Here is a 134,628-nt window from a genome sequence, read left to right on the forward strand (position 1 = left end):
GCCAGCCCCAGGACGCAGTGGTTCTGGTCTGTAGAGTCGCCACAAACACTGAATATTGGAGAACTGAGCCATCACCCCGGGCGGAGCCCAGGGTCAGGGTCCCACCAGCCTCGGGCCACATTCTTTCAGCCAGTTGATACATAATCTTGTTCTACGTATTCTTGCATTCCTGTTTAAAGACACCGTATTTGGTACGATTGTATTGTTGGTTCACGAGCGTTGAACCCGCGGCGGCTGCCCTGTAGCTCACGTGGACGGTGTGGTCCTCAGACACAGGCGTTTTCTCTGTGAGGCACATCCAACCTCCCTGTGCTAAGGGCCACTGGACGCACTTCAGGGCTGTGCTGGGGGCCCCTTTAGACAGGGAAATCTCCTCCCGAAAAAGCACAAAAACGTGGAAAACTGAACACTAAATTGGCCGTGTTTGCAGCAGGCGATTAAACGAGAAGGCACAGAGCATCACCTCGTCCGACCTCAGCTGGGGACTCAGAGTTTTTGCCGGTCTACACATGTCAGCAAAAGACTGCAAAACAAGTAGTGATTTTAGGGTCACAAATAGATTTTAGCAAGTAGGCAAGTTCCCAAATACAGATCTGCAAATGATGAGATCTCCTGAGCGTGTGACCGCTACTCAGAGGAAGAGGCTAGAGGTTACTGACCCACCCGAGCCTCTGACTGACCGGCCCGCCCACTGTCCCTTCTGAGAATCTGGTCCCGAGTCCCACCTCCCCTCCCCAGACCAGGGATGGGCCCTGACTGACGTCACCTTCTGCCATGAGGGGGTGTTGAGGCCACAGTGGCCAAAGCTGCCAGGCTACAGAGGAAAGGCGCTGAAGGAGAGGCAGGGGTGCTGAGGGGAGCAGGGCCCAGGGCCGGAGCCTGCAGCTGCTGCCGCATTACAGCCCACCTTTCTGGAGGTGGCCAGAGTGGTCAGGTTCCTGTCAACAAGCACAGGGGCAGAACGGTTGCCCAAGGTGCCATAGCTGCTCTGTAGCAGAGCTAGGTACCCCAGGTCTTACCAGGTAGACCTAGTCCTGCAGTGGATGAGTGGATGGATGGATGAGTGAGTGAGTGGGTGTGTGGGTGGGTGGGTGGAAGGAAGGATGGGAAGATGGATGGGTGGGTGGGTGGGTGTAATGGGTGGATGGTGGGTGAGTGGATGGGTGGGTGGGTAGGTGGATGGATGGGTAGATGGATGGATGGGTGGTAGATGGGTAGGTGGACGGGTGAATAGGTAGATGGGTGGTTAGGTAGGTGGGTGGGTGGGTGAATGGATGGGGGGCACACTTCTGCTGACTTTATTCTGTAGCAGTATCAGGGGTCACATCAGGGCACCCCAACAGGATAAAAAAGGAAAAACATTTCAAAAGGCAAATGGTAAAAAGCATTTTTGGTGCTGAACTGACACAGGAAATGAAACCCAAGGCCAGGTGGCTGCTTGGGGTCCCCGGGTGGGCCCCAGGCTCCCCTCTTGGCCCACAAGTGCCCGCTCACTACACTCAGGTCTGTCCTGGCATCAAACATAGGGCTGGAAGACCTGTCTCTGAGAAATTCCCGTGCCCGCCCGGCTGCTCCCAGAGCTCACGTGTCAGCGCCCAAAGCCTGTTCTGCCCCCTCATCCCAAGCTCTGTTTTCTGCATCCCAGCAGGAGGCAGTGCCAGGCTCTCCACAGGCCCAGGCACGGTGCCGTGGGTGCGGGCTCTTTGCGGGTCAGTCTCAGGCCTGCGCGAGTGCCACTGTGGGTGTATGCTGGAGGGGGCCGGGTGCGGTGAACGGACCTGACCCTCGGGTAGGGCCTCTACCATTGGTGCCATCCAGGACACCCGCCAGACCGGGAGAGTCGGGACTGTGCCCACCTGCCCCAGGCTGGAGCACAAGGGAGAAAGCCCTGGGCAGGAACCAGCTCTGGGGGCAAGAGAGCTTCCCTCTCTTCCGTCAGGGAGGGGTCCTCATCCCTGAGTGCGCCACAGAAGGGCTGCCAGTGGCCGAGCCGTAGATCCCTGGCCAAAGCCAGGCCTCCCGCTTCAGCCGCTGGGAGAGGCTCAGGATTCTGCCTGCTCCCCGCCCCAGCTGGTAAGAGCTGGGGGTCCAGGGCACGGGAGGCCCCGCCCGACGCTGCTCTCCCAGCTGGGTCACCCTCGCCAGCCCAGCCTGAAGGCTGGAAAGTCACTCCCCACCTTCCTCCCCTGCGCTTCTCCATCCACTGGATCCACAGACACACCCACTGACCACAGCCGGCTGCAGCCAGGAGCCAGGTTCGGGAAGCGGTGAGTCAGCGACTAGTGTCACCCCCAGAGGTGCCAACTGCTGGGATCCAGAAGGGCATGGAGGGGCCTGAAATCCAGCTCAGGGAGGATAGGAAGGCTTCCAGGAGGAAGCCACACCTGCTCCACGGGAGGGTCAAGGAGAGGGGCCGGGAGCCAGTCGGGGCGCTGGCCGGCCCTCGGAGCAAGGACTCGCGCATTCCAAGAACAGCAGAGTCCGGGCAGCTTCCCGCCAGGGAGCGGCCTCCACGGTCACACGTCCCCTGGCTGGAGGGCGTCCAGGAGCCAGCGCGCCCTCCTTGGCGGCTCACCTGGGCACGCCCAGCCCTCAGAGGCCTTCGTTCCACACCGGCCTGTTGCCAGAAGCTGCTCCCTCACTGGGGCCGAGCCAAGGAGACTTCCAGGGGCTGTACACGCTGCTCTTATCCCCACCCGACAGGGGCAGGCTGGGCGCCAGGGGGCGTGTGGTTGGCCCCAGGGAGAAGCAGGAGCGAGGTTGTGAAGCCGCCTGGACCCGGCGCTGTTCCCTCTGCCCTGAGCGGCCCGTCATGAGCCCTCTCCACCCACACTGCCCCCACCATGGCCCAGACACGGCAGGTCTCGGGAGAGATTTGGCAAGACAAAACCAACAGTGGAGACACTTCACCACGTGTGCTCATCTCACCTGGTAACCTTTAGACGTAATTGGCAATGTTTTACAGATGGGGGAACTGCGGCTCGGCAGTGCACGTCAAGCCCGAGCCTGAGGTTCAAGCCCGAGCCTGAGGTCACACCCTGACCGTGCAGGACCCTCAGGCCTGCTGCCTGCACCACCCAGCAGGGTCCAGGCTGCCCAGAGACCACCCAGACCCCGTCTCTGCTGGGGATCAGGGAGCACTGCTGGAAGGGGTCCACACCGTCCGGCCCGGTTGATCGGGACACTCTCCATCCCGGAAGACCCGGAAGACCAGTCTCCCATGAGGGAGCCTCAGACGTCAGGACGTGCGATCAGCGGGCCCAAGGGGGGCTCCCACTCAGGGCGCAGTGAGCGAAGCGTGGGAAGCCGGTCCCACCTGCCGCCGGGCTTTGACAGGGAGCCTCAGTGGGTGAGCCGGTGACCTGGAGCGCTGCCAGCGCGGGTGGACCTGCAGGGGGTTTGTGGGGGGAGGAGGAGCAGTGGAGCCCAGGGAGGGGGCGGGCAGTGAGGGCTGAGGCGGCGAGACCACTTCCAGATGTTTCCCAGGACGCCCCCACCCCTTCCCCGCTCTGTGTGTCTCACTCCCCAGCGCCACCCCGGCCCACGAACAGCGAAACTGGCAGGGCCGGGAACGGGTCGAGCCGCGGCGGAGGCGGGCCGGGTATTTATAGACGCGGGGAGATTCCCTCGGCGCCCCAGCCCGCCGGGCAGGAGTGGGCGGGGCCTCTCCCGGGACCCCCACCGCAGACTCCGCCCCCGGCCGCCGCCCGCTCCCCACGTGGCCGCCGGCGGGCGGGGCTGGGCGGTGCCTCTTCTTCCTCCCGCGCGCCCAGCGGAGCCGGAGTCCGAGCTGTGCGGAGCCGTGCTGTGCGCCGGCGGTCCGCGGTTCCTGACCCGGCTCCTGACCCGACGCGGACCGAGCGCCGGCCTAATATACCCGCCCTCCGCCGCCGTCCCCTCCCGGTAAGTCCGCGCCCTCTGGGCCGGCCAGGAGCCGCGGGGAAACTGAGTCCGGGCCGTGGGGGCGCTTGGGGCCGGGGAGTGGGGTTGGGGGAGCGGCGCGTGCGCCCGGGGTGGCGGCCAGCAGCCCCGCGGCGCAGGGCGGCGGGATCCCGGCTCCCGGGCGGGGACCCCGCGGCGCCCCGGCCCCGCCGGCTCGCGCCCCACCCCGGACTGCCGGCCCCGGCGCGGAGACGCCGCCCGAGCGCGCGCTGCCCTCGAGTGGTGGGCCGAGGGTCGGCCGGGCCTCCGCCCTGCCCGGTGCCGGCAGAATTTACCCGCCTCACGGCTACTACATCCTGATTATGAATCAGCCACAGTTGGGGAAATAAACTTCAACTTCGCGTCCGCCGCCCCGGTGGCACCACAAGGCATGCGGCGGTCTGCGGCCCCGCCTGGGCTGCTGGGTCTGTAGCCGCCTGGATGCGGGTGGGCGCACACGGGGCCCTGGCACCCCCATAGGCAGGCCTTGGGGGAGCGAGCCTCCGTCACTGCTCTGGGTTTCTCCAGAATGGGGCTGGCAGTCTGGCCCTGTGCTCCTCCGGTGCCACTTCTGGGCCCCTTTCCTGGGGAGGAACCCGAGGGTGACCATAGCCTCAGGAGGGAATCCGTGCTTCCACCAACCCTGGCTGCTCCTGGGGAGACACGAAGGGAGACTGTCTGCCTGGCCTCCTGAGCCTCTGTGACCCAGGGCCCCAGGCTGCGTGGTGGCCGGCCTCAGTTGTGACCGCAGCTTTAGTGCCCCACCCCAGCTGGACACACACACCAGGAGTCAGAGCACCTAAGGTGGCCATGACCCTGCCCCAGCTGGGAATCAGGAACAAGGCCAGAGGTCAGGCGCACCCATGAAGGAGCTGGAGTTGGGAAGTCCCCTCCCCACCAGCCCCGCCCCCTTCTCCCTCTGGCAGTGGGAACCGGCCAGGACTCTGGCCTTCTCTGGGCCTCTGTCTTCCCACCTGCACCCTGAAGGGTGGGGACAGTTGCTCAGGCGTGAACCTCCTCTGTCGCCCAGCAGTGAAGGAGCTGGGGACCCAGAACAAAGCCCCAGATCCCGTCATGGTGCTTCCCAGGGTGGCGGGCTTTGGGTAGTGCACGCCGCAGCTCTCTTGTAGCAGCTGTGGATGGGCGTTTGGTTCCAGGTCTGGAGTCTGAGACTTCACACTGTCCCCACCTCTTTGCAGGCCGGCATCAACTTTCTGCTCAAAGAGCCAGGTTGGTGCGGTAGGCCCGTCCCGACCGCTGCCCAGGCCCACCCTCCCGTCTCTTCCACAAGAGTTCCCGGCCCCCAGCTCGGGGCTGACAGGTCATCGGGGCGGGTGGGCAGGCGGGGGGGGGGCACTGCTGGGGGACGTGAACCCAGGTGACCGGGTGGGGCTGCCCATCCCATGACCCATCCAGGCCGCAAGTCCGTTGAGGCTCCGCTCCTTGGCGGCAAAGAGTTAACCGTCAGGTGGGGGCCCCCGCTTTGTGGAGGTGCTGACAGGCTGTCGCAGCTAATTGCACACACTTCACATTTGGGACCTGGAAGCTGTACCCTGAATAGATTCCGTTTGCCTTTCATCAAAGTGCAGTTGTTTTCCAGGTTGGAAAAGTTAGTGGTTTGTGGGACTGCAGGAGGGATAGATGGTAACTGGATGACGATGGGGCGCCGCCCTGGGTGCAAGTGTGACCAGCTGGCCCGGCCTGGACCCTGGCGGGGGGCTTTCCCTGAGGTGAGCTCGAGCCCCTGGCTTTTGAGGGCACCGAGAGGCGAAGTCCGCCCATGGTCTGAGGGTCTGTGGGCTGAATGAATGAAGGAGAGGAGGACCGAGTGAACTAGCCTGCCACGTTCCCACCGTGATCTCTGACCCTCACGCCGTCCCTGGGTAAGGGTGGGTCCTGGGATTCTTGTCTGTTTCACGGGAAGAGGAGACTGAGACACGGGGTGGTTGGGTGACAGAACCAGTGCTGCCCTCCTGACAAGAGATGTCTGTAAAGCCCCTACTGTGTGCGTCAGCGCTCATGCTCCCCTCACCGCTGTGGTGGCCAGAGCGTGGCATCCACCACTCTGGGCATGCGGGAGGTGCTGCCCCGGGGGCCGGGGGAGAACTGGCCGGCCCCCGGGGAGCACTTGGAGGCCAGGGCTGTCCCCCTGCCCCTCATCACCGCCGCAGTCCCCACGGGAAGAGCAAGCACGTGGGTGCAACAGCCTCTGGGTTCCAGGCCTGATGCCCTAGGAGTTAGGAGAGCTTTGTCCTGGCCAAGCAGCGCCCCCTGCCCCTGGCCACCAATGCGGGGAGGGGGTGCCGGCCCACCCTCAGGGCACCCACCTGTGTGAGTGCAGAGCAGAGCAGCCAACGCAGACAGACAGCTGCCCTGGAGCCCGGGAGCCGCCGGCCCATCAGGGCGGTGGACCCTCCTGGCAGTGGCGGGGGGCGGGAGGGGTGGAAGCAGTCGCGGGTGGGTGAGTGACGAAAAAGCCCCTCTCCCTGACCTGTCTAAAACAGAAGGGCAAAGGGCCAAGGCCGCTTTCCTCTTCCGCCTGCCCTTCCTGCCCCATCGCAGCCCCCTCCCCTGCTGCAGCTTTCCCAGCTGCGCCTCCTGGGTGCCCTGGGCAGGGGCCCCTGCTCACGGGCTGCCAGAGCACCCTCCGGCCCCCCCCATCCTGTGAGCTGGGCCCAGTGGGAAGGGAGGGGGAGGGAGGGGCAGGGCAGACTGGAGGACCACCGGCTCCCATGAGGTCGTGCCTGGGCCCACCCGATCGGGAAGGCGGAGGCCTCCCTGGGAAGGGGGGCAAGGCCAGCGCTGCTGGAGGCCCGGCCGGCCGGGGGCCATTGAGCGCAGCCCTCCATGGGTGGGAGGCACACGCCTGGGGAGGTGCAGGCTGTTTCTGCTTCCTGTTTTGCAGGTGGTGCCACCGAGGCCTAGCATCGAAGGGGAGCACCGCGGCTAGAGGGTGCCGTGGGTCGGGGCGGGGGCGGGGCGGGGGCGGGGCGGGGGCCGCATCACAGCCCTGGGCCGTGGTTTCCCTGCATTACCTCTGAGACCCCGCTCGGCTGTGTGAGCAGAGGCCAGCCCCAGCCCCCCGCTGTGCCAGACACTGCCGGTCCCCCCACCCCACACGCGTGCACGCAGTCCCAGCAGACCCAGCTGGTGGGGCGGGGGCTTCTCCGTCCCTGAGCCTGACCTTGGTCCTCGCCGAGTGCTGGTGGGTGTGGGCGTGGGTGCCAGCACGGGCCCTGCGCAGCTGGGTGAGAGCGCCTCAGTCCCCCCGTCCGGCCTGGTCCCGGTCCTCTGGGGCCCTGGGATGTGGCCTCGGTGTGCAGCCTGCCTCTCCCACCATCCATGTCCCCGAGCCCACGTCCCCATTTCTGCTCCAAGTATGTACAGCTCGGCACTGCCGCCTGCACGCCGCAGCCGGGAAGCAGACATCTGCCCTTCACCCAGCCCCAGGGTGGGGAGGGGGTGCTGCCTGTCCCCGTTCCCGGCCTGGCTCCGCCGCCCCACACGCACAGGCGCGAGTGGCCTGAGAACGCCAGCCCCGCGTGCCCAGATCGGATGCTGCCCTCTCTGGGGACACCCGTGGCCCCTGCCTGGTGTTTCCGGCCTATCCGCCCAGGGGCTGGGCCAGGCCGTGCAGATGGAGGCGGAGCAGTCGGGGCTGCCTGTGGAAGGTGGCGGAGCGATGGGAGGGACGGCCGGGACACAGGCCCAGGGGTAGGACGTAGGAGGTCACCTCTGAGAGGAGGAGGGGAGCCACCTGGGAGGGGCCTTACTGGCCAGGCAGGCCCGGCGCCTGTGCAGATGGTACTGGCCCAGCCAACCCACGGTCCCTGGACGACATTCTGGCCGTTTTGCAGATGAGAAAACCAAGTCCAGGACGGGCCTGGCCCCTCGGTGCCTGGCAGGGAACAGCACACAGCATCTGTGCCCGATGCCCAGGATCCCACTTGCCCGGTAGGGCCGGGCTCCTGGCGCCGGCTCTCCGGGGCGGGTGGCCCGGGGATGCTGAGCCGGGGCTGCAGAAGAGGCACGCTCCGTTCCAGCTCGGTGTCGGCCACAGCAGCCTGGCCGAGGCGACGTCACGCACAGTGGACTGCTAGGCAGCGGGGCACAGCACTGCCTGGCAGTAATGGGCCCGCTTTGCAGATGGCATCCGTGGCTCTGTCGGCAGACTGGGGTGGGGAGGTGGCACCAACATGCTCATGCCTGTGAGAGGACAGAATCCAGGGCCCAGCAGGTCCTGTGTGTTGCCCAAGGGGCACGGCCGGTCAGCAGCAGAGCCTGGTCTCAGCTAGAACCTGAGCGGTCCCCTGCCCCCAGGCCCCGGCTGCAGCCCTTGGCAGTGCCAGGCTGCGCAGGCTGGGCCCCTCCCTGCCACAATCTGCTGCTTTGTTCTCCCTACTCTGGGCAGGCAGCCTGGAATGGGGATGCAAGACAGGCGGGGGTAGGCGGGGGTGGGTGGGGGTGGGGGCCCCCCTGGGGCAGGCGGTGGGTGGCCTTCATGTCCCACCCCAAGACCCTGAGGCCTAGACAAGTACAGGGCGATCAGGGCCTGAAGCTGGCCTACCCCTTCCCTCCCCTGGACACCAAGGGTCCTCCTCCCTGCTGGGAGAGGCCTTTCCTGAGGGCAGCAGGGGGCCGGGGGGAGGGACACGGGGCTTCCTGGAGGAGGCTGCTTGGAGCTCTGTCTGGTCTTGGGGGAGAGAACCCATGCGGAGGGGACGCTGGTGGCGAGCCTGAGGGCTGCGTGCGGCCCAGCGGAGCCCTACGGGTGGAAGCTGTGGCCAGACGCCCCCTTGCCACCCGCGGGGCCACCAAGTTCCTCGCCCTCCCTCACTCCCTAACCGCGGGTCTGCACGCATCACTTCCCTCAAGTGTTCGTTGTCAGAGCTGACTCAGCTCCAGAAGGCGGCAGTGGCCTCTGTCACCGTTGGCCCCTGAGCCGCTCCCCTCCCTCCCGGCCTGGGATCCCCCAGAACCTGGACCAGAGCCCTGAGACTGGCAGAGGTGGCCCGGCCCTCTGGGAGCTCCCCTTTGGCTCTGCTTGTGTGCAGCTGGGGAGGCCGAGGCCCAGCGACCAGGTGACAGCGGGAGGCGAGGACAGACCCGGTTCCTGTGAGCCTGCAGGGCAGGTGGAAGTGAAAGCCTGGCTTCCTGGTGTGGGCGCCTCCACCCTTCCTGTCCTCTCCCTGCACCCGAGCTGGCCCATCCCCAGGGAATGGGGCTCCCAGTTCACCCCCAGCCCCTTCCCAGAAGCCCAGACACCCACAGTGCCCAGCTCAGGGCTGCACTGCGGGGACCCTCCTCCCAGTGAGCCCGGGGTAGGGCGGCACCACCCACCCCCCTCCGGCAGGCGTTTCCTGTTCACCGGAGTCAGTTCCCTGCACCAGGGCCCCCCTGTGTGGCTCCCACCAGCTTCTACTCCTAACGAGGAGGGTGTGAGCAGGCCATGTCGGTCGTGACTCCAGCCTGCTCCAGATCCTTGGGCACAGTGGGCCGCCCGGGCCCCCGGCCCTTCTCCACTAGCTAACCGTACAGGAGACCCAGCTCCCAGGTCCGTCCCTTCACCCCTGGTGACCTGAGCTGGGGGTGGACCTGCTCTAAGCCCAGCTCCCTGTGAGATGCTGCTGGTCTCCTGTCGTCTTGCTTGCTCTGTCCCTTTATGATTATGAAAATGACCACTTTCGCCGTGGGTGCATCACCTCTTGGTGTTCGGCGCGTGTCTTGCGCGACACGTCACATTTCACGTGGTCGGGATCCCACACAGTGCGCCTGGCATCCTGGTTGTCATCTCTGGGTTTTAATTTGGTGCTGCCGCGAATGTCTTGGCGCCCACCCACCTCCCAGCGGGCCCCTCTGTCCCGCCGCTGGATGCAGTGAGGGCTCCGGAGGCAGGGGCCTCACACCCCATCCTGGAGACGGCAGGTGGGGCGGGCAGGAGGGCTCCTCGGACGGGAGACGGGCCAGGGAACCGTGAGGACCCTGCGCACTCCACGCCCAGGGACGGGCAGGCGATGGGTGGACACCCAGTCCCTTCCTCGAGGCCCACTGTGCACAGGACCCCCTACCTGGGATGAGCCCACACGAGGTGACCCACACAGTTGAGTTGAGGCACCCTGAGGGCTCGGGGCCTGGCGAAGATGACACAGAGGAGCCAAGATTCTGGAAAGGAGGGGTAACGAGGTCATAGCAGGGCAGCCTCAGCTCTCCCTCCTACCCAGCAGGGCCCGGGCTGCCCCTGAGCTCCAGGGAGCTGCCAGGAATGTAATCCAAGAGTTGCCAGGCAGTGGAAAAATTTGGGTTCTTGGAGGAGCTAAAAATACAGTGTGGCAGCCCCTGCCTCCCAGTTCCGGAACCCCCCTCCTGCCGTTTTACGCCCACCCCGGGGGAAGACAGCTAACTCTTTGCACCCGCCCCCGCCCTCGCTGGCTCTGGGCCCAGAAGCACCCCAGCCCCTCTGCCGATGCTGGCAGGGCTACCCCAAAGCTGTCTCCCCAGCCTCAGGCAGCCGGTCCCCCTCACCGGCGCCTTCCTTAGCCCTGGCCCCCGCCCCGGCCCCAGAGTCCCTCCGCCTGCCCTTGCAGGGATTGAGGAACAGAAGGCCTCACCCACCTCCACGAGGTGCCAAGTGCTTAGCCCAGAGTCTGGGCTTCCCCACCCTACCACGCTGCTCAAAGCCCGATGGACCCGTGCAGGGCCTCCCAGCAGCCGTGCCCAGGACACAGCTCAGTGCCCAGTGCCTGCCTGGACCGGCTCGCCCTCTCTGGCTCAGTTTCTCCATCTGCAGGGGCTGGTCTGGGAGGTCTGGGAGGCCAGCTTTGACCCTACCCCAGCCAGACGCACGCACTCAGTTTGACGACTGCCAAGCAGGGGCGGTGGCTTCCCGAGAGTCTGCACAGCTGCCCAGGCATGAGGGTGCCCAGGTGGAGGTGCCAGCGTCACCGTGTCAGGCTGGCCAGGTGCAGGAGGAGAGCCAGATGGCTGTCTGAGGAAGTGGCATCTGCGTGGGCTGGGCGAGTGCCCATGAGCAGGACACCCAGATCGGTGGGCTGACCCTAGGAAAGCTCAGAGGAGACCCCACCTTCTGGAGTTCCCGTCCGAAGGGGAAGGCGTGACCCCGTCCAAGTGGAAACCCCACGTTAATGGAAGAAAAAAGGTGAACGTTAGAGATCCACGGGCAACATCCCACTAATGTCAGAGCCTCAGGGTCTCCCTCTGCAAAGGGTCACTGCCCCTGGAGTTTTGGTGCAGGGGTGGGGCGGACTGCTTGGAGGACAGATGGGGGTGCTTCAGCGCCCCGACCCTTCAGTTGCCAAGTTGCTGGCCTGAGCCACTTGAACTTGGACCCCTGGGAGCCCCAGGTGGTCGTGCTCTTCTTAAGTCTGCCGTGCTGGCTGCAAAAAAAGGTCTGCCATTCCAAATTCCTGTGCAGGCCCTGCCCTGGGCAGGCTGGCCACACCCCTCATCTGGGGGGGCCTGCAGAACTGGGAACACCTTCCTGAGCTTGGGGCCCCGCCCCCGCCCAGAGCAGGCCGGCCCCGCCCCGCCCTGGCGAGACTAAGCTGGGTTGGTCCCCGCGGCCCCGCCGAGACCCTGCGCCTGTACTGGCTGCGCGGTGGGCCAGGGCTGAGCAGGGCCCGAGGGCAGAGAGGCAGGCATCCACGGACGGGGTGACAAGAGCCGGGAGAGCCCTGCGCGCTCGCTCTGCCCACCGGGTCCAGCTTCTGCACAGAAACCCACTGCAGCCCCCTGAGACACTTCACAGACGGAGCACAGAGGGGCAGAGTAGCTTCCCTGGGCGCACAGCGGGTGAGCCGGGGAAGGAGGCACCAGCCTCCCACCACGCTCCCTCCCGCTCAGCGCCCCGGGTGCTGTCAGGAAGGGCCGTCCCGTCCCCGCAGCCTGTGCTCCTGAGAGCAGTAGAGGTTGATCTCCTGTGGCGCTCCCTTTGGAAGTGCTCGGCCACCACCCAGGCGGGAGCAGGCAAAGGCTGTGTATTCCAAGCTGCTGCAGCCGGGGAGTCGTCTGCTGGGCGCTTACTACAGACGTGGAGCGCTACATACGCTCATACCCGTCTGCATACGTATTATGTAATATATGTTAACATGTTAAAGTATTTTCTGTGTACAGAAAGCTTCTTTACAGGAAAAGCGGGGCCTCGGTCATGATGGGGGCTGCGGGACTGGGGAAGCTGGACGGCCCGTAAGACACGGGGCGCCCACGTGATGGCTGGGGGCACATCTGGTTTTCCCCAGCTGGTCCTCAGTTGGAAGCGAGGACAAAAACAATGGAAGGCATGGGTTACTGATCAAGTCCCGGCTGTGGGGTGATGTCACAGAGCGGTTGTAGAGCTTCCTGGGCTGTCACTAGAGATAGAGGCCTGACTTCCTGCAGGTCTGGCGCAGAGGGCGCGGACTGGTTCCTGTGATGGTGGCTGAGTGTCCAGGGCTGGTGGCCGCAGCTGTGGCTCAGAGCTCCGTGTTTATGTGTGATCTGGTCGTGGTCCATTTACGTATTCAGTCTTTATCCTGAAAAGCAGTTGGAACATTTCTAGGAAGATGTCCTTGGCCCAGGGCCTGCCGGCCCTGGATGATGTTGGGCAGCCTGGTGGGCGTCACAGAGGGAGAAAAGCCGCCCCACCTAAGCCTCTGGGTCCCTAGCCGAGCTCGCTCTCCCAGCTGGATGCCCTCTGCTCACTGGGCCGCAGCCAGCCGAGCCCTGCGCACCTTCGCTGCCCCACACGGCGCCTGGGGCAGAGCTCGGTGCCAGGGCACATGGCATAGGATCCTTCGTGGACCGGTGGCGGGCAGGGCTGGTCGCCTGCTGTGCTTCCCCTCCCGCAGACCCAGGGCTCCCATGTGGGGGGTCTTTCAGGACAGCAAGCCGGGGGGCCCGGGAATTGGGTGTGTACTGGGAAGACGGGGCAGCACCAGGAAGGGTGGTGCTGGTGACATGGGCTGCCTCTGCATCCCGGGACCCCTGGGGCTCTTGGCTGGCGAGGACACTTGGAGGCCAGAGTGCTGGCCTGGGAGAGTTCGCGCTCTGTCCACTCAGCCTGTGCCAAGCAGCCAGGGACTCGGGCCAGTGGAGGCGGGGCGGGAGGGAGGGTCGGTTCTGGGTCCTCCTCAAGCAGCAGCACCCACGGCGGGTGGCAGTGTGTGCGGAGGTCCGTCTGCCGTGCTCTTCACGGTGCTGGTGGGAGTGGCCCCCTCCCCTCCACTGAGAGGCTGCCTGGGAGGGACCAGGGCCACGGCTGGTACCGGGCAGTTCAGTGGTCAGCAGCGATGAGACGCCAGGAGAGTGTGAGGGGCAGCCGGTGGCAGGGCCCAGAATCGATGGGCCGAGGCAGCCGGAAGGTCCTGCGAATCTGGGTGAGTGCCTGGGCGTCTGAGGCGGCCGGGCCTGGGAGGGTGCAGTCATGGGGAGGGCTCCGGGTTCTCCACCCGGCCTGGCCCAGCACAGGACCCAGGCCGCGGGGGCCCCTGGGGGAGGGCTGAGGAGCACCCCGCAGGCCCCTCGCCTCCCACCCCTCAGGATGCTGCCGGCAGCCCGACGCTGGTCCAGGTGAGGAAACAGGCTCGGCCGGGGTCTGCTAGGAGGGTCCGAGCTGGGGGCGCTTGCGGGTCAGCCCTCTCTCCCCCCAGCCAGGCTGCTTCCCGGAAGGACCCCATGGGCCCCGCCAGGCAGGTGGGCAGGTGGAGGGTGAAGGGTGGGGGGAGGGTGCTGGACTCCTGGTGCGGACCCACTGCAGACAGAGGAGGGGCTGCTGAAACTCCAGGAGGCCTCTGGCTGTTCTCTGTGCTCCGGGCAGGCGGGGGCGAGGGGGGTGGTTCCGGAAGCTCGAGGGAGGATGCCCAAGACCCTCACCCAGGCGGAGGGGGAGCAGGACCTCCGAGAGTGACAGCAGCGAGCGCTGGGGACCGCGAGCCCCGCCGGGGACAGGCACCTGGGCTCTTGGCCCCCTTCAGCCTGTCTCCTGTGACCTCAGGCGGCCCCGCGGGTCTCCCCGCTAAATTGCCAGGGCAGCCCTTAGGGTGACGCTGCCCTGGCCATCCAGCATCTCGAGGGCCTCAGGCCGCCCTCTGGGGTCCAACCTCAGCTCTGCCGTTTCCATCCATGGGGCCATGGGCACGTGATCTGCTTTCCCTGGGTGCCGCCTCCGTGTCCCCTCCTGTGAAGTGGGGGCGTAGGAGGCCAAGGGTCGGGGCGGGCAGTGCTGGCACCAGGCCCTGGGCATGAGGCACAGTGGTGTTGCCGTGCCCTGCCCCTGAGGCCTCCCTCCACGCTGCCCTTCTCACATGCTAAATATAAGACCAAGCCATACATGGTGGCAGAAGAGCCTGGACTGCCCCTGACCTCTGGGGGCCGGTCCCAGGGTCTGTGGCTGGGGACAGCGTCACAGCCCGGGGCCCCAGGGAGGGGGCTCACTGGGTGTGATGATGACAGAGGCACAGCCCGCCTGTCCCGCTGTTCCGGTTTGGGAAGGCACGTCTGGGGGTCATTCTGGGCTGGGCCACACCCTCGGCCTCCGGGGGATGTTCTCTGGGCAGCGATCATACCTCCTGCAGCTGCATCCGGGTCAGTCTCCGAGAGCCACAGGCCTGGGGGACACTGGTCCTCCACTGCACACAGGTTGACAGAGTGAGGCCCACAGAAACTGGGGCCTGGCAGGGCTGCTCCCCACAGGGCCCTGGTCTTGCCCACAATTGGGTGGGCGGTGGACATGACCCTTGAGTCAGCCCCCCTCCCCAGGCACATTCCTGATGCTGTGGGCAGGCTAGAAATGACCAGAGTCTGGAGTTGTCCCCGCCCACCCTATTGTCCGCATCTGATTCTGTCCGCTGGGCAGGGGAAGCACCCTGGGGGACAAGGGAGCCCCGGAGACGCCGTTTCTGCCGCCTGATCACCGCTGGGTCAGTGGTATTCCTGCCAGTGTAGCCTTCTGGGGTCCTGGTGCCTTCAGCGAGGACAGCGGTGCTGCCTCCTTGGTTGCCATGATGATCGAGACAGGGGTGGGTGTAAGCAGAGCCTGGCACAGGGGAAGCCAGGGGGCAGTGGCAGCCCTGGTGGGACGAGGGTTTGCCAGTAGTGTGTCCCCTGGGCAGGCCTGGGCATCAGCAAGAAACGCAGTGAGTCCCCAGTTGGCAGGTTGGAGGCTCAGAGCAGGGGACGTTGCCTCCACTGACCAGCCAGGGGCCAAGCTGGGCCGTGGCTCCCCTCCGGGCCCGGGGCCGGGCTCCGGGCTGACACCCCTCTCCTCTGGCCCCGCAGTTCAGCAAGATGTCGGTGAAGGAGGGCACGCAGCGCAAGTGGGCAGCGCTGAAGGAGAAGCTGGGGCCTCAGGACTCGGACCCCACGGAGGCCAACCTGGAGAGCGCTGAGCCCGAGCTGTGCATCCGGCTCCTGCAGATGCCCTCCGTGGTCAACTACTCGGGGCTGCGCAAGCGGCTGGAGAGCAGCGACGGTGGCTGGATGGTGCAGTTCCTGGAGCTGAGCGGCCTGGACCTCCTGCTCGAGGCCCTGGCGCGCCTGTCGGGCCGCGGCGTGGCCCGCATCGCCGACGCCCTGCTGCAGCTCACCTGCATCAGTTGCGTGCGCGCTGTCATGAACTCCCAGGAGGGCATCCAGTACATCCTCAGCAACCAGGCCTACGTGCGCCAGCTCTCCCAGGGTGAGGCTCCGGGCTGGGAAAGGCGGTGGAAGGGCTGGGGCACAGGAAGAGAGAGCTTGGCCCGGCAGCCAGGGAGGACTTCCTGGAGGAGGAACCAGTTTCCCATCTTCCCAAGTCTGAAGCCTCCAGGTCACCTTGGAGCCGTGAACTTCTACCAGCTGCACCTAGTTGCCCCCTCTGTTCTGTGACTTTGCCCGGCTTTTCCACCTAGCCCTGTGCTCGTTTGGGCCCTGCCCCCTCCCCAGTCTCTGGCCTCCGGGCCCCTGTCCACACCGTGGCAGCTGGAGTCACCTGGGTCAGAAACACACGTGCACCTGAGGGGCCCGCTTCCACTCCGCCTGGCTCCGAGCTCCTCGGCCGTAGCCAGGCCTCAGCCCTTCAGGTCTGCGGCCCCTGCCAGTGACACCATCCTCCACCTCCACGCCCCTTCCCTGCCCCCATCCCTGCTCTGGCCACCTGGGGCTTTTCCTTCCCCAGCTGCCGGCCCCCAGTCTCCACCCCCTGCTCAGGCTGCTGTGCCCTCGTGTGCCTGCCAAGTCCTGCCCGCCCTTCAAGTTCTGGCTCACTGTCACCTCTTTTAGGAAGTCTCCCCGGACTGCAACCAGACTTAGTCCTCAACCCTCGGGCGCGACCGCAAGTGGCCCTTGGTGGACAGTGGCCCCTGCGTGCTCTTTGCCTGCCAGGCTGTGCTGCTCCCACTGATGCGTGGGGCTCCGGGGCGGGCAGGGCCCGTGCGGGCGAGCGAACCAGAGACCACCCGGCCCAGGCCCGGCTGTTGCCGTCTGTGGAGTCCTTTGTGCCTTAGTCTCAGCAGGGCCGGCCGAGAGACACCCCCAAAACTTTCCCAGCTCCGGGAATGCAGTGGGAGGCAGGGGTACATGGGGACAAGGAGGCATCGCAGGCTGTGTCTGCCGTAAACACAGTTGGTCTAAGTTTGGAGAAAACACGGGCTCAGCCCTGGGAGGGCTGCCAATGTTGGCCTTGGGCCCGGAGCCCGCAGAGACCCCCCTTAGACCTGAGGGCCAGCGGGAGTCGACCCCGGGTGACTGGAGCCGTGCCTGCCCCCACACCTCTCCCCATGGTCCTGGGGACGGTCAGCGCGTCTGGAGAGGCCAGCGCCTGATGTGGGCGGTGGGCCAATACAGAGCGCCCCCTGGCCTCTGCCAGCCAGGCACTTGGCAGCTAAAGGGTGGGAGCCCAGGGTGGGCGGTGGGCACAGGCGGGGGAAGGGCGGGACTGGGAGGAGGAGGACCCCGGGCTGGGGGGTCGGTGGGCCCCTCTGAGAGGCCCCCTGCCCTTGGCAGCTCTGGACACATCCAACGTGATGGTCAAGAAGCAGGTGCTGGAGCTGCTAGCGGCCCTGTGCGTCTACTCACCGGAGGGCCACGCCCTGACCCTGGACGCCCTGGACCATTACAAGGTGAGCGCTGGGTGGCTGGCGCCTGGGTGGGGCCTGGGGGCGCACTGACCCCTGCCCACCCTGCAGACGGTGTGCAGCCAGCAGTACCGCTTCAGCGTCATCATGAACGAGCTCTCGGACAGCGACAACGTGCCCTACGTGGCCACCCTGCTCAGCGTGGTCAACGCCATCATCCTGGGCCCCGAGGACGTCCGTGCCCGCGCCCAGCTGCGCAGCGAGTTCATTGGTAACCCTGCCCGGACCTCCGCCACTGGGCCCCTGGACGCCCAGCCCGCGCTGCCCCCTTCCGGGGAGACGCCCCGTGCCCTCCACTCCAGGGCCCCAGAGACAGGCTCTGCGTGGGCCTGGGAAGCCTCCTGCCCCCACCTGCTCCCTTCGGTGGGCCCAGGGCCTCAGGACCCCTGGGTGTTAGCCCTGGAGGGCTCTCTGGGCAAGGCTGCTGGGCAGTGGAGGGAGGTGGGTCCTCTGACGTCCAGTTCCAGCCCTGCTGGCTGTGCCAGTGACCGTTTACTGGGGACCACTGTGCGTCCAGTGTGGTCTCCCCCGAGAGCCCCGTATCCCCGGTGTCCCGAGGGAACGGGCCGGGTGCTTCGGGTGGTAGGAGTGAGCCCAGGGAAAGGGTGGAGGTGAAGGTGTCAAAGATGCGAGTGGCCCCGGGGTGGGCGGCCCGGGCAGCGCCTGTGAGGCTCACCTGCCTGTCCGTTCCCAGGGCTGCAGCTGCTGGACGCTCTGATGCGGCTACGGTGAGTCCCCACTCTGCTCCCCGGAGCCAGGCCCCCCTCCCCCCGGGCCCCAAGCAGCGCCTCCAGATGGGCAGGGAGGGGGCTTCCTGGAGTAGCCCCAGCAGGCCCACCCCTCCTGGGGCCAGGTCCCAGGGAGGACCCAGCTTGCCATCCCTAGCGCTGCTGGACAGGCCACTCTGCAGAATTTCCCGCCCAGGGTCTCGGGAGCTGCCCCGAGAAACTAAGTTACCAGGTAGGGTACAGGACGCCCACTTAAACTGGATTGTAGGTAGACAACAGATCGCTTTGTTAGTGTAAGTGTGTCCCACTTATTGCACGGACGTACTTGTGCTAAATACCGTTCAGCGTTTATCTGAAATTCAAATTTAAATGCATATCTAGAAACCCGTATAGCTGAGAACCCCATCCCAGGCCTTATCAGGACCACTCTCCAGGGTGGGGCCTCCGCCCCCAGGGAAGTGGGCAAGGGGCGACCCCAGGAGCAGGAGCCCCAGCTGGTGCGACTGGTGGTGCGCTGGCCTCGGGCAGAGGTCTGCTGGGCGCTGAGGGTGCGGCTCGTTGGCCAGGCTGAGGACAGGCCTGTGCTGGGCTCAGTGAACGCACAGCCCCCCGCTCAGGCCAGAGCCCCGCACCTGATCGCAGAGGCCGGGTGGACCCCTCGGGGGCGGCCTTGGTGCCGCCCTCCAGCACCCAGAGGAGGGCCTGCCCTCCCTACTGTGCCCGCCGCAGCACGGCCCCGCCATCTCTCCCTGCGAGTGTGAGAACGCGCGCTTCCCGTCCCGAGGGGCGCGGAGCTGACCGGAGAGGCCGGCCCGACAGGCCACGCTGCCCCCGGCCACGGTGGCCACCTACAGGCCGCGGGCCCTGCTTGGGGTTGTCTGCGCGCCTGTCCCGGGGGGGAAGCTGGGGGAGCAGCCCGCTGAGCCCGCCCGTGCCCCGCCCACCCTCCCGCCTCAGAGACCTGGAGGACGAGGACCTGCTAATCCAGCTGGAGGCCTTCAGGGAGGCCAAGGCCGAGGACGAGGAGGAACTGCTGCGGGTCTTCGGGGGCATCGACATCAACAGCCACCAGGAGGTCTTCGCCTCCCTCTTCCACAAGGTGGGCCGGGGCCGGGGCAGCCCCTCCCGGGACTGTCTCGGGGGAGGGGCCGGTGGGCTCAGGGCTCGGAAGTGGCCTCCTGTCCTGGCCTGGGCACACCCTGCCCTGCTGGGCCCGGGGGGGAGCCACATCTGGAGCTGAGAGGGCTGGGGGGCTGGAGGGAGGCAGAGGCTGGAGCACGCTGCCTGGGGCCGGCTCTGGGCTGTCCCCCGCCAGAGCCAGGGCCCCAGGACGCAGGAGGACAGGCTAGGCTGCGCTGTCCTGGGCCCAGCCGCCCGGCCACCGTGAGGGGTACCGAGGGGACTCTGGGGCCAGCGAGAGTCGGGGGGCCGGGTTCTGGTCCAGCTCAGCCCCTCCCTTCACCGAACCCAGCAGCTCTCAGCCAGGGGCCAGTGTCCCCAGGGGCGTCCAGAAACATCTGGAGACGTCTGGGGTTGTCACAGCCGAGCAGGGGTGCTGCTGGCTTCAAGTGGGTGGAGACCAGGGATGCGGCTGAACGTCCCGCAGGGCACGGACCGCCCGCACACGGTGCCCCGACCCCAGGTGTCACAGCGTGCCCGTCGGGGAACCCTGACTCAGGCGCCTCGCCGGGGCCCCCGTGGGGCGCAGGGGGGTGACCGGGTGGACACTCCTGGCGAGGCGATGGCCGTGACCCCCGCTCCTCGCCCACCCCGCCCAGGTGAGCTGCTCCCCAGCGTCTGCCCACCTGCTGTCTGTGCTGCAGGGCCTCCTGCACCTGGAGCCCACCGTCCGCTCCGGCCAGCTGCTCTGGGGGGCCCTGGAGAGCCTGGTGAACCGGGCCGTGCTCCTGGCCAGTGACAGTGAGTGGGTGGGATGGGGCGGGGGAGGGGGCCCCGTGCCCTTAGCCCCCGCCCGCGTCCCCCTCCCTGACCCCAGCCTGGTGGGCAGACACTGGGTTCTCAGCCTGTGGGGGGAGGGGGCCAGCCTCGGTCCTTAACCCGCCCCTGCCCGAGGGAGGGGCCGCACCTTTCCGGATGCCCCCTACCCTGACCTGGATGTCCCCACCCCAGCCCAGGAGTGCACCCTGGAGGAGATGGTCGAGCGGCTCCTGTCCATCAAGGGGTGGCCCCGCCCGCGCTCCCTGGACAAGGCCCACAAGGGCGTCCAGGTCAACCTGGGCCAGAGTCAAAGGGGCAGCTCCCCCCAGGACACCGGTGCCCCGACGGTGGGGGTCGGGGGCCAGCAGCCAGTGGCAGCCCTCGCTGGCCTGCACGTGGCCAGTGTCCAGGGCGAGAGCGGCAGGATGGCGCCACAGCCCACAGCTCCGGAGCAGCTGGAGCCCACCCCACCCCCAGCTGCACCCCCCCTCCCTGGCACCGCAACCTGTCCCCCGCCCCCGCCCCCGCCCCCACCCCCACCCCCACCACCTCCTCCACCCCCGCCCCTGCCAAGCCTGGGGGCCGCGTTCCCCTCACCCCCACCTCCCCCACTGCCTGGCTCTAGTGGGACCATACCCCCCCCACCTCCACTCCCAGGCCTGGGGTGCCCGCCCCCGCCCCCGCCCCTGCCGGTCACCTCCAGGCCCCCTGCAGCGGGCGGCGCGGAGGAGATCATCGTGGCCCACGTGGGCCACAGCCTGGGCTCCGCCTGGGTCCCCAGCCACCGGCGGGTGCAGCCCCCCACCCTGCGCATGAAGAAGCTGAATTGGCAGAAGCTGCCGTCCACCGTGGTCCGAGGTGAGTCCAAGCCCCCAGGTGGCTTCCCTCTGAGGGCAGGGGCTCGGCTGCCATGGGGGGGGCAGCCGGGGCAGGAACAGGTCAGGGGTCACCTCTAAGGCCCCTCTCCTCCCACAGCTGCAGGCCAGTGTGTATCTCTGATGCTGCCCAGGGGCTGAGGGTGCTGATGGCTCAGAGAAGGTCAAGGCCAAGGCTGGCTGGCGGCCAGGTCACCTGCCAGCCTGGACGCAGGCCCCCCATGCAACCACACCCACATACGTGGCATGACAGCAGCTGGAGGGCTTCCTTTGCCAGGCATTTATTAAGTGCCTGCTGTATGCTTGCCCTGGGCTGGGCCCCAGGCAGGGCATCCCTGCCAGCCCTCCAAGGCCCGGGCCAGCTGCACCCCAGACTCCCGGGGTGGGTGTGAGCCTGACCGGCGGCCCCTTGCCCGCAGAGCGCAGCTCCATGTGGGCGTCACTGAGCAGCCCGGACGCTGAGGTGGTGGAGCCTGACTTCTCCAGCCTCGAGCAGCTCTTCTCCTTCCCCGTGGCCAAGCCCAAGGAACAAGCAGTGGCCCCAGCCAGGAAGGAGCCCAAGGAGGTAGGGAGGGGGCCGGGGCTTAGACAGGGCTCCGTGGCCGCCCTCCAGGTACTGACGGGTCACGGATCACTTTTCCAGATCACTTTTCTGGACTCCAAGAAGAGCCTGAGCCTCAACATCTTCCTGAAGCAGTTTAAATGGTGAGCTGCGGGGATCTGAGAGCAGCTGGTGTCGCAGAGCCGGCCCCTCCCGCACAGCCCCGGTCAGACTACCAGGCCCCGCCTGACCCAGCCCCCCATCTTGGGCTCAGCAGTGCCCTCTGCAGGCCACCCTGGGAAGTTCACATCCCATCCCTGGGGCTAGAGACAGCGGGGGTAATAGCCACAGAGGACCCCAGCTGGGGGCTCTGGAGACCACCAGTCCAGGCTCCCTGGGGAAAATGAGACCCAGAGAGTGGTGGGGACCCCATAAGTCACAGACAGGCGGTGGCCAAGCCAGGCCGAGGACCTGGCCCAGGCTCCCAGCCCTTGAGTCCTTCCCTGCAGCAGGTGTCCTGCCCGGGAGCTCACTGGGTACCGTTGAGCCATCCCGCCTGTGTCCTGAGCAGCCCCCTGGAAGGAGGAGGAAGAGGGTGCTCTGGCAGATGGGGAGTGTTCTATTCAGCCCCCAGCCTCATTACTGTGTGACCCTGGGCAGGTGGCTTGCCTTCTCTGTGCCCCGCAGCCCTGGCCCCTGCGATCTCCTAGGTGTGGGAGGCAACCCGGGTATGACCAGCAGAGGTGTCGTGGGCCAAGGGCCGTCCCAGGCTGGCAGGGTCCCGAGGAGGCCAAGTGGGGTGCCTCGTGTGACCACCCCCATCCTCTCACCCCGCCAGCTCCAACGAGGAGCTCACCGCTATGATCCGGGCTGGGGACACCAGCAAGTTTGACGTGGAGGTCCTCAGGCAGCTCCTCAAGCTCCTCCCCGAGAAGCACGAGGTGAGTGGGCCCGAGAGGTGTGTGTCGGGGCGCCCAAGGGGCCTGCAGCTCCACCCAGAGCTGCGCCCGGGGAGCGGGCGCCTCAGCGAGCCGCCGCAGGCCTCCTGGGTGAGCACGCGTGGGCCTCCTATTGCAGATTGAAAACCTGCGCTCCTTCACAGAGGATCGGGCCAGGCTGGCCAGCGCTGACCAGTTCTACCTACTCCTGCTGGGCATCCCCTGGTGAGCTCGGCAGCCCCGGACCCGAGGGCCTGCCCGCGGGGGCGGGGGTGGGGATTGAGGGCGGGAGCTGGGCCCAGACCCAGAGGAGAGAGCAGGGCTGTGTAGACCCGTCCCCAGGGTTCCATGAAGAGCGGTACAGATATCACTGGTGCTACCCCCAACCGTGGGGCCCTTCGAGGGGACCCTGTGGGCCGGGGCCTTCCTCCAGGCCAGCGACGGCATTGGGGGTGGGCAGTGGGCAGGGCTGTGTGGCCTCCAGCAGGCAGACCCAGGCCCCCTATGTGACCCCCGGGAAGGCCCCTGTTCTAGGAGGGAGGGGTGCCCCACAGGGGAGCGACTGCCCTCATCTTCGGCAGCGGGGGGCTTGTCCAGAGCGCCCTTCCTGGGCCCACCCCAGTCCTGCTGAATCCCACCGGGGGCCTGGCCCGGGAAGGTGCGTGCTGAACAGGGCCAGGCCGTGGGACCACCCCCCACCAGCTCTGTGCCGAGAGGACCCTGCGGGCCCAGGGCAGGTGGGTGGGGGCCCCCGGGCCCTGAGCTCCTGCTCTGCCGCCCCAGCTACCAGCTCCGGGTCGAGTGCATGCTGCTGTGTGAGGGTACGGCCGTTGTGCTGGACATGGTGCGGCCCAAGGCCCAGCTGCTGCTCGCCGCCTGCGAGAGTGAGTGGGGCACCAGGCTGGGGGCGGGCAGGCCCTGGAGGGCGCCCCTCGGGCCGCAGAGGCACCTGGGGGTGCCAACCTTCCCCTCCCTGTAGACCACCGCCCTCAGGCTCAGAAGCCTGAGCCGTGCACGCACGCACGCGTGCCCATGCCGACACACGTACGTGCACACACACGCACACCGCTTTCCCTGAGCGAGGAGTCCCGGGCAGGGACACGGACGGGCCTGACTACCGAGGCGTGGCTCGGTTCCGCTGGGGTCGCACGCCGGGCGGGGATGTCCCCTGTCGTCTTGGCCACAGACCTGAGAGCCAGGGTGGCTGCAGGTTCCAGAAGGTTCCCCTCAGTGTCCTCGCCCCCAGAACGGGCAGTGGTCACCTGCCCCCTTGTCGCTCCTGCTTCCCGAGCCTCCAGGCTTGCTTTCGGTCAGGGTTCCGCTGCCCTACCCCCTCCCTCGTGCCCTGGAGCCCCGCGGGGAGTCTGGGGCAGGCAGTGAAGGGACGCCATCCCGCAGGCCTGCTCGCCAGCCACCGGCTGCCCGTCTTCTGCCTGCTGATCCTGAAAATCGGGAACTTCCTCAACTACGTGAGTGGGCAGCACGCAGCCCGCCCTTGCTCCCTGATCCCCGCCCGGCCCCGGGCCCGGGCCAAGAGGCTCCCTTGCCGCCCTCGCAGGGCAGCCACACCGGGGACGCTGACGGCTTCAAGATGAGCACGCTGCTGAAGCTCACGGAGACCAAGGCCCAGCAGAGCCGCGTCACGCTGCTGCACCACGTGCTGCAGGTGCCCGCGGGCCTGGGGGGCCTTCAGGATGGCGCCCACGCCCCGCTCTGCCCGCAGCCCCTCTGGGCTCCCATCCGAGCCCCTGGTCTCCCCTTCACACCGCTGCACCCCCCGCAGTCCTCACCCACTCCAACTGGCCTCCGTCCCTCCCCAGACCCCAAGGAGAGCGAAACTGGCGGAATCCGGCCAGGCCCGAGGGGAGGCCTTGGAGGCCCAGGGTGCCGAGGGCTTTCCGAGGGCCGTGAACCACAGCTACCGAGGGTGGGGGGTTGCAGGGTGGCCTTAGCGGGTCTCACCGGACACGTCGTGTTGCAGGAGGTGGAGGAGAGCCACCCGGACCTCCTGCAGCTGCCCCAGGACCTGGAGCCGCCCTCCCGAGCGGCAGGGTAGGTACCTCCTGCCCTGCCCCCCACTGCCCGCTCCCCAGCCAGTGGGGCGGCTGGACTAGGCTGGGTCGCACGCTGCGGCGCCACCCCGGGCCCCCAGGATCTGTTGCCTGATAGACACTCACTCTCACCCTGGGCAAGACCTCGTGTCCACCGTGGCCTGTGCCCGTGTGGCCTAGAGGAAGAAACTGAGGCCTAGGATGTCGGGGAGCGACCTGGCTACGGTCACGCCAGGGGGCTGGCCTGACACGCTCTCTTTACGAGGTTAACCTTCAAGACGAGGCCGTGCCACCCCATGGTACAAGGAGGGAAACTGAGGCCTGGGGAAGCAGGGCCGGGTCCATGGGGTCACATAGCCCAGGTGCAGCTCTGGGAGGGCAGCCCGGGCCATCCGCCTCCAGGGTCCACACTCCCAGCACAGGCCCTGCCCGGCACCACGCCACCGTGGAAGGTCCTCTGGTCCTGGGGCTGCTGAGCCTTGTGGAGGGTCAGGCAAGGAGGACAGGCTGATCCGCAGGGGTTACTGTCCTAACGCCACAGGCGCAGCACCTTCTAGGGTGGGCACTTCATCCCGACACCACTCAGCCCACCTGAAAGCTCTGACGAGTTTCTGGCAGCCAATGGGCGTGAAGTCCGGGGTCCCACTGTCCCAGAGGATGTGCAGTCTGGGGTCCCCCGTCCCTTAGGGTGTGAAGTCTGGGGGTCCCCGCTCTCCCTGAGGCTGTGCAGTCCGGGGGTCCCACTGTCCCTGAGGCTGTGCAGTCCAGGGTCCCACTGTCCCTGAGGGTGTGCAGTCCGGGGGTCCCCGCTGTCCCTGAGGGTGTGCAGTCTGGGGGTCCCCACTGTCCCTGAGGGTGTGCAGTCTGGGGGTCCCACTGTCCCTGAGGCTGTGCAGTCCGGGGGTTCCCGCTGTCCCTGAGGGTGTGCAGTCTGGGGTCCCCACTGTCCCTGAGGGTGTGCAGTCTGGGGTCCCCGCTGTCCCTGAGGGTGTGCAGTCCTGGGGTCCCCGCTGTCCCTGAGGGTGAGCAGTCCAGGGGTCCCCCACTGTCCCAGCAAGCCTGGACACCAGCTGTCACCTGACCTTACCGGCCCTCTGACACCTTCAGGATAAACCTTGAGATCATCCACTCGGAGTGCAGCACTAACCTGAAGAAGCTTCTGGAGATGGAACGGAAGGTGTCTTCCTCCATCCCGGAGGTGCAGGAGCAGTACTCCCAACGCCTCCAGGCAAGTGCTGGGCGGGTGGGGCCCTGGGCAGGGAGCGCCTGCCCGGTGGTCTCTGGGGAGGTGGGCCCCTCCGGCGTTGGGGAGTCTGCCAGGCCTGGGGTCTGTAAGGTAGGCTGGCGAGTCGGGCGGGGGGCAGGTGAGCGTGGGGAGGAGAGAGCCAGAGTGAGAGACCACCCCCCCTGGAGGGCGGCCCCCTGTTCCTGGTCCCTGATCCTGGGGCTGCAGTGCTCAGACCCTCGGTCCTGCTCAGAGACCACGATGCCTGCAGGGCCTGTGCCGGTGGCCATCCTCCTGCGGCCATGGGCCCCACCCCGCCCTCCCTGGGGATGCAGCCTGGGCATCTCCCTGTGACAGCAGGCGGTGCCCTGCGTGGGCCCCTCCGGGCCATGACCCTGCCCCTGTGCCCGCAGGCCAGCATCACAGCCTCCCAGGAGGTGGAGGAGGTATTCCAGGCCATCACGCAGAAGCAGCTGGAGCTGGCCGCCTACCTGTGTGAGGACGCCCAGCAGCTGTCCCTGGAGGACACGCTCAGCACCATGAAGGCCTTCCGGGACCTCTTCATCCGCGCCCTGAAGGTGGGCCCCTGCCGTTGCCGAGGAGGGCAGGCGGAATGGGGGTGATGGAGGGCCAGGGTCACGGGCCACGGCTGTCCCGCAGGAGAACAAGGACCGGAAGGAACAGGCGGCCAGGGCTGAGAGGAGGAGGCAGCAGCTGGCGCAGGAGGAGGAGGCCCGGAGGCTGCGGGGCGAGGACGGGAAGCCTGGTGAGGCCGGGCCTGGGGCAGCAGGGACAGGCCACAGGGGGGCGGGGCACCGGGTCTGGGCCGTGGCCACTCCTCCTTCCTTGCAAGTCTGGCAGCACTACATCCCCTCCTCTGGGGTGAGTCCCCAGGTGGGCTCCAGGGACCCTCTGAGCCACGTCTCCGGGTTCCTCAGCCAGGCCGGGAGGCGGGAAGCAGGAGGACGTGTGTGTCATCGACGCCTCAGCCAGGCCGGGAGGCGGGAAGCAGGAGGACGTGTGTGTCATCGACGCCTTGCTGGCTGACATCAGGAGGGGCTTCCAGCTGCGCAAGACGGCCCGTGGCCGAGGGGACGCCGAGGTGGCCAGCAGGGCGGCTGCCGCAGACCCCCCGAGGCGCAAGGCACCTGGTGAGACCCTCCCCCACCTCCCCGTCACCACTTGCTTCCCGCCACCCCCGCGCTATGCCATCCTTGCAGCCCAGCGCCTCCCTTCCTCCGAGAAGCCCTCCTTGATTTCACAGGGGAGCCCGCTCCTCTCCCCTGCTGCCCTGAGATAAGGGCCAGCTCACCCCCATGATGCTTCCGCATGTCTCTGCTGCAAGAGGGCTCCCCGGCTGGTGTGACGGCCGTCCGTCCAGCCCCCAGGCCGGCAGAAGAGTCAGGCCAATGGGCCCGCTGACAGATGCCCTGGGGCTCAGAGGGGCTCTGTGGTGGTGGAGGAGGCAGACATGAGGCCCTGGGGTGGGACTCTCCACTCTTGAGGAGGCTGCCTTGGACTCCTTGGGGACTCTGGGGGCGGGGGTGACATGTGCCATCGCCTCGGGGCCCAGCGACCCCTGCTCTCCCCCACTGTGGACAGACCGTGGACGTAAAGGCCCGGGCCTGCCCTGTGGGAACCCACACTCGGCCACCAGGAAAAGCTTCCCGGGGAGGGGGCTTTGCAGGGTGGGCGGTATTCGACTTGGGCAGGCCCTGGGGATTGGGATCACTGAGGCGCCCCTGCCCTCCGCTGATGTGTACTCCATCCACAGCGGCCACCAGGGACCCCGTGGGAGGCACCAGCCTCCCCACCTCCGAGTCTGGTCCCGACGCTGCAGCGGCCAAGGAGCCCCGCGGCTGGGCTCTCGCAGATGCCGCCCCCAGCAGCGCCCAGCCCACTGGAGACTCATCAGAGAAGGGTGGGCCTGGGTCCCTGGAGAGGCGTTCTTCCTGGTACGTGGATGCCAGTGATGTCCTGGCCACCGAGGACCCCCTGGGCCCCCAGCCCTCTGCAGGGGCCTGGCCATTGGTGCTGGGAGACACTCAGGCCCTGAAGCCCCTCAACTTCTCCAGTGACAAGCCCTCCACAGCGATGGGTTTGAGCCAAGACACCGAGGAACCCACGGCCCCTCCGGGCGCCTGCCAGGCCGAGGCTGACACCACACGCGAGGGCGCGGAGGATGCAGGTGCCCACAGCCGCGGTGCTGGCCTCCCTGCTGCAGGCCGTGGCGGGGACGGAGACGAAGATGAGGAGCGCACAGCCCCAGACTCCGCTCTGGACACCTCCCTGGACAGGTCCTTCTCCGAGGATGCCGTGACTGACTCGTCAGGGTCTGGCACCCTCCCCAGGGCCCAGGGCCGGACGTCAAAAGGCACAGGCAAGCGAAGGAAGAAGCGCCCCTCCAGGAGCCAGGAAGGTAACTTGGGGCTCCCCCGTCCCTCCTTGTACCCCGAGCAGGGGTACCGGGCGGGCGAGTCGGCAGGGCTCGGGGCATTGGCATGTGGTTGGAGCTCGTTCGTCACACGCCAGGGCCCTGGAGCTCTCCCTGCGGCCAGCCGCTGCCACCCGTTCCCCCCAGCGTGGGCGATTCCCGGGGCATCTCCGTGTCCTGCCAGAGAGGAGGTGGCAGCGCCTCTGCACCGGGAGGGGCAGCCTTGGGGGCCCCTCCCAGCCACCACACCTCTAACCCACTGGCCCCTGCCTTACGTAGGCCACGTCCAGCAGGGTGCGGCGGGGGGCCTGGGGTGCGCCTCTTTCGACGTAGCGTCCACGCGGCCCCGGCCCCGGCTCTGAGTTCAGGGTCGCTCGTGAGGGGCGAGCTGTTGAGCGCGTTTCTTTTATTTGGAAGCAGAGGTTGACCTTGACCCTGACGATAATAAAACAAAAAGACTCTGTGTGATCCAGTAAGGTACGTACCAGCCTGGCGCTCAGCACTAACAGTGGCGGCAGAGGCAGGGCCCGCGCCCGGCCTTCCTGGGCACTAACCCAGCTCCCCAGCCCTCCAGCCGGCGTCCCCCGGGCCGCAGTGTGGGGCCCTCCCGGTACCCGGCTTCCTCTCCCTCTCGGAGAAGGGCGGGAGCCGTGCCTCGCCTAGCTGGGGCAGGTGCGGCCTCGGAGCCTCCGCCGGGCCGACGGGGTGGACGGGGCCAGCCGGGGTGCCCTCGGGGAGCAGGGCTCCAGGGCCCGGAGGGTGGGGACGGCGTGGCCCTCGGCCCGGCCGGGCAGGCTGAGGTCGCCCTGCCGGAGCCTCGTGCTAGCTCCCGACCCCCAGCCTTCGCTTCCCCCGAGTCTGTCCACAGGGCACCTGGCCCTCCTCTGGCCCTGGCTCCAGCCACACGCGTCCCCGGGGAGACCGTGAGGGACAGGGAAGACCCTGGCGGCTGCTGCCAGGGACAGGCAGGCCACCGGCCCCTGTGGAGATGCACAGGCGTCCTCTCCCTGGAGGCAGTGGGTCTGTGGGCACCGCCTGGGACCCCCGCGAGGGGGTGGGACAGTCAGGGTCTTTGACGAGGCTCACAGCTGCAACCAGAGTAACGGGCCTGGGTCCCACGGCGTCCCGGCCTGTGCTGTGGGCCGTGATCTGGTGCAGGGCCCCAGAGCCCTGCCCGGGTGGGAGCTCTGTAGGGGGGTGCCCTCGGTTCCTCACGCACCTTCTGCCCGATGTGCCCGGGGCTTGGACAGGGCATCGAGGTGAGGTCGGGCTGGTGCCAGAGCCCAGGGCAGGGGTTGGTCCAGTGCAGCTGTGACCTAGTTCATCCTCACTGCCGGGCTCAGCCTTCCCCCTGCGCTCCGGGGGTTTGCCCCCTGGGGGTTCTGAGCTGGGCTCTCTGCTGTCACGAGGGCACCCGCCTGTCCCTCAGGGCCAGGATTTGTCCTTGCAGCCCCAGCTGCTGGCCCTAGGCGTGGGGGACGTTGGAGGGTGCAGTCTGTGGGTTTGGGACAGCGACCGTGTGTGGCCACTGTCTGGTGAGAGGTCGCTGCGCCCAGAGCAGGGTCTGCGCTCCCCGAGTTCCCCCCCACCCCACCCCCGGCCAGGCCTGGGGCTCCCAGTCTGCAGGCTCGTGGGCCCCGTCATCCAGTATTAGGACGGGAGGAAGAACCCCTACCCTCCTCGTCTCCCCAACTTCTCATTTGGAGAAGAACTTCAACTGGACAGAAAATTTGCAAGGAGGTCCCAGTGAACACCACCTACCCTGTACCCTGAAATTACAAAAATGTGGAAAACATAGGAGAATTGCTGACATCTGCTGCATTGCTCCCCCCACCCCCCACAGCTTTACGGACCGATTTGAGAGTTGCTTATAGCCATCAGGATACTTTGTGCCGGGGTTTGTCCCCGGGGCGCCCAGGTCAGGGCCGTTCTCCCGCACACCCGGACGCCGAGCTATCTTCACCTGCAGCCCCGGCCGGGGTGACCCCTGGCCCCAGTCTCCCTGTCGCAGTCGTTGCTTTGCTTTTCTGGAAACAAAGTCCTGCCCAGGACCACACGTCCAGCCCCTTTTGCATAACACCGAAGACACGAAGTCACTTTGGAGGTGTCCTGTTTGTCCCCCACCTGGGTCCAGGTTGCGTTTAAGGCAGGAATCCTACACCCATGACGTGAGTCCTCCCCCAGAGCATTGCAGGAGGGGCTCAGGGGCCCGTTTGTCCCGGTGTCGGTGGCATTGACGCCGACCCAGACGTGTTATGGTGGTGATTCTGGCAGAGCCCCGCTGCACAAGTACTGTTTTCACTCTGATTAGTAAGCAGCCGGTGGGTGATGGCCGGGGTGACGGCTCCCAGTTTGCACCAGCATTTCTGTTCTGTCGTGCCTTCCACAAACTTCTCTTCTGCCATCTTTCAATTGTGCAAGTGTCGAGTGTGGGTGGTCTGTTCCGTCCTCTGTCCTGTGCTGCGATGCTCCCGTGGCCACGGGAAGAGTGGGAGGAGTGGTGTCAGGTTGCCTCCGCCGGCTCCTGCGGTCCTTTCCTGGGTGCAGTGCCACCCCAGCTTCCTCTGCCCGCCCCGCCCCGGCCTGGGCCCGCCTGACTGTTCCTCCTGGGCCTGCAGTGGGGCTGGGACTGGGGCCACAGTGTGAGTGACTCTGATCCTCTGCTTCCGCCCCACTCGTTTTCCTGGCCCATCTCTTTTGAGCTCTGGTCCCCAGGCCCCACGCCGCCGCCTGGCTCCGGGGTGCCGTGGGCGCAGGGCACCTGGGGGGAACAGCCAGGCGAGGGCCCCCGGACTACAGAGCACGGAGGGCACTGGGTGGGCGCAGGGCCGGCAGGGGGCAGGAGCCATAGGTGTAGGGCCCGGTGCCCTGAGGACGGAGCTGCAGAAAGACACGGCAGGAGACGTCCACATGAGGGGCCGGTGGGGAAGTGACTGGGGCCTCCAGGGAGAGCTGGTGACAGTGGGGACCTGTGAGCGTAGACGGAGTGAGACTCGGGGAGACCCCGCCCGCCTGGTGATGAAACGTGCTTTGTGAAACCCAGTCTGGACAGGTGGACGAGCCATCTTGCCAGGGGTCAGCTGGCACCTGCTTCCTGTGTGAGCCTCGCTGCTCCAGAGAAAGGGCCTGCGGTCAGAGTGGACCTGGGGACACGCGGTGCAGCAGGAGCCTGGGGACCCGATGCGGGCCCCCTGCCACTGCCCACAGCAAGACTGCTCCTGACCGAGTTCTTTCCTCTCCCTCCCCGCAGGCCTCAGGCCCCGGCCCAGAACCAAGTGAGAGGACCCGCAGCAGGACCGCTGGACGTGCTGCCGAGCAGGGCTCCTCCGGGGCCAGGCTGGGACCGGCCCCCGGGAAACCAAAACTCTGTGCCTTACCCAGCCAGTGCCGCGGTCTCCCGGAGCCCTGGCAGGGGCTTGTGGCTGGGACCCCAATGGGCACTGGGGCCCGGCCCCCCTGGCGCCTTCCTGGCCCGCCTGAATGCCCCCAGCCCCTCGCGGTTTGCTTTCCAAACGCCGATGCCCAGCCCCAACCCCACACCGCATGCACCACGGCGCCCGCCCACAGCCTGCAGGGGGCAGGGTCAGGTGGCTGCGGGCCCGGGCACCGCTGAGCTTGTGACCTGGCACCCAGCTGCTTCTGGGGACAGGCCCTCACAGACCCCCTCCCCCTGAAGCTGCGGTTAGCCGGGGGGGGGGGGAGGGGGCTGGAGCCCCGGCGCCACAGCTCATCCCCCCAGCCCACTCAGTTGGTCTGAAGCAGTCGTGTTTAACTGAAATGGGATTGTTGATGGGTTTCTACAGTTCTGTGGTGGCCAAGTCGGGGATAGGTAGGTGGGTGAGAGGACCCCAGGGCCTTTGGGTAAAGGCAGGCTGTCTGGCAGTGCAGGGGAGGGCCAGCGTCCCTCTACTCAGCAGGGGGACACCCCATGGAGCTGACACCCATCCTAGCATCTCCAGCCCTGAGGTGGGGAGGGGTCTGCCCTTGTGGCCACAGCTGGGACCTGGTCCCCTCGTCGACAACATGACCCGCCCTGCGAACTGCTGCTCCCACCCCCAGACCCGGCTGGGCTGAGGGGAGGCCAGGGTCCAGGCCTAGGGGACCGGACAGATCTAGCCAGAGGGGCTGCCGCCTCTCGTCTCTGACCCCATGGGCCCCCTGCCTGCACTGCGCCCCCGCCCACCCCCCACCCCCCCACCCCCCCACCGTGTGCTGCTGAGATGGAGGAACTTTGGCCAATAAAGAGCAAAGCTTGCCCAGCACGTGACTACATTGTATTCAGAAACCATGGGTGAATGTGGTTTGATCACAATGGCTGTGATGATGTGGGTGGGTGGATGGATGGATGGATGATGGACAGACGGGTGGGTGGGTGGATGGATGGACAGATGGATGGATGATGGACAGACGCGTAGATGGAGGAAGGGAAGGACAGACGGGGGGAGCGAGAGGGTGGGTAGATGGGGGTATGGCTGCATTAGCACGTAGGCGGCTGTGTGCATGGCTGGACAGGTGGATGGATCGCGGGAGGGGTGGGCCTGAGGGGCCCTGCCTGCTCCCAGAGGGGCCCTGCCTGCTCCCACAGAGCCCTGAGAATAGGGGCAAGGGCAGGACAGTGGTGAGATGAGCACAGCTCTATAGGGCCGTAATTTACCGACATAAACCTCCCCTTCTGTGTGTGTGATTCAGCTACCTTTCCAGCAGATTTACAAGATGCTGCAATCATCACCGTGGTCCGCTTTTAGTATATTTCCATCATGCCCCCAAAGTCCCCGCACTCCCGATGTGGCAGCTCCCCCTTCCCCCAACCCCAGCAACCACTAAAGTGCCGTCTGTCACTACGGATTGGTTTTCCGTGGCTATTTCATGTAAGTGGGATCAGACAGTAAGTGGCCTTCTGTGACCGGCTTAGCATGTTTTGGAGATTTGGCCGGGCTGTAGTGTGTCAGGACTGCATTCTTTCGTGTGGCTGAAGAAGGTTCTGTGGCCAGACCACGTTTTGTTCACCCGTTCACTTGTCTGTGGACGTTCGGGTGGTCTCCCCGTGAGGCTTTGTGAGCGGCGCTGCCGTGAACACGTGTGTGCTGCCCGTGTGTTTTCATTTCTCGGGGATAGATTCCTAAAACGAGAGTGGCTGGGTCGTATGCCAAATTTATGTTCAACTTTTTAAGAAATTGCCAAACTGTTTCCCAAAGCGGCTGTACCAGTTTTCACTCCTGCCGGTGCACTGTTTCAAGTTCCAGGGGCACCTGTGTCCTGGGGCACCACATATGACGTGAGGTGAGGTCCCTTGATGTGTGGCCCCAGAGAGTGGGAACCCTAGGCAGCCGAGCCTGTGTGCTTCTGCAGGGGGTTGTTCTAATTTGGGCTGGGCCATGTGATTGGCAGGGCCCCAGCTGCTGGGCCTGGACAGGGCTGTTTATAGAAAAGCCTGACTCCCCCCAGGCCTGCTGGCTATTTATAGACCCGGGCTTGGGGGAGTTGGTGCCCCGGCCAGCGTCTGGCCCTGCAGAGCCCGTCTGAACCCCCATGGTGTCCCCTTGGCCCCCCTGAGCCTCCATCTCACACCTGCTGGCCCAGAGTCCCGGCCTCCCGCAGGAAGGGCTCGGAGCCAGCAGTCCCCGCCTGGGGCCTTCAGCACCACCCAGTGGTGGACAGAGGGAAGCATCACCACCGCCCCCCTTTGACGTGACTCCAGCAAATCCCTCTCCAGGGCTCCTGGTGGCCATCCTAAAGCCCAACTCCTGCATCCGGAGACAACAAAGAAATCTCCCAGAACTCCTTTGGTCCCTCCCGCTACAATCCCACCTCTTCCTTGTCGACACAGCCAGCCTCCCACGCCCTCACTCCCTGAAACACTCCGCCCCCCCTGGCCACAGCCCCCCCTTGCCAGCCCACGGTTCGCCCCATCCTCAGCCTCCTCAGCCCTCGGTGGCTTCAGAGCCTGGCACCCGGCCCTCCTGACCCTGCTCCAGCCGATTCCCAGGGCTGGCGGCCCACGGAAGGGCGGGGGGGGAGGGGTGCTGCCCACCCCCACTCCATCACTGTCATCCAGAGAGGCCTCACACCCTGCCTGTAACCCCTGGTGTCCCCATGTGAGAGAAGAGGGACTGGGGCACAGAGGGGTCACGAGACCTGCCTAGGGTCGGAGCCAGGGCTCTGGCCAGGAGCCCAGGGGACTGGAGGATGCGGGGCGGGGGGAAGGGGGGCGGAGGAGCAGGAGAGCAGTGCCGGGGCTTGAATCACTAACTCTCCAGGAGTCTGTGACAAGCCCAGGGTCCACTCCCTTGCTGCTGGGGAGTATCTGGCCCCCTGCCTCTGGCTCGGGAGCCCAGGGAGCTCAGTGGCCCTCTGAGCCCTGGGCAGAGGCCAGCGCACAGGCTCCAGGCCCCTCTGCACTGAGAGTCCCCCCAGGGAAGGAACCAGGGGCACTGGCTCCCAGCCCCGGGGCAGGGGCCTAACAGGACACTCCTACCCCCAGGGGCCCATCCCTCGCCCCTTCTCCGACCCGTAGGGCCAGTCATGTCCAAGCCCAAGTCCACTTAGGGTGTGTGTGTGTGTGGCAGGGTAGAGCGGGCGTTCACTCAGCTGGGAACACAGGAGCCCAGCAGACCATGGGGCGCCCTCTCTGGGCACCCAGTCCCTGCACAGCCTGGGGCAGGGAGGAGGTCTGGTGGGGCCTCTTTGACACCCCGGCCCAGCGCGGTTGGTGAGCACACTGGCCGCTCCAGTGCCCAACCAGGTGACCTGACAGCACCGTCCCTTCTCCTTGGACTCAGGGCCCTGAGACCCGCGGGCAGCCGGGCCCCTGGATTTAGCCCGCCTGTGATACCAGGGTGCCCAGTGCCAGACTCCGGGGCCCCTGCCCATGTGGGAGGGCGCGACAGGACGGGGGACGTTGGTGGGGGAAGACACTCTGTCCTCTCTCTGCGCCCACCAGAGGGCGCCCGCGCCAGTCTGGAGAACCCGGGTTCACCGCGGGGCAGGTGCGCACCCCGAACACCCCGAGTGGGGCGCAAAGACGCAGCTCCCCTTTGGCAAACCGCACTCCCGCCCTGGAGGGGACCCCCGCGGTTTCTGGAACGCCGAGGTCCTGGACCTAGCGGGGCCGGGGTGGGGGGAGAGGTGGGTCGCGGCGTCCAGGCCTCGCCTCGGGGAAGGCGAGCGCGATCGCCCCCAAGAGCATTCCCGGGGCTCCCCCGGCCTGGCCGCGTGGAGGGACCCCGGAGCGCGCCCTCGGGCCTTGCGCCCCCCAACCCCTGGCCGGGCCCGCGGCCCCACCCGGCTGCCGGGTGGTTGCGGAGGCGGGACCCGGCGGCCGGGAGGTCACGGCGGCGCGTCACGGCGCCCGAGAGCCCGCCCCCGGCCCCGCCCCCCGGCCCCCTCCCCCGGCCGGTTCCTTTTAATGGCGCGGCGCACTGGTGCAGCGGGCTCTCGGGCGGCCCAGCGCAGCGGACGAGCCGAGCCAGCATGTCGGGGACCCGAGCCTCCAACGACCGGCCCCCCGCCGCAGGCGGCGTCAAGCGGGGGCGGCTGCAGCACGAGGCGGCGACCACCGGCTCCCGGGTGACCGTGGTGCTGGGCGCGCAGTGGGGGGACGAGGGCAAAGGCAAGGTGGTGGACCTGCTGGCCACGGACGCCGACATCATCAGCCGCTGCCAGGTGCGGGCCGGGCGCCGGGTCCCTCCCCCAGCGAGCCCCCCTCCCCTCCCCTCGGACCCAGACGGACCCTCTCCTCCCTGCCCTCCAGCCCTCCCGGGACACGCCTCTTGGACGCCTCCCCTCCCGGGACACCCTTCCCAGCCGCCACCCCCGCCCACTCACACGCACACACCACCCACTCACAACCCCCTGCCACTCATGGGAGCACACATTTCCCTCCCCCACTGCCTCCCCCAGGGACCCCGCCTTCCCCACCAGCCCCACCCCCCAGGGCAGTGGGCCAGGGGCAGAGCTATAAATACAAGTCGCTGAGTTGGGGACACCGGATCCTCAGGGGGTGGGGTGTGCCGTGGGTGTGACACTGGGCCCTGCAGTGTGGGGGGCAGGGACCCCAGCTGCCCAGTGGTTTGAGGGCCACGGAGACACCCTCCCTTCCTGGTTCTGTCTGGGCCTGGGACAGGGCTGGCTGACCACAAGGGGTCAGTGCACGCTGAGGAGGCTGAGCGCCCAGAGCCCAGAGTGGGAGCGAGCAAGGCCCCTGTGAGAGGGGTGGCCCTGGAGGGTCAGCCAAGCGGAGGCAGAGGCCAGGGCAGGACAGCGGGCCAGGTCCTGAAGGCAGGCAGAGCAGGCACAAGGGGGAGAGGGAGGAACCTCGGACTTACGGCCAGGGTGACCCAGGGGCTGGCAGTGCCAGCCCGGAGGCCGGACGCAAGCTCTGTCCCCGGAGGGCCCAGGGCGGGGCCTCTGCCGGCTGCGGGCTGCTCTCTGCACCCCGTCTGTCCTGACTGCCACCGGGCAGTCCCTTGGGGCCCCGTGCCATGCTTGCTGCTATGGGCTGACTTACAGCTCGGGGCGCAGAGGGGTCAGCTTTGGGGTGCGTGCATTGGCGCTGCCAGGGTTTGCAGCCACGGGCGGGAGTGCTGCCAAAAATGAGGAAGGGATGCCCTCTGAGCTCCTCCTCCCTGGCTCTGTGGCCTCATTCCTGAGCTCCCGCCAGGTGGCTTGGGGCTCGGCCGCCCGAGGGGAGCCCAACATTGCCGGGCTTGGGGAAGACGCTGCCATCTGGACCACTCCTGCCCGACGCAGACAGTGGGTTCCTGGAAAGTGCTTTCTGGGGTGGTGACAAGTCTCCCACCCTCTCTCTGCCCTAAGCCACGGCGAGCAAGTCCACTCCTCTCCCCTGGACCCTGCGGCCGGGCGCGTGGTCCATGCCCACTGCCCTCCCTCCCCAGCTCAGGGCATCCCCTCCTGGGGCCTGTCTGCTCCAGCAGTGATGCCCAGGGCCCTCCGTGTGACCTGCCAGCTCTGGTCAGCCTCGCCCACCCGCCTGTGGCCGTCTCCCCTCCTCGAAGTGACCTCGGGGCTTTGCAGGTACCCGTGAGAGCCCTCATCTTGAAGCCACCGGATGTCCTGGCTGTGGAGATGGTTCTGGAATGAGGCCCTCCCTGCTCTACCACCTGGGTCAGCAGGCCAGGCCCTGCCCTCTTCCGTCGCTGGACAGGACCAGCCAAGGGCAGAGCAGGCTGGAACCCCCCACCCACCTGGGGGGCCCCCTAGGCACCCTCTCCCCCACCCATATTCTCCAACTGACATCAGTACATTTCCACCTGCAGGCCTCTGCTCTGCAACATGTGGGAATAATTCCCAGCTGTCCTGGGAGCCCACTGTGGCTTCTCCTCTCCAGCCTCCAAACAAGCTGGTGAGGCGGAGCCTCAGAGAAGTTGAGCAGTTGGAATAAGCAGCACTTATGGGCCCTCACGTGTGCCACACCCGCATGCCAACAGCGCTAGGCATCAGGGGCTGGCACGGGGAGGGTCCAGCCCATGCTCCGGGAAGGCTGCTTTTACTTAGAGCGTGTAGGCGTGAAGCCCGGAGTCGTAGCCTTCACACCGCACCTTGACCCCAGGAGCTGGTCCGAGCTCGGGAGCGAGGGGCCAGGGCAGCTGGCGGTGGAGTCGCGTGCAGTGGGTGGGCTGGGCTGGGGCCCGTCTGGGTGGCTGCCCTGGTCCCCGGCTCTGGTCTTGCCTCTGCTCACCCTCTGCCACCAGCAGGCCTGTCTTCCGTCTTGGCTCTGGCACACGTGGGAAGCCCTTTGGTGGCCTTTGGCCACCTGGCTCACCTGGACTCACTTTCCGCCTGCCCAGAGGCGGCCTGGGGCCAGAGCCACCCATGCCCCCAGCTGCCATCCTCATTTCTTCCCATCTCAGGGGTTTGGGGCCTGTGGTCAGCAAGCACCCCAAGACCCCCAAGACCTTCCTTACGGTCCAGAGACTCAGGCCTTAGGCCCCTCCTGCTGTTTTCTTTGACTCTAGGACCCGTTTCCTGGCAGCCTCCCCTCTCCCTGAATAGAGGGTGTGCAGCCCTGCCCTTCACCACCAGCAGCCCTTCTGCAGCCTGGGTCCCCGGTCTGCCCCAGGGCTGGCTCCCTTCTCTCCTCATTCCCAGCCCAGCCCCTTGGGCTCAGGGATGGCCACGCAGCCTCCCCCTTTCCTCTCTCTGGTTCAGGTCCTGCCACGGCGCTGCTACGGAGACCCCAGAGCCCATCCGTTAGCGGCCTCCCCGCGCTGGCATCTCATGCTCTCTCGGCCGCTCGGGCTCCGCTCACTCCCTGGGAGTCCCCGCACCTCCGCTGGGCTCCGGCTTTCCATGTCTGCTGAGCGTCCTTCCTGCTGTTTGACGTTGCCCCCGCCGGCCCACCCCCCCATCCCCCGCCCCCCGCTGCCCCCTCACCCCCGCCCCTCCCCCCGCACCCCCCCGCACCCCCCACCCCCGCCTCCATGGTGTAGATAGGAGCCTAAGAGCCCACACACCTGGCCTGGCCGTCGGGCCTCGGTGCCAGCCCTCCTTCCATTCCCAGAGTTGCCTTCGTCAGGCTTTGGGCCCCCGCCCAGGACCCCGAGGCCTTCACGTGCACTGGGCAGGGTTTCAGATTCCCCTCCTTCCAAGGGCAGTAAGACGGCTCGGCACAAGGGCGCGGGCGGGTTTCCCTGGGGGAGCACCGGCAGTTCCCAGGGAGCTGTGGCGATGGGCACGGTGGTCTCACTCGTTGGGGGCCGCGTCCTGCGGCTTGTTGGTGCTCTGGGTCCACTCTCCCTGGGGGCGCGACTGAGAAATGCCTCACCTGGAGCCCCAGGCCAGTCCAGGAGCCTCCGATGGGGAGGGAGAGTAGGGAAAATTCCCGGTGGTGTTCCAGAAGCAGCCCCCCTTCCACGTGTACACCCTCCGATGACACCGGCCCCCCAGCAGTGGCTCCAGGGGGAGGGTCTCCGCAGGGTCGCCCAATCCCTCGTGGCTGTGGGAACGTCCACGTGGAGCCCACGCCCTCCTCCCTCCAGGCCTCACCCCAGTGCCTCATGGGACAGAGTAGCTCTGTTTGGGATGAGTGACTGAGTGGGTGAACGAATGAGCGGCAGGAGCCTACCAGCAGAGCAGACACGCAGGAGCTGGCGGCTGCCTGGGCGCGGGCACTCCGTGGTTTCACCCCGGCCCTGGTGGGGGTGGGGCAGTGCACAAGGGTCTCGAGCTGGAGAGCCGGCCCCTTGTGCGTGCTGTGCTGTGCGCGCCCCTGATAAAACCCGCAGCTCCTGCGCTGCCCAGAGGCCTCCGCCCCCCCCCCCACGGCCACACCCGGGGGCGCGGGAGCAGCTTCACAGCCTCTGAGACGCCGTCGCCCCACACTCAACCTCTCTGCTGTCTTTGTGCACTCTTGCCTGGCCCCCAGAGAGGGTGGGCTGGAAGGACACCTGCAGAGGCAAGCAGGGTCAGGGCTGGTCAGATTCCCCGGCGGGTTGGCCTTGGCCCCGTTGCTGCGTCCCTGAGCGCGAGAGCCCCCCTCTCTGAGATCCCTGCTGCCAGGGAGGCAGCTGGCAGGAGCATCCACCAGGGAGTCTGAGTGACCGGCCAGGCCACAGGGGTGGCTTCAGCATCCCTGGGGACTCAGAGCTGTGCCTGACCCGAAGGTGCATCACGGAGGGGAGAACCTGGAGGCTGGCAGAGCCCTGAGGGTCCCCCTGGGGCACAGGAGAGGGGCGAGGCCAGCTCCAGCTCACTCTTGCGGGGCCCCGGGCATGGAGCTTCCAGAACCTGCCCACCCAGGGACGGGGAGGCAGAGCACCACCCAGGAGCGAAGGCCCTGCAGAGGCAGCCGGGCTGGGCCTGGGACCTGGACCGGCTCCCCCTCCAAGTGGTTTTCCAAACCAGGCCCCGCATGGACTGCCGGCCCCCCGCCCAGCTCTCCCCGGGCCTGCAGGGCTGGAGCCTTAGGAGGGCAGGTGGGGTGTCCCTGCCCCGACCTCAGCCCCTGACTCCGTGCGGCCAGGAGCGGGCAGACGGGGGTCTCTCTGGGACGGTCACCTGGACCTCTGCAGAGCTGCTGGGGGTGCGCGCTGCGGGTCGGCAGACCCTGGGCCCAGCGTCCAGGGCTGGCTCACGCCCCTGGGAGTGGACTGCGGCCTGGTGCCTGGGCCCTGCAGCCGGCGGGGGTCACCTGCCGCCCACAGGCCCGCAGGGGCCTGCGCCTGTTCCTAGGCGCTGGTGTTTACCCCAAACAAATGTGGCGCGTGCCCAGGCCAGCTGGCGTTGGCACTGGGCACTTGAGAGCAGGGGAGGGAGGCGGGCCGTCTGGGCCCCCACCAAGGCAGGCAGGATGCGGCTGGGGGGGATGTCTGGCATACGGGGAGAGCATCTGCAAGCTGCCATCTGGTCTAGCCTGGGCTCTGCTGCAAACTCCCTTCTGGGGACCTCAGTTTCCCCATCTGTCAAAGGAGGCCATGCACCCTGGGCTGCCCCACCTACGGTGGGAAACCTGCCCCTGGGTGTGAACTCCGCAGAGAACCTCGTGTGAGGGGACTCACGGCACGTGTACCGAGGCAAGGGCAGAGCGAGGACCGGGGTCTCGGTGGGGGGGCACAGTTGACCCCCAAACCCGGGGCCCGTCAGTCACGGTGACTCAGATGGTCAAGGCTGAGCCCACCGCCCTACTCCCCGCCCCCCACACCTCGTCAGCATCAGCTCCCTTCCCTCCCACAGCCCCTCTGGGGTCCCTTCCCTGTCTCCCTCCGTGGCGGCCCCCCGGGTTCACCCCCCAGCACGGTCTGCATCCGAGCCCCCCGTGGCCTGACACCGCCTGCCCGCCCTTGCTCGCAGGGCACCCCCTCCTTGGCCCCCAGCCCCCCCGCGTCGTGCCCTTTGTCCTTCTGCTTCCCCTGTCATTTGTTCAGAGCCTGCGCTCAGTTCCCGCAGCCAACCACCTGGCTCGGGGCACCTGGGGAGGCGGCAGGCTGGCCTTCAGCCGTCGTCGGCCTTCGGGGGGCGGCTGAGCCGTGGGACCTGGCACCGTCGCGCAGCAGGGCCTCGGGGATGCACAGCAGGATCGCAGTGACCCCAGGAGTCAATTAGAGGCAAACCCACCCCAGTCCTCCAACCCCCGTGTCAGGCCAGACAGGCCTCCCTGCGTGCGTTTGACAAGCGGAACGCTAGGGTGTCTGGGGACCCCCGTGGAAGGGGCTTCTAGCTGGGCCGTGGTGGGACCGTCTGGCACAGATCGTGGCCAAGCCCCAGGGCGAGAGGGGTATTGTGGGTGAGGTTGGGCTCTGGCCCCGTTGCTTAAATTCCCCGGGGGTGCAGTGAGGTCCAGGAGGAAGAGGCCCTGGCCAGGTCTCCTGGCGCCTGCGCCCCCAGCCTGGGCCATTTCGGGGGGGGGGGGGCCGGGAGACGTGTGAGTTTCATCCATCCCCAGCCTGAGGAGCAGGTGCTCCTGGCGGGAGGAGGGCGCCCTCCTTCAGCCCTGCCTGGACGGGGCAAGGAGAGGCCTCGCATGGGGGGAGCCCCACCCTGCCGGGCCCTGCGGAGGGGGGCTGAAGCCCTCACAGCCAGCAGCCACGGCCCCCGCCACAAGGCTGGAGGACAGCGGGGCGTGGAGGGTGGAGGCCCAGCCGTGGAGAGCCTCCGCGGATAAGCGATAAGCATGTGCTTCTGCAGGAGATTCAGCCGGGAAGGTGGAGCTGGGCCGGGCTCCAAGGCTCTGGGGGCAGAGCGGGCCCCACAGGGCAGGCCCACAGCCTCTGGCGCCACCCGGAATGTGCCCCTCCCCAGGCCCTGCTCACTGGCTCTGGCGACCCACGTGCTGGGGCCCGCGCTGTCCGCTAGTGGCCGGAACTGGGACAGGAGGCCGGTGTCCCTCAAGGGCGGGGCCTTCCCATCCTCCCCAGACTCAGCCCCGCCAGCCTCAGAGTGGTTTTTCCCTCTTTATTCTTAGATGGGAGACACAGGCCCCAGGGAGGGTGCCTGCTGAGAGGGTGAGGGGCCCTGGCCCTGCTGGCCCGTGCCAGCACCCAGTCCCCTCACCCGGCCCCAGAAGGGCTGTGCTGCGTGGCCCACCCTCTGCTTCCCCAGAGCTCGGGCTGTGTGGCAGCAAGGGCCGTGGGGGCCTGAGTTTGCTCCCCGGGATGGTTGGGCCCCCTCATTCCTGCATCAGGGGACGGACCCCCAGAGGGACTCGTGGGCAGGGCAGGCAGGGCTCTGAGTGTGTCCGCACCAGCCAGCCTCCCTGGAGCATCAGCACGTGACGGTCCTGGGTGTGGGCCAGCCCCTCTCTTGGACCCAGTCCCCTGGCCAGGCCCCTTCACCCCGTCCCAGGAGCAGGGCCCTAACCCAGCACCCCAGACGTGCATCAGAGCCGACCACTGGACCAAACTCCCCAAGTCCAAGCATGGACGGCATCTCACACTCCTTGGGGGACAAGACCACCACCCTGGGCAGCCCAGAGGGGGCTCCTGAGCGCCTGCATTTAGAGCTGCCTGGAGTGAGGCCGGTTGCCGGGCAGGCCTTCCCAGGGTGGGTCCAAGCCCCCGGGCTCCTGGATGCTGAGCCAGTTTGTTTTCTGTTCCCAGGGGGGCAACAATGCTGGCCACACCGTGGTGGTAGACGGCAAGGAGTACGACTTCCACCTGCTGCCCAGCGGCATCATCAACACCAAGGCCATGTCCTTCATTGGTGAGTGCCCGCCCCGCCCCACCCCTGCCTGGGATCCTGAGTGTGTGAGCAGGAGAGACCTGGGACGTCATCCAGCCCGAGGGCCCGCTGTGAGGCCTGGACGCCGCCGGAGAGCTGGGCAGGACCCCCGCCCCCCCCACCCCGCCCTGCCCGCGTGAGGAGCAGGTGCTCCCGACCAGGAGGGAATGACCTGCTCAGCCGGGGCCTCGGCCCTGGGCCAGGAGGTTCCAGGCCCCAGCCTCAAGGGGCCGGGAGGTTCCAGGCCCCAGCCTCAAGGGGCCGGGAGGTTCCAGGCCCCAGCCTCAAGCGGGAGCCCTCGCAGAGGCCTCTGATGCGGGACCTGTCCTCAGAGCCCCTCCCAGAGCCCAGGACCCCACCCGGCCTGGGCCAGAGGGAGGGAGAGTGCAGGAGGCTCCGCTGAGGGCTCAGACTCCCGCAGCGCGTGTGTACAGGCCTGTGTGCCTGTGTATGAGTGAGCGCACGTGCGAGTGTGCATGTGTATGAGTCTGCGGGCGTAGGTGCATGAGTGTGAGCGTGTGCGTGCGTGCAGGTATTGTGTGTGTGTGCTCTCGTGCATGTCCTTAAGTGAGCGTGCGAGCGGCTCGGGCCTGGCTCCCTGCTGCGTGGCTGGAGCCGGGTCTGTGCCTGGAGCCGGGTCTGTGCCGGAAGCTGTTCCTGGCCTGCTCGGGCCCCTCTGCGGTCGCCTCCCCTCGGCCCTTCCCATTGCCTTCTGCTGCCCACCCCACCGTGGGACACGCTCTGGCAGCTTCTGGTACTTTTCCTTCTGGCTCTTTCCACGACTTGGCAGGCCCACACTCGTGACTTATCTGCCCCGCCCTCTCCCTGGCTGGGAAGCCGGGAAGCAGGGGTGGCGCGGCAGGTGTGTGCCCGGTGGTGGCAGGGGGTCTGCCCCTGCGCGTGAGCCCAGGGACACGGCGGCGGACGGGCCGCAGGGGCAGTGGGCAGTCCGGCTGAGCAGGAGGAAAGGGTCTCCCAGAGCCTCCTCCGTGGGCGCGGACCGGGCCCCAGCAGTGGGTGAGGACGGGGCAACGAGGACGCCAGCTCACCCGGGACCCCACGCCCAGGGGCTGGGGCTTTGCTGCAGGAAGCTTGTCAGCGCCAGCCTCGGTTGCTGGGCCCCGGGCCCCTCTGGGAGGGAAACGAGGCCAAGGAGGCACCGCTCGGCCAGGGGGCGCTCTGCCCGGTCTCCGAGGAGCTGGGGGTGGGTGGGGGCCGGCGGTCACCGGGGAGCATGGGCAGGGGCTCAGCTCGGCGGTCAGCGGGCCAGACGGCGACGGCGGCGGGAAGCCCCTTCGCAAGGGCAGAACGAGCTGGCACTCACACAGCTGCCCCCCCAGCCCGGGTCACTCCCCCAGGCCCTGCCACGTGGCCATTTCAGGACTCGTGGCATTTAGGTGACCTTTTGTGCTCGGGGTGGCTTGCACCGTCTCTGAGTCACTCCTGTCTGGACCCACGTCCCATCTCCCTCGGCCAGTCCCAGTGCTCAGGGGACGGGCTCCTCCCAGGAGGGCAGCGGGGGTCCTGCCCAGCTGGTTTTGGTCTTAGAGGGAGGGGCCAGCGTTGGCTTTAGCCTGGGCCCACGGTGACCTCGTGACGTCGGTGAGCCCCTTCCCCTTCCTCCCCTGGCCTCAACCTCCACCCTCTGTAGACCCTACTTCGGTTTTACGTGGATGGGGAAGCGTGGCTCCCCCAGGGCCCTGCTTGGGTCCCAGGAACGGCTGGAGGCTGCATTTCTCCGCACCTCCTGCTTTCCCATTTCCATGCCACTTAAATAAAACACAACAGCTTTACTGAGGTATAATTTACGTACCGTGAAGTTCACCCCTGTGAGGGTACGATTGTACATCCATCACGATTCAGTTCTAGAATATTTTCTTCCCCCTGAGGAGTTTCCCCTCCCCCCTCCCACCCCACCCCCGACAACCACTGATCTGCTGTCTCTGTAAATGCTTCATGATGGCTTTTGTTTTGCTTTGACCGTTTTCTTTATTGTGATAAAATGTACATAATATAAATTTACCACCTTAGCCATTTTTAACTGTACAGTTCGGTAGCATTAAGTACATTCACGTTGTTGTGCAGCCTTCACCACCATCTGTCTGCAGAACTGTGTCATCTCCCTAAACAGAAACTCTGTCCTCATTAAATACTCACTCCCCCTTTCCCCCTCCAGCCCCTGCCCCCAGCATCCTACTTTCTGTCTCCACGAGTTTGACTTCTCTATGGACCTCATACACGGGGATCATACAAAATGTGTCCTTCAGCGTCTGGCTTATTTCACTTTATATAGTGTCCTCGAGGTTCATCCATGTTGCCACCTGTGTCAGAGTTTCCTTCCTTTTTAAGGCTGGATAATATCCCATCATGTGGATGAACCACATCCTTCTGTTGATGGACGCCTGGGTTGCTTCCCCACCTTAGCTATTTTGAACAATGCTGCAATGAACATGGGAGCACGAATTTCATGCTGTTTTTGTTTTTATTTATTTATTTTAAAAATAGGCTATTTTATTTTATTTTTTAAATTAACTTATTTATTTGTTTTTGGCTGCCTTGGGTCTTCATTGCTGTGCGCGGGCTTCCTGTAGTTGCGGCAAGCGGGGGCTACTCTTCACTGCGGAGCGAGGGCTCTAGGCACGCGGGCTTCAGCAGTTGTGGCGCACGGGCTCTAGAGCGCAGGCTCAGTAGTTGTGGTGCGTGGGCTCAGTAGTTGTGACTTGCAGGCTCTAGAGCACAGGCTCAGTAGTTGTGTCTCGTGGGCTCTAGAGCACAGGCTCAGTAGCTGTGGTGCACGGGCTTAGTTGCTCCGCGGCATGTGGGATCTTCCCGGACCAGGGCTCGAACTCGAGTCCCCTGCATTGGCAGGCGGATTCTTAACCATTAGGCCACCAGGGAAGTCCCTGTTTTTGTTTTTAGATTTTTTTTTTTAATGTGGACCACTTTTAAAGTCTTTATTGAATTTGCTAACAGTATTGCTTCTGTTTTATGTTTTGGTTTTTTGGTCATGAAGCATGTGGGATCTTAGCTCCCCGACCAGGGATTGAACCCGCACCCCCTGCTTTGGAAGGTGAAGTCTTAACCGCTGGACAGCCAGGGAAGTCCCTGTGCTGTTTTAAACGTAAGTCCCCCGCGTCCGTGATCCGATTCAGTCTTGTGTCTGTGTGTTGCAGGCAACGGAGTGGTTGTCCACTTACCAGGCTTGTTCGAAGAAGCAGAAAAGAATGAGAAGAAAGGTAGGTCCGTGTCCCCGCAGACCCGCCCCGCCCAGGACACGTGCACGTTCCCAGCGGCCAAGTTGCCGGGTGGCTCGCCATGTGGTTTCTCCCGAGGGCGGCGGCAGGTGGGCAGGTGGGGCGGCCTCCACGGCTGGCGCCCTGCCTGGGCCTGCAGGCTCTGCGTGTGCAGGAAGCCGGGGGCGGGCAGTCCAGAGGCCCCAAACTCTGGCTTCAGGCCACAGCCTCAGTGTCGCAGGGGAGCTTTCATGCCACTGGGGACAGGTGGCACTGTCCAGGAAGGAGCCCTGGAACCTGGAAGGTGACCCTGATGTCCGGCTGAGGCTGGGGACCGTTGGGCCGACCATGCGAGCAGGGAAGAATGTGGTCCCTGGGGGCTGTTCAGGGGCAGGAGGCTGGCAGGCAGTGACCGAGGCCACCAGCCAGGCATCTGGGCAGGTGGGACCCCAGTGGTTGTTCAGAGGCAAGCTGATGACACCGCAGCCCTGCAATGCCGTGGAGGAAGCGTAGCCTGGGCCTCAGGGCTCAGTGCAGGCGTGGAAAGAGCGAGTGGGACCCTGGCCCTGGGACGCGGGCACCAGCAGGTGCCGGGACGGAGACCCCACAGGGAGACAGGCTCGCCCGTGGGGACGTGGGTGGACGTCCCCGGGGGAGGGCCCAGGACCCCCCCCCAGAGAGGCCACCATGGGGAGGGCCCGCCACTAACTGGAGGTGACTTTGTGGCCCGTGGCCGACCACGTGCCGTGTCCGCAGGCCTGAAGGACTGGGAGAAGAGGCTCATTATCTCTGACCGGGCCCACCTCGGTGAGTCTCAGGCCCTCCCTGCCCACCTGTGAGTGACGCCCCCATCCCCACCATGGCCTGGGGCTCCCCCAGGCCTTCTCCAAGGGCTTCCGGGGGTACCAGGTCGGGATCACTGCCCCCACTGGCAGATGGGGAGATTGAGGCCCGGGGGACCCCAGTGCGTCCCCGGAGGCCCTGTAACCGTCTGTCTCTCCCGCTCGTGGTGCCCCCGCCGGCCCGGCCGGCAGTGTTCGATTTTCACCAGGCGGTGGATGGGCTCCAGGAGGTGCAGAGGCAGGCCCAGGAGGGCAAGAAGTGAGTAGTGCGTGCGCTCCGCGCGTGGCCCTCGAGTCCACGGATGGAGAGCTGGGGGCGTGTGGGGTGGGGAACGTGCGTCCACCCGAAGCCCCCGAGGACGGTGCCCGTCGGTCCACCCCAGGCCTCCCTGGCCCTGAAGCCCAAGCGAGCCGCCTCTCCCCGGGGCCGCGCCGTCCTCCCCGGCTGCCACCCCGCGGAGCGCCCGTGCTGTCTGTCGCCTGCTGCGCCCCCGCCCCTGCTGGGATCGCAAGCCAGCCTCGACCACAGCTCCGTCACGGCACCCGTCCTGCCCACCAGCTCTCGGTGGTCGTTCACTGGCTCTCCAGGGGTGTTTATTAGAAGGTGCCGGGGACGGTTCTCAAAGCCGGGCAGGGATGCGGCAGACCAGAGGACTGCCTCTCACACACACGTGCACACGTGCCTGCACTGCCCACGTTCACTCTGCACACGCTTGTCCACAGGTGCACACGCACGTACACGCGCATGTACCGCACACATCCACACACACACACGCCAGTGCACGCATGTCTGCACACAGATGTGCGTGCACCACATGCCCTCACACGCGACACACGCTCATACACAGGCACACGTATGTGCGCACGTGTATGCGCTGCACACATTCACACGCTGCACGTGCTCATACACAGGTGCGCACACGCTCCCATAGGAGCACGTGCACTCACACACGCGCACGCGCACACACGGGGCTTGGCCACACGCAGGTGGCAGTGCTGAGCCTGGCTGGGCTGTGGCGGGCACAGCGTACAGGCTGGGCACAGCTGGGCTCCACGCCCGGAGCAGCAGCCTCCGTGCCAGGCGAGAGGGAAGCCAGGGCAGAAGGCAGACGGGCCGGGGAGGGCACCACTGGGCACTGGGCCTCAGAGGGGGTGTAGGGGAGGGTCAGGGCTGGGACTCAGTCAGACCCGGGTGCCACCACCGCAGCCCCGGGTCCCTGGAAGCTGGCCACGTGAGGTTTCCCGTGGTTCTCATGGCCGTCCCAGACTCCCGGGTGCTGCTGCTGGGAGGGACCCTCAGATGTCACCCAGCTCGACCTTGATTTATGGGGCTGGAAACTGAGGCCTGAGGGGCTGGCCGGGGAACCCGCGTTCCCAGGCTCCGCCCCCAGGCCCCAGGCAGGCTGGCCTGGGCGACCCGAGCTCACAGCCTGTGGCCTGTCTTTTAGCATCGGCACCACCAGGAAGGGGATTGGACCGGCCTACTCGTCCAAAGCGGCCCGCACGGGCCTCCGCATCTGTGACCTCCTGTCGGACTTCGACGAATTCTCCACTCGGTACCTGACCTGTCCGTGACCCCAGGGGAGCCTGGCCAGGGAGGTGGGCGCAGGGCTCCAGGGGGCCGGGGGTCTCAGTCATTGTCGCTTCTGCAGATTCAAGAACCTGGCCCATCAGCACCAGTCCATGTTCCCCACTTTGGAAATAGATGTTGAAGGTCAACTCAAAAAGCTCAAGGTAGAGCTGGGTGCCTCGGAATCAGGGCAGACCCCACCGAGGGTCCGTGTCCCACCCGACTGCCCGTGCACATTCGTGCAGTGCACCTGTCGCGGGGCATTATCACAGGGTGCCTGGGCTTGGGGACTGCGGGCCTCCCAGGGGAACCCCCTGGCCAGCCGTGCTCACGGTGGTCTTCTCAGGAGGCCGGGGGCTCACCTGCTGGCCTGGCCCCTTGCCTCCTCTCTGAGGAAATTGCCCCAGATGTGCTGGGGGACGGAGGCCAACGCTGTCTGTCTGGGGCAGGAGCAGGCGGGAGACAGGACGATGTCAGCGCAGAGCCCTTCTGGAAGTTTCCAGGGCTGGGACCCCAGCTCCTCCAGCCTTGTCTGGGGCTGTAAATGTGACAGGGCGGGACGAGCGGGGATATTTGCAGATCGAGCCCCTCGCTGGGCGGGAATTTGCTGGAAAAGAGAGGCTGTGGGGAGGAGGCCAGAGCTGGGTGGACACCCTAGTTCCTGCATCCCCCCCTTCCCCCAGGGCTTCGTTGAGCGGATCCGACCCATGGTCCGAGACGGCGTTTACTTCATGTACGAGGCGCTCCACGGCGCCCCCAAGAAAATCCTCGTGGAAGGCGCCAACGCAGCCCTCCTCGACATTGACTTCGGTACGCCCCGGCCGCGTCCCCACAAACCCCGCCTTTCAGAGACAGGCGTGGTGCGGCCTCCCTCCATGGCCACGCTGCCGGCCGTGCCCAGGAAACGTACCGCCCTCGTCTCCCTAACTTCAGCCGAGAGGGGAGAAGTGAGAAGCTGGGCTGGAGGTGCGGGAGGGAGGGCGAGAGAGACCGGTGGGGCCCCAGCTGCCCCACGTGGGCCTCCGTCCACCCTATCGCCGACGCAGGGACACACCAGCACCGAGGCCGCAAGGCGCGGGCAGGGGAGGCACGCACCGTCCAAACCCGAGCGACCCTCCCCCTCCCCTCCCCCACAGCTCACACCCACTGCGCCCTGTGCCGGCCACGCCCCCGGGAGGGTCCCCCTGGAGACCCTGCCGAGGGGGACCCCTGGGCCCAGGCGATCTGCGGGCTGGTGGCCTAACTGGCTGTCTCGCAGGGACCTACCCCTTTGTGACGTCATCCAACTGCACGGTGGGCGGCGTGTGCACCGGCCTGGGCATCCCCCCCCAGAACATAGGCGAGGTCTACGGCGTGGTGAAGGCCTACACCACACGCGTGGGCATCGGCGCCTTCCCCACCGAGCAGATCAACGTGAGTCCCCAGCCCCACGGGACCGCGTGGGCACCTGGGGGAGGGGCCTGGGGAGGCTAGCGAGACGCAGGAGGCTGCCCCTCCAGCCCCGTCCCGCGCCGTGGCCGTGGCCGTGGCCGTGGCCGTGCACAGTGGAGCCCCTCGGCTCGGGAAGGGCACCGAGAGCTGTCTCTCTGCTCCATCCTCGGGGGCACAGGCCACCTTCGTCCTTGGGGGCCTGAGCCCGCTTGGGTTTTGGTCTCAGCCAAGCTAGAGCAGGACCAGAAGCACCGCCCCCGTCCCGCCCAGCAGACTGCTCTCCAGCCTCGTGGGTGTTTCTGGAAGCTCAGGACACCGCCGGCCTTCCTCTCACCTGGCCTGTGCCCTCATGGCCGGCGAGCACCCGAGACTCTTGTCCTGGGCAGATGTCTGAGAGCCAGAGTGGGAAGGGGCTTGAATGAGGCGCAAGGATAGGGATAGGAACCCCTGAGAAATAAACACACACATCTGCCCGAGGCTCAGCTGCAGGGCCAGGTCAATCCACCCTCACCTGCCCACGAGGCCCAGAAGGAGGCGCTGGTCGGCGCGGCCCAACTTGTGGGGGCCTCAGCTGGGGCAGGTGTGCCAGGGACCAGGGAAGCAGGCGTGAGGAGGGGGTGATCGTCAGGGGCTGCAGGAGGGTCGGAGGGGAGGGCAGAGGAAATCGTGAGTGCCAGGCAGCCGGGCACAGGCTCCCTTTCCCATGGCACTGGGGCCCTCTCTGTCCCCATGCAGGAAATCGGGGACCTGCTGCAGAGCCGCGGCCATGAGTGGGGTGTGACCACGGGCAGGAAGAGACGCTGTGGCTGGCTGGACCTGATGATCCTCAGATATGCCCACATGGTCAACGGATTCACTGCGTAAGTGGCACTCCTGGCACGTCTGCTACTGAGCCCACCCGGGTGCCCGTCCACCCCGGGGTCCGTCCCTGAGTCCCCAGACACCATGGGAGCAGGGAAGCTGGGCATCGGGGCTCAGGGCCACCGTCTCCCCACGCAGGGTGATGTCACCCGAGGGAGACCCTTCTCCACGGCGAGGCCACAGTGGGGTGACGTGGAGGCCCATGCAGGGCACCTTGGAGCTGGCCCTGTGGCCAGCCCTGCATCTGCTCCTGAGCACAGACAGGGCTGGGGCTCCGCCCACGAGCTGTGCCAGCAGCAAACGCCATCACTTCAGTTCCCCCAAACCCCCAGAGTGACACTGGGCTCCTAAGAAGGGGGCAGAACAAACCCCCAGCAGGAGAGGCCACGCTTGAAGCTCGCGAGACCCCGCAGAGAGGCAGCAGTGGGGACGCAGCCTGCGCCGGTCCTGGAGAGTGGCCGGCCGGGTTTACAGCCCCTCCGGGGCCTCCGCAGGTCCCCCCGCTCTGGAGCCCCGGTCTGCAAGGCTGTGGACAGGATGATGACCCCGAGGGTGCCGGGAGCAGGAGCCCCCCTCCTCTGGAAGCGGCATCCCCCTTGGGGGCAGGGCGGGCCCCCCACAGGGCCCCCGAGACCGACCAGGCAGCCGGGCTGCTCTTGGTGACGGTTGTGGTTCCGGCGGCTCAGACCTTGCCCTGGGAAATGAGGGGCTTCGTGCGAACGGAGGACTTGCTGCTCCCTCCCCGGAAAGATGGGCCAGGGTGCGAGGTGCACGCTTGTCACAGCGCACGGCCCACGAGTTAACCACAGCTGCGCTCGGTGTGTGTGGGCCGTCCGTCCGCGGGAGGCACAGGGACGAAGTGGCCGAGGACACGGTGTCCAAGGTCCCCGGCCCGCAGTCCTTGTGTGCAAAACGGGGAGATGCAGCCTCCCGGGGCCCCGAGGGTAATGGCCCAGCCCAGGGCAGGGCAGTGGCGCCGCGCACGGTGGCCCACGTGGGCTCGGGAAGCCCAGGGACACCCACCCAGAGGCCCTTGAAGCCTGGCCATGCAGAGATGAGAAAAGGAAGGGGAGAAACTTGCATGAAGCCCGGGCTCCCTGGCCCCGGGCGGACGGTGTGGGAGACCCTCAGGGGTGGACGACGTCGAGGGCACCGGTGGTCTCGGCCCAGGCTCGGGGTCTCCCGGGTCAGAGGGGCGTGGACGGGCACAAGGCTCACATGCCCAGACCCTCAACGCAGCCGTGAGAAGGGCAGAAAGGACAAAGCTGCCAGATCGGGGTCCCCATGGGGTGCTCAGGGCCAGGCGGGCCGGGCGGCTGGAGCTGGGTTCCAGCCTGGCCATAGGCGGCCTTTTCCATCCTCCTCTCGATTCCTGGGAAGTAGAGGAGAAGCGAGGGGTGGAGCCCAGACAGGAGAAATGACAGCGTAGCTGACTGCTACTCGGCTTCTCGCTGTGGTTTTGGACAGGCTGGCCTTAACGAAGCTGGACATCCTGGACGCCCTGGACGAGATTAAAGTCGGCGTCGCGTACAAGCTCAGCGGGAAGCGGATCCCCTACTTCCCAGGTGCGAGCACGGAGGCTTTCCTGTCCTTGGCCTGTCTCGCAGGACCTGGGAAGAGACGTGACCCGTGGTTTCTGGGGCGAGGGGACAGGGTGTATGTGTTGAACACGCGGGGTGAGTGCATGTCTGGAAGACTCATCCCGATTCTGTCTGTGGCAGGTTCTCACCCCGATGGGAGGCCTGGCCGGGCCTCAGGGCAGTTGCCAGGCATCCATGGTCTGGGAAGGGCTCAGAGAGACTCAGAGGGACCGGCCTGACTCCGGGACCCTGGGGGACCCTCAGGTGCCTGGGGTCAAGGCCCACCTCCCGGGAGCTGGGGACTCACCTGAAATAGCCGACGTCAGGTCTGGACGCTCAAAGCTCTGGGCAAATAGGAAGACGACTTTGACCTAAGAAAAGATACATTTTTGGTTAGACTCTTTAAGGTCCTAACTGGAGTTTCTGTGACCAAGGAAGCATCCTTTCTTTTAAAAAGCATAAAGGCAGTGCTGTTTTCCTGGTGTCACAGTTACTTGTGCGTCTGCACTGGGGTCACGTGACCCCACCCTCACCGGTGGCCATGGGTGAGCTGCCCTCCACTGCCCCACCCCCAGCACGTGTGTACACCCGCCAGCACCGGCGGCTGTGGGAGCCCCCTGCGTCCTCTCGGCCAGTGTGCCCCAGGCCTACTGACCCTGAACTTCGAGAGGGCGCAGCAGGATTGTGGTGTGACCCCAGGGGAGCATTCGAACTTGGAGCGCATCCAGGGCCCTTGCAGTGGACGGCTCCTTGCAGCATCTTCTGACGATAAGGGGTGGTTGGTGTCTGCTGTAGCCCCGGAGTCCCCGCCAGGTGGGGTCCCTGCCCTGAGGAGGGGGATATAGATCCTTTAGGACCTCTTGACACTTCAGGACCCTCGATTCCCTGAGAATTTCCAAGCAGGGGCCTTGGAGTTCCTCTGATGATCGCTGGGGACGTTGCAGCAGAGCGCGTAGTGAATCCGTGTCCAGGGTGGCGTGTCGCCTGGGCTGGAAGGGGTACAGCCAGTGTCCGAGAACCACCCCCACCCCCTGAGTAAACCAAGCAGGGCGGCTTGCCTTCCCCGCCTCTGAGCCCTGGGGCAAGCGGACCCCAGGCTGGGGGTCCCGGGCCCATGGCCGAGCAACTGTCCGCAGCACGTGGTTCACCCCCGCCCTGCGTGTCCCCAGCCAACCAGGAGATTCTGCAGAAGGTGGAGGTGGAGTATGAGACGCTGCCTGGGTGGAAGGCGGACACTACGGGCGCCAGGAAGTGGGAGGACCTGCCCCCGCACGCCCAGAGCTATATCCGGTTTGTGGAGAACCACGTTGGAGTGGCAGGTGGGTGCCCTGAGCCCTGGCTGCCCCCTCAGCCTGCCGCGCCCTGGGCTGAACCTCCCCTTTCCCTTTCAGTGAAATGGGTTGGTGTTGGCAAATCCAGAGATTCGATGATCCAGCTGTTTTAGACAAAGACAGAGCTGATCCCGGCAGGCCACGTCCACGCCAGCAGCCACAGTAGTGTTCTTTCCCCAGCCAGCAAAAACAACGCCGTAAACAAAGAGATTTGAAAACTATTTTCTGTACTTTTATATTTCGCTTTAAGCCTTCAGCTCCACCCACTGATTTCTACAACAACTTGAAACATCTGAAAACCAGTGTTGGGTACATTTTTTAAAATCCCGCTATTTCAAATGAGCCGAAGCGCTCAAAACAGAGACCTTTTATGGCACGTGAATTGTCACATGGTTGTATGCCCGGTTGGAGCCATTTAGTAATAAACAAATCCGACAGCCGCTGAACGGTAGTGAGCAGTGCATGTTTTGTTCTGACTTGGTCGTCGTCGTTTTGACTTTTAAACTCTGGAAGGCGCCACTTTGCCGCATCAGCAGTCTGGGTGACACACATTTTCTTTTGTTTTTTAATAAATTTATTTATTTATTTTTGGCTGCGTTGGGTCTTCGTTGCTGTGCGCGGGATTCCTCTAGTTGCGGCGAGCGGGGGCTACTCTTCGTTGTGGTGCGCAGGCTTCTCATTGCGGTGGCTTCTTTTGTTGTGGAGCATGGGCTCTAGGCGCGCGGGTTCAGTAGTTGTGGCACGCGGGCTCAGTAGTTGTGGCTCACGGGCTTAGTTGCTCCGCGGCATGTGGGATCTTCCCAGACCAGGGCTCGAACCCGTGTCCCCTGCATTGGCAGGCGGATTCTTAACCACTGCGCCACCAGGGAAGCCCTGACACACATTTTTGTGTCACGAAGCCAAGCCATGAGTTTGCTCAGACCACAAAATGCAACCAGCCCAGGGAAGAGAGACCACGGGCATTAAACAGGTTTTCCAGAACTAAACACTTCAACAGATTCACCCTAGCGCCCCGAGCCCTTCCCCGCAACCATCAGTCCCCTCCATTTCAGTGGAACAGCCACTGGCCCCATCCCTCTTGAGTCCCCTGGGCTAGGAAGCCACTTCTCAACTGGCTGAAGCTTCAAAGAGCCTACTGTAGTCTGTGCTCAACCGGAGGCCGAGTGGTAGCTTCCCTAACCCTTCACATTTTGGGGTAAGTTTAGAAAAATAACAGGTGTTTTGGTATCATTTCAGAGAGGAAAGGGATTATACATATGGAGAGACCTAGAGTCTGCCGGGCTTAAATCCTAGCTTTTTTTTTTTTTTAAACTATTTATTTATTTATTTTTGGCTGCGTTGGGTCTTCATTGCTACACGCAGGCTTTCTCTAGTTGCGGCGAGCGGGGCCTCCTCTTTGTTGCGGTGCACGGGCTTCTCATTGTGGTGGCTTCTCTTGTTGTGGGGCGCTGGCTCTAGGCGCGTGGGCTTCAGTAGTTGTGGCACGCGGGCTTAGTTGCTCCGCGGCATGTGGGATCTTCCCAGACCAGGGCTCGAACCTATGTCTCCTGGGTTGGCAGGTGGATTCTTAAGCACTGCGCTACCACGGAAGCCCTAAATCCTAACTTTTTAGAGCTGAGGATGCCAGCTGGGTTCACTGACATTGGGCCGCTGCCAACTCGGCTTGCTTCCCATGGACCCTGCCGGCCCCGGGCGGTTCCACAGGGTCCGGTGTCACCGGCTTGCACCACAGAGTCCCAAACTCATGTGACAGCATGTTGGGTGAAAGGGCCACAGATTGGGTGTATGGCTTCACACCTGCTAGCGAACTTTTCCAAACAGTGCCGAGAACGGCCTTCAGCAATTTGAAAGATGTCAGGGGCATGCGTGTGGACCACCTTCCTCAGGCAGCAGGGCTACAGGTGAGAAGCACCAGCGGAAACTGATCTTGGAGTTTCCCAAGAATTATTTCCTTCCACGACAGAGCAAGAGGGACAAAAGGCGAGGCCAAAGGCAGGGTGAGTTCTTAAGGAAAGAGGAGGTGGACCCCAGCTCTCCTCCCTGCCCCCGGGGATACTGTGCTTCTCCTGACCAGATGACCATCCTGCTACGACAGAGGGATGCACGCTTTGGGCGATCCACCAGAGTAGGCATTTTCCAAAGAAAGAAATCATTTCATTCTGCATAAAAAGCTGCACTCCTGGCTTGGCAAGCTCAACCTGCAATTTAAATTACAAAGCTGCAAAAAGCCGCTATATTACGTAGTAGCTGCTAAATCCTCCACTCGAATACAAGTTGTTCTTTCCTTTGATCTCTGGACAAAATCTTGGGGAGGCAGCCCCAGGCAATGTCTTTGAGTATCTGCAGGTGTTATACAAGGTAAAAAGACACCAATTTGGAGGGGAAATCATTCTTCCCTGGCACCAGCTTCCTCACTCCCATGTGGCCCAGGGATGGGAGGCTCTGTCCTCTGGGTTGGGTTAGGACAGACAGCCCCCTTTTTCTCAGTATCAGATGTTGTGAGGGTCTGAGTAATTATAATAAGGTGCTCTCTCTTCTTTGCACCAATAACACAGCCCCAGTGTAGACGAGCTCACAGTGGTCTCAGGTCAATACGTGGATAAAAGACAAGTAAGTGATTTGATAACGTTGTTTGATAAAACGTGTTTTTCCAGGGACTTCCCTGGCGGTCCAGTGGTTAAGACTCTGTGCTTCCACTGCAGGCGGCAAGGGTTTGACCCCTGGTCGGGGAACTAAGATCCCATATGCCACGGGGCGCGGCCAAAATGCAAAAAAAACAAAAACAACAAAAAAGTGTTTTCCCAAACACTTTGGAGAGCTGCCGGTTTGCTCAGAAGTTTAACGTTCATCTACCCTACCATCAAGCCATTCAACTCCTAGGCACTGACCCACAACAAATGACCACGAATGTACAGAAAAAGCCTTAGACAAGAATGTTCAGAGCAGCTGCCCTCATCAGAGCCAAAACCTGGCAGGTGTCAGTCGACAGGTAAACAAACTGTGGTCCATCCACACACGGAATACACTCAGCAACAGAAGGAATGGACCACTGAGGGGTGCAGGACGGTGGCCGGTCTCGGAGCGAACTGAGGGAAAAAGCCAGACACAAAGGTGCACGTGCAGAATGAGCCCCAGCCTGTGAGGTTCTAGGACGGCAGCGTCCCCGTAGGGGTGAAAGCAGAGCAATGGTCACTTCTGCCCGGGGCGGGGGAGGGGCGACGGGGTCATCATAACTGGCAGAAGTGTATACATTTACCATCTGGGCATTCCACTGGGCGTAAATACACACAACCACACTGTAAGTAAATTATACCCCAATCTACAAGTTACTCAAAGTAACCATACAACCATCTTACATAACAGATGATAATTACTCACAATTTTAGGACCCCGAGGCAACTCTGATGAAACATATTAATGAATACGTTTCCTGCCAGCCTTACCCACTCTGCCTTTGTTGGAGGGGAAGTTTGCTGCACTTCTCGTGGGAAAACAGAAAGCGTGTTCCTTCCTCATCTGACACATACTCACTTCCAGAATGTCCAACTTTCTAAGGTCAAATTATGCCGTTCCGCAAATGCTTTGCATGAGTTCGGTTTTCCTGGGATATCGCCCAGCCCAGGGCAAGGCAGTTCTCCTTACTCTGCTTCCACAGCTCCCGTCCTTCCCCTTTTGTGACATTTGTCCCACCAGAGGGCAGGGACCCCGCTGGCTCTGCTCCACACCACCCCTAAGGGCCTAGCACAGAGCTCGGTATCTATTATGGGCTGAATTGTGTTCCCCTAAACTTCACATGTTGATGCCTCAACTCCCAGTACCTCCGAATGGGACTGTATTTGGAGGTAGGGACTTCGAAGAGGTCATTTTTTCCGAAGCTTTATTGAGGTATAACTGACATATATTTAGATATAATTGAAATAGAACATATAATTGGCATATAATGTACACCTTAATTGTATACTGTTGACCTAAAACAATAAAAGAGACCAGCAAAATGGGTTTATTTGGGAACGGCAAAAAATTGCAATTCAGGACATGTAATCTATGGTGAACCACAGGCAAGTCTGGAGAACAAAGGAGAGAAAACTCTTGAGAAGGGGGAGATGGAAGGGGCTAGTCTGAGCAAAGAACCCATTGGTGGAAACTGGGAGCTTGACATGTAAGTGGTCTTTCATTGGCTGAGTTGTGACAGACTCTTATTGGCTGGGCTGTTGTCGGGCAAGGAGAAATTCTTCCTCCTGCTGGGTAGTAAGGTAGTAACCTTCTTCTTTGTAGATGCAAGGTACTCTTTTCCTATTGGGTCTGCAATTAATGTAGTGCAGTAGGGCATGCTTGCTCCCTCTTCTGGCCTCCTGACTCTTTTTTTTTTTTTTTTTGGCCACACCATGTGGCTTGCAGGATCTTAGTTCCCCAACCAGGGATTGAACCCAGGCCCTCTGCAGTGAAAGTGCGAAGCCCTAACTACTGGACCGCCAGGGAATTCCCTCTGACTCCATTTTAAATGAGGTTTCTGTTTCTTAATTTTTACAACATTAAGGTGTACAGTGTGATGATCTCATACACATACACATTGCAAGCCATAATAAGGTTACATAATACATCCTTCACCTCATATAATCACCATTTTGTTGTTGTTGTTGTTGGTATGGTGAGAACAGTTAAGATCTACTCTTAGTAACCTTCACGTACACAATACTTGCTAACTATAGTCACCGAGCTGTACATTGGATCCCTGGAACTTATCTACCATATAACTGGAAGTTTGTACCCTTTGACCAACAGCTCCCCATTTCCCCCAAGCCCAGCCCCTGGCAACCACCATTCTACTCTGTTTCTATGAGTTTGATGATTTTTGGGGGGTTAATATTTATTTATTTATTTATTTAGGCTGCGCTGGGTCTTAGTTGCGGCATGCGGGATCTTCGTTGCCACATGCGGACTTCTTAGTTGCGGCGTGCATGCGGGATCTAGTTCCCCAACCAGGGATGAAACCCAGGCCCCCTGCATTGGGAGCACAGAGTCTTACGCACTGGACCACCAGGGAAGTCCCAAGTTTGATGATTTTGGATTCCACAGATAAGTGATATCATACAGTACTGTATTTCTCTTTCTCTGATTTATTTCAGTTAGCAAAATGTCCTCCAGATTCATTCACGTTATTGCAACTGGCAGAATGGCCTTCTTTTTTATGGCCGAATAATATTTCATTATATGTATATTCCAAATATCACATTTTCTTTATCCACTCATCCACTGATGAACACTTAGGTTGTTTCCATGTCTTGACTATTGTAAAAATGCTGCAGGGAACATGGTGCAGATAGCGCTTCAAAATAATGATTTCAATTCTTTGTATACACAGAAGCGGCATTGCTGGATCACATTGCAGTTCTATTTTCAACTTTTTGAGGAACCAGGAGGTAATTAAGTTTTAAAGAGGCCATATGGGTTGGCCTTAATCCAGTCTGACTGGCGTCCTTATCAGAAGAGGAGATGAGGACACAGACACACACAGAGGGACCACCACGTGAGCACAGGGAGAAGACGGCTGTCTGCAGGGCAAGGAGAAACCAGCTCTGCACACACCTTGATCTTGGACTTCCAACTTCCAGAACTGTAAGAGAATAAATGTCTATTGTTTAAGCCCTCAGTCTGAGTGCTTTGTTACTGCACCTCTAGAAAACTAATCCAGCACTGACTGGGCCCTCAACAAATACTTCTTAAATTAAAATTAGGTTGAAATAGAAGAGCTAACAAGATTCTCTTTTAATCACAATGTTTTGCATCTATCTACTGTGTCTTAAACGAGCCTAAGGCAGTTTCAAATCTGAACGCAAAGAAGTCTTTTAAAATTCCCAAGACCTGTAAGAGTAAAAACAATACTCCTGGGAATTTCATCTGTTTCTGGGATAAAACCAATCAAGCGTCTTTTTGTCACAGTGACCGCAGACCGCTAACAGGAATAGTACCCGATCATGCGGTCACGCAACAGGAAAAACGCTGGCCAAAGCCCCGCTTTCGGCCTGGTCTCCCTAGACCCGCCATGCCTGGCGGGAAGAGGCAGGTGGACCGGAGGCTGGCCCCGCCCCATCCCTGCCGGTCCTGGGCTGTGATGTGCATCACGTGGCGTGGTGTCACGTGAGGGGTGCGTCGCGTGGGGCGTGGCCTGCAAGACGGAGGCCCTCGGCTTGTCAGCGGAAATCCAGGCGACAGAGGAACGAGCTGGACGACCCCGGGGGCAGCGGACAGGACGAGGGTCAGGTGGGCAGGCGGCCGGCAGAGGCCGAGCTGGAGCCGGAGCTGCACGGCTCTGTCAGAGCCCGACATTACGTCAGGCCTGCCCCGCATGACGCAGCAGGGCCCGGAACCCGGCCCGTGACGTGTGTCCAGTGCGTTCATGCGGCACTCTCCACTTGTGAGGGCGGGGCAGTCCTCCAAATTAAGAATTACAGAAAAGTGAATCATCCGCGAACTTTTGGTGATTTAAACGGAGAAGTATAACCAGTTTCGAGAGTTGTTTGGGGAGCAAAATTAAAAACAACCGAAACGCCCTTCCCTTCCGCACCTCCTCGTACGAGTCCCTCCCACATGTCGCCTCCGACCTATCACGAGCCGCCCCTCACACGAGTCCCGCCCACGATGTCGCCTCCAGCCCATCCTGCGGCGCGTGCGCACCACACCGCCTTCCAGCTTCCCCACCCCCGGGGCGCCCACTCCGACCCTTGACCTCTCCCGGACTTTCCCGCGTCTCCGAGTTCCGCCTCCCGGCGCACGAGCCCCGCCCCCGCCCCGGGCCTATCCCGCGTCGCGCCGCGCACCAGCCCCGCCCCGCCCTCTTCCCGGGCCTATCCCGCGTTGCGCCGCGCACCAGCCCCGCCCCCGCCCCGCGCAGGGGTTGGCGCGCGGCTGTGACTTCATGGGCAGGCGAGGCGCGGCCGCGGAGCTGCGCCGCTGCGGGCCGCGGCCATGCCCAAGCGGGGCTGCCCCTTCGCGGACGCGGCCCCGCTGCAGCTCAAGGTGCGTGTGGGCCGGAGGGAGCTGAGTCGCGGCGTGTGCGCCGAGCGCCTCACGCGGGAGATCTTCGGTGAGTGAGGGGAAGCGGGGTCGGGCAGGCGGTCTCCGCAGGCCGCGCCCCCTGGAGCCGGGGGCCGGGACCAGCCGCCCGGCCGGGTTTGGAAGCAGCGATTTGGGCGCTGTGAATGCGCCCGCGTCCACGACCTGTCCCCGCCCTCCACCTTCGCGAAACAGGCGGCCTCCGCGTGGGGCCGAGACGGGGCTCTGTCCTGTGGGAATGCTGGACTCGCTCAGGAGCCAGCCCTGGTCTGACCGGCCTCAGCGAGAGGCCGGGGAGTGGGATGTCCCGGTGGAATAAGCCGGTAGAAGCACCTGTTCTGACCCGAGAGGCGTTTGTGGAGCGCGCCTTCCTTGCCAGGCGCTGCGGCTGCGGGAGACCCTGCCTTGCGGTCTACTGGGGGGCCAGCCAGAGAAGGACTCTCCAGAGGTCATCAGGGCAGGCACGGGTCGCTGCAGGACCAGCTGCAGGCTGTCAGAGGTCTCGTGGAGGAACAGAGTCGAAGCCGAATCCTGCAGGGTTAGGCAGGCAGAGAGGGAGAGGAAGGGAATTCCAGGCAGAGGGAACAGCCTATGCAAAAACCGGGAAGCCGGAGAGTGCTGTCCGGTTCATTGTGGCTGGAGTGTCCAGTTCCAGAGATGTAAGGACACTGACCTAGGAAGCCTTCTCTGGCTTCCTCGTGCAGGTTTTCGGGCGCATTGATATTATTGATCATCACTTCGGGGAGGTTAATACCCTGGGGTAACTACAGAGTGGAATTTACCTTAAGTAGTGGTTGGAGGCACAAGGTTTGTGCGTGTAGAACAGTCAGATGGTTACCTGGGTGTCTGTGATTGAGTGGTGCTGCCGTGCATTAGGGATGTGGGGAAGAGCCTAGCCTGGGGAGACCCTGCTTCTCTTCCTCCTGCTGCTCCCCACCCCTCACCCCCGCCCCGCTGCCCCCATCAGCAGCTGCTGTGCCCTTTCTTTTCTTGCACACGCAGGGTTGCAAACGCAAATGCCTTTCGAGGCCTTGCAGGTGATAAAAATGAGTGAAGCTGTGAGTACTATGGCCAGACTGCAAGTGTTATCCTCTCAGGACCTTCAAGAAATGTAAACACTGCAGACAGAAGAATTAAAAATAAATGGGGGCTAAGTCAGTCTAGCTCTTGACCACGATGTTCTGGAGCATTTGCAGGGGCTTGTCCTTCGCAGGGCCCCGTCACAGAGGGAGTGCTAGGCTCCCTGGGCATTCCCTAAGAAGGGCAGGACATAGGCCAGCGTGAACTCGTGTGTAATGAATTCCAAGCCTGAACCCTGGTCTCTTTATCTTGAACGGACCACAGGCCCTTGAAAGCAAGTATTAGCCTCACCACATGACCTCCCCCCAGTCCCACCCTATTATAAGTGGGGGTGGGGAGGATTGGAGGAGGAGGAACTGGGTGTGACGGGGCTGTCATCAGCCACTCCATTTGAGTTACCCAACTGTGTGTTTCTGTCGGTTTCACTTAGCACCAGCAGCTTCTAAGGTCTCCACCCTGGCTCTGTTGGGACAGGGCAGAAAACCACAAACAAAGCATTTCTGGGGCTGGCACCTGGCATTTGACCTTGTGAAAGCCCCCAGTGCCCTGAGAAACCACCTCAGCTCTGGGGTCAGGGGGTGGGGGGATGTCCAGGGCCCACAGAGGGCTGGGAAGTTCTGGGGTACCTTGTCCGGAGCTGGTTGCTGCCATGCCGTCTGCTAGCAGCTCCGTGGTAGGTGAAGGGGTGCGTGCTGCCTGGGGTGTGGGCTCAGCTCTGCGTCTCTGGCTGTGCGTTAGCTAGCACTCCACAGCGCAGAGCTTCCTCTGCTGGACGAAGCCGGCCTGTGGGCGCTGCGGAGGAGACGAACGGCAAGGAGGTGAGGCCACACGTGTGGAAAATGAGCAGAATGATAGGACAGGGAGCCCAGGTGGGGCTGCAGGGTCCAGAACCTTCCTGGAGGAGGTGGCCGCTGAGCCCAGGCAGGAGGTCAGGGTGGGACCCAGCTCGCCAGGGAGCAGCGTGGTCTGGGGTGGCTGGATAACCACGCAGGAGACCCGGCCACACGCAGCTCAAGGGACGAGGTGGCCACGTAGGTGCCTCCGTGCTGCAGCGGTGTAAGCAGGGAAATGGTTGTCCTCCGCAGAAAAGACCACGCAGCTCCTCTTCCGCGGGGCCCAGGCCTGCATGGACCCCGCGTGGGAGGAAGGCTGCGCCATCGTCGACACTCCGGAGTCCCCGAAGCCTGGCCCCACGGAAGCCCCTCGGGCCGCGCGCGGGCAGATGCTGATCGGGCCCGACGGCCGACTGACCAGGAGTCGAGCCCAGGCCTCCGAGGCTGGTGAGTGAGGCCCACGGCAGGCGCTTCCCAGCTGTGTGCTAAGGACGGGGTGTGGCAGGGGCTTTTCCTACCTGGGCTGGCGGGAGCCGGGCCCGAGTCTGACAATATGAACAGGGCGAGCGCCTGCAGGCTCCTGACATTAGGAGGCTCTGCTGTCACCAACATCCACGTCTGGTAGCTGCGAACAGCTTCTAACTGTTGGATCGGAAAGGAGCAGAGACCCCTCTGGGTGACCCTCCTGGTGTCCTGCCTGCTTTCCACCTGCAGCTCTCCCACGGAGTCCCACCTGGGTGGGAAAAGCCTGTTCGGGTCCCTGTGCAGCGTGGGGTGCGTCTCAGACTGTCACCTGTGTCGCTGGTTAAAAACTCTCCCGCCCCCGGGTCTGGGTGAGGCAAAGGGACCCCTGTGTTAACCCGTGATGCAGGGACCGCGCTTTGAGACGCAGCTGTGAGACACACAGGGGACGAAGGCCTAGCGACTTCCGACGCAGGTGGTCAGGAGAAGGGCTGACCCTTAGGTACCGACATTTGGGTGGTGGGAGTTGTAGGTGGGAGTCACGGAAGCCAGCTGGGATCTCTCCCTGGTGAACGGGTCTGGGTGCTGTGCTTACGCACAGGCTGTCGTCTTAGGACCTGGTGGTCGGTCAGGCGCGGGAGGAGGCGTGGTCCCCAGCCCCAGCGCTCAGGTCCCCTCTGGGCTGACAGGTGTTTCTTCCCCACAGACCCAGCCATGGCGGCGGCGGGCGCCTGCTCTTCATGCGTGCGGGCCGTGGACGGGAAGGCGGCGTGTGGCCAGTGCGAGCGGGCCCTGTGCGGGCGCTGCGTGCGCACCTGCTGCGGCTGTGGGGCAGTGGCCTGCGCCCTGTGTGCCCTCGTGGAGTGAGTGAGGGTCCTGTCGGGGAGTGGGGGCGGCAGGCCCATCCCGCATTGCCCGGTGGGACGATGTGATGCCAGTAAATGCTTTGCTCAGCTTGAGTTTTTCCAAGACCTTGAGATCCTTTCTGGAGGAAGTCCAGACCTTGCAGGTCAGCTCTGCGCTGTCTGTGGTCTGTCCCAGACCGTTCGTGCTCTAGTCCTTTGAGCCCTGGCGTCAGGAAGCCTCACGTGGCCTTCCTATGCAGCGCGCTCATTAGCGGAGGACGCCTGACAGGTGAGGGCAGGAAACAGGCGTTTGTCTGTGACTTGGGTGAGCGTGTCCGCCGCAGCTGGTGGACCCCTCCCTGCCCAGGAGGTTTCGGGCGCTGTCCTCATCCCAGCGGCCACTCCTGGCTGACGGGTGGGGATGGGCCGTGCCCCGTAAGAAAGGTTCTGCAGATCTCAAACCAGTTTAGTCCCAGTGGCCTTTAAAACCAACCCCAACCGTGGAAAGTTAAAAACACGCCTGCTGAGAGGTGGGTTGCTCCCCGCTTGGGACACGCTGGGCAGAAGGACGGAGGCCAGGCGTGGGCCTCCCGTGCTGGCCAGGTCAGGGGTCAGGTGCTGGGCGAGTCGTGAGTGTGGAACACTCTTTCCTTTGATTTTGCCCACTCAGTTTTTCTTTTCTTCCTATTTATATGTAAGCTGAGACGGGCAGGGCCTTGCCGGTGGCCAGTGGCTTTTCCCTGGAGGGGGAGCTGCGCACAGCACAAGGGCCAGCTGAGGGGCCAGGTGGGCGCCCCGCCTGCTGGCAGCCGCTTCCCTCCCCGGGGCCGTCCTCGTCCGCAGGGACTCCCGTGGCAGCCCCCTCCCGCCCCTGCTCTCTGCTGCCTGGTCCCCACGCGTCCGCAGAGCCCGCCGCGCACCTGCCTGTTTCTCGGGCCCCGGCGGGCGGAGCTCTCTGACCCGGGTGAGAAACAGACGACGCGTTCCGGGTCCCCGCTGGAGGCCACGCTTCAGGCCTCCGAGCTTCAGCGCCGCCCTGGAAGCGGGCATCCTGCCTGCACCTGCTGGCTGCCCCGTCCCCAGGGTCAGGCACGGCCGTGGAGGGGGGGGGAGGGCATCGCCGCCAAGAGCTGGAGCCGAGCTCCTGGCCCTGGACGCGGACCCTTTGCCGCTGCGCCTCAGGCGTGCTGCCGTCCCCTTTCAGCGTGTCTCCCGACCCGACCCTACCTGAGCTGCTGCCCCTGGGGGCCATCCGGGGCCAGTCAACCCTGCTGCACACCTGGCCGACGTGAGAGCCGGGCTGAGCCCCGGGGGCTCCTTAGCTGTCAGTCCGGGGGGACGGCTCCAGCGAGCACCCCAGACGTTTACCCTCGTGCTCCAGAGGCAGATACCTGTCGGGGGGCTGGTTCTAGAGAGGCCGCGGGGGTCTGCTCCTGGAGCCCCGCACTCCGCGGGTTCTGTGCTCCAGCCTCTCCCCGGACCCTCGAGCTGCCTCCCTCTGCGGGTGTCCTTCTCCAAGGACCCGGCCCTGTGCGCTCGGCCCCCTGCGGCAGTGGGGCCTCGTCTTAACTGGTTCTGTCTGGGCCCATGGCCCTGCCTCCAGATAAAGTCGAGGGACCAGGTGGGGTCGGCAGCTCCCGTGGAACTCAGCCCTAATGCCAGCTCCTCTCCCCCAACCTCGCGGTGTCGCAGCTGCAGTGACCTCCACGAGAAAGTGCTGTGCGCCAGCTGCGCCATGTTCGAGGCCTGAGGCCAGGAGAGGACAGCAGCCCTGCCTGGACGACCTCGCCGCCGTCCACGCTGAGGGACTGGGGGGGAGGGGCGGGAGGGGACAGCCTTTCTATTTTGTATTTTGTTCTCCTGATCACAGAAGAGAATAAACCCTTTATATTTAGACAAGAGGACTCACTCGTCAGCGCCCCTGGGGCCCGTGGTCTGCCCGGCTCCCTCCTGGCAGCGCCCTGAGCTCCATGCCAGGTGCCGCCGATTGTCCCGTTGACAGGTGGGGACACTGAAGGCCAGAGTGTGTGAGCCCAGGTGGGGTTCCAGTGCCCCTCAGGGGTGGGGCTGCGTCCCAGGCTGTCCCTGAAATGCCACCGTAATACGCCACTGTCCGGGTGGCTGGGCCCCGGGTGACCTGCTTGTCCAGTTCCGTCTGGGTGGTGCAGCCCGTGTGGCCTGAGGGAGGGGAGTGGACGAGAGGGGGAAGGGAGGGTCGCAGCCCTGCGCGGGGCCTCCTCACCTGGCTCTTGGGCCCCAGTTCCCATACGCGGGGGTCCTTGCAGCGCCGTGGGCCCAGGCCCTCGGGATGAATCTGTGGGTAGTCAGTCCCAGCCCCTCTGAGAAACCCTGGAGGAAAAGAGTGGTTCTTTGGGGTGGGGAGCAGGGCGGTGTCCTGTGGGCAGCGGGGGCACCCACGGTTGGAGGGTCAAGTGACTTTTCGAGGGGGCTGGGCCAGGGTGGACTTTGCCCCCGAGTGCAGAGCCTAGGACCCCTGAAGCAGGAGCGGGGGAGGGCCACAGGGAGGCATGAGGTCTTGGGGGCGGCTGCAAGTGAGCCCATGGGCCTTCCTGAGCTGAGAGCATTCAGAGGCCTCTCCGGCTGGGCCGCGTGAGTGCGGCACGAGCCCTCATCGTGGGGTCACCTCCTCTCACCTGGCTCCCTGTAGAGGCCCTGGGCCTCCGGCGCAGTGTCCACGCGCAGACCACAACCCCAGTGAGCACGTGAAGAGATGCCCCGCATCGCTCGTCATTAGGGAAACACAGCTCAGCATCACAGGAGACGCTGCCTCCCACCCGTCAGGGGGGCTGCTATTTAACAGAAAACAAGCGCTGGCGGGGCCGTGCAGACCCGGGAGCCCTGTGCACTGCTGTGGGGATATAAGGTGACGCAGCCTCTGTGGAACAGTATGGCTGTTCCTCAGAAACTTAAAAGTAGAGCTCACGTGACCTGGCAAATACCCAGCAGGGATTCGAGCAGGTGTCTGTACACCTATGTTCATAGCAATGTCATTCACAAGAGTAAAAATGTGGAAACAAACCACGTGTCCATCAAGGGATGAATGGATAAGCAAATCGTGGTCCGTCCATACGATGGAATATGATTCGGCCTTAAAAAGGAAGGAGATCCTGACACAGACTGCAGCACGGATGGACCTTGAGGATGTCAGGCCGAGTGAAGTAGCCAGTCACAAAAGGACAGGTCCTGTGTGATTCCACTCCTATGAGGTCGTTAGAGCAGTGGGGTTCACAGAGACAGACAGTGGAAGGGTGGGGGCCAGGGGAGGGGGCAGTGAGTGTTGAATGGGAGCAGAGTTTTAGTTTGTGAAGATGAAAAGTTCTGGAGACGGTGGTGCTGGTGCCACAGCCACGTGAATACATTTCATGCCACTGAACTGGTCACTTAAAAATGGTTAAAGTGGTAAATTTTACATATATTTTACCAAGTAAGAATATTTAAAATGTTAAAAAGACAATTGTTGAGGGGCTTCCCTGGTGGTGCAGTGATTGAGAATCTGCCTGCCAATGCAGGGGACACGGGTTCAAGCCCTGGTCTGGGAAGATCCCACATGCCGCGGAGCAACTGGACCCGTGAGCCACAACTACTGAGCCTGCGCGTCTGGAGCCTGTGCTCCGCAACTAGAGAGGCCGCGATAGTGAGAGGCCCGCGCGCCGCAATGAAGAGTGGCCCCCACTAGCCGCAACTAGAGGAAGCCCTCGCACAGAAACGAAGACCCAACACAGCCATAAATAAATAAATGAATAATAAAGAATGAGGAAAATCTAGGCTCCTGAACTTCAGAAGTAAGAAAAAAAAAATTGTTGAAAGCAAAACTAATAATGTATGTTGGGGATTTTGAACATGTGGAAACAAAAGTTGTGACCACAGCACGGAGACGGCAAGTGGAGGTGTGTCTTCTGAGGACCGTGCGTGTGAAGGGCTGAATTTCACTCCAAGACAAGCTGCTGAGTGAGTTACGGACTGACATCCGACAGGCCATGGCTACAGTCGTTCCTTCAGGAGAGATTTGTTCTAAATTCCACATGGGATCCTGGGTTGGATCCTGGAACAGATAAGGAACATCAGTGAGAGAGCTGGTAAAATTGAAATAAGCCAATAAAAGAGAGAAAATGGGGGAGTTCCTTGGTCGTCCAGGGGTAAAGAATCCGCCTTCCAATGCAGGGGACACGGGTTCGATCCCTGGTCAGGGAACTAAGATCCCTCATGCTGAGGAGGAACTAAGCCTGCTCACCACAACTACTGAGCTCGCGCGCCTCAACAAGAAAGCCCATGTGCTGCAAACTACAGAGCCCACGCACCCTGGAGCCCAAGTGCCACAACCGGAGAGAGAAAACCCACATGCCGTAACTAGAGAGAAGCCCACGTGCCACAGCTAAGACCTGACGTGGCCAAAAAAATTAAGAAAAAATTTTTTAAAAAAGATAAAATGGGTTGTTAAAAAATATTTAATCCAAAATGAGGGAGAAAAAGAGGAAGGAAGGCACAAAGAACCAATGGGACGCACAGAGGAACAGCAAGACGGTGTTTAAGCTCAGCCACGTCTAGATCCCACTCCTGTAGGTGATCTCAGCACCCCCGTAGGGGTGGAGACCCTCAGATTGTCTAAACAAGACCCAGCCAACTCTGTTGTCTGCAAGAAATTCACCTTGAGTATGAAGACACAAGCAAATTCAAAGGGAAAGTGTAGACTGAGTATCTGTTGAATGATGACCCGTCTTTGAGCAGACATTCCCGGGGTGGCATTTACTGGGGGGCAGACCCCGCCCGTGCCGTCCTGACACCCCAGCCTGGCTGGCCCCTTGCTGGGAGCTGCTGACCTACCCGCAGCCCCCAGGGCCTCGTCTGCAGCACCCAGCCATGCCTGCTGAAACGTGGGCACTACGGGTGCTAAAGGCACTTCTGTTCCTGTCTTGCTGTGTCCCTCCCGAGGCCCGGCCTGCTGCTTGGAAGGGCTGGGTGGAACATGGGAGGGTGTTCTGGCCCCTGTGCATGCCAGGCCGTGGGACCTCCACCCTGCTGGTCCTCGCTGCCCCAGGCCGCTGTTCACCAGGCCCCTCCGGCTCTGCTCTGGCCCTGCGGTCAGGACGGGATAGCGCCCAGGAGTTTCCTCCCCGAAGTGCCCGTCTCCCTGCACCCCTACCGCTCCGCCCCGATGCTGCTGCAGGAGGCGCCTGCGCAGCCCCACCTCCGGGAAGGCCGAGAGGCTCTGGGGGCTCCGGCCTCGGCTCATTCCCTCTCGGCCCCACCCACCCGGATGGGACACGCCATCAGGGTAAGTTTGTGCTCGTGTCCATGCCCATGACCTTGAAACCTGTCCCAGGCCAAAGGATGTCCCTAAGACCATCACCCCCATCCCCCAGTTATCCCCCAACCATCCCCCCATCCCCCAAGCATCACCCAAGGAGGTCCCACGAGAAAGAGCAGCTCGTGCCCCTCTACCTGGCCAGCTGGCCGCCGCCCTCCAACACCCCCGATGCCCCAGCTCCAGCTTTAGAGGCACCTCCCGGTTTTCCACACCACATCTGCCACTTCGGGGTACCATTTGCTCGAAGTTCGAGGATAATGGAAAGATACTGCTGTAGGTTCTGGTGTCTACAATATACGTTTTTTTTCCTTTTTTTATGTGTTAAAATACACACCTCTTCAAGACCCTGCCTTCAGCTCTTTGGGGTATATATGTGTACCCAGGAGTGGAATTGCTGGGTCACATGGTAGTTCTGTTTTTTTTTTTTTTTTTTGAGGAACTTCTATACTGTTTTCCAGAGGCTGTGCCATTTTACATTCCTACCAACAGTGCACAGGCTTCCAATTTGAAGGACGTGTTTATGTATCTGAAATCTGGATCCAAAGCATCATTTAGCAGGTAACATTTGGTGTGTTTGTGGTTTCCAAAAAAGCTGTGGGAGTGAAATAGTTCAGAGCCTATCCAAACTGAGCAATCAGGCACCGCCCAGAGAGGCACCCGCAGGCCTGGACTGACCCCGCCCACCCCATGCTCTGCGCAGGCGCCCCTTCCAGCAGAAGGGGCCGCCACCCCGCCCCGAGGAATGTCTTGTCAGGGTGGCCGGCCCCGGAGCCTGGAGAAGCAGGCTGCTTCTGCCCCCTCCCCCGGGCCCAGGCGCCTGTGGGGTGAGAGGAGTCCCTGTGAACATCCAGGCCTGTCCCGGCCACGCCTGTGGGGTGAGAGGAGGAGCTGAGGCCCCGCCCGCCCCTCTGGGCAGGCGCCCGGAGACCGACGCGCGGGCCAGTGCCGGCCGCCGGCTCCTCTCCGCGCCCACCAGGTGGCGCCCACGGCACGTCCCGCTGGGCTGCTCGGGCGCCCCGGACCCACTCCCGGCTGCCCCAGGCTTGCGATGTGACCCCCGGCAGGACGCTCTCTCGGGCCTCCTCAGGGCCCAGGGCCTGGCAGTGACCCGAGTCTCGGCCTTGGCCAGCTCTGGGCCCTGCAGGGTGGCTGGTCCTTCCTGGCGGTCAGGGTCTGCGGCATTGCACGGACAGAGCTGGTAGGCAGTCTGGGTGGCCTCCTTGGGGCGTGGGGCTGGGGTGAAGCCAGGTGGAGGCAGGGACGGCCAGGGCATCCCCCCTGCAGTGAGTCCCGCCGGAGTGGGGTGGGGGGACATCGTCCCTCAAAGGTCATCCCTGGGGCCTCCGGGCAGGAAGGAGAGGATGCTCCCCTCGAGTGGACCGGCCACACGCTCCTTCACCTGCCACCCAGCAAAACAAGCCACAGAGTTGAAAAGCAATTTTTATTGAAGAATTTGGAGGGAAAGTCTCATAATAGTAAAAATACTAAAGTTGAGTATAAAAAACGCCACGGTGCAGCGCAGCGTCCGGCTGGGAGACACGGAGGGTGCAGCGATGGCCCCTCCCAAGGGCGTCAGGTGGGGCCAGGGCGACAGCAGGAGAGTGAAGCTTCTATAAGGACAGGTGCTACCAAGGGAAGCCATCGGGTGAGACGGTCCCAATGGGGAAGGGGGCGGAGGGAGGGTTCTCTCCTGAGATTAGAAACCCCAGTATGCACGTGAACAGCATAATACACGGCAACAGATGTCACCTGGCTCTTCTATCTCGCCGGTGAGCCCCGGCCCAGCCCCATTGCAGGGGCCACCCTCCTCCAGCCTCAGCGCTGGGGCTGCTGCGTGCCCCACCCCAAGCGAGAGGGGGCCGGGCCAGCACACCATGGCCAAGTGGCTTCTGGGGCCCCCGGGCCGGGCTGAGACAGGGGCAGCCAGGGACAGCCGGCGAGCGGGACGGAGGGGCCGCGGGCAGGGCCCACCTGGGCCCGATTGCACTTGGCTGCAGAAGTCCTCAACGTTTTCCTACGTGAATCTAATCGTTCCGAAGGCCGAGGCCACGTCTGGAGAACTGGATGAATAAATTAAGAAAAACCGCAGGATGTCTTCCTCCCGACCTGGCTGGCCAGGGGGACACCGCCCCCAAGGCGGGCAGCCCTGCCCACAGCACGAGGCGTCTTCCCATCCGTGTTGGAGGACGGCATGGTTCCGCCCAAACGCATCCAGAAATAAGAAACATTAAATACAGGTCATCCGTGCGAGGCTTCCTCCCGATCCTTCCAAGCCCTCGTTTGGAGCACGCGGCTGCCCACGGTGGCGTCCCAAGCGCGGCCGGCGGGCCCCTCAGGCCGTGCCGCTGGCCGAGTAGGAGAACTGGGGGAAGTGAGGCCTCCGTTCGCTGTCCACGCCCTCCATGTTGTCATCTGCGGGCGGGAGGGGCAGCTCAGCTCCCGGGCGCCGGGGAAAGCGAGGCCGGCCCCGAGGGCTCGCCTCCCAGACTCCACATCCAGCCTCAGCGAGCCCCCCTCCCACGATCCCGGGGCCGGGGGGCCGCGGCCCTCCCGCCCTGATGGCCACCCTTGAGGGAGCCTTCCCAGTGAAATGCTGAGCATGGAGTTCTGTTGCCTGGAGAGGAGGAAGGGGTCGGCAGGGAGGCCCACCCCTCACCTTGGTCGGGTGGCGTGATGGTGATCATCTGGGCTGTGAACTCCTCATCAAAATACCTGGTGTCCGTCTCGGACGTGACCTGAGGCTTGAAGGGTGGGTTGAGCTGCAGGAAGGGGGCTGGGTTACAGGCCTCGCCCTGCACACCTGGACCTGGACCTGGACCCAACTCCCCACCCAGAAGCCAAGGCTGGGGCCAGGCCTTCCTCTGCCCACGTCCCCTCTGGGGCCTCGCCCTTCAGGGATCCACCTGCGGGGCCACCGGCCTCACTTGCGGCCCCCGGATGGCAGAGTGGCCCGGCAGCGTCAGGCCTCAGAGAGGACTCACCACGACGCAGGATGCGAGGGCAACTGCAGAGGGACAGGCTGGCGGGAGGAAGAACCCCCCCACTCCCCCGACCCCTGGCCCGGGGGCAGGGCTGCCTGGGACCTAGCAGCAACTAGCAGGGGGCGTCCTGGGTCGGGGCTGGGACTAGAGCCCTTGGAGGGCAGGCCCAGGACGCGGCAGGACCCTGGCTGGAGCGGAGCAGGGTTGGAGAGCCCTGTCTCACAGGGACAAAGGCCCAGCCGGCCATGCGTGGCCTGCAGGGGAGGGGAGGGGTGGGCTGGAAACGGGGTGGAAGCATGCTTGGGGACAGGCACCCAGCAAGCCTAGGGACAACCTTCCTGAGCCTGCTGGCCACCCCACCAGCATGGGCCAGGGCCTGGGGCTCCCAGGTCCCTCAGAGGGCAAAGGGCAGAGGCACACGTGCAGGAAGCAGCTGCCTCGCTCGGAGGCCTCCTCACGTGTGTGTGTGGGGCGTGTAAGCAGGCATGTGGGTGAGCAGGAGGGTGTGAGCGTGCGTGTGCGGGGGGAGGGGTGTGCACAGGCCCCACGCACCTTCTTCTCATACACATCCTGCCACAAGATGCTGGCGAAGAAGCGGTGCTGCATGATCTCCTTGGCGTCCTCGGAGCCCCCACCGAGCCTGCGGGGAGACGGAGGCCACAGTGACGGGGTCGCCACCTGCTGGGCCCACGGTTCAGACCCCTCCTCCCACAGGCTGCGGTCGGCCGCCAGGCAGCAGCCCCGGCAGCCGCGGCAGGTGCAGCGTGCCGGGTGGGCAGGAGCTGCCGGCAGGGCCGGGTCTTCCTGAGCAGGTGTGAGGAGGCCCTCTGCCCGGGGCAGCCCAGGCCGAGGACATCAGACACGGCCACCAGCACGGTCATTCCCTGGGGGTTTCAGGGGACAGGTGGCTGGGGGGCAGCCCAGGGCAGGGCTCACCGCTGCTTGGGGTCCTTCTTGAGCAGCCCTGAGAGCAGGGACTTGGCCTCAGGGCTGAGCGTGCGTGGGAAGCGGATCTCCTCCATGAGGATGAGCTCGAAGAGCTTCTCGTGGTCCTGGTTGTAGAAGGGCAGGCGGCCGCACATCATCTCGTACATGACCACGCCCAGCCCCCACCAGTCCACCGCCCGGCCGTAGTCATTGTCTTCCAGCACCTGGGGTTGCAGGGCACGGGCTCAGAGGGCACCTGAGACGGGGGGACTCGGGGGTCGGGAGGGGGGAGTGGGGGACACGGGGACTCGGGGCGCGGCAGGCGCGCACCTCGGGGGCCAGGTACTCGGGCGTCCCGCAGAAGGTCTTCATGGTGGCGCCATCCTTGATGCCCTCCTTGCACAGCCCGAAGTCGGTGATCTTGATGTGCCCGTCCTTGTCCAGCATGAGGTTCTCCAGCTACAGGGGGCGGCCTCCGGGTCAGCCCGCCTCCCCGTCCCGCCTCCCAGCCCTGCCCTGCCGCCTCCCCACCCCGCCTCCCAGCCCCGCCCCCGATCCCCGGCCCCGCCCACCTTGAGGTCCCGGTACACCACGTTCTTCTCCGAGTGCAGGTAGTCCAGGGCGGACACGATCTCGGCGCCGTAGAACCGGGCCCGGTCCTCGGGGAACACCCGCTCCCGGGACAGGTGGAAGAAGAGCTGCGGGACGGGGAGCCTGAGCGGGGCCGGCGACCTGGGCCAGGGTCACGGGGCGGAGACCCTAACCAGGCTGGGAGCGGGGAGGACAGCCACCCAGACGCCCAAGGCTCAGAGAGGGCCGCCCCCGGGACCGGGCCCTACCTCGCCTCCGTTGGCGTACTCCATGACGAAGCACAGGCGGTCGTGGGTCTGGAAGGAGTACTTCAGGGCCTGCGAGGGAAGCAGAGCTGGAACCCGGCCCTCCAGCTGGGCAGGAGCTTCGCCCTGTTCAGGGCGGGGGATACCCCACTGCCCCACCGGCCGCGCCCGAGGACGGGCAGCTGCAGGTCCAGTGACCGTGAGGAGGCTCCCCTGCAGGGCCGGCCCCGCTGCCCTCACACCTCAAACCAACCACAGGCGGCCTCGCTTTAAAAGAAAGGCCCGCTGATGACCGGCTCGCTCACAGAAACACGGATGGGAGACCCTCCCCGGCGCTCGGCTCCCCCACGGCCAGGCCTGCTGCACCGACCAGGGAATCTCTGCGGAATGCGATGTTAGCGTCCCGTACAGGGACCCACTGGAGGGTGGAGGGCACGACAAGGCCTGGCCTTTTCCTCACAATCCTCCAGCCAGACAGGGGGGAAAAGGGCAAAATGAAGCAGATGAGGCAAAGCCACGATAACGAGTCACGTTTGGACGAACAAACACGACATCTGCTCTTGGAGTCTGATGTTTCTCGTAAGAAGACGTCTCAGGAAAAAAATCACCCCAAGTCTGCCCACTCCTCTGCTCTGCCCCTGCTTTGGATCAGGCCGTCCCCTGGAGCGAGGACACCTGTGCTGAGCGGAGGGGACAGGCCCACGGTGGTCCCGGGCACAAGACCTCGGAGGCCGGCCCCGGGTCGCCCAAGGCCTGAGTCCTGAGCCCCGTCCGCCTGACTGCTGACCTTCTGGGGGCGGAGCTGGCTGGGCCTGGCAGACTAATTCCAGGCACTTCCTTGTTGCTCCAAACGGCTAGGGGTTTTCCATACACCCCTCCTGGCCCAGGTTCCCCCAGGACAGGGACCTCCCGGAGTGAGCCTCAAAGGGGAAGCAGTGGAAAACCGTGCAGAAGGGTGGGCACGGGGAGCGTGGCCTCCCAGGGTCTCAGCGGGCCAGAGGGAAGGCCGGGCCTCCTGCCCTCTCTGTGCACCGGCGACCCCACACCAGGCACCTCCACCCGCCCCTCCTGGAGGCCCGCCCGCCGTCCGCGGGGCTCTGAGCCCGCCAGATTCTCAGGGGAGGACGGGTTGGTGCGAGTGACTGCGCGACCCCAGCACCTGGCGCCCGAGCTTTCCCCCCGGGGTCCAGAGGGGACTCACCGTCAGGAAGGGGTGCCGGGAGTTCTGGAGGACGCGGTTCTCCGTGAGCGTGTGGGCCACCTCGTCCTGGAAAACAGGGCCCACTGAGCCGCCCGCCCCGCCCGGCCCGGCCCCCAGCCCCCAGCCCCGGCCCTAGCCCCTACCTTGGCCACAATAACCTCCTTCTTCAGGATCTTCATGGCATAGTAGCGGCCCGTGGCCTTCTCCTTCACCAGGATCACCTTCCCGAAGGTGCCTTTGCCCAGCAGCTTCAGGTACTCAAACTCATTCATGGTCTGAGGGCAGCGGGCAGGCACCAGGGTCAGGGGGCAGCATGGTGACTGCTGGAGGCCCAACGGTGGTGAGGGGTGCCAGAGGCCGGGGCCGCCAGGGCCGCCAGGGCCGCCGCGGCCAGCCTCGGGGCCGAGCACAGGTGGGGCCTGAGGGGTCCGGGGGATCCAGGGCTCGTGGCAGATCACGGGGCTGTGCGCCCCGACTTGGAGCCCTGGGGTTGGGGGGGACGAACCTGGCGGCCCTCCCTCCCTCCTGTGCGGGAGCTGGGCGGGGCGGGGACCCACGACTGCAGGGCCCCGAGGGCAGGGCCGGGCCTCACCACGCGGTGCTTGGGCTTGGCCAGCGCCACCTCCATCTCCTCGGCCCCTGAGTTCTCGCCGGGCGAGCCCGACCGGAAGTCCATCATCTCCTCCTCCTGCCTCTTGAGCCCGTCGGCCACCGTCTGGATGGCAGTTGTCCACTCCTCCCTGCAGGGCAGTCAGTCGGGTGAGGCCCCAGCCCCACACAGGCCTGGGGCCTCCCCTCCGAGGTCCCCGGGCTTGGGGCACCGGGACTCGTCTCCAGCTCCTACCGCTCCTCAGGGGTCTCTACATGGAACGTGCGCTCGATGACCGTGGTCCACTGCAGGCAGCGGATGATGAAGGTGTTGGGCCGCGGCCGCTCCGTCTTCATCAGCTGGCATTCTGGGGGCAGGCGAGCATCCGTCTGCACTGCGCCCCGGCCCACCCGCCACAGCCCAGCCCTCCCCAAGCCTCGGTCTCCCGCCCTGTAAAAGGGGGCTGGGACCCCCCACTCCAGCTGGGACCCCGCTCAGAGCTCAGCGGCGCCCGAGGGGGTGTCTGGGGGCCGGTCAGCCCTCCGTGGTCCTTCCTTAGTCTCCGAGGCCCCTGCCAGCCAGGACACGGCCCTCAACCGGCCGGAGGGTGAGGGGATTGGGAGAGCAGCTCGCCCCTCCCACCCCGAGCAGGAACGTCCCACCACTGGCCCAGCCTCACGATGCCCAGCGCTCCGCCTGCCCCCTCTCGGCGCAGCGCCAGTCCCAGAACAGAGGGGGGTAGCGGCTCACCCTGCGGAGAAGCTGCCTGTCTGCCCCAGAGGCCACTCGGGCTGCACCCTCCCCGCACTGCTGCCCACGCCCCCAGGTGCACACAGGAGTGAAAACAGGCACATGCACACCTGGAGCACGCACACCTGCAGCCGAGGAACCGTGGAGGTGCCCCAGGCCCGGAGAGGGGCTGGGTGCCAGCCCAGCCTGTATGAGGCGGGAGGGGGCCGCGGGGCCAGCGCAGGGGTCTCCAACATTCCAGCGTCTAGGCCCTGGCAACCGCGAGGGGCCCCGGCCGGGCTCAGCCGAGCGCAAGGGAGCGAGGAATGGTCCGCCAGGCCGCGGGGCCAGGAGGGGGCTGGGGGCCCAGCCTTATGCGGAGGGCGGCCTGTGTCTACACGGGGCAGGGGAGAGAGGAAAACCTGTGCGGCCAGCCTTCTGGGTCCCCACAGGCCCCCTCCCACTCGCTCAGCCCATCGGAGACCACCAGGAGCCCCCAGGGCTCAGGCACCTGACACCCACCCAGGGCCTGACTTCTCATCCCCCCACCCTGGAACCCATCCCCAAGGAAGAGCCCGTGGTGCAGAGGCCCCTGCACAGCCGCCTGCCCCTCCCGCACGCCTCTGCTCCTGCGCCCGGAGCCCCTGCTGGCCTAATGCCCGGGTCAGGGCCCCAGTCCCACCCACTGCTCAGGGAGCCCCTCTGGGAGGTGCCCACCTCCCATGCGCCTCCTGAGAGCCCCCCCTGCCGTGCTCCCCTGCATTCAGCCTGGGGAACACTCCCGAGGGGCCTCAGCCCCCCAGCAAGGCAGCGTCCCCCTGGCCGAGCATCCTTCCCAAGCCCGGAAGCCCCCAGCCTGACCCAGGAGGCCCTGCGGGGAGCCCAGACACACTGCAGTGAGGCTCCCACGTGGCCACGAGGCTGCGGGGACGGGGGTCTGCCTCCTTGGCCTCCCCTCACCCGCAGGCCCCTGTTCTACCTGCTGCTTTGCTGAGACTTGAGGAGCCTGGGAGGGGGTTCAGGGCTCACAGGAACCAGGCCCTGGTAAAGCACCCCCAAAGGAGCCTCCCTTGTGGCGCAGGGCCTCTGCTCCTCCCATGGGAAGCCCTGCAGCACGGGGCCAGGCACACTGGGGGGTGGGCAGGACAGTCAAGGTACCAGGACGGCCCCCACCTCGGAATATCTGCAGGCGCAGAGGCTGGGAATCCTTCCCCGTCAGCCGAGGATGGGCCACCTGTGCTACGCCCCCTCCTGAGACCCTGGACCAGAACCTGCGGTCTGGCGGCAGGGGGGCCGCTGGAGGACCCCAAGCTCCCAGGGCAGGGAGGGCAGAGCCAGCCGGAGGGCGGCGCATGAATGAAGGAGGCTGGCGTGGAGCCGGGAGCTCTGCACCCCAGACAGCAGCCCAGGCGGACCCCGGGGTGTGCTGGTCAACGAGCCCATCACTCACCCACCCACCAGGCCCGTGTCCCGGGCCAGCCCGGGCAGAGCACCGGGAACAGGGACCAGGCTAGAAGGCCCACCCGGCCCAGCATCCCACCCACCCACCCGTCCCCATGCCTGGGTGCCCCCCACTGTGGGTAGGGTCACACCTGCCATCCCCCTGCAGATACATAACGAGGCCACAGTAGCACTTGGTTTAGAAAAAGTGCCAGTTTGTTCAGCGTCCTGAGACGCCCCAGGCCAGCAGTGCTGCACCCACCCACCTGGCACCCCAGCTGAGGGTGGGAACAAACGCACTGCCACGGTGGACTGGGGCCTCTGAAAACCTGTGGTGGGCACTCGTGCTGGGGCAACGGAGGCCCCGGGAAGCTGGGTGGCCCCCACCCCCGCACTCTCTTCCTGCCTCTGCCCCGGGGGCTTTGGGGAAAGAGGCCCTGGTGGGTTCGTCTGGCCCCCGCTGGAGGAGGAGCCCAGGTCGGCCGGCTGCCCCAGGCCAGGCCCTCCGGCCTCCAGAGGTCCGCCCGGAACAACCTCGGGCTCGGCTCAGAGATCCCTGGCAGCCGGAGCCGACCACTAACCGGTCCCCGAGGTGACGCGGAGCCGCGGGCCCAGCCTGGTCCCCGGAGGGCTGCTGGCCCCAGACACAGAGGCCAGGGGGACCCCATGGGGGGGCGCTGGGCCCAGAGGGCTCTCTCCGCCCCGCCCACCGGCCCGGTGCCCTCATCCCGACCCGGGGCGGCCGCCGGCACACTTACGCGCCACGGAGAAGTTGTTCAGGGGCGACTCACGCTGCTCCACGTCCTGCGGCCGCTCCTTGTAGCCGATGAAGGTGCCGTCATTCTTCAAGAGGAAGTACCGGGGCCGCCAGGTTTTGATGTACTCACCTGAGGACACGCGGGCGGACAGGCACTGAGGGGCTGCGGCCGCCGGACCACGCTCCCGGCCCCCTACGCACCCCGCTCCCCGGGGTAAGTCACAGCTGGTTGTGCCGGGACAGATGCGCCCAGGATGCCCCAACTCCGGGCACTGACCCCGATTCCCCCGGGGCAGGCAGAGGGTGGGTGGGAAGACAGGTTTCACTGTGTGAAAGCGCCACCTCTGATGAAGTGCCAACCCCGAACCTGTGCTGGAATGGGGGCCAGGTCAGCACCTGGACCTGGGGGAAGGGGTACAACTGACGGGAGGCCGGCACGATCCAGAGGGCCTTCCTGGAGGAGGTGGTGCCAAACCAGCGGGTCTCCAGCCAGAGCACGGGCACCAGCTACAGCCACCCGCCAGGGGCTTCAGGGCCAAGAGGACTCCCCACCCACCCTGGGTGCCGCCAGGTGGTGGACGCGGCAGCTACTGTGGTGACCGTAGCGACTGGGCTGCCCACCACAGCTGGCCCCCGCCGAGAGGATGGAGCCTAGCACCCAGCGGCGAGGGGGCCAGCATCTCACACTCAGAGTGCGACTCATGGGGGCTTGCCCGGCAGACACGAGCCCACCTGCAGCACGTCCCCAGGGTGGGCACTCGGGACAGAGCCCCCTCTGCCCGTGTGACAACACTCACTGTGCAGGGGCCCTGAGCGCTGTTGTGAAGCCAGACCCAGAAGGCGGCTGGGTGGTCCTCGGGCTGGGACCTGCCGTCCTGGGCCCCCGCATCCCACCCATGGGTCACCCAGGTCCCCAGGAAAGTTTTCCCTGAAGTTCTGCAGCATCAGCCATAAACAGGCGCTCACACTCAAGAATCAGAGCAGATGTCCTCTGTGACGTTCCAGCGACTGCCATTTTTCATACTGACACCCAGAAAAAACGTTTCATTTACATTTTGCCGAGCAAGGAGTTTGAACAACACAGAAGAACTTACTAATTAGGCGCCCGCTTCAGCAGAGGGCCACGGGGCAGCAGGAGGGGAGGGGGCCGGACCTTCCCTACGAGCTGAGCCCCGCACGCGGCCACCTGGAGGGCGGGCAAAGGCCCAGAACCCTGCGCCTCGGTCTCCCCCGCCCCACCGCCCAGCCCTCACCCGGCACGACCCAGGGCCTCCGGGGGAGGCTGGGCAGTCGGGGCCTCCAGCCACTCCCTTCCTTCCCCAGGGAGCCCAGACACCACTGGCCCAGGGAGGACACGGCAGTCGGCCGGTAACCTGCCCTCACCCCGACAGCACTTAGCGGGGCCTCCACCCAGTTCCGAGCCCCCCAGACCCCTGGGGACGTGGGCTGGGAAGGTGGTGAGGCCACCCTTGGATGCTGCCTCCCCTCCCGGGCCCGGGGACCGCCCCCCGGCCACCGGTCCCACCCAGCCTCCCCGGCGCCCCTTCCTCGCCCGCCCCGGCGCAGGGTGGAGCAGAGCCGGCTCCGGGGGCTGAACACGGCCCAGCCCGCTCCACCCCGGCACCCGCCGCTCGCTCCCACCCGCCTGCGCTCCAGTCTGGAGCTGTCGGCCCTGATGGAGCGCCTCCCATCCCGCCAGCTGCCGCTCCCCGGGACGCTAAGTGCGCGGGGAGAGTGATGAGCGCCTCACCCGTGCAGCCCCGAAAATCCATCTTGATTCACCAACTGCTGCCGGCCCCCACCGGGCCCAGCACGGCGGCCCCCCAGCGCCGCACCCCACGCGGGCAGTCGGCACGTGTGTGCCCGCAGAGGCGTCCGCGCTCGGCAGGACCCGCGCACACCAGCCTGGGCCTCGGACCCCACTGTGGCTGAGGCCCTGCGAGGGGGACCCGCCCCCAGCCACGTGACCCTGCACCTGCCCTCCAGCTTTCACCCCACAAGCCCACCCCCAGGGCTGGGAAGGCTCTGGGATCCAGAACTGGGGGTGGGTGGCGGGAGCGGCACTGGCCAGAAAGAGGCGGAGGGGCAAGCACCCAACGCTGCTGAGCCCGCGGGGAGGGGTCCGGGGGCACGGGCCACAGGCCGGCTGGGCCCCCCGCCAGCCCCCAGACCCGGGGCACTGAAGCGGGGCCAGGCGACAGGAGCCGGGCAACACACGGTGGAGGCGACAGCCGGCCCCTGGCCCTCGGCGTCCCCGTGTGTCGTCCACCAGGAGGGCCCTTCCACCATCCCAGCTCACTCCCAGGAAGGGGCTGCAGGGCCCCGAGGAAGGGGGATTCCTCGCCAACATCACTCGTCTCCCACAGCCCAAATCACGCTGATGGGGCCACACAGCCAGGATCGGGGACAGGTCGGGTGCCGGCTGACGGCCTGTGCCTCTACACCTCCCAGCCCGGGTCCCAGGCCACGCTGTGGGTCAGGGCACCCCCGGCAGGAGACCCGGAGGCCAGGACCCGAGCCGCTGGGGGGCCCAGGGGGGCAGCGCGCAGGCTCCCCACACCCCAGGCCTGCCACCCGCGAGTCCTCCCTTGCCAGGCACCTCTGCCCCTCCAAGCCCCCAAGCGCAGGCCGCCGGCTGCCACGCCCTGAGCTCGTGAACGGTCTGAGTCCCCAGCTCCCGGGGAAACTGCTGGATAAATGCTTTGCCGCAGCGGTGGCAGGCGGCGGCTGGCAGGGCGCCAGGCGGCGCTGAGCTATTTCTCCACAGCGAAGCGAGCCCCAGCAGGCCGGGGGAGCGGGTGCCAGCTGACGGCGGCCACCATGAGGTCCCCCGCCACCGCCACATCCATCGCTCATGGACAGCTGCCTCACGCCATCACCCCCTCCGGCGCCGCGAGCAAAGCGGGGCGGGCGCGGGCCTGGCTCATCTCGTGTCCCCACGTCCCCGTGTCCCTGTCCCACCGGCAGGACACCAGGCCACGGACAGTCAGCGAAAGCCCGAGAACCGGTGCCAGGGAGGGGGCATGCCGCCTGCTCCTTGCTTCTGGGGACGCCTTTCCGAGGGCAGTGCTCTCGGGGTCCTCACGGGGGCACGAATGGCCAGTGTGGACAAGAGGAGAGGAGAGATGGCCACTCCTGGCCCAGCAGGGGTGGCGACATGTGGAGGACGGGTGTTCCCCCGACACAGCCCCCCGAGCCCGGCTGGGCCGTCCCCAGGCTGCCTGGCAGGCCGAGAAGGTGGGATCATTATGACCAGTCGCTCCCGGGGGAAACTGAGGCCCAAGGGAGAGGGCTCTCAAGGTCACAGAGAGGCAGATGGTGGCCAGAGTCCCAGGTCCGGCTGCCCAGGCGGGGCTCACTCCTTGACACAAACCGAGAACTCTTCGCAGGTCGTTGGTTCTGCCGTCAAGCAGGCAGGGGCCCAAGGCCTGAGCCCAATGCGCACAGACTCAAGAGGAACGTGGGAGGCGGGGTGGGAGGGAGGGACGCAGTCAGGGAGCAGCGCTGTGCCCCCGCCCCCCACCGTCAAGGTGCAGCAGACAGCTCTGGGGTCTCCCTGCCCCTTCCTGCTGCCCCAGGACGGTGCCGGCTTTCGGGCCTCTCACCAGCTACGACCGACAGCCCCCCTGGCTGCAGCTGCCTGCACATCACCGGGGCCTGGACGTCCCACCCGCTTGGCCATCTTCTCCGGAAACCCTCCTCTTCGGGCACCACACATCACCTGCTGCACAGGCCAGGAAAAGGGGCCACCCCTGACCCCAGCCCGCCCCGCCACCCGTCTCCCCCGCGCTCTCCGCCTGATGTGCACCTGGCCTCACTACTGCAGGGTTCAGGGGGGCTGCTTGGAAAGAGCTGGGCTGGGTCCAGGGTTCAGGGCAGCCATAGCCATATCTCTGCCTGCAGGGGTATCTGGGGCCTACATTTTCCAGGGCAGGTGGGCCTGGGGGGTGGAGCAGGCAGCCCCCAGGCCTGTCAGTCCACCAGCTTCCCCCCATCTGCTGGCCCCCTGGGTCACAGGCCCTGGCAGAGGGGATTCTTGCCTCCACCGGTCCTGGCCCAGGCCCTCAGGCAGCGTCTGCCCAAAGCCACACGGCACTTAAGTTCTAGGTTTCCAGAATGTTTCCCTAGGGACACGCCTCTCACTCCTGTGCTAAGAGCCCAGGACGGACCCAACGAAACCAAGGGAGGTGCCGGGGCTCCCCCGGGCAGGGCGGAGGCAACGAGAGGGAGGGGGTGGGAGTGAACAGACGGCAGCACGGGCTCCAGGGAGAGCAGGTGGGGTGGCAGCAGAGCCCTCCCTGCAGACACAGCTGCAGGAAAGGAGCGCCCCGTGGGCACCGGCCCTGCCCAGACCCCCTCCCTGCAGACACTCAGAGGAGGCAGAGCAAGACCCTGGCATCTAGGTGACCCCCAGCCTCTGTGAGCCAGGGCCCTCCGGGGGGCGAGGGGCTCCAAGCACCAACCCCCCCTCCCCCAGGAAAAAGCACCACCTACACAGGGGAGGGGGCAAGGGAATGAGGGACAGGTCAGGGGGACCCTCCAGAGAAAGGGCCTTCCACCTCCCAGCCGCCCAGCTCTTATTTATTGTTCCCTAACTGGGAGCCACGTCGTGGTGCGACAGCCGTGAGGACAGGACAGCAAGGCCTGGCTGGGGACGTGGTGGGGACATGGTGACATGGTGGCAGGCTGCATCCTCCCAGCTGCCAGCCCTGTCACCTCATGTTCCCGGCCACACCCACCCTGGCCCCAGCCCGGACCGAGCTCATCACAGCCCCCAAACTCCAGCTCGCGGTGTACCCCGCCCCCCAGCCCGGGGTGGAGAGCCAGCATGGGGCCCCCACCCCTGCCAGGGACAACCGGCTGACGCCTCTGGGCCGGCGGAACCAGCGGGGGGAGGCTAGGGGCCGGGGGGGGGGGGGGTCTGTGGTCCTGGGCCTGCTCAGGGATCTGTGAGCCCAAACCCAGTGCCCTGGGGACCCTGCCCCAAGGCCCCCAGGGGTGGCAGAAGAGGCACCAGAGAACCCCCCCATCAATGCCAACATTCCTGAAACACGAGTGTTATCTCGGACGGTTACGGAGCCACGCGCGTGACGCAGGAAGAAAGGCAGCAGGGGCGTGGCCGGGGGGGCGTGGCCGAGGGAGCGCACGCGGCCCTCTGCCAAGCTGCGGGGGGCCAGGTCCGGGCTGGGGGCCTACCCGTGGGGGCGAGTGGGCGGGGGCCCGGGGCACCCACCGCTACGGGTGCAGAGAGAGGCGGCAGGCGGCCGCCGGCTCCAGTTACGGGAGGGCCCGCGGGGAGGGCGCTGGCAGCGAGCCTGGCCCGGTGCGCCCCGTCAGAGGGGATGCCAGCCGCGCCCCCGCCCCCGCCCCCACCCTCCCACGGCACTTCTAGGAACTGGCCTGACGCGACCCGGCCCGGGCCCCTCCCGAGGGCCCCTCCCCTCCCCTGCACGTGCGGGGCGCACACTCAGCTCCCTGGGGCAGAGGTCCCCTGCTCGCCACCACAGGAGCAGGACGCGCACAGGAGCACGGCCCGCTCAGGGCCCCTCAGGCCCGGGGCAGCGGTGACCCCTCATCCCCCAGCGCAAGGACGCCCGAGCTTCCTCTTTCGTTGTTTGTTTTGAAGGGAAAACTCAACCGGCTCACAAAACAGGAAACTTAGTCCCACACAGGCCGGCAGGCCTCGGCCTCAGCCTCGTGCCACCGCCCACGGGCTCAGGGGCACCCCTCCAGGAACGGGCCCCCCCTCCCTGGCACCGTCCCTCGGAGCAGAGGCCCCAGCACCTGCTCCCACCCTTGGGCCGGCCGCCTGCACGCACCTGCCTCAGTGGACCAAGGGGACCCCCCGGAACCAAAGCCGCGGCCGCTGCGGCGAGACCTGAAGGGGACCTGGGCATCCCTCGCCTGAGCCAGGGACGCTGCGGTGCGGGGGGAGGAGGGCCCAGGACAGCCCCACCCTGCAGCCTGCCTCCCCTGACGGTGCCGTGAGCCCCTTGCCCAGGCAGAGCGGCCCGGGCCGTGCCCACAGATGATTCACCCCGACGGGCCCCCAGGCAGCTGTGCTCAGAAGTGGGTTCAACAGGCCCCTGCAGGCCTCGGCCCCTGCTGTCCGCTCAGCAGAGCCGTCGCCCCCTCTAGAGGGGAGCCGGGCTGCACCCCCACGGCCCCGCCCCATGCGAAGCCCAGGACTGGGGATGGGTGGGAGTCTGTGTCAGCAGGTGGGACTGACTGCCGGCTCCCCAGCTTAGAGCCACCTGAGGGGGCAGGTAAGCCCAGGGCCGCAGCCGGAAGCAGGACCTGGCCAGGACCGAGGGGCGGGGAGGAGCCACCACAGTCCAGAAGCCCGCCCCCCACCAGGACGCCGGGGACCGGCGCAGCGGCGTGGCAAGGGCCCGGAACCGGGGGAGGGTCTGGGCCAGAAATGGGCTGCGTGGGTGTGGGGGGAGGGGCGGCCACAGCCAGGCCTGAGACGCGCCAGGGACCAGCCCCACGGAGCCCCGTGAGCACACGACGCCGCCAGGCCCGCCGCTCCTGGGGTGGGGGGAGTTAAGCCGACGCACAGGCGCTAGCCTCCCACGTGTGCACGCACCGGGCACACCTCACTTGGGGCCACGTCCAGGCAGGGTCCTGGACGGGGGACCCCGTGCCCACAGGCCAGCTCTCCTCCACCCCGCCCCTCAGCCCCCGCTTGCCGGGCTGCGGCGCGGTGGCTGGCCTTCGGGACCCTCCTGGCCAGGCCAGCAGCTGGCCCACGTGAGCCCAGGGGTGCCCGAGGCCGGTGCCCCACCCCCGCCCAGACCCTCAGCCCCTTCCTTCACCCCGTGGCCAGCACCTCACTGCCCTCCTCCCTCCTCCCGGTCCACGTGGCCCAGCTGGCCCGTCCGTGGGTTGGAGACACCCAGGAGGACGCCCACAGACCCTGCCCACTCCAGGGGCTCCGAGAGCGGGACCCGCGGGTGGGGCTCTGCTGGAGCAGCTCTCCGCGGGGCTGGGCTGCAGCCGAGGTGGTGCACAGACCGGCGGGCACCAGGGCAAGTGGGCAGGGACAACGGGGCCCTGGGGACACGTCCCAAAGCAGCTGCACGGACTCAGGCCCGTGGCCTTGCACACCGCACACAGCCTAAAGACAAAACAGGAGGCCGCAGGCCAAGTCCAGCCAGACCTGCATCCTGAAGGACAAGGTTTTTAACTGTCAACCTTCAAAAATCAGGAGAGTGCACGTAACAGACCAAACCTTCGGAAAGGTGACTTTCTGAGCCACACCGAGCCCACCGGCCCCCAGCACCAGCGGCTGGAGCTGAGCGGCAGCTGCCCAACGCTCGGGCTGTCCACCCGTAGCTTGGGGTGTCTGCCCATCACTCGGGATGCCTGCCTGTCACTCAGAACGTCCCGCTTTACTCAGGAAGTCTGCCCACCCCTGGGGACACCCACCCATGGCTCGGGACGTCCATCCGTCTCGCAGGACATCTGCGCACGGTCCCTGCGGCCCCACCCGGCTCAGCCTCACCACCTTCTGAGCCTTGAGCAGCTGGACCCCACTCTCCTGGGGACAGCCGGGGACACCGAGGCCCAGAGGGCCTGCCTGGGTGCTGCAGGGCAGCACAGGGCTGGGACTTGAGCTGTGGCGTCAGCCGCCAGGCCAGGCTCTCCTCTGCCCCCTCGGCTGCTCTGGCCCAGAGCACACGCATCAGGACACCAGGGCCGCAGCCCCGAGCCCTCCCCAGAGATGGGAGCCCGTGTCCCCGAGGGGCGGGAGAAGGAGCTGGGGGCCGGGGGTCTGTCCTGCCCTGACCCTGGCCAACGGGCCGTTGGGTCAACTCTCAACACCCACTCCGCTCCAGAGGTCCCTTCGCCCCTCACGTGCAGGCCCTGGGCTGGACGCAGGGCAGACACAGCACGGTGGGCAATGCAGGCCCTCATCCCACAGCAGCCCCCCAACCTACGTAACAAGAAGCAGCAGCGTGGGGGGCCTCAGGGGTCTGCGAGGAGCTGGAGCACAGTCGGAGCTCCCCCAAGCCCACTGGGGATCAGACCCCCGGCGGGGGGAGGGGCAGGGAGGCGGTGGCACCTCACGCCAGTGCTGCAGGAGCCCTCGGCCGGCTCCCAGCCCAGGGACCCCCCAACTCTACCCAGAGCCACCCCACAGGAGGCCTGGCTCCCTCTTCCAGCCAGTCCTGAGAGGCGGGGGCGGGGCCGGGGGGTGGGCGTGACGCTGCAGGTGAGGGAGGGGCTCTGGGAGCGGAGCACACACACACACACACACACACACACACACACACACACACACGGCATCTTCCAACCGCCCACCCTCCTGCCCGTGACGCGGGGCTCGGCCTGCACGTCCGCCCGCCCACGACCAAGGCCAGGACGCTATCCCCACCCAGGAAAGGTACGCGAGCCCCCCCGCCCCAGTCGCGGGAAACGGCACCGCCGCGTACCTCCAGCCCCAAATCAGGGTCCTCCTCGATCCCCCAACACCTAACCCAAACCCACCCATTCCCACCCTCGGCCACATGACCCCTGCTCCTTTCACCCAGTCACCCCAAAGTCCAGCACACAGGAAGAGCCCACGTTTGTGGGCAAAAACAGATCCGTAAAAGACGGACCGAGAGACGGACAAAAGGACGGAGAGAACAAGACAGCAGTGGGGGCAGTGGGATGAGCCCGCGACACACAGAGGTTCCCACGGGGTCACTGGGAACGGGGAGCGGAGCGCGGAGGGGGGCCTCGAGGGCAGGCAGTGGAGGTGGCACCTGGCACGACCCCTCCCGGGCTACAAGAGGGCCTGGGCCACATCGCCGCCCCACACGCTGCCTGGGTTGGCACGTGGGCTGGAGAAAGGAGCAGAGGCACGTGGGCGCGTAGGACCCTCTGTCCCGGCCTGAGTCTGGCTGCACTCTGCCCCAGGGCCTACCCCACCAGGCCCTTGCCCACCACCGCGCCCACTGTACCCACGGGGAAACCAAGGCCCAAGGAGTCAACAGACTTGCCCTTGGAGAAGGACACAGTGATGGGGCAGCCGAATCAGGTCAAAACCCAGCTCCCTGGATGCCCCGCTGGGCCCGACACCCCGTGCCCCCAGCGCGCACACCCTGAGTGGCACTCTAAAATTCACCCAGCATGAGAGGGGCACTCCCACCCGAGCCTGGCTGGCCAGTGGATGCCCCAGTAACTGGGACAGGAGCCCTGGCAGCCCTGAGGCCTAGGCATCTCCTAGGTCAGTCCTTAATCGAACAGTCAGTTAACAAACATTTGCCAAGGATTAAGAGGTACCGGTCCCCGTGTGTTCTTGTGCTGCCACCAGGCACAGAGGGGAGGGCGGGGACCAGGGTCAGAGAGGGCATCCTTGACACCGAAGAGGGCTATGAGGTGAGGCAGACAGAGTAGGACCTGATGGGGAGCGGGGGTGGGAGGCTCCAGGCACAAGAAGTGGTACTCCTGGGGGTCAGGAAGGGGTAAACGTTGGGGGAGGGGAACCAGAAGGCCGGTGGGTGCAGGAAACCTTGGAGGGGCTCGCCACGGACCACAGGCCCCTGCGGCCACCTCACCTCCGTCTTGAGGCCCAGTGCACTGTTCTCCCTGCAGCCGCCTAAGTGAGCTCTAAAAACACACAGCTGACCACATCCTTGATCCCCTGCTTTGTGCCCTCTGCAGCCCCTTGAGGTCTCATCTCCATCACTCCTGTGCTGCCCACCGCAGCTCCTGCAGCTTCCCAGACTGCTCTGCTGGGAGGCTCCTATGCATCCCACAAAACCCAGTCTCGTGACACCCACTTTTGCCGTGCCTCCCTGTGAGCTCCACCTGTGTCTGAGGTTCCCCCTCCCAACAGCCTGTGGGATCCCGCGGTGGGGACAGGGACACCCTCACCAGAGGGTGTGCATGAAGAGTGGCGTGGCTAGTGGCTAGCTAGCGTGGGATCGCCAGAGCTTTGGGAGGAACGGGTCTGGAGGAAGAGCAAGCTGGGGGAGCAGGTGGTGACTGGCCAATCCCCGCCCTGGAGCAGGAGGGAGTGACTTACCCAGGCACCTGGACAGGAGGCCTGTCCAGCCCCCCACCACCGGCCGCTAAGCAACAGAGGGCGGTGGGGCAGGCAGGGCCGGAAGGCGAGGGGCCCAGGCCCAAGCTCCCGTCCCACCAGCTCCTCACCGAGCCCCTCCCTGGGCACAGGGCCACGTGAGTGAGCAGAGGGGAGGCTGAGGGGGCTCCAGGCCAGCCAGCTCGGCAGCTCCAGCATAAACCCGCCCCGAGCCGGGCCACTGGGTGGCACGGAGCCCCCTCCCGCCTACAGCCAGGCCCGAGGACGGCACGGGGCCAGGCCAGGCAGCCCTGCCCTGCCCTCAGGAGCCCTCGGGCAGCGCCCCGGGCCGCTAGTGCGCCAGGCCTTGGACCGGCCCCAGTGTCCTCACTGCCTTCCAGGAAAGCGGGTGGCTCTTCCCGCCCACGGCCCCAGCCAGGCAGCCACTCCACGGGCTGCACGCCGGCCCAGGGCACACGTCCCCACCCGGGAGGTCCCGCGAGGCCATGCCCTCCAGGCCATGGGGACATTGGGCCCCAAAGCGCACCCGGGCTGGTCCAGGAGGGTCCAGGAGCCCAGGGAGGCCTCACTCGCCTGGCAGCCACGGCCCAGGCCGCCCCTGGCCACTGAGGAGCCGCAGGCCCACTTGGGACCCTCACCCCCGGCCGGCCCCGCGGGCACTGACCTCGTTTGTGCAGCCAGCCCTCCTTCACGATGGCCACGTCGTTCATGGTGCCGGGGCTCCCGCGGGCCTGCGTGGCCCCGACCTCGCTCACACGCCTCTAGCAGGGTCCTCCCAGAGCCCAGCGGGCTGTCAACAGCCTCTGGAAGAAGCAGAGGGAAGTGTGAGGCTGTGTTGGGCTTGGGGACACTCCTCGGACCCCGAGGTGAGCCCAGGAGGCCCGTAGCGCCTGGGGTCTCAGCCCGGGTGCGCCTTCCCACGCGACCTGTCCCCTCTTAGCATCCAGAGCCCCCGCTGGCCCCTGCTCTGCCTTCCCGCCACGGCACCTGGTACAAAGTCACTCACACTGCTCCCTGGGCCCAGGCCTCCCCTCCCCCTGGGCTTCAAGCCCCTGCCACCACCCCTCCTGGACCCCCAAGCCCTCAGAGCTCACTGCCCCCCTTACTGACCCATTCCCACCTCCCCTGACCTTTGTACAAATCACTCCTGCCCCCAAAAGGCCCTCCTGGTATATCCCAGCCTCCCTAACCTGCCGGCCCAGCGGAGGCCACCTCTTCCAGGCAGCCCCTCTGACTGCTTCAGCCCACACCACTCAGTCTCCCCAATCCCCTGGTGAGGGTGCCCAGTTCTCCCTGTCCATGGTGTTCCTGCCCAGAGGCTGGGGTTCCCAGGCAGAACCCAGAGCTCCTCTTCCCTGCCCCAGACTGGGAAAGGAGAGAAATTCAAACGCGAAGAAGGCAGGGCCAGGAGTGCAGGCGATTGGTGCAAATGAGAGCCCGGAGCACTCCAGGGTGACATGAAAACCCCCTACACACACCCATCCCAGAGAAACGCCAAACCCCTCCTAAACCACAGCACCCCCGCCGGTCTGAATCTGGTTCATTCATTCGGCCAATATGTACCAGGCATCTCTGGTTTTGCCAGGCTCAGCGCTGGGCACTGGGGACAAAGAGAGGTTCAGACGAGTCCTGTCTGTAAGGAGCACCCAGTCCAGGGTGGTTACAGACCCGTAATTACAGCTTTCAGGAGGCAACAAATGGGGGTGGGGGGGACTGTGCAAACTCAGAGGCACTGGCACCCGCCCTTTGGAGGCCCACCAGCAGCCTTCTCTTGAGCAGACACTTTGGCCATTGATCCTGTGTGGCCCACCCCATTGCTCCCCTGCTGGATGAACTCCTAGGCATCCCTCAAAACCCCATTCTCACATCACCAGTTCTGGGCATCCTGGGAAAGAGCACTCTCCCCATGAGCAGTCCTCTGCTACCCTTCCAGTTGGGCACTCAGGAGGGCAGGCCAGGAAAGACTCCTCTCGGGGACACCCAGGCCGGACAGAGACCCTGAGTACCTCCAACATGGGTCTTCCTATAGCCACCTAGACACTCTCCCACAGCCCACCTTGCTGGCCTCCTGAGGCATGGGCTAAGCACCCAGAGAAGGCCGCTTTGCACTGACTGTCTTCGGCTAAATTTGGAAGGACAGGAAGACCCACTCACTGCCTTGGGTCTGGGACAGGGAAGACGCTCCTTGCCCAACACACTCAGCAAGCCCATAGGCAGGGATGGCAAGTAAGACTGGAGGAGGTACCACCAAGGACAGGGCTCTGAGCCCCACCTGGCAGGCACAGGGGTCTCTGGTGACACTTGAGTAGGCGTGGCCTGGAGGCAGAGGGCTGGACTCAAAGACCTCTGGATGTGCCCCTACCCCCACTGGGGCCTGAGCAGGGCCTGGTGCTGACAGAGTCAGACAGCTGCCGATGGCCCCGTGTGTAAAAATATATCTGCACATACACAGGGTGGTGTGCATGTGCACAGAAACACACACACCAAGCCAGGGCCAGGGCTGCCTCTGGGCACAGCGTGGGCAGCACGGATGGGACCTCTGCTTCCCGCTGCTTCTGTCCTGCGAGTGACTTCCCCACAAAGGTGAATTACTGCTATTATTACTTAAGTCACAACCTTAAAAAAAATAATAATAATTTGTGCTCTGAAGGGCCCCCTCCCCCTGCGTCCAAAACACTGGTTTATGAACTGGATGCTCAGCTGCGGGGCAGGGAACCCAGCCCCACAAGTGTACCCCACCCTTCACCTGGACCAGAGCTCACAGCAGTTAGGGGTGGCCTGAGCAAGGTGGGAGGGGGCCAGGAGTGAATGTGGGGGGCCCTCTGGCCACAGAGCACAGGCCCAGGGCCCCAACTCTGTCTACCACGACAATACTCGGGAACCAATCCCACCCACCAAGCTCACCAGCTGCCCCGGGGCCTCTGGGATGGGTGGCCAGCACCTCCAGAAGCCACCCAGCTCAGGAACAAGTCTCAGGGCCCAGGAGGTCTGTAGTCCTTTGTGGGAGGGCCTGGGCACCCAGCCACCACGGACAACTTTTTGTCTATGGGAAAATGAGGTCCCTTCCAAGGGCCCACCCACAAACTTCAACGAGGGCCGGGGCGAGCCTTTTCCTCGGCCCCCTGAGCACCTACTGTACGCCGGGGCCCCCCTGGCCGGGCGCCCGGGCAGCCTCCGGCCGCAACGGTGCCCCGGCCCCCCGCGCGCGGCCGCACCCCTCCGCTCCGGCCCGGGCCTCGCCCGGCGGAGCCGCTTCCCCAAGGTCATGCGGGAGGCCGGGGCCAGAGGCACGCACCCCCAGCGCCGGCGCGGCCCGCGCCCTCCCCGCCCAGGCCGCGCTCGGCCACTTCCTGCTCCCGCTCCTCCATTCCAGCCGCGCGCGGCCCTGGCCCCGGCCCCGGACCCGGCGGCCGCGAACAAAGCGGCCGGGCCGCAGGGAGGAAATCCGGGCCCCGGCGGCGGGCGGCGGGTGGCGGGCGGCGGGCGGGCGGGGACTCACCGGGCGCCGCGTCCGGCGCGAGCGCGGGCCTAGCCGGGCCGCGGCCTCCGGCGCCCGCCGCTCCGCATCCCCGCGGGCCGGCCGGCCGGGGCCGGGCTGGAGGCCGCGGCGGGCGCTGCTCGGGCGGGCCTCGCGCGCCGCCGGACCCGGAGCTCGTGCGCGGCCGCCGGCTGGCTCCTCCGGGCTGCGCTGGCTGCGCTGCTGCGCTGGGCCGGCCGCCCGCCCGCCGCGCTCGGTCCCGCCGGCCCGCCCTCTCTCCGCCCCGCGCCCGCCCCGCCCGGCCGCCCGCCCACATCCGCCTCCGCCGCTCGGGGCGCCCCCACCGCGGGCCGAGCGAGGGCGCGGCGCCGGGAGCGGGAGCGCGCAGCGGGCGGCCCTCGGGGCCGGGGATCGCTGCACTCCGCCGCGGGGCCTGTCCCCAGGCCACGTCCTCTCTGGCCTCGGTTTCCCAGTTTGTCCGGTGAGCCCGCACTTCTCGGCCCAGTTCTGCCCCGACCCTGTTAAAGGGGCCGGTCTGGGACGAATCCTGGGCTTCTGCCTCCATCGGGCGGGGGTGGGGTTGGGGTGTAGGTTAGTGTGACTTTTAGAATGTGCCCCAAGTGGGTAGTTCAAGCTCGGGAGCTGGGGGCTCCAGGGGCCGGGATGGTCCTAAAAGACCCAATCCAAGGACCCTGCCTAGTGCAGGTCCCCTGGGGGTCGTGCAGGAGGCTGGCTGGAAGGTGGGCGATCCGTCATCTGTCTGTGTGCTGAAGGCCTACTGTGGGTCTGGCCCTGGAGTGACCGGCAGTGCGAGCCCTGCTCCCTGGTTGGGGTCTTCCGGGAGCTCCCCTTCCCCAGAAGGATAATACTGACACCTGGCAGCTACAAAAGTGGACGGGGACTTCATGTGGTGACAGAGGGAGAAGAGGGCCACAGGGGCCAGTGGAGGGGCCTCCAACTGGCACCGCTTCGTCCAGCACACCTGGCCTGGAGTGACCGCCCCGAGTCGGGCACAGACACCCAAGGGGGTGCTGGAGGGAGCAGACTCCAGAGAAGAGCTGTCACAGCTGAGGCAGCCCAGGATCCTCCCTAATGTCTGATTGGGCCCCAGGCACTCACAGCCCGCTGGGGGACAGCTAAGGGGCCAGCAGGACACTGCAGACAACTCCCCACCCTGAGCCCTCCCTGGGCCCTGTTGATCGCAGGTTTCTCCAACAGCTGCCCCTCCCCCCAACCCCGAGGCCTCCAAGTTGATGGTAAGCCTTCTGTAAAAGGAAGACTTGTGGGCTACCGTTCTGGGGTTGGTATGTATTTGGGGGGAGGAGGACATTTTTGTTCCTCGTCCAGGGTCAGAGTTCAGCCTGGGGGGTATAGACACTTCATCTGGGTCAGAGGTAGAAGCAGCTGAGCACCCAGGACAGCGTCTGCAGCTGACACTGGGGCTCCGTCCCTTCCCCTGGGGCTCCGTCCCTTCCCCTGGGGCTGACCGAGAGAAGGACGCTCCTGAGGGAAGGCCTGCCTCCCCTGCTCAGGGGGACACTCGCTCCTCCGGGAGAAGACACCCAGTTCTGGGCCTCTCCCCTTGGCACCCCGCCCTCCCACCCCAGCCAGCTGTGTGGGCTCTGAATGTGCACCCCCAGGCCCCGCCTCCAGGGGCCAGGGGAGAGGCCCGACCGGCCCCCACCGCTGGGGTACCTGGCCATCGCTCACCCCCTTCTGGGACCATCCCACCCACCCCCCATCCTGCGCTGGCAATGCTGAGGAGAAGGCAGAGGGGGCCTGGTGGCCTCGAGGGCCCCTGGGGACCCGGGAGGGCGCCCCCTCGTGGGTAGTGTGGCGACTCCCCAGGCTGTCCTCGGGCCTGCTGGCCATTTGAAGACAGCATCTTGGCCAGAGGTGTCATCACGGTGGTCCAAAAGACGGCCAGGCTTTCCTCACCGGCCAAGCTCCAGGCTTCCTCACCGCTGGCCCATCTCCAGGAGGCCTCCCTGCCTGGTGCGCCCACCAAGGGCCCGTGACCTGCGGTGAGCCCCACACCCCATTCCGTGCAGCACCTACGTGAGCCTGCCCTATGGCTGGGGCATCTCTTCGGGCAGGGCCAGCGCCCTCCTCTGGCCTCCGGAGGGAAAGCAGAGTCCCTCTCTAGAACACCTCCTGCCTGCCCCCCCAGACAAAATGTCAAGGAGAGGACCCAGACCCACCGGCCACCCTGGCTGAGGCTCAGGCCGCGGAGGAGCCCCTTAGACAGATGTTTGCAACAAAAACTGCTGCACCGGCCCCTGGGGAGGAAGGCCACCTGCCCCCTCCTAAAGCACAGGGTCCTCTGGCCCTGTCACCTTCCGCAGCTGCCGGCCATCGGGCAGGACTCAGGGGCCGGAGCCCCGGGCTGCCTAGTCTCGGCAGCAGCTGCAGGGCGGGGCCTCCAGGCAGCTCCCGGGCCAGATGGCCGCCTGGCTGGCTGCGTTCAGGGAAGCTCTGCCCCCACCACTGCGACAGCCTCCTGTCATCCTTGTACCTGAGACCGTACCAGGCCAAACAGGGGATCTGGGGGCTGAGGGGCTGCTAGCTGCCGAGTGCCATCTCGGGGCTGCCTGGGACGGCCCCTCCTGGGCCTTAAGGAAGACTTAACTCCAGGAAGACTTAAGACCTTCCGACCAGAAAAATGCAGGGTCGTCTCTCCCCCATCCCCTCCTCCCAGTGAGGTTCCTCCTCCTTTAGCCATCCCTACCCAGCACAACCCCAGCCTCTTGCTGGCAGCGTCCCCTGCCGCTGCTTCGATCCCTCTCCATGCCCCACAACCTCTGTCAGGGCCCCAAGGAGCCCTCTGTCCCACCAGCCAGGCAGGGCAGGCCAGGACACTCTGCCTGCCCCAGGGCCTCACTCCTAGCCTGGCTGGGGAGCTGTGCGCCAGGGCTGGGCAGGTGGGCACCACGGAGCAGTCAGGATTAGGTTGGTGGCACCCGTGGACATCCCGCACAGATGCCTCTGCCCTGCTTTCACTCAAGAGACACAACTGTACCCGCACTTTGTGCCACGCCAACTTCTTAGCAGCAAGGATACAGCGGGGAGTGGGGGGGTGGCAAGGTCACATGACACGGGGAGCACTCTGGAGAAGGCTAAGGCCACAGAGGAGATTGTGGGTTTGGGGGCACCTGAGCGGGGGTGATCAGGAAGGACCACTCCCAGGGGGTGCTGCTGGTGCAGAGACAGGACTGGGGAGGAGCCAGGAAGGGCTCTCTGGGGAGAAACGTGTGGAACCTGAGGACTGGCCATGAAAGGGCCTGGGGTCTTGCTGTGTGCCAGGCCCCGCAGTTAATCTACCCATTCTGCAGATGAGAATATTAAGGTTTGAAGAGGTTAAGGGTCATGCCCAAGGTTGGGAGGGGGCAGGGCTCTGATGCAGGCAAGACCCCAGGAGGCAGTCCCCCCCGGGTTCACTCTGAGCTGACTTGAAACCAGCTCCCCCCGCTGGGGTGGGGGGGCGTGGGTGTGGAGGAGGAGGTTGGCCCTCCTCAGGAAGGGATCCCCAGAGCGCCTGGGCCATGGGAGCCAGGGCAGTCTCTGTGGCTCTGAGCGCAGCGTGAGTCCAGGGTTCCAAGCTGAGACTGCCGAATATAGGAAATAAAAATGCAAGCTGTCCGGTCAAATTTGAATTTCAGATAGATAAAGAATAGTATTTTAGTATAAGAATGTGGCTTTCTTTCCCTCAGACTTTAGGTCCTAACTGCGGTGGACCCTGGGGCCTCTGGCCACTCCTCAGGCCCCCAACCCACCAGGGTTTGAATAGGATCCCTGGGGGCTCCCACCCCATCTCACAGCCAGGAACCCCCTCCTCCCAGGGGTCCCGGCCTTCCAGGAGCATGGCTGGAGGGCTCCCAACACCTCTTGCTGCTTCCTCTGCCCTGGTGTACCTGGCTAGTGGGGTCCCGGCCTTTGTAATCCAGCCCCTGCCCCAACACCACCCCCACTTCTGGTCAAGGCCTCCTTTCTACTCCTCCCCGGCTGCTGGGCTATGCAGGTGAGAATTGAGGACACTGCCAGATCTGAATCCTGGTTCAACAACTTACTGCCTGCTGTGCGGCCCTGGCCACCTTAGCAAACCTCCACCTAAACAGGTGTCATAATCAAAGCACCTGACTAACAGGACTGTTGTGAACGCTGAGCAATGGTCCACAGGGCCCGCATCCTGCTCTGCCCCGGGCGGCGGGGAAAGGGCTCCCACCAGCAGCACACCCCAACCCAGGGGCCCCAACATCTCCAAAGTCATTTCCGTTTTTCTCGGGCTCTTTCCTTCACGCAGCAGACCTGGGTGTCCCCTCGCACCTGAATCACCAAGCCCGGGGGACGCCAACCCAGCCCCTCCAAGGTGTCTCCTCTCCCTGACCGCTTTCCCGCTGGCTGTGGGCTCTGGGTGCACTTCCCTCTCTCTCCATCACCGCGATGGTTCCCTCACCCCCATCGCTTCTTCTGGGACGTGCCCAGTCCCCAGTGCTTTCCCAATACACCACTCGGGCGCCTGGCTCCCAGCAGAGGCTTTGCTGGGTGGGCTGACAAGATGAGAGTTCTCTATTCAAGACTCCAAGGTCGAGAACCCGGCTGAGTGTTTGGAAGAGAGTCCCAGTTAAATTAACTTGAATTCAAAACGAGGCTTTCAATGAAAAGGGGGTGTCATCTTTTCCATATTTACGACCCCCCACTCCCCCTCCTCCATCCCAGGGCAGGCGCCCCGCGAGGTGGCAGGAGGCCGTGTCCCGTCTGTGCCTTCGGGTGACTTGCTCCAGCGCTGGCCGGGAGAGGAGCTGGTCCTCGGAAGGGGTCCCTTGACAGACGGGCGCAGTTGGGACCCCATGGGGGGGGGTACCCTGAGGACGAGACGGCAAGTATCGCGAGAGACCCCCCCCCCGCGCCGCGCCCCGCGTCCCCTCCCACCCCAGCGCCCCAGATGGCGGCGCGCGGGGCCCGGCCGGGCGGGGCGGACAAGGAAGGGGCGGCGTGGGTGACCTCAGCGGTTCTGCCGCTCCGGGAAGTCGCCTCGGCCCGCCCCCTCCAGCCCCCGCCCAGAGTTTCGCTCTCTCCGGGGCGGGGCGAGCGGCGGGTGCTGCCCGGCCAGCCAAGTTGGAGCGCGCCCCGCCCGGCGCCCTCCCCGTCCCCGCGCCCTCCCCGCCGGGGCGCGCTGCCCGCAGCTCCGCGCGCGCCGGGGCGGCACCGGGGAGGGCGTGCGGCGCGGGCAGCGGCCGGAGAGGAGCTCGGGGCGGCGGAGGTGAGCGCGGGGGGCGGGCGCCCGGCTCTGCCCGCCCCGCCCGCCGGCCCGCTCCCCGCGGCCGCGCTGCCATAAATGGGGCCCGCGGCGGCGGCGGCTGCATCTGGCGGGCCGGGCAGCAGCTGGAGGCGGCGCGGGGGCGCGGGCCGGGGGTGGCGGCGCCGCGGCGACTCGGGCGTCGGGGGACGCGGCAGGCGGCCGCCCCGGAGTGAAGTTCAGAGGCGCCCTAGCGGGGAGGGGCACTCCAGGCGGGGACGCGCGCAGGTTCGCGCGACTCCGGCCCCCTCCGCCCGCGTCCCGGGACCCGCCCCCGCGGCGGAGCGGCTCCTGTTTACTTTCGATCGAGTTTTTCCTGCTCCGGGCAGGTGCCCAGGGCGGCTCCAGGCGGGCAGTTGCGCGCGGAGCCCCGCGCCCCTCTCCCCGTGCTGCCCGCACCCGGGAAGGGCTGAGGGCTGGTCGGGCGACTGGGGGCGAGCGGCGGCCGCGGCGTCTCCAGGCGCGCTCACGGGAGTCCCGTTTGTGCCCAGGTGATGACCGCGGCGGCATGGAGTTCCCGGAGCACGGCGGGCGGCTGCTGGGCCGCCTGAGGCAGCAGCGTGAGCTGGGCTTCCTGTGCGACTGCACCGTGCTGGTGGGCGACGCGCGCTTCCCGGCCCACCGCGCCGTGCTGGCCGCGTGCAGCGTCTACTTCCATCTTTTCTACAGGGACCGGCCCGCGGGCAGCCGCGACACGGTGCGGCTCAACGGCGACATCGTCACGGCGCCCGCCTTCGGCCGTCTGCTGGACTTCATGTACGAGGGCCGCCTGGACCTGCGCAGCCTGCCCGTCGAGGACGTCCTGGCCGCGGCCAGCTACCTGCACATGTACGACATCGTCAAGGTCTGCAAGAACAGGCTCCGGGAGAAGGAGCGCGCGCTGCCCCTGGAGACGCCTGCCCCTGGGGCAGAGCTGCCTGGCCAGCCCCCAGGCCCCTTGTCTGACTGGTCCCCTGTACTCTGTCCAGCCGCCCAGAAGACCAGGCTCCCTCCCGCTGGGGTCAAGGCCACCCGCCCTCCACTGGCACTGGGGCCTCCCCCCTGGCCGGCTCCTGGCGAGTCAGACCGGGCCCTGGACCTGTCGCTGAAGCCTGGCCCGAGGCGGGAGCCAATCCGCCCACCCTGCGTCCTCCAGACACCCCCTTGCAGCCGGATGCAGCCAGGGGCGCAGCCGATCGTGAAGGACGAGCCAGACTCACTGTCCGAGCAAGAGGACAGCAGAAGCCCTCGGTGCCCCCACAGCCCCCTGCGGCCGCCCTGTGTTCCTGCAGCCCAGCGCCTGGCCGGGGGCTTGGAGCCGCTGCGGGTCAGCGAAGTGGGCGGTGGGGAACTGGAGCTGGAGGCAGAGCGGGGGGCGATCGAGGATGTGCTGCGGCCGGGCGGGCGCCTCTGCCTTTGCCCGCTGTGCGGCAAGCTGTTCCCCAGCGCCCACGTGCTGCAGCTGCACCTCAGCGCCCACTTCCGCGAGCGGGACGGCGGCCGCGCCCGGCTCTCGCCCGACGGCGCAGCGCCCACCTGCCCGCTCTGCAGGAAGACCTTCTCCTGCACTTACACGCTGAAGAGGCACGAGCGCACGCACTCGGGCGAGAAGCCCTACACGTGTGTGCAGTGCGGCAAGAGCTTCCAGTACTCGCATAACCTGAGCCGCCACGCCGTGGTGCACACGCGCGAGAAACCCCACGCCTGCCGCTGGTGCGAGCGCCGCTTCACGCAGTCGGGGGACCTCTACCGCCACGTCCGCAAGTTCCACTGTGGCCTGGTCAAGTCCCTGCTGGTGTGACCTTCGCTGCAGGGGTGAGGGTGGAAGGAGGGGCGGATGGAGTGTGAGGGGCCGGAGCTCAGCAGGTGAAGCCCCTGAGTCTGGGCCCGCCGGGGGAAAGAACCCTGCTGCCCTGGGAACGCAGCCTCAGACTTGGGCCGACTGGGAGCCCCACGGACAGCCCTTCTCCAGCCTTGTGCCCCCGCCAACTCACTCCTGCTCCTGGACGTGCCCTGACCAGACACCGCCCTCCTCTCCATCCCCTCAGCCGGTCCCAAGGAGTGTCTGCAGCTCGAGGAGGCCCGTTGACCCTCCACTCGGGGCTTTGCTGACCAGCTCACCAGCAGGCTCAGGGGTACCCTGTGAGCCTGGCACGGCGCTCGGTGACGGATGCCCGCTCACAGATGCTGCCAGTGTGAGCCTCCGCCAGGGAGCTCTGATGGGACAGGCTACTCCTGGCGGGTGGCAGTGGAAGCCCCTGCAGGGGAGGCCCCGGGCACAGTGAGAGCCAGCAGGGCACAGCTGGTGTGACGGGGGTGCAGGCCCCAGCAGGGACCCCAGGGCAGCAGGAGCAGAACCAACCAGAAGCTGCGAGGCTCCAGAGTTACAGGCGCTGGGGTGGGAGGCAGGCCCTCCAGAGCTTTCGACCCTGACCGCAGCGTATCAGGGCAGAGAAAGTGGGGACTTGGAAACGATTCTCTTTAGATACAGAAGGAGCCTCCGGAGGTTGCCAGATGTCTGCCCGTGGGTGATGGGCCGTGCCGCTCCCCTGCCTGAGCGCAGGATCCAGGGCGCCTCTGAGCCTCCCCAGGGTGGGACTGAGGGGGCTGGGAACGCAGCTGCCCGCCTTGAGTATCGCAGGTCAACGGTAGGCCTGACCTTGAAGGTCACTTCTCCGCCTGCTCAGGGTCTCCCTGGAGCTGCTGGTCATTTCCAGAGCACTGAGCAGGGGGGCTGAGGGCTGCTCTCTTTACCAGGAGCCGAGTTTGCAGCGTTTCCCTTCCCTACGGTGGGGCCTGGGTGAAAGCAGCCATCTCGCGAGAAGGGGCGGCGGGGCGGCGGGGGGCCTCTGGGCTGGTGCCCCTGAGATGCAAAAGGCCGCCACATTCGTGCTTGGTGGGGGGCGCCCCGCCTCGCCTGCCGGCTCACCCAGCAGGGCTCGCTGCTGGAACCCAAGGGGGGGGGCAGGGGTGGAGCTGCCCCAGCTTCTGGGAGTCCCGCAGGTGGCAGAGCCACCTGGGTTCCTGGTTTCCCCAGACTGCATGGGCTCTTTCTGCTGTGACTGGAAGTGGTGCTGAGGTCAGAGTTCAAGTTTAAATGATCTTCTCGGCCCCTGACAACACTTGATGTCGTATTTATTCGTTTGCCTGGTCTGGAGTGAGAAGACCATTGGCCTTTGCAGCAGGTGGACAGGCGGGGACCATCTCCCTGCAAGCCCTCGGCTCTCCCGGTGTGTGGGCAACTGGCCTGCGGACCAGAGAGAGAGCTGGGGGGAGGGGCCCTCCGCTTCTGCTTGTCCTGGCGCCCCTCCACCTCTGGAAGGGCTGGTGGGACCTCACACTTGGCATGATGTGCTTCATGATCGGATTTCCGTGTGTGTGTGTGAGTGTGTGTGAGTGTGAGTCTGCCTGTGCGGGCACCTGTGTCCAGCAAAGGCGGGGCCTGAGCCGGACCAGCAGCCGCGCGCCCACCCCAGCAGGCAGCGGGGAGATGAGCATCAGGCCTGGTTTTCCCCAAGGAGTTTCCACCGGGGAAGAAATTTATTTTCCTGGGGCAGGAAGCCTGCCCTGAGTTATCAACACTGGATTCATTGTCTTTTGCAAACAGTTACTGTGAAGTTAATGTACAGAGAGGAGGTCAGTTTTACATTTAATAGCTGACGCGGTTCAGGTAAAATAGATATACATACACACACAAGTATATTTAAGACGCTAATCGTGTGCCATCGTGTAGCAGAGGTGCGTGTAAATGCATTTCGGGTGGAGCCTGCTGTGTGGGTCCTCCCGGGTGGCTCAGCCTCCTGCCCCTCGGTCACTGCTGTCCTGCCCCTGGGGGGCGGCTCTGGGTGCCCAGAGGACAGTTGTTGATGCTTAGCGTTCCGCGGGAGGTTTTGTGTGCACGTGCCCGCCTGCTGTGAAGGTCTGGAAATCAGTGCTGTCTTCCCATGTTCTCATCATCGTCTCAATGACAGTGGTAATAAAGCCCACCCCAGGTGGAGACGGCCGTGATTATTCCTGGGGACAGGAGTGCGTGTGGGAATTGGGGGCGCTGCTGGTCTTGGGGGGGACCCAGGTGGGTGGTGGGCACTCTGGGAGCCCTGTCCCAGATGCCACCTGCTGTGCCTCGTGGGTGGAGGGGACTGGGGCAGGGCCGTGGACAGGTGACAGACACTCTTTCCCCAGATTTGTACCCCCTTAACCCTGAATTGGGGGAGGGGAGTCCCAGGGAGCAGGATGCAGGTTGGGACCTGGTGAGAGGCCTCGTGGCTTCTCGCTTGGGGTGCCTTCTGAGCACCCGCAGGCCCTGGGACTCAGATCTGAGGCTCCCAATCCTGTGGTTCCGGGTCTTCCTGTGCCCCTGCATCCAGGGGCAACCCCAGCTCCCCTGCCCTCTCCCACCCCCCTCCCCTCCCCAAGCCCACCCTGTGCCCTCTCCCCTCCCTCCACACCTCATTTGTACCCCTACCTCCCTCTGGGCGGGATGGGCCCTCACAGAGGTGGGCAGGACTGGGAGGGGGCTGTGCGCCTGCTGCCCCCATCCCCACCCCGTGGAGCCCAGCTTGATGTCTAGAGGGCCGGGGGGGGGGTCAGGCTGGCTGGGCGGCTGGGCGGGCCTGGCCCCTTGGTGGTTCCAGGATCCCTGAGCCAGCCCAGCTGGTGCCCGGGCTGATGGGCGGGTGCGTATGGGTGTTCCAGGGCCCCCCCCACCCCGCTGCTTCACGGAGGGGCGTGAAGCTGGTGCTGCCCTGAGCCTCCTGGGAGCTGTGCCTTCCTCACCAGGCCCAGGACAGATGGGCAGATGGCCTTATGTGTGTCCCAAGCCTAGTCCTGGCCAAACACCCTCCAGGAAGAGCTGAGACAGACCCCATGGGCAGGGCGGGGGGACCTTGCTTGCCTAGAGGTCCCCCAAAGTTGCCCCGAGCTGAACTGGTGCCATAAGGGCTGCTGGTTCTTGGGCCAAGCTTCGAGGCCTCCCCAGTCCTGACCCCAAGCGCAAGGCCTTGCTTCTGGGAGGCTGTGCCTGGCACCTTCCCTCCCTTGCCCAGCCTGGCTCCCACGGGGCCTTCCTCCTGGACCTAAGCCACTGTCCTGCAGGGAGGCCCTGTCATGTTCCCTGTTGGGCCCATGACTCAGCCCGGGCCTTCTCAGAGCCCCGGAGAAGGCTGTTGCTGTGCCAGCCGGGCAGGGGAAGAGGGCAGTCAAAAGGTGCCTGGGGGCAGAGCTGACTAGGGAGGGGCTTCCGGGACCCCTCCCGCCGGCGGCTCTGCCCAGCCGCGTTCGCACGCTGCGCACTGACACGCCCACCCCCGAAGCTGTCGCCCCCGCTCCTGGGGTGCAGGGAGGGCACCCAGCCTGGCCCCTGGGCAGATCGTGGAGGGGCCCGGCTGGCACGCAGTCCCAAAGCCAGGCCCTCTTTGCACAACCTTCAGGAACGCCGGCGGTGCTGGACGCAGCCCCCTGGCAGCTGGCGCTCGGGGCAGTACGGAGGAGCCCACGGAGAGTGCAGAGGGTCGGACTCCGGGGCAAGAGGGCTCCCCAAGGCCCCCTGGCAGGGTGAGCGCTCAGGACCCTCCAGGTGGACGCGGAGATGGGTGCGCCAGGCCGAGGGCCGCTGCTGCAGGGGCGTCAGAGCGAGGGGTCGTGTGCCAGCGGGCGCAGGGCTGTGACGGCCAGGGCGCTCCAGGGAAGCCACCGGCTTGGAGGCAGGGAGAGGCCAGGGCAGCTCTGGCCAGCCTCAGGCCTCCCTCCCCAGCTTCCGGGGGCTCAGCCAGCTGCCCACTCCCCCCACACCGGGTCTCGCCCCTCCCTGGGTTCATCCCCGCTGCTGAGGGAGGTTCATCCTCAGACACCCGAGGACAGGCGCACAGGCTTCGGACACGGCTCCAGCCCTGCTTCCCAGCTTCTGCTGGTCCCCGGCACGCCTCTTCCCACCTCAGCCGCATGGTTCCTCTCTCACGGCCATTGTCATTGTCATGGTCACTATACCTCCCCTCCCCCTCCTCCCCCACGTCCACGGTCACGTCCACCACTGCCTTTGTGGTGGGTCCCTGCAGAAACTGACCCCTCATCTAGGCCAGTTTCCAAGCTGAGGGCCCGGTGCTCGGTATCAACAAGCCGAGAAGTGGCGGAGACGGTGAGGTCCTCCCAGAGGTGCTGCAGCATCTGCGCCCCGCTTCCTGTGCCCTCAAGTTCCAGGACCTTCTCAGTCCCCTCCCCCTCCCCTCCCCTCCCCCACTCCCCCCCACCCCTCCCCTCCCCCACCCCTCCCCCTCCCCTCCCCTCCCCACCCCACCACCGGCTCAGAAAGGAAGATATCTGTGCCTTCCCCACCCGACGCAGGCCACCTGGCCTCCCAACACCAGCACGGAGAGAAGCCCTCCTCGGTCCCTGTCCCCGGGTCCCTTCCTCTCCCCCGCCTCCGTGTCCTCACTTGTAGAACAGGCACCGTGGCATGGCAGACAGCTGCTGAGGGGAGCCTGGGGCACCGTCCAGCGGGCACACGGGCAGCGCTGCTGCTGACGATGCCCAGCCAGGGCAGAGGGCGGAGGGCTTGGCCACAGTGCCCCGCGGAGCAGGCAAGCCAGTCCCTGGAGTGCCGGCCGCGCTGGGTCGGGTGTGATGGGAGGGCAGTTGGAGGAGCGACGCCGTTGGGCCCCAGGCCTCCTGGGCCACCCCGCATGCTCCCCCCGCAGCTGTCCCTGCCCGGCCCCCGGAGGGCTCCGGGGTGGACCGAGGAGTCCAGGACAGCTGGCAGGAGGGCGGGGGCCGGGCGGGGGCCGGGCGGGGGCCGTTCAGAGAGGAAACCGGCTGGGCTGACAGTGTCCAGGCCCCCTGACCCTGGCTCCGGCCAGGCTAGCGGGTAGCCCCACAGAGAAGTCAGTGACCTGAGGGATCCCGCGAAATCCAGGGGCAGGGCCTCGCCTCCCTGGGTTGGACCCAGATGGGTTTGTTTTCTCCAATTTGAACAGAAATCTGTGTAAAGAGAAACCTGTTTCCTTGCCTCCTTCAGCAGACAGCTGAGGCCTTGAAAGTTAGGCTCTGGACCCAATTCCATTCTGTGTGCCTGCGTGTGTGTGTGTGTGTGTGTGTGTGTGTGTGTGTGTGTGTGTGTGTGTGTTGCAGGGGGCGTTCCCACCCCTCCAGCAAGCAATTCTCTAACACCAGCTGGGTGTCCTACAATTCAACTCCATTCCGACACTATCTATCCGGGTAAAGCTCGGATCCCACAGTTAAGGGTTCAGTCCTACAAGACCGCCCACCCAGTTGAGACGCCAGGTTGTCACCTGTGCTTCTAACCCTTGGGCTATAGATCAGAGGTTCCCACGACCTCTCGTTGGGTTTGATTAATTTGCTAGGGCGGCTCCAGAACTCAGGAAAACAGTTTACTTACTAGATCACCGGTTTATTATAAAAGGATATAGCTCAGGAAGAGCCAGATGGAAGAGACGCCGGGGCGAGGTGTGGGGAAAGGCGTGAGCTTCCAGGCTGCCTCTGAATGAGCCCCTCTCCCCGATTCTCCACGGGCTCACCAGCCAGGAAGCCCTCCGAACCTCGTCCTTTTGGGGTATCATGGAGGCTTCATGCATGGGCATGATTGATTAAAACATCGGCCATTGATTTTTTTTTAATATTTATTTATTTGGTTGCACTGGGTCTTAGTTGCGGCTCGCAGGCTCCTTAGTTGTGGCATGCATTTGGGATCTAGTTCCCTGACCGGGGATCTAATCCGAGCCCCCTGCATTGGGAGCGTGGAGTCTTATCCACTGCGCCACCAGGGAAGTCCCTGGCCATTGATCGTTGGTTCCACCTCCAGCCCCTCTCCCCTCCCCAGAGGTCAGGTATGGGGGGTGGGGTGGGTGGGGACTGAGAGTTCCAGCCCTGTCATCACGTGATTGGTTCTCCTGGCAACCAGTCTGCACCCTCAGGTGTTTCCAAGGTCACCTCATTCACACAACAGAAGACACCTTGACCACTCTCTTCACTTAGGAAACGCCGAGGGTTTTAGGAGCTCTGTGCCAGAAACAGGGACTAAGACCAAATATGTATTTCTTTTTTTTTTTTTCTGGCTGTGCTCGCTGCGTGGCTTGGGGGATCTTAGTTCCCCAGCCAGGGATTGAACCCGGGCCCTCGGCAGTGAAAGTGCAGAGTCCTAACCACTGGACAGCCAGGGAATTCCCTGTATTTCTTATTATAAATCATAATATCACAGCTTGTCATTGGTTTCTTCACTGGTGGTACTAGTTTGCTAGGGCTGCCATCACACAGCACCACAGGCAGGGGCTTAGACAACAGACATCACTGTCTGACACCCTGGAGGCTGGAATCCCAGATCCGGGAGGTGCAGGGCTGGCTTCTCCCGAGGCCTGTCACTGCGGCGTGTAGACGCCGTCTTCTCCCGTGTCCTCACGTCGTCCCTCCATGCGTGTCTCTGACCTTATCTCCTCCTCTTATAAGGTCGTCAGTCAGACTGGATTGGGGCCCACCCTAGTGACCCCCGTTTAACTTGATTACCTTTGTAAAGACCCCATCTCCAAATGCAGTTACGTTCTGAGGTCCTGGGGGTCAGGGCTTCAACATGTGAATTTGGGGGACAGAGTCCAACCCGCACCTTTGGTGTTTCAGAAGGGCATGGAGGCCGGAGGACCCTGGCCCGGGAGCCGGGAGGCCCAGATCCCAGCCTGGCTCTGCCCACATCCAGAGAAGCCACTGCAGTGTTTTTGTCAGTGACGTTTGTTGATATTTCCGTTTTTGCCCTCCGACCCATGGGCTGTGTGCCACCTGGCACTCAGAGCCGCAGCTGTGGGGACATCGCCCTCCTCAGGAGCCCACACCCCCTACAGGGGCCACTGTCACCCTCGTTCCATCGCAGGGCAGATGCCTCCTCCCCAGGGCGGCCCCACGTCTGGTCCCACCTGACCGTCCCACACAGACTCTGCTTTCCTTCAGGGGGCACGGACGAGCCTTTGCTCCCATCAGCCCCCACCAGCCGGGCCAGGAAGGGAAGCACATGTGTCCCCATCGCCCTTCATGAGACCCCAGCCCTCTGGAGGCTCCCGCCGTCCAGGTAAAGCCCCTCCCTTCCTCACCCCTGTGGGCTCTCCGCCTGTCTCCCCTCCGCCATCTCCCCCTCCAGTTGCCAAGGCCTCCGAGATTCAACCCTGTGCAGGAAACGCAGTGCCCGCCCTGCCCTGGGCTCCCAGGCCTGTTCCATCCCCCCTCAGTCCCGCTCCTGGCTCCGTCACCACCAGCAACGGCATCTGCTCTGGGATCTGAAGTTCAGACTCCCTCACTCCCCGCTGACCTGATCAAGCTTCTCAGTAATAATTCTTCGGCCTCGTGGTTGTGAACCCACTGACCTTGCCATCTTCTCACCATGTCTCCTGCCCTGCCCCCCTCTTTACTCACTCCGCCTGCCCAGATCTTGAGTCACTGGCCCTCTTTTTCTGTCAAACTCCTGGGCAAAACCAGAACCTGGACGGCTGTAAACATTCCCCTTGCTGTGGAGTCCACGGAAAAGGCAGGCCCGACGGATCTGCCTGACCTCCTTCATAACGGTATCATAACAGAGAGACATGCAAATGAATCTCACGGAGTCTGCGATGCCCGCGGAGCATGGCTGGACTGCCGCCCACCCCCACAGACGACAGTGAGAAATGCTGGACAAAAATATATGTTTTAAATAACACTTTGAAGGCACTGGAGAGCGAGGGAAGCAGGCAGAAGCTGGACAGGAGCCCATCCTTGAAAAACAGAAGCTGCAACCAGCCAGACGTGTGCATTTGTGGCCGCAGGGTCTAGAGACACGTCCCAAGGGAAGTTACACACATATATGGCTGAGAGGCACGTGGAGGAGTGTGAAATAAAACCACAGCAAGCCGTCACCACACGCCCATCCTGAAACTCAACGACCGACACCACCAAGCATGCGTGGGGACTTGGAGCCACCGGAACGCTCCCACACTGCGTGCAAAAGGGATCGCGTTTCTCACCAGGGTCAACATACACCTATGTCTGGACGCAGCAGCTCCGCTCCAGGGCACAGCCCAGGAGAACTGGCACCCGTGAGCACAAAGGCACCCGACTGCAATGTTCACAGCGGCTTTTCCCTATTTACCTGGCAACTAGCAACAGCCCAAACGTCCGTGAATGCGATGGCAGCACACTCACACCACGTCGTAGAACGGACCCGAAGGGGACCAGCGAGTAAGGCACAATGTGGGCGAACGTCACCGTTCAGAGGGGAGAAGGCGGCTGGCCACGCACACTGACAGCAGGAAGCTTGAGAGCAGGAGCGGCTGTCCAAGGGGGTCTGGGCAGAGGGGGAGGAATGACTGGGCAGGATGTAAGCGACCTTCTGGGGTGACGGACACTTCTAGAGCTTATTGGGGGTGTGCTGTGCAGGGGTAGAGTTTGTCAAGAGTTACAGTTAAGCTTTGTGCATTTCAACACACGTACTGTCGAGACTAAAATAGTTGCAGGAGGACAAGAGCAGGTGAAGGTCTAGACACAACTAGAATGGCGGAAAGAGGGTGGTCGCTGAAACTGGTGACGGGTACAGGGAGCTTATTGTACTTAAAAGACACTTGTGTATTTGAAACTTTCCGTAATACGTTTATTTTTTTTTAAATTTTATTTATTTTTGGCTGCGTTGGGTCTTCGTTGTTGCGCTCGGGCTTTCTTTAGTTGCAGTGAGCGGGGGCTACTCTTCATTGCGGTGCGCGGGCTTCTTATTGCGGTGGCTTCTCTTGTTGCAGAGCACGGGCCCTAAGTGTGCAGGCTTCAGTAGTTGTGGCATGTGGGCTCAGTAGTTGTGGCTCGCGGGCTCTAGAGCGCGGGCTCAGTAGTTGTGGCGCACGGGCTTAGTCGCTCCACGGCATGTGGGATCTTCCTGGACCAGGGATCCAGCCTGTGTCCCCTGCATTGGCAGGTGGATTCTTAACCACTGCGCCACCAGGGAAGTCCCCTGTAATACATGTTCAGAGTAAAAAAAATACACAGATACATTTTGCATTGGCCTGCCGAAGATAACAGCCTGGTACCGCCCTTCCTTGGGGAGGCTGTGGGCATGACGGGCAGGGTGCAGGCTGGCACGTGTCCGATGTGGAGAGCGACTTGACAACTGCTGTCCACGTCACAATGGCAATGAATGCTTGGACCCAGAAGTTCTAGGAAGCTATCGTACAGATAAGCTCACATATGTGCCCAACGACTTATGTATAAGAGTATTTATCAGAGCGTTGTTCAATGTAGCAGAACACTGGAAAAGGCTTAAATGTCCAGGGGCAGGGGACCAGCTAAGTGACACCACAGTCCACACGTTGAACGGAACACTCTACAGCCGTGGAAGTGGAGGTGCCCTGTGTGGGGCAGGGTGATCTTCACGCTGTGAAGTGAAGCTAGGAAGTGCAGGGCGTGGTGGTGTGCCAGCCTCCCCCTGTAAAAACAGGGCACATTCTATGCACATGAACGTAATTCACATAGGTATAAAATCTCTCTGGAAGAACACTAAAGAAATAGCTAAGTTGGATATTTTGGTCACTTATGGGGAGGGAAATTGGAGGCTGGTGTGGGAAGTGGGGGACCTTTTTAAATTTTGAATCATGTTACCAATCATTAGTTCCCAGATCGAATGTTAATTAAAATGTAAACGTCTTCCTTTATCCCCCATCTCCTTCCACTTTTCTGCTGTTCCCAGCGAGATTTTTCACATGACTGGTTAGTTCTGTGTACCTTCTATTTCTTCTTTTCCCTAAGTATTATGCTTTAATCTTTATTCTTTGTCATTAAAAGACACACATTGAATGCCCCCTCTGACTTATATGTTCCCTGCCCGCTCTGTACACCCCCATCTTCGTGTTACCACCATTATTCACTTCTTGCGTATTCTCCATTGTTCCTTTTTGTAAATACAGGCAAATACTCTTTCCCCCCATTATCACCCCCCAAAAGTGGCATACTATGTATGCTGTTCTGCACATTGCTTTTTTTTTTTCTTTTCTCACTTAAAAAAAGACCATAGAGACCTGCCCACATCAACACATAAAAATTTCCTTGACCCTTTTATTTGCCAGTGGCTGCACGGTGTTCCCTGGTGCGGTTGTACTATTGTATTATTTGGTCTCCTAGAGATGGACACCTGGGTGGTTGCCAAGCTTTTGCTGTTACAAGCAGTGCTTCGGCTAATAACCTTTATCGTGCATCCTTCCTCACAGGGGGTATTCGGTGTACATTCCCAGTGGGTAAAAGCACCTATGATCCCATCAGGGGCCAAACTGCCTCCGTGAAGGTCGCACCTACCTTCACCCCCTGCATCTGCTTCCCTACCACCCTGACAGCCCAGTGTGGTATCAAACTTCGGGATTTAAAAATATCTGACAGGTGAAAAACAGCCTCTCGGACTCATTTTATTTGCACTTCTCTTGTTACATGTGAGGTTCCCTGCTTTCCTGTGCTCACACCCTCTGCCCACTTTCCCACAGGCATTTCTACTCCGAGGCTAAGGAATTCACCCAGTTCTTTCGGCATTTTTACGGTTTCACTTCTTTTACATTTATATCTTTGATCAATATTTTCGTTTTAACTGGTCCATGCTCAAGCTGAGGATCTAACTTTCTCAATCTTCACATGAGCGACACTTTACTACAGTGTCCACCTTCCCCTTCGCTGACTGGAGAGCGGCCCCTCCACAAATCCCCACGTGCGTCCAGGTCTGCCCCCTCCCGCTGCTCTCCCACAGTCCCCGCAGCTGAGCTCCAGGGCAGGACTGAATGGGCCTCGTCACGTGTTCTGATATCTGGCGGGGCAAGCGGCTCCAATTTCTCTTTTTTTCTGTTTTTTGGGGGGAGGGGGCTATTTTGGCCTGTTCATTTCCCACTGAACTCTCCAGTCAGCTCATCTAGTTCAAGGGGAAGAGCTGCTATTTATTCTGTAATCCTCTCCAAACAGCTTCTCTCCCAACACGCCACCGAAACTCCAGGTCACCAAGTCAGAGGCCCTGCTGTCGCTGTGCTCTGCACCAAGCTCTCAGCAGCATGTGCCTCAGCTGACCATCCCCCTCAAACCCTCCTCCCCAGCACCTCCCAGTTTTCTTTCTACCTCCCTGGCTGCTCTCCACCCCGATCCCCTCTCTGCACGTGCTGGCTCTCCTCAGCAGCCCTCCCAGGCAACACCCCGGCCCCGCCACCGTTAGTGCCCCCTTCCTAGGGAATCTCATCCTTTCCCATCCTGCGGGATGCCATGTCTTGCTGGGGCCTCCTAAACTGACGCTGCCTGTCACGAGCTCCCCTGTGAGCCCAGTCACATATGCAACACCCACACAACTCCTGTGTGCCTTCCGGGAACACAAAGTGAAACCTGGACTTCCCCCCACAAACCCACTCTTCACCCGGCTGCCCCCACTCGGTAAATGAGGGCATCAGCGAGCCTGCTGTTCAAGCTGAGAGCCTGGACGTCACCCCCGGGTCCCTCCTCTGCCTCACTCCCTCCGGCCCACAGCGAGTTCTGAAGCCTGTCTGCAGAACAGGGGTCCAGTCTCTCTCCTCCACGGCCAGCACCCTTCTCCAAGCGCTAACATCCTCCACACAATCCCCCCCGTGGCTTAGAATCCCCCGCTGGTTCCTCATCGCACTGGCAAAGACATTCTATCTCCTTCCTCCCCGAGTGACCCAGCCCCTGCCCTCCCTCTGACCTCATTTCCCAGCATCGTCCGGAGCCCTTCCTCTCTGAGGCCTGGCGTCACAGCCCAGGCCCAGGTCCCAGCCGTGCTGGGTGCTTTCCTGCCGGGCTGGGGTTTTCTCTGGCGGGGATGGCTGTCCTAGCAGCAGCTCACGGGGTGGCCGGGGAGGGGGCTGGGGTCCGCGGTCTGGGATCCAGGGTCCGAGGACTGGGATTCGGGACCCGGGGTCTGGGGTCCAGGGTCTGGGATCCGGGATCCGGGGGCTGGGGCCTGGGGTTCGAGGGCCCGCGGGCCCCGCTCCTTCTCGCCCCCCAGGTCCCACGTTACCCGCCGCCTCCTCACTATTACGAACGACCTGCCTGTCCTCTGATGCCACCTGCGGAGGTTCGAGAGGGGACAACTCGCCACGCCCCCCTCCCCGAGTTGACCCTGCAGCCAGACGGGTGGCGACGAAAGGCGGGCGTCTGGAGAAGCCGCCCTGACACGTCCAAATGAAAACAGCAGGGCGCAGCTGGGGCGGGCGGGGCGGGCAGGGGGCCCGGCGGGCCCCGGGAGGCAGCGACCCGGCGCCCCCGCCCGCAGCCCGCCCGGAAGTGACCGGCGTAGGCCGCGCATGCTCGCTCCCTCCCACTGCGCGCTCGCGCGTCACGTGGGACGGCGCGCGGGTCGCACCGGGAAGTTCCCCCGGAAACGCGAGCCGCTGGGCGGCGGGTTCCGGCCGGCGGCGGTGGGCGGTGGGTCACGTGTTGTTCATGGCCCATCCACGGTGCAGTGTGCCGCGGTGTGTGGTCTGAGCGCCACCGTCCGCCGGGCTCCCGCCGTGCCCGACACGTCCTGCAAGCTAAGTGTGGGCGACTGCAGGAGTGAAGGCTCAGTCGTTCGCTGACCGACTGACCGGGCGGTGGCCGGCCTTGTCCGGCCTGTCCATCCGTGTCCGGCACGGTCGCTTCATGTTGGAGGCGTGAATAAGGGGGCACGGTAGATGGGTCATCCCTACGCACGCTGCGGCCACCCCGTGGGACAGCAGGACAGAAAGGGACAGGCCAATGCCTGTCCTGGGTGACTGGAGGAGAGACCGAAAGCCTACCCACGGATGGGGTCTGCTGAGTCTAGGGCTTTGTTCAGGCCTCGCACCCCCTGTTGAGCCGTCCTGCTTCCCGTGTGCAGCTCCAACCCTACAGATGAGTAGCGACCCTATGGTCCTGCTGGTCCTTGCTCAACCCTGGGGCACAGGGACAGGGCAGCTCTGTCCTGACCCTCAGCAAGGCCGTCTGCATTTCTTACTTCCAAGTCCAAGTCTGTAAATGGGAATCCTTCCACGGCCTGACTGGGCCCGGCTTTGGGGAGACATCTTGGTTTTGTCCCCAGCTGGGCTCACCGAGAGCTCACCAGGGGGGATGGGTGATGGAACCAGCTTGCAGGAAGCTGCGGTGGAGCGTGGATTTCTCTCCAAGGGGCAGAAGAATGTTAGAGGCCTCAATGGGATGGAGGGGAATTCTGACCCATCTCCAAAGCCTGAGATAAGTGAGCTCTAGGAGAAAAACCTCCACTACTTTAGAGGGCTATAGTGCAAGTGGTATCCCCATTGGAAAGCTTGGTTTTGTACAAATCTAGGAATTCTTCAAAACTTTCCATTTCCCTAATCTTACTTCTAACAGTAAACAACTTGCTACAGAGGCCTTCCCTGGCATGAACTCCTACTCCATGCCCACTTCTAACTTCCGGTTGGTTTCTATGCCTCCTGTCTCCTCCAAGTCTCTCAAGTAAATTTAAGCAGATGTCCCTTATTCCTTAAAACCACTGTTAACTCTAGGTGGATGGATGGATGGTTGGCTATGTTAATCAAAACCAATAAAGTAGCCAGTTATCTTTACCAGCAAAACAAGTTTATTGTGGAGCAGTAAAGAATTGAAATTCAGGACTTGCAACTATGGCAAACCACACGAAAGTCTGGCAAGGCAAAGGAGAGGACACTCTTTTCTAGAGAAGGGGACGTTGGGAAGGGCTATTAGAAAAAAAGAAAAGTCTGTTGGAGGAAATTGGGAGATCAGAGTATAGTGGGTTTTCATTGGCCAAATTGTGACTGTCTCTCATTGGCTGAGCTGTTGCCAGGCAAGTAGAAAATCTTCCTTCCTCTGCTGGTGGTAAAGCAGTGTCACTTCCTGCTGAGGATGAAGGTACCGCTCTTCCTGTCCCAATCTGTGTTGATGTGGTACATGTATTGAGTGGTACATGTGTGTGAGCTCCTCTTTCTGGCCTCCTGATTCCATTTGAGTGAGGCTTCCCATTATTAATTTTCACAGATACATAGATGGATTGTGGGATGAATGGATGGCTAGTATATCAATTAGAAGCACCTTTAGCTTCAAGTAGCAGAGATTATGACAAGTGCAGTGGTTTGAACCAATAGGGATTTATTTTTCTCCCATAACAAGAATCCTGGAGACAGGCAAGTCTGCGTTAGTTCAGCAGCCCGGTCATGTCAGACCAGCATCTCTGCAATCATACCAGGCTTCCCTTGTGCTCACAGAGGGTTGCCACAGCTCCAGACACCTCATCCATGTCCCAGGCTGGACAAAGAGGGGAAAGAATAGTGAAAGGGATGTCTATCTCTTTTATCATGGAAACAAAATTTCGCTTCCGGCGGTGACATCTCACTGGCCAGAACTGTGTCACATGACCAGCGCTACTGCAGCACAGCTTGGGGAGTGGGCACTAAGCTTTTCCAGTGTCTACAGTGGAAGAGAGAAGGGGAGAAGAGCGTGGAGTTATGACTGTGGCGGATGTCTGGCACTGCGACCGCCCAGCATCTTTTGAATATCCTCTCTGAAATTTGGTAGTTCCCACATCGTGAATTCTTTCTCTCCCACTTAGAATCCAGAAGGATTACGTTGGTCAGCCTCCCCTCACCACTAGGGGCAGATGTCTGACTTGACCTGGGAGAGGGCAGCTGCACCAGGACCCCAGTGGGCTGCTGGGGCGACCGTTTTGCTGGACTGGTCCCAGCAAAGGCAGCTTATTTCTGGGGCCGGGGGTGGTGTCAGCTTCTTGCTGCTGCCGACACAGCAGCTCTGGGTGTGGTGGGGGCAGCAGAGCCTGAACCCAGACCAGTCCTGGCAGGGGTTTTGGGTACTGTTCCTGGAAGCTTAGCTAGATCCTCGAGCCCTCTCACAGCCCCTTATAAATCCATATCTGCTTAAACAAGCTAGAGTGGATTCCTTTATACACAACTGTTAGGGGTTGGATTGTGTCTCCCCAAACGCTATGCTGAAGTCCTAATCCCCGGTACCTGCGAATGGGACCTTATTTGGAAATAGGGTCTTTACAGATGTAGTCAAGTTACAAAGACGTTATTAGGGTGGACCTCAATCCGATATGCTGGTGTCCTTACAAGAAGAGGGAAATTTGGACACAGACCCCCAGGGGAGAAGGCCGTGTGACGGCAGAGGCAGACATGGAGGGGCTGCGGCTTCGAGCCCTGGAAGGCCAGCCTGACAGCTGCCCCAGAAGCTGGAGGAGGCGGGGGGGACCCTCCCCTAGAGCCTTCAGAGGGAGCACGGCGCTGCCCACACCTTGATGTTGGACTTCTGGCCTCCAGAGTGTGAGAGAATAAACTTTCTTAAGCCTCCCGATTTGTGGTGCTTTGTTACTGCAGCCCCAGGACACGCATACAGCAGGTAAGGACCCCAGCCCATCGTCCGAGCAGCAGTGACCGGGTGAGTGGAGTGGGGCCAGCGGATGGACGTGTAACCAGGTATGAGTGGTGGGCTCTGCTGTGCGTGGGGAGGCCCCCGCACCCCGAGGACAGCTGGAGCAGCTGGCCCAGACTCCCCTCCCTGTGCTTTCAAAGCAAGTTCTGTTGAGAGCTGCCAGCCAGGGCAGCCGGCCTCCTGCCACGCCCCCACCCCTGACCTGTCCTGCCTGAGCCCGGAGGGGACTTGGGGGAGCCGCGCAGCGTTCAGGCAGAGGCAGTGCCCCTGCGTCCCATCACCCCTGGAGCAAGGCGAGGGCTCCACAGTCCAAAATGCCTCCACGACAGAGACGGGCATCTCGCTCCAGCGGCAGAGTCCACCGGCACCCACCCCGTCGGAGCAGAGCCAGCCGCAGGGGCTGGGTTTACCCTCCCTGAAGGCGGGCCGCACTCCGGGACACAGTGCCCACTCCCCGGGGTATTTCTGAGAGCGAGAGGCCCCTTAGAGCAGCGGGTACCCAACGGGTGGGAGGTGGGCCTGGCCACGGGGCGCCCCGGGGGCCGCAGAAAACAGCCCACTCTGCAGGTTCAGACGCAGAGGCGGCCGTCGGGGTGCTGTTCATAGAGGTGCAGGGCAGGGTGGGCGGTGCCTCTGTGGAGGGGCCGGAGGAGCTGGGCTGCTGTGCTCTGAGGGCAGTGGGCTTCCAGCCTCAGGGGCCTCACCCCCACCAGCCCTTCCACGGCTTTGGGAGGGACCCCAGAAATGCATTCTCATAGTCACATGTATTTGAAAATTTGTAAAAGCTGTATAAAAAATGAATATAAGTATATATGAAAAATATATATGTGTGTGTATATGTACATATAGATATATACATTATATATTATGTATATATATGTGTGCTTGGGCTGCCAAAACAAAGTGCCACAGACTAGGTGGTTTAAACAACAGAAATCCATTGTCTCCCTGTTCCAGAGGCTGGAAGTCTGAGCTCAAGGTGTCAGTAGGCATGGCGTCTCCTGAGGCCTCTCTCCATGGCATGTAGACGGCCATCTCCTCCCCGTGTCCTCACGTGGTCGTCCCTCTGCGTGTGTCTGTATCCTCATCTCCTCCTCCTATAAGGACACCAGTCTTGGGACTTCCCTGGCCGTCCAGTGGTTAGGACTCTGCGTTTTCACTGCTGAGGGCCCGGGTTCCATCCCTGGTTGGGAAACTAAGACCCCACAAGGCACGTGGTGTGGCCAAAAAAAAAAAATAAAGGCCACCAGTCAGACTGGAGTAGGGCCCACCTTAGTGACCCCATTTTAGCTTGATTACCTGTGTAAAGACCCTATTTCCAAATGCAGTCACATTCAGAGGTGCTCAGAGTTAGGGCTCCAACAATGAATTTTTAAACTTGGGGGACACACAATTCAGCCCATAGCTATAACTGTATCTTTATATATTCTTTATATATATATTGAAAAGATTTTTTTTTCTTAAAGAGGAGCTCAGAAACGTGTGCTCGTCAGGCCCACTGGCCACACCCGCAGGAATCCAGCGGCCAGGGAGCCAGGCGGGCAGCAGGCAGCACGCGGCAGTCGGGGGCGGGAGGGAGGGACAGAGCCCCAGCAAGGCCCAGCCCTGGGTGGCCATTCCCGCCCCTTGCCGGGCTGAAGTCCCCCCACCGAACAGGAGGAAGCGAAGTCACCAGGCGAGGCCGGCGAGGCCACACGCGCAACTGAGTCCTCAGCTGAGTGCTGGCCTCCACTGCCTGCTCCTTGGGAAGTGGGGGGAAAGAGGGCGTCGGAAGAAACAGCAGATTAACCTTAAAGCCTGCGTCCCGCCAGGCTCAGCCCTAAGGTTTGCTGAGTTCAGGACCAGGCACAGATGGGAGGTCCCACTGCGTGTACCCTCGCCTTGTCCCAACCTGCACCCTGAGGTCCCCCACGAAGAGTGTCAGCACCCCAGCCTGTCACCGCCTGCACACACCAGAGCACCCCCGCCCTGGGCCAGACCCCAAGAAGGGCCTGGCAACCGGGGGAGCAGCTCGGGCCGTCTGGGCCGGAGTTCTGGGGCCCAGGTACCAGCGCCTGGTCGGGCAGCAAGGGGGATGGGCTGTGAGGGACACATCCCCCGGCTGCAGGCAACTCTGGTGAGCGGCCCCGGACGGGCCGCAGCTTCTGGGCCCGAGGGCTGCACTGTCCACTGCTGTCCACACGTCAGAAGCTGGTCGTGAGGCCACCGTTGGCCACAGGCTCTGTGTTGGGTCGCTAGGCCTGTCGTAACAAAGTGCCATAAACTGGGTGGCTTACAGCTACGGTTTTTTCTCTCGTGGTCCCGGAGGCCAGAAGTTTGAGGTCAGGCTGTCGGCAGGGCTGGTTCCTTCTGAGGCTGCGTGGGAGACTCTGTCCCGTGCGTCCCTCTGACCTTCTGGTGGTTGTGGCATCTTTGGTTTTCCTTGGCTTGTAGAAGCACCACCCTGGTCTCTGCCTCAGTCTTCACGTGGCTTCTCCCTGTGCGTGTCTTTGTCTGATGTCCCCTTTTGTAAGGACATAGTCATGTGGGATGAGGGCCGCCCGCTCCAGTAGGACCTTGTCTTAACCGATCTCATCTGCAGGGACCCTATTCCCAAGCAAGGCAACATGCTGAGGTGCCGGGGTCAGCACTGCAGCCTATGAATTGGGGGCACAATTCACCCCATCACAGCCTCTTTCCTCTCCCCCAGGTGCCACATGCTTCTCTCTCTCTGCCAGCACTTAGCCGGCTGGGGTTTTTACCAGATGGTGGGACCCGAACCCTCATTCGTGAAGCTCCGAGTCCTCAGTGGTTCTCTCTGGGTCCCACAGTTTTCTACGGCCCTTTACCACCACCCGGGAGGCTGTCATGTGGCCCCCAAGTCCCTGGGTACCTGACGTGGGGCTCTCTCCCACCCCACGTCCCCCTAGCTATGAGGACCGCCCCCCTGGCTGGCACACTAGCCCCCTTCTCCAGCCATTGGTCCGGCAGCAGGAGGAGCCCAGCGGCCAAGGGCAGTCTCTGCTTCACGTGCAGGAACAGTCCACGTTCCCTGGACGACTGGGGACCGGGACCTCCAGTCCTGTGGATCCCGCGTGGCCAGGATGGAAGGAAGGGATCCTCTGCTAGATTATGAGACGTCACAGTAAGTGGTCGTGCTGCCTCTGCCCCGTGGCTCCCAGACACGCCGTGCATTGGTCCCTGGTGTGAGACTGTACCCCGTCCTGCTGGACTCACCTCAGCGTCCCTGGGCAGCATCACTGGGCCCCCAGGAGGCCAGGCCACCTGCGTCTGGGTGAGGGGCGTGGGACGAGCCCAGAGAAGCTCGTGGACACGAGGCCACTGCCACACGTCCTTCCTCTGAAATGAATCCCTTGATTAGAGGTGCCGTTTGTAGAATGCAAGTGTCTTAGTCCATTTTGGCTGCTGTAACAAAATGCCATAGACTGCGTGGCTTACGGAGAACAGGAATTGATGTCTCGCCGTTCAAGGCTGGAAGTCCCACATCAAGGCGCTGGCAGGCAAGGCATGAACCTGCCTCCCGGTTCACGACTTCTTGTTGTGTCTTCTTGCTGTGCCCTCGAGTGGTGGGGGGAGCCAGGGAGCCCTGCGGGGGCTCTTTTAGGAGGGCACTAATCCCACTCCTGGGGGCTCCACCCCCCAGACCTAATCACCTCTCTAATGCATCACCTTGGGGGGTGAGGTTTCAACATCTGGGTGTGGGGGACACAGATGTTCAGTCCTCCTCACCAGGAGAGCGAATGAGGCACCCTGCACATCCGCGATGGCAGCGCTGGCGGGAGCCGTCCAGGTAGGAAACACACAATCCTGGGGCACAACCAGCCCTGACCCCTCCCCGACGGGAGGGCCCGCGGCACTCTCCCTGCTTCCAGGAAGCTAGGCGGCCCCTGGAGATGGAACCACATCAGTGGCTGAGACCCTGTCTCTGCTGGTGGGACGGGCACCTGGCAGTGAGGGCCGCTGCAGGGGTATGGCGCGGGCCGGCCGGGTGCCTGCTGTGTGTACCGTGCCTGCTGCCCTGAGCCCGCTGTGCGAGGGTGACTGACACCGCGGAAGGGGCCATTCTGTTGACCTGATCTTCGAGCGTCTCCTGGGCAGGGGATGCTTCTGGGGGCATTTCCACAGAACACAGGTGTCGCCAGGCTCTGCCCACTTCAAGTGGCTCCTTAGAACACCCCTCGCCGACCCTCCGCGCCGCCTGCCACCCCACCTGTGAGCCACGCCTCGTGAAGCAGGGCAGTCGTGCCCCAGGCTGTCCTTGTGACCTGTCTGGTAATGGCTTCACCGCTGTCCTCCGGGGCCTCCCTGGGGGCTGTGGCGCTGTGGGGACAGCTGCCCGCTCAGACCCCACGTCAGCTCGTTCCCTTCTTCTCTCTTCTGTTAACCCATCAACTGGGCGCTGCGTGAGGCCACAGACACACTCGGAGGGAGGAGTCTGAGCAGCGGCCTCAGTGTCTCAGGAGGTGCAGCCGTCTCAGGCAAACCCTCGCCTTCTGGATCGGGCGGCCTGGGCTCACGTCCACGGTCTTCAGTTAGGGATGGGCGTGCTGCGAGGCGTGTTCAGTTTTACGTCTGTGTGGATGGACGGTCAGCGCAGGTGCGAGGGCAGCGCGGGCAGTCACCCCAGGGCCCACCGTCTCGTCTCCCGGGCCCAGCAGCCCAGCCGGGAGCTGCCTCTCGCACGGAGAGCTGTGAGCTGAAGGGAGCAGGACCTCTCTCCAGACATCTCGGGGTCTTGCCTGTGATTCTCCTGTTAGAGCCGCCAGAGGCTCCCCACAGAACTCCACCTTCTGCGGGCCCCTCAGCAGCGCTAACCCCAAGGAGTCATAAGCCCCAGATGGCAGGACAGCCTGGACCATGCCTGGCCCCAGGCAAGAGCTCTCTCTCCCGCTCTGAGCCCCACCCAAACCTGGAAGCCCACGTGTCACTCAGTAAATACGTTGGGGAAACATATCCAAACAGGGTACATGCTGCCTCCAAAATCCAAAATGACTCGCCACGGGGCTTCCCTGGCAGTCCAGTGGTTAGGACTCCACGCTTCCACTGCAGGGGGCACGGGTTCCACCCCTGGTCGGGGAACTAAGATCCTGCAAGCCGCCAGGCGCGGCTGGCCAAGCACGGCGCCCCATTTTTCGAGGTGAGCGGCACAAATTACAGCGACTCATCTTTCACTTTGCAGGGAGGGCTGGCCACCACGCTCCAGATCACCAGACCCTGGAAATATCACAACCTGAACTTCCACGAGGCTCACCTCCCAGCCTCTGACACACGTCTTACCAAGGCACCTGGTGTCCTTACCACTTCCTAATAACTGGATCCAGTTAGCGTTATACAGTCAATGCAGGGGCACAGGGCAATGTATCAATTGTGGGATGTCAATGTGACCAAGTTCCCCGGGAGCCACGCTGTGACAGATGCAGGGGGGGACGTTGCCATGAGGAGACCAGCAGGGCTTACTGGTACCCCTGCCAAGTGAAAGCAGACAGCTTCTGATTTTCTAGATTAGTCGGGATTGAGGGGAAAGCAAAACAAAACACCAGACAGGTCACTAGCCGCGCGCTGGGTGCAAAGGGTGCAGTGGTTTGCTCCATGAACACACAACATCTGGAAAAGCTGCAGATGTCGCCACCTGATTAAAATTATCACAATATCCCGTGGTTCTTCACGCCCAACCTGCAAATGCAGAGGGGAAATAAACACACGGAATGGGATGTGTGTTAGTTTCCTGTCACTGCTGTAGCAAATCACCACAAACTCAGGGGCTTCAAATAACCCACGTTTATTCTCTCACGGTTCTGGTGGGCAGAAGTCTAACATCAAGGCGTTGGCAGGGCTGTATTCCTTCCGCAGCCTCTGAGGGGAAGATCCATCCCCTTCTCTTTTCCAGCTTCTCGAGGCACCTGCATCCTCTGGCTCAAGGCCCTTTTTCCATCCTCAAGGCACCGCCTAACCTCTGGTCCCTTTCACTCTGACCCCCCTCCCCCCTTTTGTAAGGACCCTTGTGATTACTATGGATCACCTGGATAACCCAGAAGCATCTCCCCATTTTAAGATCCTTGCGTTAATCACCGCTGCAAAGTCCCTTTTACCATGTGAGGTCCCATATCCTCAGGTTCCAGGGTTTCAGAGATTAGGACATGGACGTCTTTGGGGGGACCATTATTCAAAGAATCACCACCCCTGTGTTTTTCAAGACTTTCATGGTGACATTAATTTCATTTCCCTCAGGGATATGCTGTGGGTTTGCATTACAGTTTTGGCGAGGCTGGAGTGCAGCCTCGGATGTTCTGCTCGGCCCTTTCTACCTGTGGTATAATAAAAAATGTATTTGGTCTTTGTCCCCGTTCCCGGCCCAGAGCTCCTAAAACCCTTGGAATTTTCTGAGTGATAAGAGTGTCTTTTATTCTTCATAAGGAGCCCTTTTTGATAACCTGGATTTATGCTAATGAGGTGGTTTGGGTTGAGGCCCCTAGATGGCTTCAGGATGGGGCCGGTCACCAGAAAGGCCCAGTGGTAGAGGGTTGGAACGCTCAGCCCCACCCACTGACCTCCTGGGAAGGGGGAGGGGTGCTTCAGATTAAGCTTTATGAAAACTCTCCAACAACAAGATGCGATGGACTTCTGGGTTGGGAACACATCCAGGTGCCAGGAGGGTGGCGCACCCCAGTTCCATGGGGATGGAAGCTCCTGTGCCCAAGACACTTCTGGACCTCACCCTATGGACCTCTTCATCTGGCTTTTCTCCTGTATCCTTTACAATAAACTGGTAAATGTAAGTAAGCGTTTCCCTGAGCTTTGTGAGCCACTCTACAAATTATTGAACCTGAGGAGGGCATCATGGGACCCCCGACTTACAGCCTTTGAGTCAGAAGCACAGGTGACAACGTGGACTTGTAACTGGTACGGTAAGGGGCAGCCTTGTGGGACTGAGCCCTTAACCTGTGGGATCTGTGCTATTTCCAGGGAGATAGTTTCAGAATTGAGTCGAACTGTAGGACACCCAGTGGGTGTCCGCTGAGAACTGGAAGGGTGCTTGGTGTGGGAAAACCCCACACCTGGGGTCCAGAGTGTTGTGAGAAGAAATGAGTTTCCCTTAAACTAGTTTCTTAGCTCTTATTCCATAGGTCAGGGAGCCAATATGGAAATCACTCCCGTGCCACGTCTGTCTAAGTTCAATACATCCAGGAGCAGGGAAATGACCGGGACCGTCCACGGCCCACTGGCCTCACTATGAGATGGACTTGGGTCAAACTTTTTCTATCACTTGACCTCCCTAAGCCTCCCCTCTGACATGGTCGCACTTGGAGGCCCAAGGGGCTAGTTTGGAGCCAGTATGTGGCCACTCCCAGAGGGTGTGGCTGTCCTCCCTCCCCAGCTCACGTGGTTGGTGGCCATGGTCCTCTGGGACAGGCCTGGAGAAGGGTTTGAGGCAGACACACGTGACCTCACAGCAGCACCCTTCCTCAGGGCGACCCGGCCTCCTTTCCATCACGGAGCTTGGGGTCTACGGCCCGACGCAGGTGGGGGAGCTGGGCGAGGGTCTTGGATCCCCAGCCTGTTCTGCTTCAACCAGCAACGAAGCGAACCCTTAGTGCTTCTCCCAGCAACTCAGCCGCAACGGCAAATCCCAGTTCTGCCTGCGTGCACCCACGTGAGCACCTACGGGGCCCCACCGTCTCGCATGCCACCCTCCCTGGCCTCACCCCTTTGGTCTCATCCTTCCATGGACAGAATGATTCCGGAGTTCCTGCCGATGTGAGTTAGGGAGCTCTGGTAACTCACTTGGTGTCCCATTAGCTCCTCCTGGACCACATCTGCAGTGGTCCCCTGGGCCGTGCTGGGACGGCAGTGACAGTGGTGGGGCAGGGAAGTAGGTGACTGTCCACCCCAGGGACGTTACTGAAGGATGGTCAGGAGGCCAGGCCCGTTTCTCCAGAAAGGCAGCTGCATCTTACCCACCTCTGGCGATGACCTGCGTAACTGAGGTCCCTGCAGGCATGCAGTCTCGGCGCCCCACGGCCCCTTCGTGGGAGCCCGGGCTTTCACCAGTCCCGAGATCCATTTGGAAGGTCTCTTTCCTGGGGACACTCCTGTAACCAGCACCGGTTACAGGATCAGTCAGGAAGCCGCCTTCATCCCAGACAGTTTGAATGCAGAAACGTTACAAAAGGTGCTACTTATGGAGGTGTGGGCGTGCCTTGGGAAGCAAAGGCAAGGTGGTGAGGCACTGGAGCCTCTCAAAGTCAGGAAACCATCACCATCTTTCGAGCTGAATGGATAAGGGTAGCAGCTAATGTTTCCAGAGCCCACGAGGAGCTGGGCCCATGGAGGAGGGCTGCCCAGGGGCTGTTGTCATGGAGGGGCGTGGCTGCTGCCGGAGACCTGGCACTAACGCTGGGCAGAAGCTCAGAGAGATTACCTAAACTACCAAAGAATTCCCTCCCCCGTCACTTGCTCATGTCCCCCTCGGGCTGAACCAGCCAGAAGCCGGCTGGCGTGGGAGCCCGCATTGGTGCAGTCCACAGGGGCCAGCCTCCCAGGGCACAGAGCAGGGTAGAGGCTCCAGTGAGGGGTTAAAGGGAGGCCAGGAAATGAGACACCAGGCGGTCGGCTGGCTGGGGGCTGCCACCTTGGAGAAGGGCCTGGAGCCAGGGACTGCTGCTGGGGCCCATGGGACACGCAGCTGCCCTCTGGGGGCTCAGCCACGGAGGGGCCCGGCTGAAGCTGACTACTGCCCCAGGACGACCACAAATGACCCCCACTACTGCGGAGACATCACATTGTAGGGATAATAAGACCGGGCCAGAGCAAGAGCAGGGACGTGTCCCCACTGCGATGGCCCTTGCCTCCCCACCACACCTCCTTGCCCCGAAACAAGAAGGCCCAAAACCCAGGGGAGGGAGGTAAAGGCCTGTCCCAGGGGCAGATCCATTGCACTCCTCCTCAGTCCCAAGGTTCTAGAGCAAGTGAGCCGACCCCGCCCCACCCTAATTCAGATCCAGTGAGTCACAGGTGTGGCCAGCAGTGAGGGATTAGGGAGGGAAGCGGGGCTGAAATTGGGTATGAGATGGGTATTTTAAACTAACTGGGCTGTTTTGATGCCTGAATGTTGTGGCCCCTGCCTGAGCCTGAGATGTAATTATGGGAGGGAAAGGGGGGATTGGCAGAGACAGCTCATTACGCCCTAATGAGCTGAGATGCCTCGAAAGAACTGGTCCAGGTGGATGACTGGATGGATGGATGGATGTTTGGGATGGACGGAGGATCAGCAGGCGTGCTGCCTGCGAGCTCCGGGAGGTTCGGAAACCTGGATCACGGCCTCCAGTGGGTTACTTTGCTACCCTGTCTGCTCCCCCCTACCCTCTGCTCATGCCTGACTCAGGGACCTGTTGATGGGCTGAGAAGGCAGGAGGGGGGCAGCTTTCTCCTGGGCCAGGTTGGGGGCAGAGGTGAGGCACAGATAAGAAAGAGGTGCAGGTATACTCTGGGGCATGGTCTGGGCTCACCTGGGGACTCCAGGCGATTCTAGAATGCCCCCAGGGCCCTTCTGGGTGGGAGTCATGAAGGCAGGTGGCAGAATCCCGTGGCCCAATAAGCAGATAGAAAAGTAAATATTTGGGATGCCAGATTGGCATATTGGTGGGAGGTGCAGGGCTGGCTGGCTGACCGCGGACGTTTGAGCAGAGGTGGGAAGATACAGGCAGAGACTGTTGGTGTGTTGTGGGCGCAGCAAGGAGGCCAGCGTGTCTGGAGCTGAGGCGGGGAGAGGAGGGGGGACCGGGAAGGGCACAGAGGCCTCGCGGCCATCGTAGGGATTTCGATTTTTACTTTGAGTGGGAGCCTCTGGAGGGTTCAATCCGCTGAGCGACAAGATCGGACTTGGATTCTGACTGCATCAGCTGCTGTGTGGACAGCACACAGGGCAAAGACGGAAGGAGCAGGGGACAGCGAGGGGGCCGCTGCGATAGAGCAGGACAGCAGTACAGGGGCGACGCCGGAGGGAGGGCTGGGCGCTGGGGTCGGCGAGGCTGGAGGATCTCGGTTCTTACGCTCCGGCCAAGGCGGGCACCGCCCCGAGGGCTCACTCAGCCAAGCCCTGCAGGGTAAACTGAGGGCTTTAAAGTTTCCAAATGAGGGCTGCTGAGCGAAAGATTTGGTCTATTTGGGAAGCTGTGAGGACTGAGAAAGTTGGGCGGTGCGTCCCAAGTCATCCTCAGGCCACAGAGTGGCCAGCCCTGCGCTCTTGCTCTGCGCAGAGGAGCGCCAGCCTGGAACCATGTGTCTGCATGGAGAGGCCCCTTTCCGGCGGCGCGCAGGCGCCCTCAGCATCCCGGAGGGAGGGCTGCCAGCATCGGGGGGCGCTGTCAGCATCCCGCGGCGCTTCGCGAGGCAGCCCCGCCTGGTTCCCGCAACCAGCGCGCCACCTGGCGGCGTCGCTCCGCCATAGCGCCCCGCGCGGGCCTCCCCTCTTTCCCTGCCGCTAACGCGCTTCTCCGCGGAAACCCCTAACCCGCGGCCCCCGGAGCGTAGAACTGTGAGCAAACGCAGCTCTTTGAACACAGCTGACGCCGGTGGCATCTGGGTTCCCGCCCCCCGGGGGGGGGAGGTCCGCAGGATCCGGGGGTGGAGACCCGGGGCGCCCGGGGTCCACCCGCGCTGGGCCAGAGGGGTGGGAGAGGGCAACGAGGGTCCGCGGGGGGGGCGCTCACGGGGGGAGCTGGAAGGCTGCGCCCAGTTCTCCGGGAAGGGGCGGGGCGTCGCGGGGGCGGTGCCGGGGGCCGCATCTTCCGAGACACCGGCAGCCCCGACGCTCGGTCCCGCCTGACCCGGGCGCAGCAGCTGTCCTGGGGCTGCAGGTGACCAGAGAGGAGCGGGGTAAACGGGGGCTAAACTGTGGGGGGGGGGCGTCCTAGGAGAAATGGAGGAGCACGGGGGATTTAAGCAGGCGCGACCCGGTCGGGTTTGCGCGCGGGAGGGCTGCCCTGTGCACTCAGCAGAGAATGGTTGGGAGAGTTGAGGCGGGGGCTGTCCTGGACGCCCCCACGAGTGCTGAAGGCCTTGGCGGTCGGTGGACGGAGGGAGGGAAGGAGGGTGCCCGGGGCTGGGTAGCAGCTGGACGGAGAAGGATAGAGGGCACCCGGGGCACCTCAGCTCTGGCACTTCGATGGAACCCGAGGGGCAGAGAGAGGCCTGGGTGGTGACCAGGGTTTGGGAGTGACCAGCACGGGCCTGTTGGGGGTGGCCGCCCACCCCAGCCCGCCGGTGGGTGGAGGCAGGGCTGGAGGAGCGCCACGGGGCACCCGGAGGGCTAGCCCCCGGCCAGGTGCGGGTGGGGATCCGGCAACGGTCTCGTGTGCCGGGGGAGGGGGCGGGGTGGTGTCCTCAAGGCAGCTCCGGTGCCCACACCCAGCCTGCCCTCTGCCCCTTCCTTCTTTTCTGCCCGCCGGGAGCCCGGGCAGCCCGGGGCTGAGGCCTGGTGGTGTGGGGACACACCAGCGCCCCGGGCTCCCCCATCTGCTCGATTCTCTCCGAAGCCATCACCAAAGCCGCTCCCTCTGGGGTCTCTGGACCCGCCTGCGCCTCCGCGTGCCCCAGGCCCTGTCTCGGGTGGCCCCAGGTGCGGTGGGAATCCCTCGTGGGGGGGAAACTGCCCGCAGCTTCTCGCGGTGTCGGGTCCTCCGAGAGGGGACGGGGGGCGGGGGGTGTGGCGCGGTGGCCTGGACGGCGGGGCGGGGACCGCGCGGATCACTGCCCCCTACCTGCGCAGGAGCGAGCGGGCTGGGGACCCAGGGAGGCCGGAGGAGAGTTCAGGGACCCAGGACCCCGGTGAGTTTGGAGAGAAAGAGGGATGGCCGGGTAGGTGAGCGGGGCCAGGTCAGGGGTGGCAGAGGGGGTGACCCGGCCTCAGTGGCTGCAGGGCTAGGGCAGCGCCCCCGGGTGCCCAACGCCGCCACCTCCTCCATCGTTTTCCTCGGCCCCTCCCGGAGTCCCTCCCGGCCTCGGCTGCTCCCAGGATAAAGTGTTCATGTTGGTTTAAAAAAAGTGTTTAATTTTGTTTCCTGTGTGATTTTCAAACTTACATGAGTAGCAACGTGCTAAGAAGCATGCTGTTTCTTTCTTCATGTAACGCATTTTTTATTGCGGTATCCTGTACACGCAGTACCCGCCCAAATCTTAAGTGGACAGTTAGATAATTTTTACTTGTGTAGACATCCGTGTAAACATCCGCGCTCTCCGTGCCCCCACTGGACACCCCTGTGTCCACTCAGCGCGGTCCCAAGGGGACCACTTCTCTGGCCTTCACACCACACCAGCTTTGCCTGTTTTTGAACTTCCTCTAAGTGGACTCAGGGTACATTCTCTTCTGCATCCTACTTTTATTTTTTTCACTCAATAACATGTCCATGAGATTCATCCACGATGTACGAGGAACAGTAGTTGGTTTTTCATGGTTCAGCAGCTGATGGCCCATCTACTGACATTTGGATTTTTCCAGTTTGGGGTTATTAGGAATAAAGCCACTCTGATGGTTCTTGTACATTCTTTTGGTGGATACAAACATGTGCTTATTGTGTTTTTTTTTTTTTTTTTTTGGATTTTCTTTTTTTTTTTTTAATTAATTAATTAATTTATTTATTTTTGGCTGTGTTGGGTCCTCGTTTCCACGCAAGGGCTTTCTCCAGTTGCGGTGAGCAGGGGTCACTCTTCATCGCGGTGCGCGGGCCTCTCACTGTCGCGGCCTCTCCCGTTGCAGAGCACAGGCTCCAGACGCGCAGGCTCAGTAGTTGTGGCTCACGGGCCTAGCCGCTCTGCGGCATGTGGGATCTTCCCAGACCGGGGCACGAACCCGTGTCCCCTGCATTGGCAGGCGGATTCCCAACCACCGCGCCACCAGGGAAGCCCAATGTGTTTGTTTTTTTTTTTAACTTAACTCTCTCACTCATTTTTACTGCAAATCTCTCCATTTTTATTCATTCATTCATGAAAATTTTATTGAGAAAGTTTACAATGCACCATGGAAAGAGGAGGGCATAGCACAAAATCCTGGGCCTCCAGAAGCTCACAGCCTAATAGGCAAAACAGGCTGGAGAGAAACAAGTGTCCTGACCTCCCAGGGACTGGAAATGCAAACAGTGTTCCACTTAAAGATGCAATCTGGTTTTCATAAGGTTTGGGAAATAGACTTTCAAACAGCAGACCCTCCAATATTCTAGGTACGCAATGCGAAGCTCATACAGCTTGAGACAGTGTATTCCGGATCATCTGAGTCATTTCGATGAGCTCCTCCTATTTGAAACCAAATTATATCTATTGACCTTAAACTCCATAATTTCCTTATCAAGCTTCCTCACATGTTTTGGAAAAAACTTGCAGGCCTTTCGCTTGCTTAAAACTGATTTGTCAGTTAGATGGAGACTTTCCTGTGCTTTGATCACAGTTCAATGTAGGATTTTATGTTTGCATTGAAAGACCATTTACAGTGGATGTTTCCTTAACATTTCTTCTTAACGACAGCCATTTTGTCACTTATTCTTTCGTGATCTTGCGATTCTCACACCTGGAGTCCCTTATGCTTCTACCTTACCTGCCACGTTGGTATATTTCTCTAGCCCCCAATTTTAAGAGCGCCCCATAAATGGAGTAATCTTTCCTCAAATGTCGACTCTCACTTTTCTGCTTAGTCTTCATCTGTTTTCCCTTTGAGACTTGATCTTTATCCGGATACAGGTTCCAATAAGGTGCTAAAGTAATTTCCAAGCTTTCTGTGTTTCAAAAGGTAACTCTACCCTAACTCTTTTTCTTGCCACATCTTTATTTTGTTGTATGGGTTGGCCAAAACGTTCGTTCGGGTTTTTCCATTACATGTTATGGAAAAACCCAAATGAACGTTTTGGCCAACCCAATAGTTCTAATTTCCTGTTGATTGATCATAGGTTCGATTTTAAAATTTTCCCTTTCATAGGTTACTATTTGTTTTTAATATTTATTTATTTATTTATTTATTTGGCTGCACCAGGTCTTAGTTTCGGCACGTGGGATCTTCCTTGCAGCATGTGGGATCTTTAGTTGCGGCATGTGGGATCTAGTTCCCTGACCAGGGATCGAACCCGGGTCCCCTGCATTGGGAGCGTCCTTTTGCTGTTATTATGTTTTATTCCTTTATTTTTTGTTGACATATAATTCAGTATAATTTACAATGACAGGCGCAGATCTCTGTTGAAAAATGCCTGTAGAATATTGGCTATAACACAACGTCTCTGATGCCTCTTTTCAGTCTCTTTCTTTTTAAGAACTTTGAACTGAGATATAATTCACAGACCGTAAAATTCACCCATTTAAAGTGTATAATTCAGTGGTTTTCAGTATATTCAGAGTTGTGCAAGCATCACCCATCACCAAGACCTAATTCCAGAACATTTCCCCTCTGCACCTATGAAGCACTGCTCATTGGCCATTTGTGTGTCTTCACTGGAGAATGTCTATTCAAATCCTTCACTCATGTTTTAATTAGGTTTCTTGTCATTTTTTTATTGCCGAGTTGTAAGAGTTCTTTATATATTCTGGTTATTAGACTTATCAGATATAAGATTTGCAGATATTTTCTCTCATTTTTTGGGTTGTCTTTTAACTTTCTTGATAGCGTCCTTTGAAGCATAGAAGTTTTTCATTTTTTGAAAAGTTAAATATATCTATTTTTTCTTTTGTGGCTTGTGCTTTTGGTGTCCTATTTAAGAAAACTCTGGCTAATCTAAGGTCATGGATATTTACCTCTATGTTTTCTTCTTAGAGATTTATAGGTCTAGCTCTTACATTTAGGTCTTTGATGCATTCTGAGTTAATTTTTGTATACAGTGTACGGTAAGGGTCCAGCCTCATTCATTTGCATGTAGATATCCAAACTTCCCAGCACCATTTGTTGAAAAGACCGTCCTTTCCCCTAGTTAAAGGGTCTGGACACCTTTGCGAAAAATCACTTGACCATATATGTGAGGGTTTGTTTCTCGGCTCTCTGTGCTCTTCCATTGGTGTATATATCTGTCCTATGCCAGTACCATACTGTTTTAATTACTGTAACTTTGTGGTAAGTTTTGAAATCAGGAAGTGTGGGTCCTCCAACTTTATTCTTTTTCAAGACTGTTTTGGCTATTTGGGGCCCCTTGCAATTCCATATGAATTTGAGAATTGGCTTTTCTACTTCTCTGGGAAAAGGCTGTTGGACTTTTCACAGAGATTGTGCTGAATCTGTAGATCCCTTTGGTCAGTGTTGACATCTTAACAATGTTGAGTCTTCCTGTCCATGAACACGGGATGTCTTCCCATTTATTTCGTTTTTCTTTAATTTCTTTCAGCAGTGTTTTGTAGTTTTCAGCATACAAGGCTTTCACCAAGTAGGTTAGATTTATTCCTAAGTATTTAATTCTTTTAGATGCTATTTTAGATGGAATTGCTTTCTTAATTTCCTTTTATCTCCTGAATTATTTGTGGTCTTAGGTACTTTCCACTACGTAACATTTTAAGTATATATATTTGGGGCTTCCCTGGTGGCGCAGTGGTTGAGAATCTGCCTGCCAATGCAGGGGACATGGGTTTGAGTCCTGGTCTGGGAAGATCCCACATGCCGCGGAGCAACTAGGCCCGTGAGTCACAACTACTGAGCCTGCGCATCTGGAGACTGTGCTCCACAACAAGAGAGGCCGTGATAGTGAGAGGCCCGCGCACCGCGATGAAGAGTGGCCCCCGCTTGCCACAACTAGAGAAAGCCCTAGCACAGAAACGAAGACCCAACACAGCCAAAAATAAAAAATAAATAAATAAATAAAAATAAGTATATATTTTTGCTTATCTTCTGTCTCCTTTACATGAATAAACTTCCATAAGGGCTGAAGTTTGGATTTGTTTATTGCCATGGTATCTTAACAGTGTCAGGCACATAGTTCAGTACATAACTGTTGAGAGCATTAATAATGACAGAACCATTTACCTATATCGGCATTCACTTCATTTACCATAGCTTTTATCTTGTGCCACGACAAAGAATGCTGCACTGGATAGCTGTGAACATATATTTCCTGCAACGGAGGTTTTATTTTTATGGCAGAAATTCTCCATCAGGGGATTGATGTCCATCTGTTTTTTTAATCGTATCTGCAGTTTTCAGACTGCTTTCCAAGGTGTGGTAATGATTCTCATTTCTGCCATCAGCATACAACGGTCCCTGATCCCTTATACTCTCAGGACCACTAGGCCCGTTTTCAGTGTCTGGAAGCCTGAGGGTGGAGCCCTGTATCAGTGGTGCTTTAATTGGCATTTCCCTGATGGCTCGTGACTTTGAACGTCTTCTCCTGTTTCCCAACAGATTGTCAATGAATTGCTCTTCTGTGAATTGCTTATTTATATCCTTTGTCCATCTTTCTACTGGTTCCTAAAAATCTTTTTCTTGTCAATTTCCAACAGCCTTCGGTCTATTATAGGTATTCATCATTTGTCTATCGTCTGCTTTACAAATATGTATTTTTCCAAATTTATCATTTTTATATTGTTTGTTTATGGCTTCTTTTTCCACACAAAATTTAATATTCCTACAAAGTCAAATATATCTACCTTTCTCGTATAGCTTTAGGGTACCTGGATTGAGGTAGGATGTTCTTCTTGACCCTAGATTACATGTGTACTGATTACGTATGTGTTTTTTCCAGTTCTGTTGGTTTCTGCATTTATTACTTAATCAATCTGGCTCTAAAGTTGACACACTATGTAAATTTTTCTTACAGATGGTTATCTATTGTGCCAGCACATGGTTAGTAGATAACCCATCCTTTCCCACTGAATTTACCTTCCTCTTCTGTCATGAATGAAATTCTGCTGGAAAATGGTGACTATTTCTAGCATTTCTATTCTGGTGCATGGGTCTATTTATTTATTCCTAGATCAATACCGTATTTATCGGATTAGTAGCTTTAGAGACTGGCCTCATATTTGGGACAGCAGATCCTCCCTTGCTCTTTTTCAGTCTTTTCTTGCCTGTTATTGGGCATTTATTCTTACATATAAATTTTAAGATTATTTTAGCCATTGAAAAGACCTTCTTGGGCTCTGCATGGTACTCCTTTCTTTTGTTCAGATCTTGCTTTATATAGCTCTATAAGATTTTATAGCTTTCTTCATATAGATACTGTGCCCTCCTTAGTGGACTTCTTAAGGTTGTTTGTTTGTTTGTTTTGTCACTGTAGGGAATGGAATAGATTCATTTCTAAAGGCTCATTATCAGAATAGAAAAAATGATGGATTATTCTATATTCTTCTCTTCCTGACTATTCACCAAATTATTTTATTCACGCCAGTAGTTTTTACTAGAGCCTCTTAGATTGTCCGGTGTTCAAGCATATCATCCTCAACAAGAGGTGGCTTTTCACTCTTCTTTTTCATTGCTTACGCTAATTCTCCCACCTCCATCTGTATTCATAAGTGGGATGGCTATCGTTTTGCACCATCTGTCCTCAGCTGCGGGGGAGGGGTCCCGCCTTTCCCTGTGGAATGGAATAGAGTCAGCGCTCAGACTGTCTGTTCTCTGAAGGCGACCAGAGGCCTGCAAGTCCTGCAGCTCCGCTCAGCCCCCAGCCGTCACCGCCCGCCCTGGGCTCCTGCAGGGCAAACCAGCTGCCCCCACCAGCTCCCGGGTGGCCCGCCTCGCTCACCACGGGAGGCCTTGATGACCGGTTCCTGCCCACCTGGAGCCAGGGGTCCTTTAGCTGATGGCTCCTCTCAGCCTGGGGTGTAACTGTGAGCCCCCAACCTGTAGGTCTGGGGGCTGAGGAGGAGGACCCCAGAGCCTGCCCCCCACCCCAGGGCGGGGCATGGAGGAGACAGGCCAGCCCCGCTGCTGAGCGTGTCACCCATGCTGTCACCCATCAGGGTCACAGAGACTTCCTGGCTGGCCCACCTGTAAGTGGAGGTGGTGTGTGAGGCCCTCAGGGATGAGGCCAGGCCAGGCCTCCAGGGACCCCGCATACGGCATAGGCAGACGGCAGTGCTCAGTCCTGGGGGTGCCCCTCCCTCATGCCTGGGGCCGTGCTGACTTTCTCCACCCCAGGCCCCAGGGCCCCTCCTACCGAGTCTGGGCTCCCTCTCCCGACACCTGCACTCTCTGCACGGAAGCCCTTCACCGCCCTTCCCGTCCCGAAAAGGAAATGGGGCTGAGCGCATCCCTGCAGCAACCCCAGCCTCCTCATCTCAGTGGCCTCCATCCTCTCCTCCCCCGCTCCCTGTGGATCAACAGCTTCCCGCTTCCTCTGGCTCGTGCTCTTCCCCAGGTGGGGTGGGGGGCAGGTAGGGGATTGGGGGGGGTCTCACGTACTTGACACCCTGGCAGGCAGAGCTGAGCTTGGACCGGTTTCGGGGTCCTGGGCTCAGGTCCTCCAGCCCCGAGGAGTTCTGCGGGAACACAGTGGCCACCAGCTTAGCAGAGAGCTTCCCGGCCGCCTCGTGACTCCCCTGTCCTCTCCTCCCCGCAGTGACCCCAGGGCCTCTCGGGGTGGCAGGACACTAGCTGTCCATGCCCCAGCCCCCTGCCCCCTCCCTGCAGGCTAGTCCAGGGCCTGCCCCTGAAAAGCAGAGCCACGTTGTGGCTCAGATTTCAGAAACCCCTTCTCCATGAGCACCTGCTGCTGAAAAGGAGAAGTGGGTTGGCTTTGAGACTAGGGTCTTGGCTGGGGATCTGGCCACTCGGAAAGAACAGAGGGACCATCTCCCCAGGTCCCTCCACTGCGTGCGGAGGTGTCTCAAAGTCTGGTTCTGCCACCTTCTCCCAGATTGGAAAAGAGCACACGTTTAAAACCTTCTCGGGCTTCCCTGGTGGCACAGTGGTTAAGAATCTGCCTGCCAATTCAGGGGACATGGGTTCAAGCCCTGGTCCGGGAAGGTCCCACATGCCGCAGAGCAACGAAGCCCGTGCACCACAACAACTGAGCCTGCGCTCTAGAGCCTGCGAGCCACAATTACTGAGCCCACATGCTGCAAATACTGAAGACCGTGTGCCTAGAGCCTGTGCTCCACAATAAGAGAAGCCACGACAATGAGAAGCCCGTGCACCGCAACGAAGAGTAGCCCCCGCTCGCCACAACTAGAGAAAGCTCGCGCGCAGCAACGTAGACCCAACGCAGCTAAAAATAAATAAATAAAATAAATTTAAATAAATAAATAAGTAAAACCTTCCCATCTGTCTCCACTTCCTGGCCAGGCTTCCACACCTTGCCCCTGGAACGGGGTCTCCCAGCTCCCCTCGATGCTCAGTGGCTCCTGGCCCTGCAGCCCCGGGCCGCCCCTCCTCTGCCGGGCCAGCGCCTGGCCCAGTGGTTCCAGGCCCGTTCCCCGGGCCATGGCTGTGCTGCCACATTCCCCTTGGCCTCCAGGCTCAGCAGCATCCACGAATCAGCAAGCTCCCCCAAGGAGGAGAGTGGCCACGAATGACAGCTCACCTCAAGGTGATACCCTCTGGTAAGGGTCTCAGCCCCTCAAGTCCTGGCTGCCTCGGCTGCTCGCCGATGCCTTCAAACAGGTGTTTGTTTGTTTGTTTTTTAATGTTTATTTATTTATTTATTTTGGCTGCGCCAGGTCTTAGTTGCAGCATATGGGATCTTCGTTGCGGCACGCGGGATCTAGTTCCCTGACCAGGGTCGAACCCGGTCCCCCTGCATTGGGAGCACGGAGTTAACCACCAGACCACCAGGGAAGTCCCCAGCTGTGTATTTTTTTTTAATTAATTAATTAATTTATTTATTTATTTTTGGCTGCGTTGGGTCTTCTCTGCTGCGCGCGGGCTTTCTCTAGTTGCGGCGAGCGGGGGCTGCTCTTCATTGCGGTGTGCGGGCTTCTTACTGCAGTGGCTTCTCTTTGTTGTGGAGCACGGGCTCTAGGCGCACGGGCTCAGTAGTTGTGGCTCACGGGCTTAGATGCTCCACAGCATGTGGGATCTTCCCAGACCAGGGCTCGAACCTGTGTTCCCTGAATTGGCAGGCAGATTCTTAACCACTGCATCACCAGGGAAGTACCCCCAGCTATGTATTTTTAAATATGGCTTTTAGAGTTGCCTTTGGTACAAGGTTTTGTCTGATATTTGC

The 134,628-nt window shown here is 63.0% G+C and overlaps 5 protein-coding genes across 15 annotated transcripts; 4 read left to right on the plus strand and 1 right to left on the minus strand.

The window, feature by feature from the left end:
• Nucleotides 1–2,848: 2,848 nt before the first annotated feature.
• INF2 (inverted formin 2) lies at nucleotides 2,849–32,008 on the plus strand. 4 transcript variants are annotated; one of them, XM_036842793.1, is made up of 25 exons: nucleotides 2,849–2,931; nucleotides 3,051–3,287; nucleotides 3,530–3,903; nucleotides 15,193–15,592; nucleotides 16,897–17,012; nucleotides 17,079–17,238; nucleotides 17,722–17,755; nucleotides 18,713–18,854; nucleotides 19,534–19,675; nucleotides 19,886–20,551; nucleotides 20,988–21,133; nucleotides 21,212–21,273; nucleotides 21,948–22,050; nucleotides 22,187–22,272; nucleotides 22,831–22,931; nucleotides 23,446–23,516; nucleotides 23,606–23,713; nucleotides 24,029–24,099; nucleotides 25,206–25,326; nucleotides 25,737–25,901; nucleotides 25,984–26,089; nucleotides 26,313–26,474; nucleotides 27,098–27,742; nucleotides 28,178–28,234; nucleotides 31,008–32,008. In XM_036842793.1, the coding sequence occupies exons 2-24, from the start codon at nucleotides 3,221–3,223 to the stop codon at nucleotides 28,231–28,233; spliced, it is 4,104 nt and encodes a 1,367-aa protein (XP_036698688.1). In that variant the 5' UTR covers nucleotides 2,849–2,931; nucleotides 3,051–3,220; the 3' UTR covers nucleotide 28,234; nucleotides 31,008–32,008. The 4 variants fall into 4 exon arrangements, with proteins under 4 accessions (XP_036698688.1, XP_036698689.1, XP_036698691.1 ...); XM_036842794.1 differs by lacking the exon at nucleotides 28,178–28,234 and having other exon boundaries at nucleotides 2,850–2,931; XM_036842796.1 differs by lacking the exons at nucleotides 2,849–2,931; nucleotides 3,530–3,903 and having other exon boundaries at nucleotides 3,268–3,287.
• A 3,152-nt stretch (nucleotides 32,009–35,160) lies between these two features.
• On the plus strand, nucleotides 35,161–53,724 carry ADSS1 (adenylosuccinate synthase 1). 3 transcript variants are annotated; one of them, XM_036843953.1, is made up of 13 exons: nucleotides 35,161–35,419; nucleotides 42,310–42,412; nucleotides 45,604–45,666; nucleotides 46,420–46,470; nucleotides 46,698–46,764; nucleotides 47,954–48,061; nucleotides 48,158–48,239; nucleotides 48,759–48,885; nucleotides 49,334–49,488; nucleotides 50,242–50,366; nucleotides 51,835–51,932; nucleotides 53,117–53,266; nucleotides 53,339–53,724. In XM_036843953.1, the coding sequence occupies exons 1-13, from the start codon at nucleotides 35,228–35,230 to the stop codon at nucleotides 53,389–53,391; spliced, it is 1,374 nt and encodes a 457-aa protein (XP_036699848.1). In that variant the 5' UTR covers nucleotides 35,161–35,227; the 3' UTR covers nucleotides 53,392–53,724. The 3 variants fall into 3 exon arrangements, with proteins under 3 accessions (XP_036699848.1, XP_036699847.1, XP_036699849.1); XM_036843952.1 differs by having other exon boundaries at nucleotides 35,173–35,419; nucleotides 53,117–53,237; XM_036843954.1 differs by lacking the exon at nucleotides 35,161–35,419 and adding an exon at nucleotides 41,627–42,221 and having other exon boundaries at nucleotides 53,339–53,721.
• Nucleotides 53,725–60,184: 6,460 nt separating this feature from the next.
• Nucleotides 60,185–65,447, plus strand: SIVA1 (SIVA1 apoptosis inducing factor). 3 transcript variants are annotated; one of them, XM_036844736.1, is made up of 5 exons: nucleotides 60,185–60,362; nucleotides 62,497–62,691; nucleotides 63,413–63,569; nucleotides 64,756–64,839; nucleotides 65,244–65,447. In XM_036844736.1, exons 1-5 carry the CDS (start codon nucleotides 60,245–60,247, stop codon nucleotides 65,299–65,301), a joined length of 612 nt encoding a protein of 203 aa, XP_036700631.1. In that variant the 5' UTR covers nucleotides 60,185–60,244; the 3' UTR covers nucleotides 65,302–65,447. The 3 variants fall into 3 exon arrangements, 2 of the variants coding, with proteins under 2 accessions (XP_036700631.1, XP_036700632.1); XR_005018900.1 differs by lacking the exon at nucleotides 64,756–64,839 and adding an exon at nucleotides 64,251–64,337 and having other exon boundaries at nucleotides 60,187–60,362; nucleotides 65,244–65,345; XM_036844737.1 differs by lacking the exon at nucleotides 64,756–64,839 and having other exon boundaries at nucleotides 60,188–60,362.
• Nucleotides 65,448–70,304: 4,857 nt separating this feature from the next.
• On the minus strand, nucleotides 70,305–91,983 carry AKT1 (AKT serine/threonine kinase 1). Of its 3 annotated transcripts, XR_005018704.1 has the most exons (15): nucleotides 91,873–91,982; nucleotides 89,038–89,176; nucleotides 78,339–78,467; nucleotides 75,667–75,778; nucleotides 75,415–75,562; nucleotides 74,966–75,097; nucleotides 74,823–74,888; nucleotides 73,625–73,693; nucleotides 73,358–73,483; nucleotides 73,116–73,244; nucleotides 72,795–73,009; nucleotides 72,411–72,498; nucleotides 71,534–71,636; nucleotides 71,113–71,289; nucleotides 70,305–70,937 (listed from the first exon to the last, which is right to left on the minus strand). XR_005018704.1 is itself a non-coding variant. In XM_036842714.1 (14 exons), exons 2-14 carry the CDS (start codon nucleotides 89,081–89,083, stop codon nucleotides 71,210–71,212), a joined length of 1,344 nt encoding a protein of 447 aa, XP_036698609.1. In that variant the 5' UTR covers nucleotides 89,084–89,176; nucleotides 91,873–91,983; the 3' UTR covers nucleotides 70,305–71,209. The 3 variants fall into 3 exon arrangements, 2 of the variants coding, with proteins under 2 accessions (XP_036698609.1, XP_036698608.1); XM_036842714.1 differs by having other exon boundaries at nucleotides 70,305–71,289; nucleotides 72,795–72,910; nucleotides 91,873–91,983; XM_036842713.1 differs by having other exon boundaries at nucleotides 70,305–71,289.
• Nucleotides 91,984–97,033: 5,050 nt separating this feature from the next.
• Nucleotides 97,034–101,123, plus strand: ZBTB42 (zinc finger and BTB domain containing 42). Of its 2 annotated transcripts, none has more exons than XM_036844237.1 (2): nucleotides 97,034–97,111; nucleotides 97,639–101,123. In XM_036844237.1, exon 2 carries the CDS (start codon nucleotides 97,656–97,658, stop codon nucleotides 98,925–98,927), a length of 1,272 nt encoding a protein of 423 aa, XP_036700132.1. In that variant the 5' UTR covers nucleotides 97,034–97,111; nucleotides 97,639–97,655; the 3' UTR covers nucleotides 98,928–101,123. The 2 variants fall into 2 exon arrangements, with proteins under 2 accessions (XP_036700132.1, XP_036700133.1); XM_036844238.1 differs by lacking the exon at nucleotides 97,034–97,111 and adding an exon at nucleotides 97,221–97,375.
• The last annotated feature ends 33,505 nt before the right edge of the window (nucleotides 101,124–134,628 follow it).

This window comes from Balaenoptera musculus, chromosome 2, assembly GCF_009873245.2.
Source record: "Balaenoptera musculus isolate JJ_BM4_2016_0621 chromosome 2, mBalMus1.pri.v3, whole genome shotgun sequence".
Classification (NCBI taxonomy): Eukaryota; Metazoa; Chordata; class Mammalia; order Artiodactyla; family Balaenopteridae; genus Balaenoptera; species Balaenoptera musculus.

Excerpts from the sequence above, each read along its gene's own strand:
- INF2 (XM_036842793.1), top strand. The coding sequence starts at position 3,221 with ATGAGGGAGCCTCAGACGTCAGGACGTGCGATCAGCGGGCCCAAGGGG. Across the intron at positions 17,013-17,078 it reads ACGCCCTGGACCATTACAAG|ACGGTGTGCAGCCAGCAGTA; the intron begins GTGAGCGCTGGG and ends CCCACCCTGCAG. Across the intron at positions 22,932-23,445 it reads GCTGCTCGCCGCCTGCGAGA|GCCTGCTCGCCAGCCACCGG; the intron begins GTGAGTGGGGCA and ends GCCATCCCGCAG.
- ZBTB42 (XM_036844237.1), top strand. The coding sequence starts at position 97,656 with ATGGAGTTCCCGGAGCACGGCGGGCGGCTGCTGGGCCGCCTGAGGCAG.
- SIVA1 (XM_036844736.1), top strand. The coding sequence starts at position 60,245 with ATGCCCAAGCGGGGCTGCCCCTTCGCGGACGCGGCCCCGCTGCAGCTC. Across the intron at positions 62,692-63,412 it reads AGCCCAGGCCTCCGAGGCTG|ACCCAGCCATGGCGGCGGCG; the intron begins GTGAGTGAGGCC and ends TCTTCCCCACAG. Across the intron at positions 63,570-64,755 it reads GCCCTGTGTGCCCTCGTGGA|CGTGTCTCCCGACCCGACCC; the intron begins GTGAGTGAGGGT and ends GTCCCCTTTCAG.
- ADSS1 (XM_036843952.1), top strand. The coding sequence starts at position 35,228 with ATGTCGGGGACCCGAGCCTCCAACGACCGGCCCCCCGCCGCAGGCGGC. Across the intron at positions 35,420-42,309 it reads ACATCATCAGCCGCTGCCAG|GGGGGCAACAATGCTGGCCA; the intron begins GTGCGGGCCGGG and ends TTCTGTTCCCAG. Across the intron at positions 53,238-53,338 it reads CACGCCCAGAGCTATATCCG|TGAAATGGGTTGGTGTTGGC; the intron begins GTTTGTGGAGAA and ends TTTCCCTTTCAG.
- AKT1 (XM_036842713.1), bottom strand. The coding sequence starts at position 89,083 with ATGAACGACGTGGCCATCGTGAAGGAGGGCTGGCTGCACAAACGAG. Across the intron at positions 75,779-78,338 it reads GAACAACTTCTCCGTGGCGC|AATGCCAGCTGATGAAGACG; the intron begins GTAAGTGTGCCG and ends GCCTGCCCCCAG. Across the intron at positions 75,563-75,666 it reads GTAGAGACCCCTGAGGAGCG|GGAGGAGTGGACAACTGCCA; the intron begins GTAGGAGCTGGA and ends ACTGCCCTGCAG.